Genomic DNA, 142415 nt, shown 5'->3' with positions numbered 1-142415 from the left:
TTCTACAAACAAGTAGTTTACCATCGAATCATCATATTCTCAGGTGCGAGTATGTACCAAATCATTGTGATAAAAACCAGCACTTGGAATATAATAAGTGACTATACATGTAGAGACACATCAAAGAGATTCAAAGCAAGCACCAGAACATATGATTATACTTGATACACATTTCAAAACTCAGCACCTTATCCCTCAATTTCTAAGATAGCAAAATACTAAGGAGAGCAAAGCTACCAAGTGCATATTGCAGGTGCAATTGAAAAGATACTAGCATCAAACAAATATCATCATCTAGTAACATGACAATTCAATGTGGAACCGTCAAACCTGCTAGCATCTCTTCTACCATTTTCAAAACATGGAAAGTGAAACAGTAAAGAAAGTAAAATTGTGTTCCTCCATATCATGACCTCAGTCATAACTCACAGATTGTTCCTCATTTAAATGATAGATATGAATTCAGATATGCTAATTGAGCAAATATACCCAGTAGAAGGAAAATAACATTGCCCTGATATATGATGATGAAGCTGATTGGTACATTGCGGCAGTGTTGTCAATAGCGCGCGATCGCGGCGCAATAGCGGCGTAGCGTGGCGGAGCGGTGGTTGGCCGCGACGCTGGAGGCCGTTGCGGTGCGGAAATCGCATAGCGGCGGTAGCGGCCGCAATCGCGGCAAAAATCGCGTCTGGAGCGGCGCAATTGCGGCGCGAGGAAGAAAGAAGGAGGAGAAACCCTAATCTTCATAGCGAAAACCCCAAATTGCCCCCATATATTAATATTAGGTTTAACTTTTTAAGGGCATTTTGGGGTTTTCCTTTCTTTAGTGAAACGCAGCGTTTCAAGTGAGTGATAAAAACCCTACTATTCAGGGTGAAAACCCCAAAATGCCCCCAAATTTAAACAAAATTTTAAACATTTTAAGGGCATTCTGGGGGCTTTCATATTTTTTAACTGGAACGCTGCGTTTTACACTTCTTCAACCTTGCCTCTGCGTTTCCATCTCTGTTTTTCACGATGAAAACAGAGATCTGCTCCTGCGTTCTTCCTCCTTCCTCCTTTTTCCTCCTCCTCCTTCAGTGTAGCGGCTGTAGCGCTACACGCTATAACGCTATTGCGGATTTTGGGCTCGCCGCTACGCGACGCTATCCACCATTAACAACACTGCATTGCGGCATTCAAAGAGGCAACATTCCGCTGAGATGCAACCGTCGTTGTGTTAGGCACTATGCTCCGCCACTTTTCGCGTTTCTCAGGCGCACAATCTCGCTTCCAAACGTTGTTCTATCCTCAGATGCATCATATTTCTCTTCTCATCAAAAACTCAAAAGAGTCATGTAGAGAAAAAGAGAAAAACCATTCAGGCATTTCATCGAACGGTTAGCATGCGACTCTGACTTTCCATTGCCTCTTCCCCGTCTGGTGTTGTCCATACCATATGCAAGATGTTTGAAATTTCTTTGTTTCCCGCATCCTGTTCGCCACCGCCAGAAACCAGATTCACGCCCAAACGGATCCTCTCGCCAATCTGAGCAACCTAGCGAGCACATTTGCCCGCCGAACTTTAACACTGGCGACACTTGCTCGCCGAGCTTCAACCGCCAAAGCAAAAACTCGCTCGCCGGAATTCCACTGTCAAATTGAAACAAGCTTGCTAGACTCCCATTGCCCAAGCGAACGTGTTTGCCAGAACCCATCGCCACAACTAGCGTGTTCGCCAGAACTCCGTCGCCAAAGCAAACTTGTTCGCCTGAATTCCGTCACCAAGCGAAACGTCTTGGGATTGGTCCTGCTTCTCACGCCTTTGCACTTCCTCTTCTTCGTCGTATTCCCGATTCATGTCCCTCGCTTTTTTCGATCTAACTGCCGATTGAACATTGATAGTAGAAGGATAAGGAGAAACAAACTCCGCTGATTTGAATTCGTCGACTTCAGAAGACGATCTTCATCGAACTAATCTTCCTCTTGTTCGTCTCTTTGCCGTTTTCTCTTCTATATTCCTTTCTCGCCAGACCTCGAAACGCATTCACACAGCTACTATCGCATCCGAAGTTCTCCTCCAGAACCAGCATCAAACCGAAATCCGAACTCGCCGCTATCCCCGATCGTCGTTCTCCTCGTAATCTCTCGACCTGGACCTTCTCTCGCGAACGCACCTTGTTTCCTTTTCTCCACATCGCGACTGACAGCGATCAAGCTTCCACAATGACTTGCTTGTCACCGCGCGACAATCAACACATCCGTTCATTCCAAATCACAAATCCTCTCATGTTGAATCTTGATCGCACACTATTTGCTGGTTCTTCCACTTCACGATCTGAATTGTTCTATCTCCTTTCACGATCCAACATATTCAATCCTCAATTGTCGTTTCTTTCTTTCCTCGAAATCTCATCCGCGTTTTGCGATTTAAATCGCGCTTTCTCGCCTGCCACAACTTCTGATTACAATATGGAAATCCTTTTCTCTGAACCAAAATCCATCTCAATCATGGTATCACACTGCAGCTTCCTCACGTTGATGAACAGAAACACCAAAAATCCCCCAAATTCAACAGAAAAATTCAACATAAATCGAACTGTCTTCAACTGTGCATCCAATCCACGTGATCCGGGAATTGAAATTTATCGATCCCCACAGACGGCGCCAAATGTTCCAACCAAGGACATAGAGATAGGGTATAGTGTCGCACCAAGAGAGAATCTAGAGAGAGAGTATGTAACTACCTAGAGAGAGAAAATAGCTGAATTCATATGAGTGTATTCAAGAAATGAGGAAAAGTGTAACACCCCGATTTCGGTGACGTCACTTTAGTAACCAAAAGAAAATACTTTAAGCGGAAAAACGTGAATTATTTTTTTTTCGACAATATAACTAAAGACAGAAAGCAATAAAACTCCCCAACAAAAGATAAAAGGAACTACTATACAACTATATATACATGCCTCGCTAAACACTACCACGTCACGAGTAACCTCCAGTAACGGGTGACAGAAAAGAGTAACGCCCGAAGGCAATATGTACAGTCCAAGATAAAGATACTGTGTCCGCAACACTAAACTACAAAATCTGAGAGCAAGTTGGCCCAGCGGCCTAAGAAAAGACCCCCTAAATCCAACCAGCTCTCTGTGATCTCCATAGGAAACCACACAAAAGCTACCGGTAGGAAAACTACCCTGTCCCCAAAAACGGAAGCATGACGGTCAGAGCATCGACACTACTCCTACACTATCCCTACCCGAGGAGCCCACACTAGCACTCGATCCTACACGCTAGCGCGGTCGTCATCCGAATCTGCATCCAGGACGACTAGGTCGACGTACTCAACACTGCCCTCTCTGTCCACCCTAATGCGCTCCTGCACTGGACTCTCGGGCTCGGGGCCCGGAACGAGATCCGCGACGACAGCAGCAGCAGTAGACGGACTAGACTCCGTCGAAGCCCCACCTACTGGCACCTCCTCAGAAGGGTCCTCATCATCTGAAGGGGATGGTGGCGGTGGAGGTACTCCCAAGCCGGGTCCACAGTGTACTCCTGGAGGCAGGTTGAAGCTCACTATGTGCCTCCTCATCACTCCCTCCGTCAAGCGTCCAAATCGGTCGACACGGTCCTCCATGATCCGACCGGTGTAGGTCGCACGGTGGCCCTCGGGATCGACCACCCATGCACCTGGGTCGTCTTGGTCAAGCATCTCGTACCTGGTCCCCCCCGACGGGCTGACCATGGTAAACCAATCCCCCATACTCATCTGACAAATGGCGTAGTCCGCCCAAACACACACAGCAGACGCGAGGGTCAACTCCAAAGAATTATATAATTAATAAAACCAGATATATTTATAGGATAATAAATACTCGCCTCTCAGGCTTATAAGTTTTGGGATAGCTTCCTAGGGTTGCATGTATCACAATGAATATAAAGAGCCATAAAAACAAGTAGCATGCCTCAAAAATAGGATAAACAGTTACCAATCACACTCAGCAACTAAGTCAGCATGTATGTTGCATGAAATGCAGTGCTGGGTAACAAAATGCATTCCGGAAGAAGGATGGACATCAACGAGGCGGCCCTAACACCAGCCACGGTGGGTACCTTCCTGCTCGCGTGTCTCTTACACCACACAAAAGTAGTCAGATCAGCAGTGAACCCGTAGGTCTGCCATTCCGTCTGCTACTGAGGACCACCGTAGTGTCCTAAATATGGAAATCCGGGTCTTATGACCATTTTGGAATCCACCGAGGTCCGGTATCACGCTGTGTATTAACCTCAAAATGAGTGCATGAATGCAAGTGATTAGCCAAACAACGTCTCCGACCTCACCCGACACGTCGCCACGTGTTCTAGATAACTTAAAGTCTCTAAAAGAATACCCTAAGGTAAATGTCGATTCTGCGACAAAATACAATTAATCATAAACAAAAGAGTGCAACCACTCACGACAACTCTTCGAGTCATCAATGCTCTCACGAAGTCTCTCGCTTCTGTGGAGTCTCACACATTCACAAAGTCTCACGCTTCAGTGAAGTTTTATGCTTTCACAAGGTCTCACGCCTCAGTGAATTTACACACTTGCACGAAGTCTCACGCTTCAATGAAGTTTCATGCTGTTCACGAGGTCTCACGCCTCAGTGAAGATCCATGCTTTCCACAAGGTCTCACGCCTCAGTGGAGTATCACGCATTCACAAGGTCTCACACCTCCGTGAAGCTTCTCGGCTCATCCCTTGGATGGCTAAACAAACTGCTCCCAGAGCGAATGAGTATCAACATACCCAGAACTCGAAATCTTCTCAACACTTGGATCCGACGACACTTCTCGTTTTCCAAAACTAAACTTCAATCCAAAGCTTGCATCCGAGATTGTTATCTTTATTTAAAGGTTTAGAGGTTGTTTAATATCTTATGAATTTTCTTTATAAAAATAGCTCTTTTTAGTCTTATCGTATTTCCTATGAGTTTCAAAGTTCCCATAAACCCAAGTAATTCCCTGAGAAGGTCTCGATCCATTGGAGCATGACAAGGTCCGAACTCCGTTCGTCCTTTTAAAACTCTCTCAAAATCTCATAAAAATTCGGCATGACCTGCCCGTAAACCTCACTCTTCAGAATCTCAGGTACAAGTGGAATAGCATAAATAAAACAGCTCAGTCAAAAGCATAAACAGCATATTCCAACACATCCTAAGTTAACCATGTAGCACATAGCATGTGAATCATTTAGCACACAATATCATGGCCTCAAATACTCAACAAGGTCGGCCGAAGCCTCAGAGAACAATTCAGACATTTAGCAATTAAGTGCATAACACATAGATCAAGTCGAACTTGTCGACACCTAAAGCATTATCTAGTAATTCAGAGAGTAGCCCTCACCGGTGGGTCTTCCAGCTTCTTCCTCAATATGTTCTCCAAACTCTTCTCCTTGATTTCTTGGAATCTCCTCAAACGAACCTTAAGCAAAAATCACAGAAATCAATACCAAGAGTCAGAAACTCAGCAATCAAAGAGTCCTAGGGTTACACAGTACACTACTACCTCCTTGGTACGACAATCTAACGCGTTAAGACAAGTTTTCGAAAAATCGGATTCTCCTCCCCCCTTGATATAGCTCTCGGCCACTTTCCTTAATTGGGAGGGTCGATTTTTCTTCGATCAAACTTGGTTCCTAGGTTAACATAAGCCGTAACTAAGACGGTTCTAGGCTCGGAAAAATTTTCGGATCGAAAACTGATATAGGGGCAGTTTGGTCATTATTTTTAGCTCAGAATTTCAAAATTGGATTTTTGAAAAACAAATTGGATGGGGACGTCCACAACGACGTTTATGACGACAAATCCTACTAGCACTAAGCCAAGTCGATAGATTAGAGCGTAAAGGTTGCGACTTTGCCGAAAAATGGGTATTTAGGGTAGAAATTGATCCCGGCGGCATTTCGTCGACATTTGACAAAATCTAATCCGCAGAACACGCTCAGGAACATGCAGGGAAGAAGTTTAGACGCTGAAATCAGCTGATTTGAACAGTTTTTCAAAAACCTCAAAATTTTGAACTCAGAAAGTCGCAGGAGAAATGGACAGAAACGACGATTCGAAGGAGAGTATAGATTACCTACCTCGAGGTCTTCGATTAGTGACGATCGGTGAAGCAAACGGGCAAGAAACGACGAAGATCCGGATCTCTCTCTCTCTCTAGGAACTCGCGGTTTTGGGGGTGGGGGAAAATGGGTTTTTTCTCAAAAAATCTAATTTTCAAGCTATTTATAGGTTTTGGAAAAAAACGGAAAAATGATTTTTTTGCGATTCCGATTTTTCCTGCGCGTTCCTCTGCGCATTCTAAGATAGGTTCTGGCGACAGAATTCCAGAACTCAAAATAGAATTCTTGGAATTAAACCAAAAGATCCAAAATCGGCATAAGTCGGTGTAAGTCGGTTTATCCCGAAAAACTACTTTTTGCAGTGATCGTCGGATGAGAAAACTTCCTTCTGAAGAAAGATTAGGAATGATGAGAGAAGTAGGAGAACGCGGGTGGAATCTTCATTTGAGTTTCCGGATAGAAAAAGTCTTCATCGTCTGTCGATCTTAGGTTTTTCGAACTATCAGGGATTCCGTTTCGGCAAACTTCCGAGAATTGGAATTTGACGTTCGTACTTTCCAGGATTTCGCATCGAAATGGTTGTTTAAGGACGGAAAAGAGAAGTTCTAACATTTCTCTGAGGATTTTTTGAATTAGTTTCCATCGTGTCCTAAAGCGTAAATTAACTATTCACTAATACCTTCGACCTAGGATTAAGCGTATGTTAGTCGTGCTATAACTCTTTCGGTTTTTCGATACATTCTTGGACTTTTCCTGAACCTCTTTCCTTCCCAAATTTATCTTAATCAAATAACTCTTTTATTTTATTCACTTATCCAAAGCGTTAAAACTTGGGCCTTACAAAAAGTCTCTTACAATTGGTAGTCACCCCCTAATTATAGGCTAGGGGTTGGGCCTTGATGCGTGTAGCTAATTATAATGGGCCAGTTGGGCCTCGCTATTGGAGGCCAAACTCCAGGCTAGGTGTCCGCTCCTAGGCGAGATCCTCTGGGTGTCCAGTCCAGATACCACCGTTTAAAATCACGAACCAGCACCAGTGCAAAACAATTTCAATCAGACCCTCCATCAAAAGACCATACAAGCTCTACCCTGAAAATCCCTCCTTCGCCAAGGCATCAGCATCAACATTCCCTTCCTTAAAAAATAAGCTATCCCACTACATGAAACAAGCAACATCAAATAATCAATTATATTCAACTCATTTGTCAACTTCCATGGTCTTAGCTTAAGCCCCTTAGCTAATCCAACTGCAAGCACAAAATCACTTTCTATTTCCACACATCATACAGAATAGCCAAAACTTCAGCCTCATTCGCCCGTTGCAGTGGAACCCAAGGAATCGCCAAATGTTATTTTTGTGAAGTCGCGAGCAAGCTGATCAACACCATATAGAAATTCCTTCCACCACGCTTTGACCCATGTAAATAAATTAAACATATGATACTCTAAAATTAGGAATTTTCACTAAAAGTAGGATGGACAACCGCTCACAAACCGCATTCAGCACCTCCAACGAGTTCTCCTGCCAAAAACTCATGAGTCCCCCGCGGAATGAACCGCAACAAAATGCATATTCAATCTGTGAGTCCAAGAATCTCTCATCTGACTCTGCTGTTCACATACCTTTGTCTCCTGTAATTGCAAAAGCTATGATCTCCAATGGACTATAGCCTTACTCACTGCCTCCCTTTTTATTGAACCTCCCAGACCACGAACATTCCAAGTGAGCCAGAGACCAGACATGTCAAGCGAGATGAGGATGATTAACACGATTTGAGCCTCCAAACCTTTAAGCATTAACGCCTCCGAGCCTCTTGCACTCAAACCCAACTGATTTCCAACCAGCCAAGTGTTGTTGGGTTACCAAACAAGTGAGTCCACTTACATATATATTATCAAAAGAAAAAGAATGGGAGGAAGATTGGGCCGTAGCCCATGTTATGGTGAAAGGGGTTAATACCCATATTTCTTTGTCTGGCAACTACTGTCACGTGAAGCAAAGGAAAATGGAATTCTCTAGAATGAGAATTGAATTGTAACGTTGGCCTTGATGAAAAGCAATTAGAATTCCTTGGAAATATAAGGAATTGATGAATGGTACCGTTGAGTTGAAAAGTGCCGTTGGAGAGAAGACTAGAATTCTCTATAAATGGGGAATTGGTGAGAGCCTGGTGGCACAAGAGAAAAGAATCCTTGTGAGAGATAGAGACACATCAACAGTAAGCCACGAGAGAGAATAAGCCTCGTGAGAAAAAGAAGACTAGTAGTACATCTGTGAGTGTGAGACACAGTAAGCACACGAGAGAGAGAGAGAGGCGTGTGAGAGAAAAGAAAAAAGGACCATCTGACTATATATGATTTATGTTTTTTTTTTTGGTAACAATGCGGGAAAGAAACAAACAAAGCAACAAACTAAACAACTACATCCTGACAGAGCAGGGGAACAATAATAGCCGGAGGAATGGTCCAGACTTTTCAATCTCAATTCTCACGAACTGCGATCTTGATCAAAGCATCAACGACTTGTTTTCTATCCTTCGAGATATAGACAACGGTAACGTTCCAATCACGTGCGAGTAGAGCACGACCAACCGTATATGATTTATGTTTATACTCATTTGCAAATAAATATATTATTACTAAATAAATAAATAAATCCTTAATATCATTAATTATTTAAATTAAAAATTAAACGTTCATATGTTATTATTATTATTATTATTATTATTATTATTATTATTATTATTATTATTATTATTATTATTATTATTATTATTAAAACTTTGACTTTAAAGTTTGTAAAAAGATTAATTTTTTTTTATGAATATGACTAAACTAAACGCATTTCCAGTATTTTCTCTTTTTAAAAAGGGAAAACAAGGAGTCCAATCAAACATGTTTTCTTAATATTGAAAATCTAAAAATAAAAATCTTACCCTAAACCCTAAAGAAAATGAAAATAGAAAATATTTTCTCAAATATGGAATAATCCTACTATTAAAAGTTATATTGTATAATTGTATAAAAGGGCACTTCTATATTTAAAATTAAAATAATAGATATATTTTATTGAGATTTATGTTTATTTATTATTGAGATTCTATTTGAAAAAGATTTAAACCTACATTAATGTTTACATATCTACATTTACTATATTGTTTTATAATGTACTATTCTTGTAATATCCTGATTAAATTAAAAATTAATATTTTCACAGGCCTAACAAACACCCATAGTTCATTTTGCCATAACTGTATTTCTTCTAGTCGTATCCAGGTTGAGAAGTGTTATTTAAATCGAGGGAGTGAATGTATGAAACATAAGAATGTATATGTGTTTGTTTACTATGGGTGAGTATTAAAAATCATTCGATATAAGAAAGCAAATTAAGTGATATTGACCAATCAGAATTGGAAATAGAATTTTGTTTGATACCTTTTAGTATTTTCCATATAGAGAAGTAACTATTTAGCAAGCGTATTGAAAGTTTAAAACCTCCATTTATATCTACATATTTGCATTTACTGTCTTCTTTTATAAAGCACTATAATGTGAGTATCCGAATTAAATGAAAATGTAATGTTTTTTATAGCCTATTATCATTTTTCATATGGAGAAGTTCTATTAAGTAAGTGGATTGAAAGTTTGAACTCCATTAATTTCTACATATCTGCATTTACAATCTTCTTTTATAAAAGCACTATATTGTTAATATCTGAATTAAATGAAAATTAATGATTTTTATAGCCTACCAAATATCTATTGTCTCATCTCTCCTATACGTATTCCTCCCAATTCTATATAGACATGTTTTGGAAGTCACCTTCTCCACAACATAGACTTTTTTTTAGTGGAGTTTTGATTTATTCACAATCACTTTATCTCTCTTAATTAGCATCATGCTAGACACTAAAAAAATGGCTAGAGAACATATACTATAAGAGATAGTGATGAAAATCCTTGTTAGGCTCCCCGTGAAGTCTTTGGTGCGATTCAGAGTCTTAAGCAAAAACTATAATGCTCTCACCAGAGAAACCAATTTCATTACTGAACATCTTTCTCGCTCCATTGTTGAGGAAAAAAACAAACCCAACTTTTTGGTCTTTCACCAGATAAATAAGTTTTTGATTTCACTAATCTTTGAGGATGAGGAATCACAACCCCCTATTGATCTGAAGCCACCATTCCTCTTCACACATAGTGTAAACAACATCATAGCTCATGCTCATTCCAACGGCATCATCTATCTTGAACTGGTAGGTGGTGTTCCCCACATCCCCAATCCAAATATTCTTTGGAATCCAGCGACCAGAGAGGTAAAGTTTCTTCCTTTCCCTCCTCCAACGAGACGTGCACAATGTACCTTCTGCCACATGGTGCATGGGTTTGGTTTTGATCCCCAAAAAAAATGACTACAAGGTCGTGAACATTGTAGTGGGCACAAAGATTTCCTCAGAGGAAAGTGAAAAGCTCATTAGTCAGGTATATAGCCTTCGCTCTAATTCATGGAAAGTGGTTCATGTTGGTGTCCTTGCTAGATACATAGCTAAATCAATGTTTAATTCTTATCTGAATGGAGTTTACCATTGGTTAGCTGAATCTGGTGATGTTGAATTTGTGCTATGTTTTGACATGAGTGATGATGTGTTTTGGAAAATGAAGTTGCCCAAAGTAATATCTCAAGAGAAGAACAACTAATTTTACATCAGGCATTCAAATATTGCTGTTTTGAATGATCGTGTTGGTTATGTTAGGGAGCACATGCGCTCTGAATTACATTTTGAGATTTGGATGATAAATGAATATGGCGTGGATGGGTCTTGGCCTCTTCGGTGAGAATGTTTAACCTTGTGCGTAGACCTTGTCCTCAAATTCTTTTGGAATAAAGATAATGATGATGTTTTTGTGCTCGGATGGGAAGAGTATCACCCGTTGGTTTTGTACAAGATTGGTGAACAAAAGGAGGTGAATAAGTTTCCTCTTTGCTTAGGAACCGAGCAACATACTTTTAGATATGTGGAAAGTGTTGTTCCTCTATCTGGTTTGGTTCATGAGGAAGGTTAAAGTTCAGTTCTAAATAATTCATGATGAACCTAATTTGATGATCTTTGTGATGATTTATTTATGTTATTACATATATGAAGATATATTATTATTAGCAAGATACTTTTTTCATAAACTTTTATAAAATGATACTTGTGAATATTTTAATTGATGTTTTTTAGTTTTTAGTGTTTGAATAGTTAAAAATGTTAATTTATACATATGTAAAACCCAAGTCAACTAAAAAATCCGCTAGCCTCAGAGCTAGGGAACAAAAATATTTCATAAGAAAAGCCATGTAAAAACATCCTTATAGTCAGGGACCAGAAAAATTAACCAAAAAATGTTAAATTTATTGTTATTAAATAATTATTTATATCTCAAAACTATTAAAAAATTGAAATATTTGTAATATTTATCAACTCAATAATTGATTATATAATAGTAAATACAATTAAATTTATTTTGAATATTTCAAATCAATAAATTATTAGTCAATATCGCCCGTAAATGGTTTAATATTGATTTATTATTTTATATTTTTGAGTTAAGTTATTATTGATTATTAACATATTGGTAAATATACTTTTTAGACCTTATTATGTTAACAGTGATATAGTTATTATATTTTTTTCTTAATGAATTCAATTTTTTTAACTCGTACCATAATTAATTTTCTCATTAATGTTTCGTCGAGTCAACTCTTCTAATATATATATTGATTATTAAATGAATTTATAAATAATAACACAATCCCTAATTTTTTTCTTCTTGCGTCTTCAAATCAATGTTTTTAATATTTATATAAAACTATTGTATTAAGTACTGAATATTTAATTAATAATAATATTACTTAATATTTCTCATATTTTTGTAAATTTACTGTTAATAATTAATCTTTTAGTAGTTGAAATATTTTTTAAAGATAGAATTTTATATTTCATAAATTGATAAATAATTATATCATATTAAATATTATTAATTTATTTTTAATATTTAAAGTGAAGAAATAATTAGTCAATATTATCATTAAGTGTTTTAATAATGATATATATAATATTTTTAATTTTCACTAGGTTATTCTTTACTATTAAAATTTTGATAAATTTGTTTTGGAATTGAATGTTATAATAATCAAGTATTGATAATATATAATATTTCTTAATGAATTTAATGTTTTTAGCTTGTGGCATATATAATTAATGCCTTAGATTCAACCATCCTTTAGTCAATGAGCCTTTAGAAATAAGACAAAAAAAACTATTATGTAAGTCTCTCAATTCATAATTCATATGAAAAGGACACTCACTAAGAGATAACAAAATAATACCATGAGTTAACTATGGAAGGTACTTAAATGCTTAATAGTTGTTACGGTATGTAATAAAAAGAATTCAAAAACATTTATGAATATGAAATGTTGATATTTGATTTACTTATAAAGTATTAGTGATAAATTCCTATAAATTAATAAGGAAAATATGTATTGTACTATTTTAGACTATGTATTAAATAGGCAAAACATTTATGCTGAATTAATCACGAGCACGCTATATTAAGAGATTATCTGCATTTTAGATATTAAACAAACTTCATTAAATATTAAATTAATAAAATTACATAATTTAAAAAAGGTAACACCTTCATGGATACTATACTTTTTTACTATTATTATTAATATTAACATAATATATTTAATAATATTTTAATATGTTTAAAATGGGTATTTAAATTATTTAGTTATATTATTCTGAATTATGTAGTAGATGATGACAATAAGCCCAGATTTTATTCTTAATTTGTTGATGAAAGGTAGTAATTTGTCAATTTCGCAATGTAGTATAGAAATTAAAAACGTTCCGGATAAATAGTATTGCATTTATTGAATAAATACCGAACGGTTTTAGTATTGCTTCAAAGTAATTTTTTTATTGATTTCTAACTTTTAATGACTTTCGGGCACCATTTATCAAGTTTCCAAAAAAAATAATTTTTTTAGATTGTAGTTATTTGCATTAAATATTAGATTAATTTGTATTGAATAATTAGTTGATTAATATTATCAAGTTGATTAATAATTAGTTTGAAAAATGTGAAGGGAGGGTGACACGTGTCAGGGTTGTCCATTTTATGATTCAGATTTTGATTATAGTATATGACTAGTCATTTTCACCCGTGCGTTGCACGGCGATTAAGTTTATTTTGTAGATATATTTGTAAAATACCAAATAACAGAGAGTAGGTTTAATCATGTATGTGAATAGACCAATGTAAAAAATTTAATTAGACTTCGTTTTATGACCTACCGATGTCAACCCATGAACAATTTTTTTTTTTTTGAAAACGAAATGAATATTAGTAAGAAAATGCTTGAGGCAAAATAACTTAAGGCAAGAGTAACGTACAATCTGAAACAGAATGATTCCTGACAAAACCAAGTGCTTAACAGTGCACCAAACCCACCACCAACCCGCATGATGGCTTCTAACATGTTCCTAAGAAGGAGCCTCGTTAAAACCTTACTGAGAAAAACCCATTGGAAAAAAAACCCAGCAAGGAAAAAGAGTACCACCAACTTGGGAAAGCCACCATGCAACTATAAAACATGAGAAATAGCCCAAAAAGCAACTGGAAATTCGTGTACAGTAAAAACAGCAATATTCCAATCTGTGTAGCATCAAAACAGCTAATAGAAACAGCAATCAGACGAAACAGCAGCAACAACAATCAGCAAAACAGCATCCCGCAAACCCAAACAGCAACCAACAGACAGCAAAACAGCAAACCGGACCAAAGGATTAGCAACAGCAGCTTCAGCAACAACAAAGCAGAAATCTGCAACAGCAACAGCAATCGCAGAAAACAGCAAACGGCTAACAGGAAAACAACAATATTATAAATCCAGGTTTTTACAGAATGCGTTGCAAAATCAAACAAATTAACAAATGACAAAAATGTCAACAACATGATCGCTTAATAGAACTTGCTGACCATGTTCAGTGATAATGACTTCAGACTTGAAGTTGAATTTTGCTACCAATTCAATATTTGAACAACATAACCTACAATGAAAAAAGTAGATATAACAATAATAATTAGTAAGCAATACAAAGATGAACTTGATATATCATTTAAAAGTTAAAAACAAACCTTATAGCAAATGAATTATCCTTCAAGTTAGATGGTCAATAAGCTGCTTTACTTTTATTTTTACTGTCAACAATTAAAACAAAGACACTATCAGATTTGGCATTTAAAAAAATATAAACCCAACAAAATTATAGTAAAAAACAGCACTTACATATCAAATATTTTCAAAGACTTCTTGGTAGACAACGTTGCGGGTAGTGTTAGAAACTACTCCTTGGTCATCTAGGATTAGTATCTTCAAACATTTTCTAGATTTAACCCTTGATAGTGCAACATATAATTGCCCATGAGTAAAGACAGGCCTTGGCAAATACAGTCCAACATGAGATAAAGATTGTCCTTGACTTTTATTTATAGTCATTGCAAAACATAAAGTAACAGGAAATTGTCTGCGCTGGAATTTGAATGGAATATCAGAATTAGATGGAGTTAAGCTCATCCTTGGAATAAAGGCTGTTTCTCCCATCGTGTTTCCGTTTAGAACAGTAACAACAATTATATATTTAGTCAAAGCGTTGACTATCATTCGAGTGCCATTACACAACCCTGCAGCTTGGTCAATGTTTCGAATGAGCATGATAGGAACACCGACCTTTAGTTTAATCTGATGGTTTGGGATTCCGGAGCATTTGTAATCATTTAGGAATTCAGATGTAAACCATTCCGCATTGACACCCTAATCTTCATCGGACTTGCATGAAGTATCACAACTCAAGTACTCTGTTTCCTCCCCAGGAATCATAGCTAACATAAAGTTGTTTATTTCCTCTACACTTTCAAGTGTTGGTGCAAGGATTTCTCTGAAGGTATGAAAAACGGTAGAAAGGGGGGGTTTGAATAACGTTTTCAGTATAAAACTTCCACCTTAAAGATTTTGACAAATCTTTCGAGAACTTAAGTGCTAAAGATAAGAGATAGAAAAGCACACAAGGATTTTATCCTGGTTCACTTGATAAATCACTCAAGCTACTCCAGTCCATCCGTTAAGGTGATTTCTTCCTTCTTAGAATGAAGGCAATCCACTAATCAGGTAAGAGTTACAACTGCACTTGAAACCTACAAGTGACTAACAATTACACTGACTTAGCTCACACTAAGATTCACTCTCTTAGTCTTCTCTAGGATCCGATCAGCCTTGATCTCCTAAAGGAACTAAACAAACTGTTTATCAAAGAATTGTTTACAAGAGATTTGCTTCTAAAAAGCTAATAGTAAACTCAATGAATTTCAGATGAAAGAAAGCTTAGAAGAATTTAAGTTTGTCTTGCGCGTATGTGAATGCTTCTTGCCGTTTCTTTCAGTCTTCAGTCTCTTTATATACTCCAAGGATTAGGGTTGAGCGTTGCATGGGAAATGCTACCGTTGGAGGGCAGTTCTGGAAAATCCAGCTTCTGCTGTGTCTGAGACTGTTAGGTAGGTCGTCAGGAAGGTACAGTTGCTTTTGTACTTGGATAGCGACTTGACCTTTAAACCTAGGAGACTTCTGATCAGGGGAATGCTTCATATTGGAACTTGTGAAGCCGGTTGATCAGAGTCAGAGGGAAAGCCCAGATCCTCTGACCATTGTTTCTTCTGATTCTGAACTCAGAGGGAAGAACATGGTCTTCAGAGTATCTTGCTTCTGGACAACAGAATTTCACTAATCAGCTTCTAGATCTTCAGAGTCTTCTACACCATCAGAATATCTGAGCCTTCAGTGTTTCTTGGTTATCAGACTTTCTGGATCTTCAGAACTTCTAGTGACTGAGTCCACATCAGAGTTTGTATAACTTCAGAACTTCTGAAGGTTTTCCACTGTTCATACTGAACATGGTGAATGCGAAAGCGTTGCTTGGGTTGCTCTTTATACACAGTGCTTCTGATTTGTGTGAGATTGAGTTGAGGTCAGAGCCTGTAAATAGCACACTCAGAGAAACACGTTAGAGTACCACAATTGTTCATATCAAAAGGTTAACTTGTAATCATCAAAACATAGAGTTGTACTACTAGATCAAAACTTGATCTTACAATCTCCCCCTTTTTGATGATGACAAAACTAAGATTTTTGATGAACAATTCTTAAACATTAAACTAAATTCACTCAAAGTTTAGAGATATAGAATAAGACTTATCCTGATGTGAATAGTTTATCTTGCTCATTCTGAATTCAAGTCACTGCTTGATTCTGAGCTTAGCTCCCCCTGAATCTAATACTTGATGAAAACGTTAGTAAAGTCTAGATTCAGAGCTAAATGATATAAGAGTTCAGAGTGAAAAACTTATGACATAGATGAAAATCGAGTAATCAGAGCGCATAAGTAATCAGAGTCACGGACAAGGTATCAGAGTCTTGGGTATCAGAGTCAACTTGGAATCACTTCAGAAGAAGTGAAATGTATTCCTTGTATTTGCCCAGTGACACATCTATGGTCATGAAGGTGGAACTCTTAAATTCTCTCAAAAGAGAAAAAATAAATCACACTAACACATCTTACACATCAAAAACTGGGTGTACTCCCCCTTTTTGTCATAAGCAAAAAGCTTGGGGTGTGAAAAACTTAGCTTGAAGTACAAGGTACTCCCCCTTAGAGAAGGTCTAAGTTTAAAGAAAATGAAAACTATGCAAGAATCAGAGTTAGGCGAAATAAATAGAAGAGTTAATGCAAGAGAAGAACGTTTACCACCGGTCAAGGGAGTAAAGAGAAGGGTCAGTTACCAAGAACTTAACCTCGAGAAACCGTAGGAGCATTAACTTTCAGAGAGAAAGTGAAGCCTATATAAAGCGTTGGAGAGAGAGGTAAGCTTCACACCTCGAACAATTTTCAGTAAGGAAAAAATGGCATCATACATCGTAGCACTAGAAGAGCTGAGGAAGAAGGCCTTCGAGGAGGACTTGTTCCTGAACATCAGGCATCCAGAGGGTACAACGACCATCTCGGAGCTGACACGGACACTGCTGGAGGAGGACCTGCGTCCAGAGTTGAAGAGAGACTTGAGGGAATTTCTTGCCTTCGTGGAGGAGGTGCAAGAACTCAGCCGGCTTGAACTCAAGCTGCTGGAAGAAAAAGAGAGTTTGGAAGAGAAGCTCAAGACTGCAGAAGAGATTCTGGAGAGGGATGAGCTAAAGAACAGGCTCAACAACATCCAGCATGCACTGGAGCGTCTGGAGAAGGATAGGTCAGAGCAGCGCCAGGAGTGCAGAAGAATGAGGAGGGATTCTCCATTCTAGATTCTATGGAAAGAATGTATGATGTAAACATAAAGAGAGTATGAATAAAAAGATTTTTGCAAACACATGTGACAAAAATATATATAGATATGCATAGATAATCACAAATGAACAAAGTAGAATAATTAAATAAAAAGAAACAGAAGTTAACAAAAATAAAACAACGTTAAAGAAAAAGAAAAAACGAAGAGATCCTAAAACTAGGGTTTATCAGTTCGACGCAGAAGTTCCATCATCATGTGCTTCATTTCAATTAGCATGGATTCATGAGTGTCAAGACGCTGTTCCATGATGTCGGGTCTGGATGAGCTTGACTGAGTAGAACCGGAAGGAACATTCTGAGCAGCTTGAGGATCTGGAATGGAAGCAGAAGCAGCAGGAGTAAACACTACTGGTGCAAGTGCTTGGCATCGAAGGGCTTCAGCCTTTCAGCCTCATCCTCAAGTCATTCTGCCTCTAATCTGGCTTGTTCAGCTTGAGCTGCTGCTTGACGTGCAGCTTCTTCTGCTTGAGCTTTCTTTCTCTTGGCTTCTTCAATAGCTTCAAGAAGCTTATGTCTCTGTTCTTGTTCATGAAGAGCCACCCTTCGAGCAAACCTTTGCTTTGCAGCCTCAATCCTCTGACTTCCCTCTGCATGCAGGAGCTGCATCATAATTGGAACTTGAGCCACTAGCCAAGTGCCCAGATTGTTCCACTCATCAGCCACACGTTCAGCATTCTCACTTAGGTCAGTCTGACCGTGCACATTGCGTAGCATCAAAGAGGCTTCATGATAGAAAATATTGATGCACTCAGAGAGAGATGTGGGTCGGAGGTGAGTGTAAGGAATTATGGAGAGGTTGGTTTCAGGAGAGGCTGGGTGATTGCTGCTGTGAGCTTCAGAGGCACCTTGTGGAGAGCCAATGTTAAACATTTGAGCATTGGGTTCAGAGGTTCCAAGGTGAGGTTCTGAAGTTTCAACCAGAGGATGAGGTGATCTAACCGAGGATTGGTTAGACACAGATTGTTCTGGTTCAGGTTCTGGTTGAATAGGCTCTTGTTGGTCAGGGGCAGGGTGAGCTTGTTGAGCCAAAGGGTCTGCCTCATGTAAAGGATTGACCAAGATAGGTTCATCTGGGTCAACTAGACGTTCAGGTCTAGGGCCAGGATATCTCCTAGGGCTTGGACAAGTGAGATAATATTCTTCTAAGGTAGACACCTTTTCTTTTCTGACCTCCATGAATTTTCTAATGGATTCAGAGTTATTGGAGGGAGAAGAGTCAGCAACATTGGTTGGGAAGGATACAGGTGTAAGGGCGGTGGAAGAGTCTGTATCCATGGGTCTGAGAGCCCGACGTTCTGATGCTCTTGGGACAGAGTGATCAGAGGTTCTGGGTCTAGGTTCTGTTTGGGTAGGCTCTGGTTGTTCAAGAATGATGGGTTCAGAAGTTAATGGGTTGTATGGAATGGTGATGGGAGAGGTTGGTTCATCTGACCTAGAGGGTTGGTTCTGGAGCAAATTCCAGAGAGGTGCTTCAGTAGGAGAAGGTTGAAAAAATGAAGACCTTGGGGAATGTGATGAAGAGGTGGTTTGTGCAGCTAATTGGGATTCAGGAATAGGAGTGAGGGGATTTGAAGAGTGTTTGAGCATGGCAGATATGGGGAGTGCATCAAATAAATTCAAATCATCATCAGAAGCAATTGCAGACTTACTTGAATGTGCTGATGATCTTGTCACTCTGGCAGGAGGTTCAGTCCTTCTGAGCACTTCAGCAGCTGGTTCCACCCGAGTAGGCTTCACCACAATTCTGACCTGCTTCTTCTTCTTCTTAGGAGGACCATCCTCATTATCACCATCATCACCATCATCAGGCTTGCTGGTTTCATCTTGCTTTCTCTTGGATTGACCAGCCTTCTTCTTTTTGATCAGAGGGACATCTGATTCCTCAGAAGATTCTTCTAGGATCATCTTCCTCTGAACTTTCTTCTTGGGAGGAGAAGGAAACTCTGGAGCTGGCGGCAGTCTGCTGAAAAAGTCATCGAGATCAATTTCGAATCCTTGAGCCCTTAGGTCTTCAACATAGCACCTAATGGCGTCAGGATTGTCTGCCTGTGTCCACAGAGGGTAGTCATTCAGAGGCATCCTTCTACTTCTGATCTCAGAAGATGTGTCTTCATGGGAAGGAGCAATCTTCTTCTTGATTAGGCCCATCTTCTTTAGAGAATTTGCCGTGAAGACATCACTGACAATGGTGGTCAGATCCTCTGTGCATCCAGCATTTATCAGATCTTGAATGAGGCCACTCTCAATGAAGAGATCAGACAAAAGTCTCCCGAAGGGAATATACTTGATCGCTGACTTGATGGAGGCAGTGGTACGAGACTTCCGGATACATTCCTTCAAGTAGGAGAACAGGAAGTAGGGAAGGCAGATCTTCTTCTGGTCTTGGATGAAGAACAACATCACCTTCTGGTTGAAGTTGATGTAGTCTGGGGAACTGCCCTTTGGTCTCTGGTTTATGCAGTGGAGCAAAATTTTGTGCCAGATCCTGAGCTTGGGATGAAGGTCCATTACCTTGTAATTCGTCTTGCCCGGTTTGTAATTGGTGTACAGGGCCTTGTTGATCTCATCCTTCGTCTTGGGTTTCAGCTTCGATTCCGTGAATTGGAAACGATACCCAAAAGCAGTTTCTGCACCCAGCAAGTTCACGAAGGACTTCTCTGTGATGATGATCTTTCTTCCAAGAATGTGAGATACCACCTGAGTATCATCGCAGTCGGCGTGCTTCCAGAATTCCTTGACCAGTTTATCATACACCTCGAAGTCTGTTGAAGTAATTTCCCCAACCTTGAACTTGGACTTCAGGACGAAGATCATACCCATTTGTAGCCAGGTTGTCGAGGTCGAATCTCCATTCTGCCAGGACTTGAAGTTCCTCAGGAGCATATACGCAGTGAACGGCACAGCCCCGTTCTGCAATTGGAATAATCTGCTCTTGAGCTTGACCTAGATCTTGTGTCGGATTCTCAGGGCCCCTTTGACCCGTTGCTAGACCAACTACCATGTGAGGGAACTGGGTTGCATCTGCAGTAGCTCTTCTGGTTTGACTCACCATTTTTGAAGCGGTTGAAGGTTTGAGGTAGAAGATGAAGGTTGAAAGATGAAGAGAGATCGAGAGAGAAAACGAGGATAAGCGGTTTCGAAATAGCAGAGAGAGAGAGAGTAAAAACCGGAAGTGAAAGAGATCGTGTGTGTATAGTGGGTTTTGACAAATAACCGTTGTTGATTCAAAAAGCAATTTAAGATCAACGGTTGAAAATTAAAGATAGATAATAACAGTAAATACACAAATCACACACAGGAGAGAAGCACATCTACACGCAATCATAACAGACTGTCACACGGGCACAAGGAACTATGCATCAGAAATACTGACACACGTGTTGCTGTCTCAGCTTCAGAGTCAGTACCAGTGGGTACACACACTCTGATTGAGTTACCTTCTGGACTAGACATCTTCTGATCAAGAAGTATCATAGTCAGAGGTTCTGATCCATCTTCACTCTGGACAAAAGTCCATGTTTAGATTTTTCAGAATAAAATTAAATCTATCCTCTGCTAAGGGCTTTGTAAAGATATCTGCCCATTGATGGTCAGTATCAACAAACTTCAGAAGAAGTACGCCCTTCTGTACATAATCTCTAATAAAGTGATACTTTACCTCAATGTGCTTTGCCCTTGAATGCAAGATAGGATTCTTACTCAATAAGATTGCAGCAGTGTTATCACAATAGATTGGGATATTGCTCTCAAGGATCTGATAATCCTCCAGCTGATGTTTCATCCAGAGCATCTGAGTGCTGCATGTTGCTGCTGAGATATATTCTGCCTCTGCAGTTGATAGTGCAATGGTTGATTGCCTCTTGCTTGCCCATGAGACTAGATTGCTTCCCAGAAATTGACAATTTCCAGAAGTACTTTTTCTCTCTGTTCTATCTCCAGCATAATCAGCATCACAGTAACCTGAAAGCTTATACTCTGATGTTTTCTTATACATCAAGTCAAGGTTAGTGGTGCCTTTCAGATACCTTAGGATCCTCTTAACAGCAGTTAAGTGGGTTTCCCTTGGATCTGATTGGAAACGAGCACATAAATGAACACTAAATAGTATGTCTGGCCTAGATGCAGTTAAGTATAGAAGTGAACCTATCATGCCACGATAGAGCTTCTGACACACTTTACCACTTTTATCTTCTTTCTCCAGAATGCATGTAGGATGCATTGGAGTCTTGGCCACTGTAGATTCCAGCATATTGAACTTCTTCAGAAGTTCTTTAGTGTACTTGCTCTGATGGATATATGTTCCTTCTGGTGTTTGATCAACTTGTATTCCCAGAAAGTACTTTAATTCTCCCATCATACTCATCTCAAATTCAGCCTGCATCATCTCAGAAAATTCTTTGCATAGAGATTGATTAGCAGAACCAAATATAATATCATCAAAATAAATTTGCACAATTTAGATATCATCTTTATAAGTCTTGCAAAAAAGAGTTGTATCTACTTTACCCCTTACAAACTCATTCTCCAGAAGGAATGAGCTAAGTCTCTCATACCATGCTCTGGGAGCTTGCTTCAGACCGTAGAGTGATTTCTTCAATTTGAACACATGGTCTGGTTTCTTCTCATCTTCAAAACCTGGGGGTTGATGAACATAGACTTCCTCTGAAATATAACCATTTAGGAAGGCACTCTTCACGTCCATCTGATGTAGAACTATGTTGTGATTTACTGAAAAAGAAATCAACAGTCTGATTGCCTCCAGTCTTGCTACTGGAGCAAATGTTTCAGTGTAGTCTATTCCTTCCTGCTGGCTGTAGCCTTGAGCAACTAGCCTTGCCTTGTTTCTGACTACATCTCCTTTCTCATTCAGCTTGTTTCTGAATACCCATTTCGTTCCAATAACATGGACACTCTCAGGCTTCTTCACTAAGCTCCAAACATCGTTCTTGGAGAATTGATTCAATTCTTCTTCCATGGCCAGAATCCACTCCTTGTCCTGAAGAGCTTCATCTATGGACTTGGGTTCAATTAAGGACACCAATCCTTTCAGACTGAGCAAGGTCTCTTCAGAGGGTCTGAAGGCAGATCTGGTTCTGACTGGTTCGTCTTTGTTGCCCAAAATCAATTCCTTAGGGTGAGCTGCAGTGATTCTGCTCTTCTTCAGAGTTTGTGAGTTAGAGGGACCAGCTTCTTCCTCTGGTTCATCTTCCTCTGGCTCAACTTCCTCTGGAGCTTTGCCTTTGTCAGAAACATTAATGCTTAAATCTGCAAACTTTTCAACTAGCTTTGACCTTTTCATTTCCTCCAAAGCCAACTTCGCCTCCAGGCTTAAGTTTCAGCTCTCGGAACATACGCCTTTCTCCCGTCATGTGACGCGAGCATCCACTGTCCAGATACCATGATTGGTGTTTCAGTGGAGCTATCAAAGATATCTGCAACATAGATAATCTTGTCCTTAGGTACCCACTTTCTGGGTCCTCTCTTGTTAGTTACCCCAGAGGTTCTGATCACCTTGGGTGTCTCAACATGATATTTTAAAGGAATATTTGCATGATATTTAGTCATAGAGAAAGATCCCTTTTTAAGAGGGTTTTTAGCAACTTTAGCAGGTACAGGATCAGGCAATATGGTACCAGAGGGAACAAAGCATTCATACAAGGATTTAGCTTTAGACACAGAGGGCTCATTTCTAATTGGTTTAGAATAGCCAATGCCATGCATTCCATTTCTGCTTACGCCATAGATCATTGAAGCCATTAAGCTTCTATCCACGCTTTTAGCTAGGAATCTTTGAAAAGACTTTTCATACTTAGATTCATTTCTACAATCAGAGGCATCACAGGCAACAATTTCTTCTAACTTAGCAATCTGGTTCTTAAGCACAGAGTTAGAATTGATCAAGGCATGATTATCATTTTTCAAATCCGAAATAATTTTCTCATGTTCAGAAGGAGTCTTGGAAACAGCAGATAAGTTCTTTTTCAGCTTCTTATGCTTAGACAATAAGGAGTTATACTTATCCATAATATCAGACAATGCATGTTTCAGTTCAGAGGTAGAGAAAGAAGCGAATACCTCATTTTCATCGTCTGAGTTAGGATTTCCTTCTGATTCTGAGTCAGAGTCAACAGCTCCCTTTGACTCTGCTTCCTTGTCTTTGACAATAGCCATGAGTCCTTGGACTTCACCATCAGAGTCAACATCCTCTGACTCTGATTCATCAAATGTCACCATCAGACTCTTCTTTGTCTTGAAGTGCTTCTTTGGCTTCTTGTCCTTCTTCAATTTTGGACAGTCACTTTTGTAGTGCCCTGATTCTTTGCACTCAAAGCATGTGACTTCCTTAAGTGAGGACTTCTTCTGACCTGAGGATTCAGACTTTCCTTTTGCCTTTCCAGAGCCTTTGTATTTGCTCTGCCTGTGCTTCCAGATGCGATTGAGTCTCTTGGAGATCAGAGTCAGCTCATCTTCATCAGAATCTTCTGACGCTTCTTCAGATTCCTCTTCTTCAGCTTGAAGAGCTTTTGACTTCTCAACCTTAGCCTTTTCAGATTTAGATTTCAAGGTTATGGACTTTTTCCTCAGATCTTGCATCTCTGAGCGCTTCAGCTCATGGCATTTCAAAATGCTGATGAGTTCTTCTAAACTCATATTCTCAACGTCTCTCGTGAGCTCTATTGAAGTCACTAAAGGCATCCAACTTTCAGGAAGACACCTGATGACCCTTGTGACATGATCTTTTGTTGTGTAGCTCTTGTTGAGAGGTCGTATGCCAGCTACAAGCAACTGAAATCTGGAGAACATTTCTTCAATGGACTCATTTGGCTCCATGATGAAGGATTCATACTTTTGGATCAAAGACAATGCCTTTGATTCTTTGACTTTCTTGTTTCCTTCATGAGACATCTTCAGAGATTCGAAAATGCCTTTCGCAAACTCACGATCTGTAATCTTCTGGTACTCTTCATAGGAAATAGCACTTAGAAGAATTGCTCTTGCTTTGTGATGTTGTGAGTACAGCTTCTTTTGATCTGCAGTCATCTCTGACCTTGGGATCTTCTTGCCATCTGCATCAACTGGACGCTCGTAGCCATCCACAATAATATCCCAGAGATCTGCATCGAAACCCAGAAAGAAACTTTCCAGTCTATCTTTCCAATATTCGAACCTTTGACCGTCGAACATAGGAGGCTTTGCATTGTAACCATCTCTTTGAGTTTCACTGGTGGTGGCAGCCATTGTTTTTCACACCGGCCCGGATCACTGAACACTGTTAGGTGTGGTAATCAGAACTTGCGCTCTGATACCAATTGAAGGTATGAAAAACGGTAGAAAGGGGGGGTTTGAATAACGTTTTCAGTATAAAACTTCCACCTTAAAGATTTTGACAAATCTTTCGAGAACTTAAGTGCTAAAGATAAGAGATAGAAAAGCACACAAGGATTTTATCCTGGTTCACTTGATAAATCACTCAAGCTACTCCAGTCCACCCGTTAAGGTGATTTCTTCCTTCTTAGAATGAAGGCAATCCACTAATCAGGTAAGAGTTACAACTGCACTTGAAACCTACAAGTGACTAACAATTACACTGACTTAGCTCACACTAAGATTCACTCTCTTAGTCTTCTCTAGGATCCGATCAGCCTTGATCTCCTAAAGGAACTAAACAAACTGTTTATCAAAGAATTGTTTACAAGAGATTTGCTTCTAAAAAGCTAATAGTAAACTCAATGAATTTCAGATGAAAGAAAGCTTAGAAGAATTTAAGTTTGTCTTGCGCGTATGTGAATTCTTCTTGCCGTTTCTTTCAGTCTTCAGCCTCTTTATATACTCCAAGGATTAGGGTTGAGCGTTGCATGGGAAATGCTACCGTTGGAGGGCAGTTCTGGAAAATCCAGCTTCTGCTGTGTCTGAGACTGTTAGGTAGGTCGTCAGGAAGGTACAGTTGCTTTTGTACTTGGATAGCGACTTGACCTTTAAACCTAGGAGACTTCTGATCAGGGGAATGCTTCATATTGGAACTTGTGAAGCCGGTTGATCAGAGTCAGAGGGAAAGCCCAGATCCTCTGACCATTGTTTCTTCTGATTCTGAACTCAGAGGGAAGAACATGGTCTTCAGAGTATCTTGCTTCTGGACAACAGAATTTCACTAATCAGCTTTTAGATCTTCAGAGTCTTCTACACCATCAGAATATCTGAGCCTTCAGTGTTTCTTGGTTATCAGACTTTCTGGATCTTCAGAACTTCTAGTGACTGAGTCCACATCAGAGTTTGTATAACTTCAGAACTTCTGAAGGTTTTCCACTGTTCATACTGAACATGGTGAATGCGAAAGCGTTGCTTGGGTTGCTCTTTATACACAGTGCTTCTGATTTGTGTGAGATTGAGTTGAGGTCAGAGCCTGTAAATAGCACACTCAGAGAAACACGTTAGAGTACCACAATTGTTCATATCAAAAGGTTAACTTGTAATCATCAAAACATAGAGTTGTACTACTAGATCAAAACTTGATCTTACATTCTCTTTCTTGGAAGAATGAATTTTTTTCCAAATTCATCAAAAGTTTCGGATATGAAAAATTTACTATTTCAAGTAATGGATCCTTACACGATTCAATAAGAAGATCTGGATGAATCTCAATGAGTGATTCGGCTTCATCAATGGTTGTAATTGTTCCGTCTCCCACTTGAAGCAACCAATCAGAAAACTCTTTAATTTCTGCTGCTGAAGAAGATGAGTTAGCATTCTGCAATCTCATATTAACAGTCAACTTCATTACCTTGGAATGCTTCCATAGATATGAAGAATTGATAGCAGAACCCACAATCTCCGAACGGCTTCCTTTGGAAATAACTGAGCGTATTTGTCTAAGGTCGCCTCCTAGTACCACAACTTTCCCTCCGAATGGAATGTCATGACCATAAGTAGATCTAGTCTTCATAATGTCATTTAGAGATCTGTCCAAAGCTTCAAAGCAATGTTTGTTCAACATAGGTGCCTCATCCCAAAAAATTAGGCTTGCTTTTTTCAATAATTCAGCTTTTGGGGAACCTTGACCGAGATTACATGTTGATATCTCATTTATTGAAATAGGAATAGAGAACCTGGAATGAGCAGTTCTACCTCCGGATAACAACAGCGATGCAATTCCGTTGGATGCGACATTTAACACAATCAGGCCCCTTGAACGCAAAGCAGCAGATAAGGTTTTCCAAACATATGTTTTCCCAGTTCCTCCAAAACCATATAGAAAAAAGAATCCCCCATTATCAGATAATACAGCATTCAAAACATTTTTATAAACTCCCTTTTGCTCTGAAGTAAGGCAACAAACCAATTCTTCATGAATCTTAAGCATTTCATCTTTATTGTAATTCAACTCATCTGCAACGAATCTATTTTCAAAATTATGTGCTTCAGTAAATTTAGGATATGGCAAACATGGAAATTCCTTCAGTGACATTCCATTTCCTTGAAGAATTTTTTCAATCTCTATCAAACATAGGTTCTTTAATTCTTCATCATCTATATGCAGATCTGAATGAAAGCACAAATATAATAGTTAATTTAAATTTCATTACCAAGACAAATTGGTAAAGTTTATTAAGGCGTTTCATTACCAAGACATATTGATAAATTTAATTATGGAATATTTACTATTCGTGTAGTAGTATTAATTTACCGACGGATAATTTTCAGTCTTAGACACCAGTTCACCTTGGCCGGTGTGATGCTTGAAATTGAGTATATGTGCATGGCCATTTACTCTCAAAGTTTTAGGCTAGAGAAGAGAAAGATGGAAAATTTAGGACATTTAAAAAAATGCGATCAGCTAAGAGGAGAGGTTGGTGTTGTGCTATGGGTAAGGAGGTATCTATATATAGATAGGTGTTGCTCTTAAATCATGGACTACAATCAACTTTCCACCAAGATTTTCTACACACAAAAATAATGTTTAATTAGTTTTGACTTTCCCGAAAATCAATAGATGTAATTAGGGAAATAATACTGAAATAAAGTAATGATTTTGGAATCAATTTTACCATTGGGAGAACTCATTGCTGTAGACCCCCAAACTGAGTCCTTTACATATCTAGAGTTTGCAAAGGTCCAAATTCGTACCAAGGAACCTGGGGTGCTGTCCCTTTGTAGGAAGATAAAGGTTCGTGATGCGGTGTTTTCTGTGAACATCGTTGAAGATATGGGGAGCCTGGGGTTGGGAACCTGTGAGTGTTCCTGCAGTAAGTGTGACAAGGAGGTGTCAGTGGAAGGCTCTTTGAATTTGGAGGTTGATGATTCAAACTTCTCAGTCTCTGATGAGGATCACGACATGTGGGATGACTTGGCTCTTCACAATGGTGTAAGGAAGATGACGAACCCTGCTGGACAAGCGGAGGAGCCACTTTTTCCTAAGCCGCCGGCGGCGGCGGCGGATAGACATTCAAAGGCTTGTGAATCTGGGTCCAGGCACAGGGAACAACTCATTAAGAGCATTAATGGGGAGGTCGTTATTCACTTAAACGGTGGTCAAAGTATTGAAGGGGTGGTTAATGAAGATAATAACGTGAACTTAGAAAGGGGCAGCTTTTTAGGAGAAACTGATGAGGAATTTCAAAAATTAGTTTTTTCTCAAAACAGTGGGGACCACGAAGCTGAAACAGAAGTTTCTAAAAAGAATATTGAGCATAAGTTGGTTCAGTCTATAACTGAAGCCCATTTTCCACCACTTAAGCCCAAGTGTGGAAACGGGTCAGCTGAGGATCAAACCGGGTTGGGGGTGAAATCGGGTCCTGAATTGGGGTTTAGGGATTTGTTTTCAGAACAGCGTTATCGTGACTTGAGAGTCTCGCATGGCTTGGGGGAATTTTCGCCCTCCTTGCCGCTTCGAAGGGTGGGTCCATGTTTTGCCAAGCGACCCAACCATGGATATCTCAGGTTAGCACAGCTTGTCTTTCTAGTAGTGCCACTGTTTCTGATGTTTGTTCCAGAAAATGTAGTAGGACAGTTTGGGTAGCTGATGAAAAATCAGAAGCTCTGGAAATTTGGAAGTTGGGTAAGGAGCTTGGGGTATCTTTCCAGGGGGATGAGAACAAATTTATCAAGAGAGTGGAGGAGCTTGAACTACGGGACATTGATGCCCAACATGGTGCGATTGCAAAAAGAGGGGAAGCTAACAGTGTCTTATGAAGATTCTTTCCTATAATGTGAGGGGGTTGGGGGGTAGTGGGAAGAGGAGGATACTTAGGGAAGTGATTGTCAAAGAGCAGATTGAGATGGTGTGCATCCAAGAAACTAAGTTATCAGTGGTTGACTCAAGAATTTGCGCGCAGGTCTGGGGCGATTTTGCTTGCGAATGGAAGGCTGTTCCGGCAACAAACAGAGGAGGGGGGCTGCTGTGTATATGGAATGAAAAATCCTTTAAATTACAGCACTGTGAATTTGGAACAGGTTTCATTGGTTTGGTGGGGACTTGGGGGGATCAAGATTGTGTTGTGGTAAATGTATATTCACCATGTTCTCTTGAAGAGAAGCGGCATTTGTGGGTTGAACTTCTTACCTGGAAGCGACATAGTACAATCTCTTGTTGGTGCCTTCTTGGTGATTTTAATGCAGTTCGAGCAGTGGAGGAGAGAGTTGGGGTGACTAGTACAAACGCATATGCCCGGGAAATTGCACTTTTTAATGAGTTCATACATGATATGGAATTGTTTGATATACCTCTGCATGGTAGGAGATTCACATGGCGAAGGCCTAACGGTCAAGCCAGAAGTCGCCTAGACCGCTTCCTAGTATCTGACTCTTGGTTGGGTATCTGGCCAAACTGCTCTCAATTAGTTCTAGATAGGACTGTTTCTGATCATTGTCCAGTACTCTTGAGGCGTATTTTTCAAAATTGGGGGCCAAAGTCGTTCCGTGTTCTGAACTGCTGGTTGGAAGACACAAGATTTCCAAGACATGTTGAACAAGTATGGCCAGAATTGGTTGTCCAGGGCTGGTCAGCTGGGCACATTCTGAAGGAAAAATTGAAAGGTTTGAGGGGCAAATTAAAACAGTGGAACTGCGAGGTTTTTGGTGATCTAAGGGACAAACGGAATGCTGTTGTTCAGAAAATAAATGAATTGGACGTGAAGGAGGAGGAATTGGGTTTGTCTCCTGCTGAGGTTACTCATAGGTCAAGTCTGTTATCAGATTTCTGGGCTGTTGTGAAGCTGCATGAATCTCTTTTGTGTCAAAAATCGCGATCTAAGTGGGTTAAGGAAGGCGATCAGAACTCTAAATTTTTTCACTCTACCATAAACTGGAGACGGAAGACAAATTCTATAGTGGGGTTACTGGTTGACGGCCACTGGGAGGAGGACCCGGCAGTGGTAAAGTCCAAAGTGAAGCGTTTCTTTGAGGATAAGTTCTCAAGCCGCCATGAGAGTAGGCCTAGGTTGGATGGGGTGCCGTTTAAATCATTGGGGTCTGCTGATAATTGCTTACTTACTGCGGCTTTTGACAAGGTTGAAATCAAGGAAGCAGTTTGGGGATGTGCTGGAGATAAAAGTCCAGGCCTAGATGGCTATAATTTCAGATTCATTCATAAGTTTTGGCACATACTTGCAGCTGATTTTGAGCAAGTGTTGACTGATTTTTGGCGAAGCGGGGTGTGGCCTAAGGGCTGCAATGCATCTTTTATTGCACTTGTACCGAAAATCGATAGCCCGCAGCAGTTAAATGACTTTAGACCCATCTCTTTAATTGGGTGTATTTATAAAGTGGTCTCCAAGCTTCTTGCAAACAGGCTCAAGCAGGTAATAGGGAAAGTTATTGATGAAAATCAGTTTGCGTTTATTGGAGGTCGGAATATGCTTGATAGCGTGGTGATTGCTGATGAAATAATCCATGAGGCGAAGCAAACGAAGAAGCCTACAATGGTGTTAAAAGTTGATTATGAGAAAGCTTATGACTCTGTAGAGTGGAGCTTTCTTTTCTATATGATGGAAAGGATGAAGTTCAGTCACAGGTGGGTAAAGTGGATATCTAGCTGTCTTGATTCTGCCTCAGTGTCTGTTTTAATAAATGGAAGCCCAACAACCGAATTTAAAATGGAAAGAGGACTTAGACAAGGTGACCCCTTAGCTCCATTCTTGTTCTTGATCGTGGCTGAAGGCCTCAATGGACTCCTCAAGCAAGCAGTCCGGCTTGGCAGATTTCAAGGATACAGAGTAGGTGATGGTCTTCTCAGAGTGCCTATCCTCCAGTTTGCAGATGATACTATTTTTCTAGGGGAAGCATCTGTTCAGAATGCAAAGGTCGTTAAATGCCTTCTGCGGTGTTTTGAGATGGTGTCAGGGCTGAAAGTGAACTTTCACAAGAGCAAGTTAGCAACAGTGGCTGTGGAAGGGGGTGTTACTAATATGTTGGCTGCTATTCTTCACTGTGCTGTGATGCCTATACCCTTTACCTACCTTGGCATACCTGTGGGGTGTAAAGCTCGTTCGTCATCTACATGGGAACCCTTGCTGCAGAAGATGCGGGCCAAGCTTTCTTCTTGGAGGCGGAGGCATATATCATTCGGTGGGAGGGTTGTCTTGATTCAAAGCGTGCTTTCTTCTCTCCCGCTGTTCTTTTTGTCCTATTTTAAAATACCAGTGGGAGTAGAAAAGGAATGTCGGAAGATTATGAGGAATTTTTTGTGGGGTGGATCGCTGGAGGAGAGAAAGATTGCATGGGTTAGTTGGGAACAAATGTGCAAACCGAAGGATTTTGGTGGACTTGGGCTGAAAAATTGGCTGCCATTTAACAGAGCCTTGTTGGGGAAGTGGTGCTGGAGATATCTATATGACTCGAATAGTCTATGGTGCCAAGTCATCAAGGAGAAATATGACAAGCCAGGTAGGGTAACTGAATCACCATGGTGGAGGGATGTACAAGCTGCTCGTGTGGACAAGTATGGTTTTAATTGGTTTGAGGCTGGACTGGAAAAGGTGGTGGGTAATGGGGACTCCACCCATTTCTGGTTGGAAGATTGGTCAGGGAAGGGGAAGCTTGATGCCCGCTTTCATCGTCTCTATAATCTGTCTCGGCAAAATATGCTAGGATTGTTGACATGGGTGAGTGGGTGAGTGCGGGCTGGAGGTGGAATTTTAGCTGGAGGCGTAGGTTGAGTGAGAGGGAGAAGGGGTGGGTACAAAAAATGTGTGAGGAGGTTGGGGAAGTTGTATTAGTTGAGAATAGATCAGATGTATGGAGGTGGACACCAAACAGTGAGGGAATTTATACAGTTAACAGTGCTTATTTGTTTATGCAGGTTGAAGACGAAGGCGAACCAGATGCAGCATTGAAACGCTTATGGGCGGCGCCGGTCCCATCCAATGTCAAGGCTTTCGCTTGGAAACTGTTGCTTAATCGCATCCCTTGTCGGCAGCAGCTCCAAAGGCGAGGTGTTCTTGATGCTCAAGCTGATGTCTCTTGTGCTCTGTGTCATGAGGAGGTGGAAACCTCTGCCCATCTCATGTTGTCTTGTTCAAAGGTGCTTCAATTGTGGGAGGCTTGCAAGTCTTGGCTAAACAGTCCATTTGCTCCAATTCTTGGGCCTATCTCTGAGCATTTTCTGCAATTTCCTCATCATGGAAGAAATGTAACTCAACGACAAGGTGAGTATGCGGTATGGCTTGCATTGACGTGGTCTGTTTGGCTTATGCGGAATGAATTAGTGTTTGGAACAGCGGTGTTTGATTATGAATATTTGCTGGATCTTATCCAATATCGGTCTTGGAATTGGGTTCGCAATCGGATGAAGGGGGTTTGCTTCTCACTTTTTGAATGGAAAACCAGCCCAGCTGCATGTTTGCATTCTCTCTAGCTGCTGTGGGTTTGGGTTGGTCTAGGCTTGGCTGGTTTATGTTGGAAGTTCTGGTCTAGGTTGGAAGTGTTGCAACTGTCACGTTTTGGGGGGGTTGGAGGTCTGTTTTTAAAATGTTAGGTGCTGTGTATGGTACTGTTTGGAGGTGTATATTGCTGTTTGGTTTGTTGCAAGTGTTGCAAGTGTTTCCAATGTAGCTTGTTTTTAACTTTCTCTTCTTCCTCTTTGTATATGGGTTAGCACCCCTTGTGCTCATCAATATATTGCTTTGCTTATCAAAAAAATTGATTTAATCAAGGAAACCATTAAGTATAAATGAACGGAAAGTGTCAAAATTTTGGGCCAGATATAATTGCATTTACATTTCGTTATTTTGGCCTAGGGTTGGTGTTAAATAAAATACTTTTAATTCAAATCATCCTAATCAATGTTTTATTTTATTTTATGGAATCAATGTTAAATAAGGAAAAAAACTGTTTTTTTGGAATTTAATTAGTAATTCCATTAAATGTTGCGTGGCCACGTGGGAGAAAAACTTCAAGGGTAGGCCAAAGCCATACCTTTTACATACAATGAGTTAATTTGTGTCTTGGTGACAAAGTTTAGAACCTCAATATCTTCCATTCATTTATAATCTTTTGAATCATGCCACGAATTATGCGCATAAATTAGCTCAGGAGATCATCTAATATTACATTTTCAGTTTTGGTCATTGAATTGATAGCAATGCCTAGTTTATCTGACCACCAAAGACTACATATGGCATGTTTGGCGGTGGAAATATTAAGATTTTCCAGGCTCAAATCTTCCCTTATTTTTTTTTGGTGCTTTAAATCTTACCTTATGCATCTCCCTTTTTCTTCCTACATGACTCTTGACAATAAATAAAGAATAAAAATTCGTAAGACTTCTTTTTGTGTATGCAATTCTAGGTGGCATATTAAAGTTGATTTTTTTATTCTTTATTTCTTATGCCTCAAGTTTTATTTTAAATTCCCACAAACATAAATATGGACTCCTCATTTATTTTATAAATGGAGAAAGGTATAGCACTACTTTGGGGTCATATATAAGTGTTAGAATTATGAGTTTAGTCTCTCAAAAATATAAAAAAAAAACTTCAGTCATTGATTAAAAAAATCATACGTCAATAATGCAAATACATATACATAACAAATAAATTTGTTAAAAAATCTTTTCTTTTTCAAATCTTTTATTTTAAAAAATTCCAACTTAATCCCTTGTTTGTATATAAAATTACACAACATCCAAATATATCTTGCACAAAAAAAAATTGCAAGTTCATGATAGGGAAATATTTTAAACACATCTAGAATGAAAGATCACTACTCATCGAAAATAATAACATATATTAATAAAAGAAGCAATTATATATAGTCCGCTTATGACTTTGGCAACAATTGTCCAAGTTTCTTTGGAGGCATCCACCTTTGCCAGATCGTCGATCCTTGAAGCCATTAAAAAGGAGGTTAAGTTGAAATATGCAAGGAATGATGGAAAATGCTGGGAATGATGGAGGAGAAATGTCACATGAGGGGTGTATATATAGTCTGAATAAAGGGTTTGTGAAATTGAATCATTTCCCTATGATTGATCAGTATTAAACGCACAGGTCAACAAATTTCCTATTATGACATGGTATGTGTTTGTAATGCGTACATAAAATCAGCGTTTTTTTTCTCCTATGATTGATCCTGTTCTAATTTATAATATTTGAATTTTTGTTTATATGATGAAATAGGTCCAATGATTATTCGTGTGTGTCCATAGAATCTGGCCATGATTCCCACGTTTATTCGTTCTTAATTTCATGATTGAAAAGGCTAAAAAGCATTTTTTTCCCCTGATGTTTAAAGTTTGTGCAAATTCTGCCCTTATTCTATTTTTGTCGACGTTTCTACCCCTCATGTTTTCAAACAGTGCACTGTCTACCCCTCCGTCAGTCAGACTTTCTCTTGAGGGGTTCCCGAGTGGATTGGAGAGATGAAGAAGAGTATATGAAATTGATGATGATCAAGGAAATGATATAAATTAAATTTGCTTGATGAATATATGAATTATGCATGTAATTGAACTGGTTAAATGCATGTTTTCCTACTTACAGGTCTTGAGTTTGAATCTCCCTTGCCCCTTTTTTCCAATTTCACTTGTAATTTCCACGTGGCAGTTCCAAAAAAATATAAAAAAAAGGTCACACAGCTCATTCCGTTAGTTTTTAATGTTTGACTGATGGATTGGTAGATGATGCACTGTTTGAAAACATGAGGGGTATAAACATCAACAAAAATAGAGTAGGGGCAGAATTTGCACAAACTTAAAACATTAGGGGTCAAAAGTGCTTTTTAGCCGATTGAAAAAATTATGTTAAGCAATTGAATGGGCCGAATGGAATTGTCATAGCCTCGTCATCACTCTAAAAAATTATATGAAATTATAGCCTCGTGAATGGAATTATATGAGTGAATGAAATTGTAGCCTCGTCATCACTCATAATTTTCCAATTGAATGGGCCGAATGGAATTGTCCATTGAATGTTAAGCAAAAATTATGTCAATCAATTGAATGGGCCAAATGGAATTATGAAATTATGATTGAAAAAATGTCAAGCAGCAAAACAATAGTAACGTATTTTTTGTAAAGTCAAATGTGCGAAATAGATGCAAACATATATAGTAACATATTAAATGAGTGTATTAATGTGTGAATTAAATGTGCGAAATACTCTCTGGCTGTGACACTTGTCAGCCAGAGAGATGGGTTTGAGGAGAGTAATTCTTAGAGTGACATGTGTTATAAAATAGTGGATAACGATTTTGTTTCATAAAGTATATAGATATCCAAATTAAATGAAAAAATAATGTGTTTTATAACTTAACAAACATCCACGGTCCCCTCTCTCTTATACGTATCACTCCAAGTTCTATATATACATGTTTTGGAAGCCACCTTCTCCATGGTCATAGTCATTTTTTGAGTGGAGCTTTGATTTGCTCACAGTCACTTTATCTCTCTTAATTAGCATCATGCTAGAGACTAAAAAAATGGCTAGAGAACATATACCAGAAGAGATAGTGATGAAAATTCTTGTTAGGCTCCCCGTGAAGTCTTTGGTGCGATTCAGAATCTTAAGCAAAAACTATAATGCTCTCACCAGAGAAACCAGTTTCATTACTGAACATCTTTCTCACTCCATTGTTAAGGCAAAAAACAAACCCAACTTTTTGATCTTTCACCAAATAAATAAGTTTTTGATTTCACTAATCTTTGAGGATGAGGAATCACAAACCCTATTGATCTAAAGCCACCATTCCTCTTCACACATAGTGTAAACAACATCATAGCCCATGCTCATTCCAACGGCATCATCTATCTTGAACTGGTAGGTTGTGTTCCCCACATCCCCAATCCAAATATTCTTTGGAATCCAGCGACCAGAGAGGTAAAGTTTCTTCCTTTCCCTCCTCCAACGGGACGTGCACAATGTACCTTCTTCCATGTGGTGCACGGGTTTGGTGTTGATCCCAAAACAAATGACTATAAGGTCGTGAACATTGTAGTGGGTGCAGAGGATTCCTCGAAGGAAAATGATAAGCTCATTGGTAAGGTATATAGCCTTCATTTTGATTCATGGAAAGTGATTAATGTTGATGTTTGTGCTAGATACATAGCTAAATCTATGTTTAATGCTTATCTGAAAGGAGCTTATCATTGGTTAGCCGAAACTTGTGATATTGAATTTGTGGTTTGTTTTGACATGAGTGATGATGTGTTTTGGAAAATGAACCTTCCCCAAGTTATATCTCAAGAGGAGAGAAACAAATTTTACATCAGGCATTCAAATATTTTTGTTTTGAATGACTGTGTTGGTTATGTTAGGGAGTACATGCGCTCTGAATTTCATTTTGATATTTGGATGATGAATGAATATGGCATGGAAGGATCTTGGGTGAGAATGTATAACCTTGTGCGTGGACCTTGTCCTCAAATTCTTTTGGATTTTTGGAATAAAGATGAAGGTGATGTTTTCGTTCTAGGAGGGGAAGAGAATCAACCGTTGGTTTCGTACAAGATTTCTGAACAACAGGTGGTGAATAAGTTCCCTCTTCACTTAGAAATTGAGCAACGTGTTTTTAGATATGTAGAAAGTGTTGTTCCCCTATCTAGTTTGGTTGATGAGGAAGGTTAAAGTTCTGTTCAAAATAGTTCGTGATGAAACTAATTTGATGATCTTTGTGATGATTTATGTTGTAACATATCATGAAGATACATTATTATAAGCATGATACTTCTTTCATAAACTTTTATAGGATGTTACTTGTGAATATTTTAATTGATGTTTTTTAGTTTTAATTTTTGAATGTTTAAAAATGCTAATTTATACATGTAAAACCCAAGTCAACTAAAAAATCCGCTAGCCTCACAGCTAGGGAACAAAAATATTTCACAAGAAAAGCCATGTAAAAACAACCTTATAGCCGGGGACCACAAATATTAACTCAAAAAATTTTAAATTTATTGTTATTAAATAATTATTTATCTGTCAAAACTATTACAAAATTGAAATATTTGTAATATTTATTAACTAGATAATTGATTATATAATAGTAAATATAATTAAATTTATTTTAAATATTTAAAATCAATAAATTATTAGTCAATATTGCCAGTAAATGGTTTAACATTGATTTATTATTTTATATTTTTGAGTTAAGTTATTATTGATTATTAACATATTGGTAAATATTTTTGGGTAAATATACATTTTCACGTGACCTTCTTTCTTGTGTGAGTTTTTACCGTTTGTTTCTACCATGCGCCGCCAAATTGATCATGGGTATCACTCGTTCTTTTTTATCTAAGTACTAGATGAAAGGTGTAACGAGATGGTCTGATTGGGTATTTTGATTTCAATGAGTAAAACAATGCTTTGATTCCTTTATATGAAGAAGATGCCCAGGATGGAAAAAGTTATGCTATAATCAAATAAATCACAAGGTCATGCTCTGTACGTATGGCTCTGAACCGTTCTGTTCAGTCTTCAATTACCATCACTACAGACCTTGTTCAGCCGTGCTGTTCAATGTGCGTGCGTGTTTTCTCCCAAATTTGGAAAACATGGGAATGAAATGGTCATGTGAGGTATTATAGTGTCTTAATCCCCACCATTTATTTTAAAAAAAATGGAGGGTCAAGATTTTGAGTCAGTTTTTTAATTGACTCCTGGAGTCAATAGACCCCTCCTTTTTTATATATATATATGTATGTATATATTGATTATTAAATGCATTTATAAATAATAAGGTTAGTCTATATGCTCATGAACATACAAGGCACACAGGCTCATCAAATGATCCGGATATAAACTCTAGTTCCATACAAAGAAGGTGGGACAACACTCATAGTTGATAACCACTATGTTATTGTAACATCCCGATCTGACGACTGGCCTCACGGTAACAACACAAGTCTTTTCAGTGCGCTTTGTCCTCACTCGCGCACTTCCTGGGAAAACTTCCCAGGAGGTCACCCATCACGATATTGCTCCAAGGAAAGCACACTTAACCATGTAGTTCTTATCAGTTGGGCTCCCGAAAAGAAGTTGCAACTTGTTGTCATGAGTAGTACCAATCAAATCTTTTATGCCCTCCTCAACTGTATAGTTCATCCCTATACAGTCTCGGAATACCTCTTGTTCGGGTGTGAGATCGGTTCATTCATGTGCCCCTCCGCCTAGAAGCCTGCCAGGAGCCGCTTCTTGTTCGTGCCTCACTGCACCGGCGATCACTCCCTGCCCTCGTCGGCCCCGGGCGTCACAGGCCCACCAGCTTCCGCTTGGTTCGTCCCCGAACCACACCGTACTGGGAGAGGTCGGCTCTGATACCACTTGTAACATCCTGACTTGACGACTGGCCTCACGGTAACAACACGAGTCTTTTCAGCGCGCTTTGTCCTCACTCGCGCGCTTCCCGGGAAAACTTCCCAGGAGGTCACCCATCACGATATTGCTCCAAGGAAAGCACACTTAACCATGGAGTTCTTATCAGTTGGGCTCCCGAAAAGAAGTTGCAACTTGTTGTCATGAGTAGTACCAATCAAATCTTTTATGCCCTCCTCAACTGTATAGTCCATCCCTATACAGTCTCGGAATACCTCTTGTTTGGGTGTGAGATCGGTTCATTCATGTGCCCCTCCGCCTAGAAGCCTGCCAGGAGCCGCTTCTTGTTCGTGCCTCACTGCACCGGCGATCACTCCCTGCCCTCGTCGGCCCCGGGCGTCACAATTATCAACATCTGAAGGCACGACCACTCCATCGTCCTCAGAGCACAGACATAGGCGCTCCACCATCCTGACAAAATGTATGCATGCATGATATGAATCATGGTTAGCCAAACAAACTGAAACGCCCTCTCAAGTGTTCGTTGTGACGCCCAAACTTGTGATGTAGACTAAGTTTATTGTATGTCACTTGACTAGAAATTTTGAACTTTTCTTTACCAATTAAAACGTAAAGACTTAATATTCCTCTCAGTTACAACTTCAAATAGAAACTTTCTTAGAATATATCAAATACAATCCAATGTCAATTCCTAGTGAGTTTAAAATGCACGATCCTGAGTCCTAAACTCTTACCACCGACAGCTACCATGGCTTAATAGCTTCGGCGCATAAAACTTGATCTATACCCGAAGTATTGCCCCGTGTCTCTCAGCATCACAATCTCCATCTTCAGCGCCCGTCACTGATAAAAGAGGAGAGAAACAACAAAACAACCAACAGAGGGGTGAGAAGCAATTCAACACAATCATATCAGGGAATAGCAAAATATAAATGAGCTTCACACCACAAAATCATCGTATGCAATGCACAACTACTATATTCCATCCAAACATGCTCGGATCACACCTTCGAGCCTGTCTCCTCAATTTGTTCGGATAACACCCTCGAACATTAAACACAAGTGTTCGGTTAGCACCATAGAACACTATTGACAAAATAGTTCGGTTTACACCATCAAACATTATCAACAGCACAGTTCGAATTAGACCATCAAACCTTAACAACAGAAGGGTTCGGATTACACCTTCGAACCTTATCAACAGCACAGTTCGGATTACACCATCGAACCTCTTTCTCATAATGGTTCGGATGACACCCTCGAACCTTATTATTAAGGATGTTCGGATAACACCGTCGAACACCGCACACGGGAAAAGTCTCACAAGCAATTTCATCGCAACAATCTAATAAGACATCACATTTACACAATACGATCATCATTCTAATACACCCAATAAGACATGCTCTTATTACAACATGAGAATACCCCATTTAAAGTGTTTGTCATTCAAATCGTTTAAAAATCCCTTTTAATGAAAACATTTTTGAAAATAAAGTACATTTTGTAATCGTTTTTCCAAACTTAAGTTTAAAAAATCATTTTAAGAAAGCTTTTCATGAATTGTTTCATAGTATATTCAAAACAACTCATTTTTTTCAAATGGGGTTCCTCATCCATTACGATACCGGTATTCCTCATCAACACCTCATCAAGAAAAGAGCATCATCAGAAAAATCACAATTATCATCATGAGGTTAACAACACAATCATACAACTCATTCAGCATAAGCATCATCATCATATATTATCAACATGCATCATAGATCTCATATATCAATCAACACTTAGCATAAGCCTCAGGTATCACAGATATCAACAAGATTATCATTCTCAAACAACACATATAGCATCAATCATCATCAATCATCACAAACAAACATGCATCTTCACATAGCACATATCTCATCAATATCATCTCAAGTCATCATCATCAGCAAACATCAAGAATTAAAACAATAAGCATATAAAGTCAATCAACAAACAGGACCTAAGGAGGGTCCAACACCCATTTATTTTGCACTATTCCCCCATCCTGAGTTGATGACCTCTCCCCCCTTACCTTAGTTCTTGATGATTATCCTTTCCGTCAATCCTCGTAAGTTTTCTCTCAAAATTGCAAATCTGGAAATTTCTAGAAATTGACTCGCCGGAGAAGATGAAGATGTGGCAGTGGCAGCGGCGGAATTCCTCGCCGGAGATGAATGGGGCATGGGTTCAGATTCTCCTTTGTTCCAGAAGAACAACGCTTTTTGAATCGCCACAATCGGGGTTCGGACGAGGGAGAAAGTTGACGATTCTCGCCGGAAAACTGGACAACACGGTGGCAATGATGAACAGCTCGAATATTGAGCCCAGAACCCGTGAAATCACGCCCATAACTTCGCCAAAACTTCCAGATTCGATCTCTTCATACCCATAAACATGTTTGAGTGGTTTTTGGAAGGGTTTGAAGTGATTTTCGTGAAGAACAAAGAAGAGAGATGAAAACTCAAGTTGAAGACTTTGAGAGGGAATTGGGAGCTTCTCTCAATAGCTCTGAGGCTCAGGTTGGAACTGGGTTGTGGCTTGATCATCAGACTTCGGAATGCTTGAATTTATAGACCAAGAAGTGAAGTAATTGAAGAACAAGTGTCTAAACCAAACCATGCAATAGAACACATGGCAAGACAAAGTCATGCATCGTGACAAGTGGCCTAGGGCTTCCATGCATGAGGACCAGTGTCCAAGGGAGGGTCATGCACGAAGGCAAGTGGCAACGGAGTGCCATGCATGAAGACAAGTGTCCCCAACACTTGTCCCTCCACCATGAAGACATGTGGCATGCTCCATGCACTAATCCATCCTCCAATCATCCAATTAGGCTTAATTAACCATATATTATACAACTTTTATCATAATGCACACATAAACAACACAATAATAAGGATAATAATAATAATCGTATTTGTTAGTGTCAGAAAAATGGGATGTTACATTCGTGGCTATGAAAGTAGTCATACTAGGACACCAATCTGGGTCCAGCACCAATGGTTGCACTCCGCTCCAAGTGACCGAACTTTACACTACGACGGTTCACTCCACTCCAAGCAACGATGTCATCGAGTCTCGTCTTTCTTTCCTCAACGGTCATGAAATAAAAGTCCACCTTTGAAATTCTATTTTATAAAAATGATTGAAGTCCCCTTTGATAATATCTTTATCATTCTTTAAAAGTTCTGTATTGCATGTAAACTCTCTTTTAACTTACAAAATATATGTCCACTTTAATTATTTCTATTAGATGAAGTTTATAAGAAATCATGACTTCGAAAACTTTGGTAAGTTAAATAAAAGTCTCCACTCTGTGCAACTCTTTTTGAGAAAACCTCCCTATCCAAAACCACAGTAGATCTAAAGTACCGTTAGAATCTCCTATAACCGAAACTCGGAAAAACCCTCCAGTTACACAATCGATATGTCGTTAACAGACAATCAATTATCACAATACAAGTACAAACATCATCACAACAATCATATAGCATATATTTAATAATATAAGTAGTCGAAGTGAAGAACCCTTACAACAATCATATAACATATATTAAAAATTATAAATAGCCTAAGCGAAGTGCCCTCACCTTTACTGTCTTTTTTCTTCTAAAGTTGCGTTTCGATCCGATTACATCCTTACCACTCGAGCTCACAACCCAAGAAAAAAGGAACAAGAATTCTTACAAAAAATAAATCACTAAAAACACTCTATTTGATTTGTGTGAGAAAATTTTCACTTCCTCTCATGTGTATACTTCTCACGCTTCTATGTCTATTCCCTTCAATACTTCTTTTTTTTTTAACATCCTTCAATACTTTCTGAAGCCTTGTGTTGCAGCAATATATATATAGGGATTAATCCAATACTTATGAGTGAAGAAATCAAACAATGGAAGTTTACATGCAAATCAGCAGGACGTTGGAAGTTTAGAAGAAAAGTTTTCCTTGTCATGCTTACCAAGTTTTCCTCTTGGACATCTATTACATAGCGCTTATTGGCGTTGTGGTTAAATAACTAGTTAATTAATTGCATAAATTGTCTGGGTCTTACTCCAAGAGGACTCGAATTCAGTCCCAAATTATTTTCGAACTTTAAAAAAAAAACGAACGTAAACATATATTCTGCTATAAACACAAGTCATAATAGTCACATTAAGTTATATTTAATCGTGTTTCTCGTGGTTAAAATAAGGCTTAAATGCATTTGGTGCCCCTGATGTTTCATGGGAGTGCAAATGATACCCCTCTTCTAATTTTGTCAACGTTTGTGCCCTCCATGAAACAAAACAGTGTAGCGTTTGCCCTTCTGTCAGTTCAACGTTAGTTTACTAACGGAGGGGCTGACGTGGAATTTTATTTTGCTTTTCCTATTTGCCACGTGGATTTTAATTACTGAATAACAAAAAAAAAAAAAGAGGGGCACGTGCTAGATGGGTTACTGCTAACCCTAAATCCCCAATTTGGGGATAAATCCCCAAATTAGAAACACAGAGGGAAAGGGACCTCAACAAATCGCGAAAGGGAAAGGGAAAGACGAAGAAGAGGAGCGACGAAGAACACGAGCACGAGAGCTCAACAAATCGCGAAAGGGAAAGGGAGAAGGCTAAGGGCTCGAGACGAAGAAGAGGCATACATGGGTGGGGAAAGCCATTTCTCTGGAGGGAGCTCTGTTTCCAGTGGCTACGGTCGAAGGAGGAACGTTGTTTTGTGCAAGTGTGGAGAAGTTGCCCCGGTTGTGACTACTTGGACGAACGAGAACGGAAATATTGGTAGGCGGTTCTATGGATGTGGCAGGTTTAAGGTAATGTTTTGGATTAATTGTTTAAGGTTGATTAATTGTTGTGAATTTGGTTTTGCTTGAACTGAAATTGTTGGGAAAATTTATTTATTCTCAGGAACAGAACAGGAGGCACTGTGATTTCTTCCAGTGGTATGATGAGTTGGAGGGTAACCCGCGTGACAAGAAAATAATTGCAGGCTTGTTGCGTAGAGTAGATGAGATGAAGAAGAACCAAGCAATGTTGATCAAGTGTTGTATGCTGGGATGGTCTGTAGCTGTGTTCCTGTTGATTGTATGTGCAATTCTAATGGTGAAAATGATGAAGTAGAATTAGGGTGAGAGGATGATGTAGTAGAAGTAGGAGAGGTTGTGGGGTTTATTTGTACTGTGCGTGCCTTTAGTGCATATGTATGAAACTTGAAATTGATAAATGAATTTGAGTAATTTGTCCTCAAATTTTTGTTGTTTGAAATGATGTCTGCAAACACAATGTTCTATCTAGGCTATCTACTATTTTCAGTTGTCATATGGAAATTCAAAATGGCTAATATAATCATAGATTCCAAATTCAATGGATAATGTCATACAAAACCAAACATGGATAACATCCCTTGCAAATTACAATAGATAAAGTCATACATTAACCAAAGGCTTAACTAAGTTCATTACATAACCAGAAAACACTAAGACTAAAAACAGCATAATCAAGGCTCATAATCAACTAGTGCTCTCTTGAGTTCCAACTACAACTCTTGGTCTCTTTCTTCTTCTTGTGGTTGCACCAGATGGAGGCAGTGTAGCTGTTATTGTGCTCCCATGACCTGATGAGGGCTGTGAAGCTGGCTGTGAAGCTGGCAGAGAAGATGGTTGGGAAGCTGGTTGGGAAGCTGGCTGTGGAGCAGTTTGGGTTGTAATTGCATCAGGAGCCTTCCTCTTTCTTTTTGCAGCAGGTTTGTACTGAGGTTTCTGAGGCCCTTTTCCAGCCCTTGCAGCAGCAGATGAACTTCTTGTTACAGGAATTGTTCCACTTCCAGAAGCCTGGCCAGGGTGGACCTTCTTTGGATTTTTCTGACAAATTAGAAACAAATCATTCTCAGTCAATAATATGCATAAGCTATAGAGTTCTAGTATAAACTAAAAATTGCTTTAATTTTACCTTGTTGCCCCCCTTTTCTATGTCCCTATCAGCACCAGTTTTACCTCCACATGTCCTCACATTATGCCCCCATTGTCCACATCTGGAGCACTTCACTTTTGTTTGATTTCTTGGAATCTTGTAAGGGTTTCTTGGTTCATCATTTTTCTTGTTCCTTAGTTTCTTTGGCCTCCCAGGTGCCCTCCTTACATATGGTGGTTGAATTGGTGGAAGATTGCTTTTAGTCCACAATTTTGGGCCATTGTTAGGTAAAATGATGTAGGAATATGTTGCTAGAAATGTATCCCTCCTGCAATAAGCAAACACACGGATTAAGTGTAAATAAATGAGAGGACCCCATAAGAGTTTATGATCATGAGTACTTACTTGTAGTAGTTGTGCACAAAGTTTTCAGGGTAGGTGCGATTATACCACATACAAGCAATTGCATGACAGCATGGGATACCTGTCAAGTCCCATTTTCTGCAAGCACAATGGCTGTCTTTGATCTCCACACCATACTTCAAAAATGGACCACTTGAAACCTCAAATTTAGAGTATTCGGTGTCCCCATTCCATTCAGGATGCCAACTTTCTGCTTCTCTCTTGTTATCCTCTAATTTTTGTTGAATCATAGGAGCTATATTCCCTCTATATTTCATCATTAATTGTCTTTGCTTCACAATCCTGGAGGTGATATAGCGCTTCAATCCTTCAACCAGTGAAATGATTGGCTTGTCTCTATGTTCTAGAATGGCCATGTTGAAAGCCTCACACATATTGTTCACTTGTAGGTCACACAGAGAATTAGTGCTGAAATGGGCCCTTGACCATTGCTTGGCAGGTATCTGACAGAGGTCCATCCATGCTTGTTCATTCATCTCCTTCAGCTTCTCCATAGCCCTATCAAATTGTGGAACAGTGCATGCTCTTGCAGCAGCCCACAAAGCACCTTTCATTTCCATTCCTGGGTATTTCTTCCTCCAATTACCATACACATGTTTCACACAAACCCTATGCTCCACATCACCTGCTAATGACTGTAAAGTGGGAACTAGACCCTAAGTGTGAAAACAATCAAGAAATCAGTTCATGTTTAGGACATAAGTGAACAAAAAATTACAAATAAACAAAAATGATAAATCACCTTCTGTTGATCTGAAATAAATGCCCATCTCTGTTGCTTTACCAAGTTCAGGTCTTCAAGCAATAAAGCTACAAACCACTCCCAGGAGTCTCTGGTCTCAGCTTCAACAATGGCAAATGCAATGGGGAACATCTGGTTGTTCCCATCCTTTCCAACAGCTGAAAGGAGCTGCCCTCCATACACACCTTTCAGAAAACAGCCATCCAGTCCAATCAGTGGCCTACAATGATGTGCAAATGCCAGCCTGCAAGCAGCAAAACAAACATACATCCTTTCAAAAACAGGACCATTTGCTCCAAGAGAGCTCTTGATGATGACTGTGCTTTGTGGATTGCTTCTAAGAAGCTCATCAGCATAGCTCCTGAGATTAGTGTATTGGTCCTTTTCTGCCCCATCAATCATCTTCTTTGCAGCTGCCTTAACTCTGGATGCTTGAAACCTATTAAGGACAACACCCCACCTTATCTGCCCCTCAGCTATCACTGACTTGCATTTCAATCCAGGATTATGTCTTATAGTTGGAAGCAACTTCTTAGCAAGGATTTGTGGCCTGGCATGTCTATTCTTTGCTGTCCTATAGCATGTGTGTTCATCTACAAGACTCACAATCTGCCAGAAGTTATTCTGCTTATACTTGGACAACCTGCAGTAGAATGTGCACTCTCCCTCACACTTGACAACCACTCTCTTACTATCACTCTTCTCAATTATCAAATTCTTCCTCCTCTGAAGAGAATATTCTCTGATGGCTGTCTTAAATACTTGAGATGCTTCAAATTTCTGGGAAAACAGTTCATGCAATAAACATGAATGATAAGAACATAAATATCCAGAGCATATTAATGTCTAAACAATTAGCAGATCTGAAAAATAATAACATAAATTAGGTACCTGACCAACTTCAAATTTTACTTCTGTGCCTTCTGGACCCAACTTGAATCTTGGGTACTTCTTCTGTGGTTGGTAATGCTCATCATCTGTGTCTGGTGGAGATTCCAACTCATCAGATGAACCATCTTCATTGTCAAAATCTACTTCATTGACAAATGCATCATCATCTTCCTCTGAGGTACTATCTGGATGCCTCTCATCTCCTTCAACCTCTAAAACTGTCCTCCAGTCCCACCTCTCATCAAAATCACTGTCATCTAGACTCACATCACTCACTGCACTCTCAGATTCAGATTCACTTTGACTCTCACTCACTAAACTCTCAACACCCCCCTCCTGCTCTGTCTTTTTGTCCTTCTTTTTACCCTTCTTCTTTTCCTTCTTTTTACCCTTATTCTTGTCCTTCTTTTTACCCTTCTTCTTTTCCTTCTTTTTACTCTTCTTTTTCTCCCCTTCCTTGTCTCCAGCAACTACCTCCTCTTCCTCAACAATAACTGCATCACCATCTTTATTACCCTCCCCACTGCCCTGTCCTGCATTAAATGCTTCACCCTCCTTATCACTCTCCCCACCAACAACACTTGTATCACCCTGTTTCTCCCTCTCAACACTACACTGTCCCACTTGTATTATGTCAACATCAATGTCTATGCCAGTAGCATGTCCCTCAACAGTAGGCTGCCCTTCACACAAGACTTCACTATCTTTCTCCCCCTCAACAGTAGGCTGTGTAAATTCAAGAAATGGTGGAGGTTCAACAAACTCAGGCTCTTCCTCTACTATATGCTCAACATAGAAGTTGACAACATCATAGCCACTCACATCATTCAGAAAGGCACATACATCTCTATCATCTTTGAAAGGCTTGCAGCCTATCTCAAACCCAAGGCCAGGGTCTTTGTACCACACATTAAAGTTCAAATATCCTAAGCCTCTGACAACCTTGCCTACATCAATTGAATTAATCTCATCCATATCCCAGTTTGGTAGAGTAAGACAAACCCCATTTATATAATCTACCCTCGGTTCACACACAAATTTCCCACCATGCCACACTTTAACTGTTGCAAATTGACTACTAGTGGGCCTGCAGTGAGAACAACATGCAATAGATTAAGAGAAAACACTCTGGCATGTGAAGTATTAAAAACAATAATCTTTCAACATGCAATAGATTAAGACAAAGGACACTGGCATGTGAAGTATCAATCAAACATAAAATAACATGACCAAGTCACTTTCAACATAGATGCACATGTGGGTCTCATGAAAAAGTATTCAAAAATAGACATGAATCTTGAAAAGGGATACCTGAAACGATAATGGTCGGGAATATCCTCCCCAAACCAGGAATCTCGAAAAGGGTCGTATCCCTGCTTTTCACAAGTGGGTTCTTCTTGGACCACATTTTTCCCCTTATCCTTCGTCGGGGTCCCTCCTGTTCTCCTACCTCGACCTCGACTACGTCCACGATTTGGAGACCCACTAGCCATGTGCGACGACAACGTGCTCAAGGATCAAGAAAAGGGGCCAACAACGTGCTCAAGGATTTCCTCAGGGCTAACGCTTGCACCTTGTTCCTCGACCGTTCCTCCCTCTGTGTTTCTAATTTGGGGATTTATCCCCAAATTGGGGATTTAGGGTTAGCAGTAACCCATCTAGCACGTGCCCCTCTTTTTTTTTTTTTGTTATTCAGTAATTAAAATCCACGTGGCAAATAGGAAAAGCAAAATAAAATTCCACGTCAGCCCCTCCGTTAGTAAACTAACGTTGAACTGACAGAAGGGCAAACGCTACACTGTTTTGTTTCATGGAGGGCACAAACGTTGACAAAATTAGAAGAGGGGTATCATTTGCACTCCCATGAAACATCAGGGGCACCAAATGCATTTAAGCCTTAAAATAATAACATTATTAATTAATTAATCTAATAAAATACTTGGATCTTAATTTTTTTTTATAGAAAAATGTTAGTTGTTAGTAAATTAGTCCTTCCTCAGAGTTCGAACCCTGGAGCCTTCACCCTCATCTCACCCAACCCTTATGTCCCTAGCTCTTTACCACATGAGTTATCATTGGGGAACACTTGGTATTGTTAATAGCTGTTACCTGTTGCTATTATTTTTCATTTCATATTTGTATCCCCTATGTATTCAATTTTCCCAGGGCCGGGCAAAGTTGAGGAGAAAACTCAAATGGGTGTGATTCACTCATATTTCCCCTCTCTTTTGTTTTCCTTCGTATCCAAACAAGTACACTCCTTTCATCCAAACAAAATGTAAGAGTTTGGACCGTTTGATATATCCAAGAGAATATGTGGAGGACTTTCCTCCTCCGAGATACTTCACAGTTCCTTGCGAAGAAAGCGGAATCACACCAAATTAACTGAAGCATGACTCTTGTTTTCTCCTCCGCTCGATTTTCTGCTCTACCTCGATCCTTTTCCACAGGACACAAATTCTCCTACTCTTACCCTGAAAATCACAGGAAGTTCCACCAAAATGGGTGGCGTTCGATTACAAACTCACTGGTGTCTGAGAACTTCCCGAAGGTGGGTGCTCGATCGACGGGGCCCATTGCAGCTGGTGACCTCATTCAAGTGGTTACAACTGCTGCTCAGACCGGTGCTCAGGTCAGCTCTTCAATTTCTCGATGAATTTCTTAATTCTTCAATTTGGTTATTGGAATTGCCAAGTCAACCATGTTTTTATTGCATTCTGTCTCAGCCTGGTGGAATGTCCATGTACAATTGTTACTCTCTACATTCTTTAATTGCACTCATGGCATTATTCATTAGCTATGTATTCAGCTTAAGCTGCTGTTGATTTCTAATCATTAATGATGAATCTGCATTTAATTAACTTATATGTCTTCAGTGTAGCAACCATCCTGCTACCTGCCACCCACATCAAGTAGCTTAGTCTAATCACAGGTATACAAATTTAGTGTGTTTCAGCTATAGTTGTTGTTGACATCCCACATTGGCTAGAGATGTTGTCAAAGCAGTGGCAGTGCTTATAATGACTTGAGTAATCCACACTTCATGAGAAATATGGTATTATAACCTATCCTTGATCAGATATTGAGTCACCCATAACTATCCAAAAATCAACCTGGCCCCGCAACTTTCTTAGTGCAATGCTACATGCTCTAGATGTCTAGTACTGAGTGTGATGTGGTGTGTTTAGATCCCACATCAATTAAAGATCATCCAAAGGAGAGCTTATAAAATCTTAGGCAACCCTTATCTCATGAGCTAGGTCAAATTCAAGAATTTCCACTGTCTGTTGGTAATTATAAATTTATAACATTAATAAGGTTTTGCCATTTTATTATCATCATATGGATTACATCTCTTTGTGAATTACAGGTTGTGATGGATGCTGTTAATAAGCCACGGAATATTACATACAAGGGATTAACTGACTTGGTGACTGAGTAAGGTCTCATTGAAACTTTAGTAAATGTTTTTTGTCTTTGATGTTCAAACTTCAAATCAATTTATCTGCATGGACTACCAGCCTCTCCTCTGTAATGTAAATAATCTGGACAATCTGAGTTTCCCAGTATTTTTTTAAGCTCTATTATATGCTGGGGATATTATGCCTTTGATTTGTATTAATCTTTGAGCTTTTAGTTTCTTGTGTATCTTGAACTTATTGTACTTTTATTTTCATTTTTTGTTTGTTTCTCTGACAGAATAAGAGTCAGCTCTAACTTTTGTAAATCATTTACAGGACAGATAAAATGAGTGAATCTGCCATATTAGAAGTGGTGAAAAAGAATTTTAAAGATCATCTTATTCTTGGGGAAGAAGGAGGAATTATAGGAGACGCTGCGTCTGATTATCTCTGGTGCATTGATCCTTTAGGTCTTGGATTTCAGTCAATTTCCTTTTCTCCCAATATTCTTAAGGAATAATCCAATTTTTCTTAGTTTTTTAGCAAACAAGTTTACTTAGATTTCAGAAACTAGAATCTGGCATTCAAATATATTTTTAAAATTAAAGCACAGATCCCATTCAATTTTTGCAGATTCATTTAAAGAAAAGACATGTCTTACCGGATACTCCTGGTCCATTTCTTGTTGCATTATTTGGATGATTTACTTACAAATCTCGTTTATAATTTTAGATGGGACTACAAACTTCGCACATGGCTATCCAAGCTTTGCTGTTTCTGTTGGTGTTCTATATCGAGGGAATCCTGCTGCTGCTAGTGTGGTAATTTGACCATATCTTCTATTTCATATTATTTGCATAGTTGTTCATTTGGTAAATGTTGAGAAAGAGGAAAACGAAAGACCATATGAGTGAATTTATGTGTCTCAATTAAACAAAGGAGGATAATATATACACTAAGATTTATAAATACAGATTAACAATTATCCTTATTAGCATAATCACAATTGTATACAACATATAATCTGTGCATAATGATTATGTTTACATTATTTCTAACACTGCCTCTCAACCTTTCAACCTTGAGTGTATTAATCATATATATCAAGGAGCTTATTACATATATAACTTATTTGAGGACCTCTCTATGACATCATTGGAATTGATGAAGAAGATTGAGATGTATCTGGATAAGACCTAATTACAGGACAATTTATCTTACTTTGTTTGGTTCACTCATAGTCATAGAACATTGGACTTGAGGTGATATGCAAAGTAACTTATTTATCACAAATATGTGTGAACTGTTGGAGCAAAATATGTTCACAGTTGATGGATTAGCACAATGTTGTTGAGGTTTGGATCCTAGGCCATGGTCTTTGGAAGCATCTCTCTAAGAAAGCAGATGATATTGATGCAGTTGAGAGAGAAGAATGGAAAAGGACCATTTACCATTCATTATATGTGACTATTGTCGCAGTCTATTGGATATTCAAAGAGATTAGGGATCATGTTTGCTTTGAAGTTATGTATCAAAACATTCGTGTGTCTTCATCCAATAGCTGATTTGTTTTTAGATAATTGATTTATAACATGGCATCAAAGCCTCTATGACCAAAGGGGGTAAAGTTAGATCCATGACGCTCCCCGTTCTTCGAATTAAAGTAAATCATATTGGAACAAGAAATACCAATGAGTCAATGACGCAAGAAAGGATATGTTAATATGAACTTTTACTTATTTCAGGTTGAGTTTGTTGGAGGTCCCATGTGCTGGAATACCCGCATTTTCTCTGCAACTGCTGGTGAGATCAATTTTTATTCTAACTTCCATCAAATCGTCAAAGAAAATAAAAATGATTTAGTAAATCTGTTTTCTCTTAGTGTAATTAAATTTATTAGTAACTTTACAATTCATTCTCTAATCTTAGATCTCTCACCCTCCAGGTGGTGGAGCATTCTGCAACGGCCAAAGGATCCAAGTGAGTGCAACTAATCAGGTGAGTATCGACTAAATCATATCTTAGAATACAGAAAATGAACAAAAATCTGGGATCATCATGATTTCAGTTTTTTTAAGGAATTCCGTATACTGTTTATTTGGTGCTTCATGATTGTTATACGTTTTAAGTATCTTTCTGTTTTAGGTGGAACGATCTCTTCTAGTGACGGGTTTTGGGTATGATCATGATGAGGCATGGGCTACTAACATAGACTTATTCAAAGAATTTACTGATGTCAGCAGGGTATTCATCTAAAATCTATTAAAAATTTACATAATTTCTGTACCTTCCGCTAATAATTTTCTTGATTTTGATGTTTAGGGTGTAAGACGGCTTGGTGCAGCTGCTGTAGACATGTGTCATGTAGCTTTGGGAATTGTAGAAGCTTACTGGGAATATCGTCTAAAGCCATGGGATATGGCTGCTGGTGTTTTGGTAGGTTTTACGAGTTCTACATCATTGCATCTTATGTAGCTCCCTTAATCTCTATCTTAGGATAAATAGGAGTGCCCTCCTTAGACTAGGTTTAGGAATTGAATCATTGAGTTGCAAGGAAATTTGCCCTTCTGGAGAAGGTTAAGCTTCTTGGTTCTTTTATTAGTTTCAGTTTTTAATATAAAAAAATACCAAAAATATTCCCTTTTGCTGTTAGGATTTTACCAATCCTAACACTGTCCCACATTTCCCCCTCTATATTTCTGCTCCCTGATTCTGGTATCATATGATATTCCCACCTCCTCTCAACATGTGACAGTTGTTATCTCTCTCTCCCACAAACTCTCCCTTTGGCACAATAATCTCTGGGGTCTTTTCCCTTTTCTTCAAACTCCTCTCTTACCCATCGCTTCAAACACACGCAGCTAAATATTTCCTTTGAGTCCACTCCCTTGGAAATGCAGCAAATTTACCTAATTTTTATGCACACCTAAAATGCAACTCTGTTGGAGAAACCATCGGCAGAGCACTAGAGAAAAGCCATATGTACAATATTATCCTGTAGTAAATGGAAAGGCAATGGGACTGCCTGTTCAAAATATCTAGTTTTATTGGTCCAATTTATAACCATGGTCAAACCAAACCATAGAAGTGGTTTGGTTCTTAAAACCAAACCATACAATCGGTTTTGAAATGCATGTGATTTGATTTTTAATATAACCAAACCACAAACACCCCTAAATGGGACTCTATTGAAAAGGCAAGTATTCCACTCCATCCAAAGGACTGCTTAAACTGCAGATCATCACAAAAGTTTAGACTCCTTTGGTGTAGCTTCTGTACCTAATCATCAGAAACAGTTACAAAGTATAAACACACTTAACCTAACCAAAATCACTAAGAAATTGTCATATGAAAGTAGCTTGCCACTATCATGTATATGACTTTCCAGTGAGAAGATATTGATTCAAGAGGAAGTTGTTTCATGCGAAATTTTAGCATTTTTCCAAGGACCAACGCCTTCTAGAAGCTTGAGGATTTTGTGAAGACTTGGGGACTTCTTTTATGTATCCGTAATTACCCCTCATGCAAGAGTAGGCATAGATAATGCACACGTTGAAATTCGACTTAATTATGAAGAATGGAGGCAACAAGGACAAGACGTAGCTCTTTTAAAATCTAATATTATTAGATGATGACTTAGGAGTTGTATGGTATCTATGATGATCTTCGATATTCATTGGGCCATTTTCTTGTGAAAATATTGTTTACGAGTTTTGTTCATTCATATGTAGATGGTGGAGGAAGCAGGAGGCACAGTTTCTCGGATGGATGGAGGAAATTTTTGTGTTTTTGATAGATCTGTATTGGTTTCAAATGGTCTGCTCCATGCAAAGGTTAGTCATTTTGTATTTTGCTCTGGATAGATGTTTAGGTTGCGCCTTTCAGTTAAAGCTGCACCAGTGATTCTTTTTACCTGCTTAACAAGTTCAATTACCTTTTTGAAATATTTGCAAGCAACTGCTTTATCATTTCTTATTTTATTAGTGTTCATCCCTACAATTTTTTCCCCTAGGTTGCATCATTAACTCCTCAGTCATGCAATCTCATCGGCTGTTTGTTAATTTTCATCTAGCTTGTTAAATATCTTGTATTAGTTGTAATTAGGTAATGTAATAATTGTAAATAGGGAAACAGTGATATTGTTTTATTGTACGTTTTTATATTACTATTGAATTGAAGTAGTTAACTATGGGGTTAGCATTATCCTTTTTGTGGTGGTGAATCTTGTATGTGTTCCTAAGAAAAGGAATTTGTCCATGCAGATTCAATCATAATGTCATATGATGTAGCTCAGTTTCTCCTTATTCAACAGAGCTAGAACAAGCTTCTGCATAGAATAGAGATGCCTCAAACTGCCATAAGTTATCCATGATTTATAAAATGTTGTCTTAATACCACGACGTTCATTGCAGCAAAAGCTTGCTCATAATTCAGCCCAACCTACAGCATCCCACGTGCAACCTGGTTCTTTGTCCAAAAAAGAACACATCTAAGCCATAGCAAGTTTTTGGGATTACAACCTGAAGCTTCCTCATGAACAACTTAAATTTTTGGGATGGCTGGTTCTTGACAAAAATGCTAGTTTTGCACAGGATTTTTTATAAGGCACCATAGCAAGTTTCCCAAACTTAAATTTATACCTCTTAAGTATGATGTACCTCGCCAATGTGGAATATTTCAATATACCCAGGAATCCTAAATTTTCAAAGAATCAAATGCTCCCTAGATTGAATATCTCGTGAAGATTAGTGTCACCGGTTATCTCATCTGAGGTTCCTGCATCAGCTCTTAAAAGCTTAAGATCCTAGTAATTACCGATCATGCCAAATTGCCAACTAGTGGAACTATGGCACTTGTGCAGGGTGGGCTGGAGGTCCTTCACTCCCAGACAGCCTCTTTGTCTCTGATTTGCTCCTCTTTTCACACTGGCACCACAGCTTCTTCCTCAGTTTTGGATGCATTTTTTTAATGTATTTCATATTTGTTTCAGATGGCTGCCTTTGTTAGACAAAGCTCCAGCCTTTGTTCAAGAAGCTCTTTACCCCTTTTTTGGAGTTTCACATTGCTACCAGCTCTGTTTCTTATGGTTATCTGAGTCTTAATGATGTGTCCTAAGTTGAGTGAACGAATCCAAAGTTGTTAGTACCCTTTGTCTTCGGTGTGGTCGTGGCTAGTGTATGTCTATTTGAGTTAGCTGCTCTGCATTGCTCTGTCCAGGACTCATAGTTATGCTCGAGACTGCTGTGTCACATCATATGCTAGTTTAAGTTCCATATTGTTCATCTTTATTAGTTATATGTTGGGATTTATTTACTGATATCTACGACTACGAGTACGTGTTCAAGATGAGTGAACATGATAGATTTTGGTTGGTCGTTTACTGAAAATGCTTTTTTTATTTGGGGTACTTCACAGCTTCTGGAAAGAATTGGACCTGCAACGGAGAAATTAAAAGGCAAGGGAATTGATTTCTCATTGTGGTATAAACCTGAGGACTACAGGGCAGACGTTTAAGGAGACATTTAAGGCGCCAGGAATTGCTTTTGCTGTGGACTCTGCTATAGACTAACAGCAAGCGGATGGTATTGTTCATTTTTTTTTGTAATCCGTACAAATCTTACAATCAAGTGTTATAGATTGCATTTGTAAAAACTATTCTTGATTACATTAGTTTGGATATGGCTCATCTTAAGTGAGATTATCCCTAAGTGACGAGAAAAGTTATATGATCTACCATTGATTTAGTTTGAAGTACATCATAATATCAACCCTTTAAAATTCAATGGTGGATACATCCTTACGTTTCTCATATTGTAGATAACTGAGTTTTTCTCCCATTAGTTTGAACTTTGAAGTTAACTGAGTTTTTTTCCCATTATTCTATACTCTTGGTTCAACATTGAAATGTTTCCAATTATGGTCCAGTTTGGATTAGCTTCTTTATAAGCATTGGATTGGTGGAATATAATAGAGCGAAACGGAATGAAACCTAATGGAATGGGAGGGAAGGGGTGAAATGGAATAAAAATACATTTTTAAGGTGGAATAAATTAACCACTTCATTACAATCAAAAAATAAAATTAACCACTTCATTATTTAGATAGTGGACAAAATGGAATAAGTTATATTTTGTATCCGTCTAAAATCGATCCTTAGACTTCCCATAGCCAACTCATATGTTTCAAGCTCTTAACACTTGAACTATTATACGGGGATAAATAATAAGTTATGCTTACTATAAAAATATTAATTGTGGTTTTTTTTATTGAAAATGAATTATGGTGTTGAAAAGACAGTTTTTTACTTTTTTATCAATATCTCTTCAAAAATAAAAATTACGGTATTCAAAGGTATTCAAGTGCTTTTTTGATTTCTGTTTTTAAAAACAGTTTTCTGTTTTGTAAAATAAAAAAACAAAAAAACATGTTTGATAAAACTGTTTTTTAAAATTAATTTAAAAACTGTTTTCTATTTTTCTGTTTTAAAAACAAAAAATCCAGAACAGAAAAAAGTTTTTTTTTTATTTTCTCATTTCTGTTTTGGAAGAGAGAAAACACGGAGAACAACCTGTTTTGTGTGGTGCCCACTAGGGTGGGCTAATTTTATTTTGGTCCACCGGTGGACCAGAGGGCAATTTTGGTTTTTTCCCTGTCTTTTCCGTTTTCTTCTTCCTCCCCTTCCCAACCAGCCACCATGTAAGACCCAAGATTTTAGAATTAAATAGATAAATAATTTCCAGCTCACAGCATAGGATTCTGTGTAAGCGTGAGAGGAACTTGACTTTCGTTTAATGTTTGGATTTATATTATGAAGAAGAAAGTTCAGGAAAAGACTAAGAATAGTACTATAGTCGATATAGTTATAGCACGAGAAGTAATCATTTCCGCCTTAGGGCGAAAACGTTAGTAAACAACTAATTTTCACTTAAAGTCACGATGGAAACTAATTCCAAAAATCTTCAGAGAAATGTTAGAACTTCTCTTAATCCTTCCAGGATAAGCGTTTCGATACGAAACCCTGGAATGTACGAACGTCCGATTCTAATTCTCGGAGGTTTGCCGAAACTAAATCACAGATAGTTCAAGAAACCTAAAATCAACCGACGATGAAGACTTTTCTATTCGGAGCTTCAAATGAAGATTCCACACGCGTACACCTATTTCTCTTGATGTTTCCAATCTTTCTTCAGAACGAAGTTTTCTCATCCGACATCAACGGCAAAAAGCAACTTTTCGGGTAAAATCGATTTACACCTACTTTGGATCGTTTGATTTAATTCCAAGAAACCTCTTTTGAGTTTTGGAATTCTGTCGCCAAAACCTACCTTAGAATTCACAGAGGAATGCGCAGGAAAAATCGGAAACGCGAAATTTTCATTTTTTCGCATTTTCCAAAACCTATAAATAGCAAGAAAATGAAAAAAATCAAAAAAAAATCACAAAACACACACACAAACCCGCGAGCAAGGAGGAGGAGAGGAGGAGAAGTGATTTTCGCCGTTTCTTACCTGATCGTTCCACAGTTCGTTGCTACGCGTAGGCCTCGAGGTACTGATGCTTTTCCTTACCTCTGATCGTAAATTCTGTCGCTTTTCTCTATATCTTTTTGTGCCCAAAGTTTTGAGCTTTTTGTAAAACTGTCCGAATAACTCGATTTCTCTGTCTAAACTTATTCCCTGCGTGCCCCTGAGCATGTTTAGCGGATTACATTTCGCCGAATCTCGCCGAAATGCCGCCGGAATTCATTTCTGTAGGAAATACCCATTTTCGGCTAAAGTTCCGTCCTTTGGGCTTAAAACTCTCGACTGAGCTTAGCGTCAGTAGGATTAGTCGTCATAATCGTCGTTGGTGTCGACCCCATCAAATTTGTTTTTCGAAATTCTGATTTTGAGTTTCCGAGCTAAAAATATTGACCAAAATACCCCTGCGATAGTTTTTGACCCGATAATTTTTCTGAGATTTTCCCTGACCTAGATATCGCCTAAGAATACCTAGGAATTGATTTAGATCGAAGAAAAAGTTCGGAAACCCTATTTTCCATAGTGGCTGAAACCTATCTGTTAGGGTACCGTGTCCAAAAATAAATTTTGGGTCTCAATGACCTGAGCCATTACGTAGCTCTTTCGATTGTCAAAATTTTGGCGCTGGTTTCGTGTCATTCCGAGTTCTGTAGCTCGAGTTATGCTCGTTTTAGCGAACGAAGTCTCCGTTGTCAATTTGTGCCTAAATAGGAACTCTGAAGCTTAAGAGGCTTTCTTTACGATTTTGATTAGTATTAGTAGATCGTCTGAAGCTCTGTCCCGTCTTGTGAGACACTATTGATCGATCCATTTTGGTAGCAGCATATAGTTGCATTATAGGGAACTAACACCTGACCCTATGTTGTTGGATTTTAGTTATTGGTTTGTTGTTATTTGATTTGATGTTATATTGTTGAGGTTGTGATATCTGATTTGATGTGATATTGTTTATATATGATTTGATTATATGTTGTTAATTATGTTTATGTCTGATTTAATTCCATGTTGCTAACTTCTATTGATATTTATCTTGGATTATATTGTTAGCTTATCTAATTGTGGTATGAATTGAGTTGTTAGTTTATTTATTATGACATGCAACTAATTCTGATTAGCATGCTTTCTCTTTCATATGTGGTAGTTGTATGGAGTTAACCCTTTCGGTTTGTTATTTGTTGTTTGGGCGCTTAACGCTATTGGGCGATGAAGAGCCTTCTGGCGATGCTTAGCCATGCTGAGATGGAGGAGGGATAGTAACCGGCGGAGCAAGGATGGAAGAAGCTGTATAGTTTCCTCTTAGTGGTTTATGCTTCGAGTCCTTTTCATTATCTGAAAACTATGTTACTAAAACCCTGTTTTCGCCACTGTTTAAGTGTGCGTACTTATTTTGGAAACCTGCTTACGATATTGTATGACACTATTATTATATGTCGGGAACGGGTTGTTGAATAAAGTCTATGTTATGTATTCAATTATGTTCAGTTGTTTCGAAAAGGAAAAAAATATATCGTGTTTTCTTAGGATTACGAAATAGTCCTTAGATTTTGTTAGGTAACTAATGTGACTCCTCAGTTGAGAAACCGGGGTGTTACACACCAGTCCACCATCAAGGCCACTATCTCTTGTGTCCACTTCTTCCTAAACAAACCACTCACCCAGTGCTCCATCTCTTCTTCACATCTGAATGAGAGGGACATATAGATACAATATGTGCCTTGAAAGGATTAAATACTTTTCCCAAATAAAGCCACAACAATTTCCCCCAATATAAGCTCACGCATCCAAGGAATACCAGATGAACATTTCAACGAAATTAACCCAACCTGGTATGCAAAGGCACACCCTCAATGCACTTTCCTTGAACTAGCAAAGGCAATACCCAGGAGCAAAACAACCAGAAAAAAAAACAGTGGCAAACTAACCCATACATCTCTAACCAGAAATAGAACTAGAACAGAGATGTTTTAGACTTTGTCCCTTCCACTCCTTCTCCCTCCCACTCTCTCCCTGCTTCCCAGCCTCACAAACCAATCTGAATCTTCACCTTCCTCCCATTTTTTTGTTGAAGTTGCAAGAAAGCCTCCATCTTTCTTGCCCCTATCATCATAATGACTGAATAAGAAGCATCAGAACACAAAAATTGAAAACAGATGAAAAATGTTAGATTTTTAGAAGGGGGAAAACACCAAACCCAGCAAGATCAACACCAATCCCAACCCTTCTCCCTCCACTCTCTTCCCAACAACCAAGGTTGGTTTTTCGATCGATGGCAAGATATGCTTCGGAGGCAGCAAGCTCCGCTTCAATCTGCTTCGATTTATGGAAACCCAACCCAGCAATTTCACCGCTGCAAGGATTTCAAAGGCTCTTGGCAGTATCAACCCAGTGGTGCTACAGTTCTGTTGAACTTGGAGGGGGTCGATTTACAATTTTACCCTTCTATTGTTGATTCAATCTTAACCGTTCGTTTGAAGAATATTCTAGGAATCTTAGATCTAACGGTATTAAGTCAATGGTGCACCGGTGGACCAAAATAATAAAGGTCCACCCTAGTGGGCACCGTTTTGTGTTCTCTCATTAATGGCACAAATGTAATTATTAGCAACTAGAAAAATAAGGGTTTCAAAGTTGAACGTCTCTTCGGTGTTGGCTTCGGTGGGTCAGTTAAAAACTGAACCACCGTGGTGCAGTTTATTCTCAATCGTTAGATTTAATGGTTAAATATTATGTGATCTAGATTTAATTTTAAAAACAAGTGCAATAACCAATATATCCTTGACCCACTCTCTCCTTTCACCATAGCCTCCGGCGACCCCTCCACAGGTTGCTTTGATCGAAGAAACAGTGGAAATTTGGCTCCTCTGTCCCTCCGTTTCCAGCGGAGATCTTGTATACGAAAACGCCTTTAGCGTTTCCAGAAAATGAAAATTAATCCAAAACCTAGGAATGAAAGAAAGGAAATGAAAGATGAGTTCATGTAGCAATAGCAATACATGAAGGGTGTCATGGATTGTGGTGAAACCCAGCAAAAGAATACAATAAACCCAGAAAGTGAAAGAAAAAACCCAGAAATTCAATAAGAGATCTCGGCAATGGGGAGGAGTTCGTGGTGAAGGAGGTGAGGGAGGACGGGTTGTGGGTAAGGTGAGGAGATCGGGACGGGGAGGCAGCTCACCATGAAGGAGTTGGAAATTACAGTGGAGCAGTCCGTGGAGGGGTCGGAAGTTTCCGGCACGGCGGTGGCGCGGCGGCTCCTGGTTAGTAGCTTTGTTCCTTTTCAACTCCGTTCCTTCTGATTATGGATTGTGGGTGGGTTTTGTAGTGGTTTTGAGAAGGGACATTGTGGTTGAAGGCTGGGATATGGGGTTTCTGGTGGTCATGATGTTTCTGAGTAAGGGTTTTGGTCAGTAGAGGATTCTTTATTTGGACAATATTAAAGTGAAGAAGAAATGAGGGGTTGGTTGAAGAGTAAGGAGAGGAGGAGCAAGAATGATTGAGAAGGGAGGAGGAAAGGTGGGTGTGGTTCTCTGCTACAGATTGGGAAAGGAGGGACAAGGATGGAAAAAATGAAGAACTAATGGTATTTTTGTCATTTCAATGAAATTATTGGAGTGCATCATGGTAGTTCACTTCTAAAGTGACTCACGGAAGACACCATCCGTTTCTTCTTTCTTCTCATCTCCTCTAGTTCTTTGATTTTTCTCCCTGTTTATATGGAACGTGAAGCTTCCCCATCGAACCAAAAGTCTCCATCACCCACCATAATTTCCGTCTTTGTTTTCAACACATCACACCCTTCCCCCCCAAGTTTCAGATCTGAAATACAAAGCCTGCATATTTCATCATTCCATTCCAGTTACTGTTCACAATGCCATCTGGGCTAATTTTGATCTAAGTTAATTTGTAGTGTTTTTTTAATTTGTTCAGTTTCATTAGACAAGGAAAAATGAGAAAGGGTAAGGTGACAATTTTTAATTCCTATTAGTCATCCAGCAAATAACTCGTGAACATGAACCCTCAATTCTAAAATGATCTGAACTCAATTGACTATGAAATATGAATACATGGATGGGTGCCTTTTCTTGATGCTTAAATTCCTATAAATGGGTTGAAGTTTGAAGGTAGGTAGCTCATCTAGCATACAAGTACTGCAAGCTTAGGACTAAAATTGTCATCTAATGGTCGGGCATGAATCTTCAGATGCAGATGAATGTGATTCCAATGTATTGTTCTGTATACATTTTATGCTCTCTATTAATTCCATTTGACTTATAAAAAAATAAGATAAATATATGAAGAAAATTTTCAAAAATCTTATGATGAAAATTAATTAAATTCATATCAATAATTTAGCACACAAACAAACGAGTTTTCTATTTTTTAGTTTCTAAAACATGTTTTTGGAAGAAATTTATCAAACAAGTTTTTTTATTTTTTTATTTCTAAAACTGTTTTTAAAATCATATTACCAAACAAATTTTTTTCTTTTATTTTTTTGAAAAGTAGTTCTTAAAAACTCTTTTAGAAAACAGTTTTGAAAACAAAAACATTGAAAACACAATCAATCACTTTTTAATTTCATACAATAAATGAAATAAAAATGGAAAAGGAGCAAAAAGTAAGAATAGGGTTCATTTCAATCGTCAAGGGATTCAAATCCAAGTATGAATCGCGATGAGAGCAGAGAATCTGTTGCAGCAGCGAACGGAGAAGTGCACCCTGGGGTGTCCCGTACTGGATCGCTTCCTCCGCGGCGGCGTACCCTGCAACTCCGTCACTGAACTCGTCGGCGAGAGCGGTTCCGGCAAGACCCAACTCTGCCTCCAACTCGCCCTCTCCGCTCAGTCCACCCTCTACATCTACACCGAGTTCCCTTTCCCCATCCGCCGCCTCCACCAGCTCTCCCAACGCGCCGCCGTCGATGATCCCCGTTCTCCCTCCTTCGACCCCTGCGACAGCGTCTTCCTCCGAAGCGTCAGCTCCGCCAACGAACTCCTCCGCATCTTCCCCCAAATCGAGGACTTCCTTTCCTTCCGGCGGACCCGGTTGCCGGTGAGTGTCATCGTGGTGGACTCAATTGCCGCCCTCTTCCGCTCCGAATTCGACAACAACGCCGTGGACCTCCGGCGAAGGTCGTCGCTGTTCTTCAAAATCTCCGGGGAGTTGAAATCTTTGGCGAAGAGGTTTGGGTTGGCGGTGGTGGTGACGAATCAGGTGGTTGATTTGATCGGTGATGAGATGATGATGATGAACAGTAACAACGAGATGTGTACGTCGGGGAGAAGGGTTTGCCCGGCGCTTGGTCTGGCGTGGGCGAACTGCGTGAACTCGAGGGTGTTCTTGTCGAAGGAGGTTGACGACGGCGGCGACGGTGGAGTCACCAGGACGAGGAAGCTCAGTGTTGTGTTTGCTCCTCACTTGCCTCAATCCAGTTGCCAGTTTGTCATCACCGGAGATGGCGTTTTTGGTGTAGATCATCAAACCCTACAAGGAAGGGGAGCCAATGTGTAAATTATCTATAATTATTGTTATTATTACTGATATTTCTTTGTTATTATAATTTATTTATTGTTCAAGTTTTGATATGAAAAGTTGAAATCATTGGAAAGTATATAGAAGCAATCTTATTCCATGATAGAGTTTGGAAAATGATGGGCAAACACTTTTGGGAAGTAGACAACACACCTAGAGTCTACAGGTAGAGTGATATAAGAGAAAAAAGATAAAGTGATAAATATAACGGTAAAATATGATTTTTTATCAATGAATTTTGAGCGAGTTTTGGTTTTGGTCCCAAACGAGTTCAGGTGAGTTAGAGTCAGAAACGATTTTGTCAGGTGAAAATCACCCAACCACCAAGTCTGCCACAGACCGACCAATTGTCACAGGTTGTTCGGATTCAGTTTTGACAGTTCACGATTTTGACAGGTAGGTTTGTGGAGGTTCAACATTTAGAAAAAAACAAAAAAAATGAAGATGATGATGGACACAAGAAATTGATTTTTCAGTAACATACAAATAAATTATAACATAGATTAAATTCTAATTGGTCTTAATTAACCCATTACATAAGATAATTTAAAATAATAAAAAAGGAAGAAACCCTTATGCAAGTGCAACAAATCTCCTACATCTTCAGCTTCAAATCTTGACATGCAACATTCACATCTTAGAAAGATCAAAAGAAAATATGTCATACAAATGGAAGAGAAATTCGGGGAAAATATGTCACATCGTCATTTGTAGGAGCTTACACTTCATTGAGCTAGAGAGCTGCATCTTCGTCCACGACCTCATTGTTGTTGCTACTCCGCTGTTTACAGAGACTTGCTCTCCATTGAGCTCAAGATCTGCATCCTCATTCACGACCCCATTATGGTTTCTAAATGTTGTGTTATTGTTAGCCGGGGCTTGCTCTCCATCGAGCTTGAGACATGTTTCCTCGTTCGCAAACCCACGCTATCGTTGGTCATTGCCATAGTTCCATTTTTCCTTTTGTTTAGATATTGTAGTCTTTTACAATATGTATTGCCCTTTTAGAATACCTCAAGGGGCAAGTCATTGAGTGCATTTCACCCTTCAAAATAATTCGCTTATGACAAAGATTTTAAGACTAGCTTTTTATGATTTCAACTCGTCTAGGAATAATAGACCTTGAAACGTCCTCTAGATAGCTTTTCTGCATTCCATCCATATTCAGACAATCACATTTGCATGACGGTTGCTGATAGGTAGTTCGTGGAGTCTTCCAATTTATTAACAATTTAAGAAGTATAGTTAAAGACTTTCAACATAATATATAAACTTAGCAATCTGATTCAATTACTATCATAATCTTAAGGCATCTATCTCTGATTCCCTCTTCTTTTTTAGTTATTATCTTTTTTTTATCGCATGCTAAAAGCACACTTTTCAAACAAATCCTTAATCGCCTAAACAACAAATCATATCTTGAAAATTAAGCATTCATATATTAGTCTTTTGGGCTCGATAAGTGAGACTTAATTCATATATTACTTTTATGATAAAGTGCACTTGTTACCACCACACGACACTCATCACCAACATCACCAGGTAAGATCTTGTACCATAGTCATCACCTACACCAAGTCCACGTACTACCATTAGGTAACAACCACCACCACTACCACCGTCGCAACTCAGTATCCTATATTGCAATTGCAACCTCGTACACGGTATCCTATACCACAACAACCTAACATCCTCCACAAGCACAAACATCACTATTGACATGCTCTATCATGACTAGAATTATTCACCATTACACATCTATATTTTTTTTCATCTCATTTCCACATGTTTCCCCTCATATCTCTCTTACATTTATATTACATTATCATTATATCACTCATTTCTCTCTCATTTTTTCCTTACCTTACAAGGTGAAAGTGAATTTAAGTTGTCAACCAAAACATTATTCTTTTAAGATAGCTGTCATGTAGGGGTGTTCATAACCGAACCAATCCAAACAAAACCGAAAAACCGATCCAAAAAAACCGAAATCCAATCAAACAAAAAACCGAACGGATTGAAAATTGAAAAAAACGAAATTATTTATTGGATCGGATCAGATTTCGGATTTGATTTTCAAAACCGAACCAATCCAATCCAAACCGAACATTCACAAATATGTATACTTTTAGTTATACATATATCATACCATTTACACTTACATAGTACATATTTATAGTTTAATATTTATTGTATCACACATGCTTATTTATAAAATTACGTTTTAATAAATAAAGTTCAAGTAATTATTTGAACTATATACATGCATCAAAGTTAACAATTATAATCATAATTTATAAACATATTGACTATGTTATAATTTATGAATGTTATAAATTATGTGTCGTTGTATTTATCATATATTATATATTTCTAAGATTTATACACCACAATTTCAAAGTATAAGAAAATGAAACAAAAATCGAACAATCCAAACCAATCCAAACTGCTATAGATTGGATCAGATTGGTTCGGATTTGAATTTAGTAAAAAATCCATTGGATTACAAAATAATAAAACCGATGAGATCGGATCGGATGATTTTTCTCCTCAAAACCGATCCAATCCAATCCGCGAACACCCCTACTCTCATGTGCATGTTTGATTCCACAACAACAGAAACAATAAAAAAAAAATCACTGTGTAAGTTTTGTCTTTTTATACAATAAATAAAAAAAAATAGAACATTTGAGATAGATGGCGAGCTCCGGTAATACTCCCTCCGTTCCTTATTATAAGTCACATTTTTTGAAAAAAATTTGTTCCTAAATATAAGTCACTTTCTAATATCTAGGAAGCATTAAATAATTTTTTCCAAATTCACCCTCATATTTAATATGAAAGAGATGATGAACTTTTGATATATTAACTTGGAGAGAGAAAATTATAGAAAAGTAAATAAGGGTAGTCTAGGAAAGCTAATCATTTCCTTTACAAATTTATTATTACTAACTACTTTTCTTACTTTTCTTAATCTAAGAGAATTAAATTTTTGTGACTTATAAATAGGAACAGAGGGAGTAATTAATTTAAGCACGTTCCGATTATTGATTATTGTGATGGAAGTGTAAAAGGTTGACTGAAAATCACTTCCCTGGCCAATGAAAGACCTCACCGGAGCGTGTTACTGTTGTATGATTGCTACTCCTCAACTTCCATCACGTTCTTCGCATCATCGCTCTCTTCATCTTCAACCTCCATCCATCGATTAATTCATGGTCCCCTGCGACTCCAGCTTCGTGCTCCGACCACCACCCAATCTCCTTCACAACCCGACCCGGTCAACACTCTTCACCTGCTTCGATCATCGTCGACGGCCCGCTCAGCCTCTCCCTTCGTTCAGAATATGCCGCCGCGATTGCTTCTTCCCGAACCCCCGCCTCAATCGCGGCGGCGAAGTCCTGTTTGACTCCGCCGTGGCCAGCTCCATTCCGCCGCACCTTGTTATTATGGTTAATGGTATCATTGGCAGGTAACATTCTACATGCTATATGCTTGCACTTTATTCTTTCAAATTTACCTTAAGAGTAGATGAATCCTAACATTTAAGGTACCAAAATTGAATTACTGGTAAAATGAGTTGATTATCATGAGCTATTAATATTTAGTTTTCTACATCTAGTCTTTGTGTTTAGTACCAGAATTCCATTTTTTCTGCACTTTCTATGTGTTATGGATTTTGCAACTAGTGTGAAACTTCAAAGAAAATTTCCTAACATCTTTTTAGAACACAATCTTTTGATTTGATAAATGGACAAGTTAAACATGGATATTTAGAAACCTGAACTTAAGACTCTTAATCCTGAACATAATTTAAGTATTTAACAATGTTACATCAAGTTGGTATGAATGAACACACTTGTATAATATAGATTTAAAACTACTTAAAGGACTCTTATACCCTATTGTTACCATGATCTGGTTAACACTTAACACTGAGAATAACATGGAGAATTTCTGATATTGATTTTTGTTTTATTTTGCGGTTTCAGGCAGCTATATACATATATATTAGTACAAAGAGACAATCAAGGGCTCTATTTTAGGAAGCACACTACCTAAGGCTAATATTGCTTTACCCTTTTAAAACAGGGAATATAATTTGATTCTACTAAATCATTATTTCACAATCTCATTAACGTATAGCATAACATTTATAAGCATGCGTCAAATTACGTGTGATTGCATATATGGAAAACCTAGATTATTCATCACTTCCTATTCTGGGTTATCTGTGTAATCTATCACCATGCATAATATCATACATTACAAAACCCTATAATTTAGGTCCATTGTATGTTAATCATTGTTCAGCATTATGCACTCAATGTCACCGATAATGATGACTTCACGGTATTCTTTCATCAAACTTCCCATTCATACAATAATTACAAATTGGAAACGCAAGGCTAGTTATCAACTTAATTTGATCACAATATGCAACTTATCCCATTTTAACTGCTCAAACAGTGCAGTTGATGGTTTGGCTCTAAGAGGGATGAGGTAAAGCCTATTATGCGATTCTTATAGCTCATTTAATCACCAAAACATAGTATGGGGGTTCCTTTTCCATGACACCTCCACTACCAGCGCACCATTGCTGAATGGAACATGGCATTCTGTCAGACCTAGTGCTGCTGCACTAGGTCCTTGGTGCACTAGCGCTGGTTGGAGAGCTAGAACTTGGCTTTCTGTCTTGGCTAGCGTTGGTGTGCCAGCCCGGGAGCGCTCCAATACTGCACCAAATGAAATCAATCTTACTTTTACACATTGAAACATAGTGAAGAATGAATGAACATTGAAAATCCACCATTCACACATACGAAAATCAAGAAACCAAGGATTTGCATCTCTCTCATGGATTAGAACCCTAAATCTACAAACCTTAAGTTATCACATATCACCGGCCAGTGTTCCCACCAAACGATGAAGATTTTCAAAGATTAGGGTTCTCTAGTATCACCTTAGAACCTCTTCTGCAAGAGGCTACTCGATTCCTAAGCCATTCCTTCGGATTCCCCCATTGAGCTTTAATATTGCCTCCCCGTTCACTTCCCTTCTTCTCCTTCCATGGAGCTCGAAAGTCTCCTCATGGTTCCCTATTGAGGTCCTTGAGGTGGCTCTTCCATGGTGGCCCCATCTCTCATCATCTCCCTCTCCTTCTTCCCCCTATTTTGAGATTCCATCTTGTTCTTTCTACCTTGCCAACCTCCTTATAGCCTCGTTCTTTGTATTGAGGACGTGATAACCTTTTTAAAAATTATGATTACCTAGGCCTGGAATTCAGGAATTTACAGATCTTGTCTATATATTAGTTGGGTAAATCGATATAAGTACATATCCAGCATTATTTCATTTGTTTCTTGTGCTTGGAAGTTAATTAGATTATTTGTAATAGATTATGTGTTGAGTAGCTACTGTCATAGTAATGTACTTGGTATTTCAGTGCTGCTGATTGGAGATATGCTGCACAGGAGTTTGTGAAGAAGCTTCCAGATGAAGTTATTGTGCACCGTAAGCGTTCCCACTTTGTTTCAAAAAATTAGCCTCTCCATTTTACCGTGCATCTGAAGATTGTTGATAACTTAGTGGAATTTTAAATGAATCACATCACTGCTTTGTTACTTTTCTTGTTAAGTTTGTGATCTATGTGTAGGTTGTGGGATGATATTTTTGAGATCATAATTTTGTTTGTTGTTCAGAAAAGTTCTTTCCATCTTTCTCTGTCACGTAAAACATCTTATACATACAAAATAGTGACTGATCTTAGAAACTTATCAAGAAACTTAATCTTTTCTTGTTTTATTTGTCGAAAATTAAATCAACTATTTTGATATTCTTCTGATTCTTGCCCTGTCATTGCTAACTGCTCCAATTTTGTTGACTTTCATTATCTTTTTCATTGTTTATAAAGAAAATATTTTATTGCATTTTTCTTCATAATTTGTGGACAGGCAGTGAATGCAATTCCTCAAGATTGACTTTTGATGGTGTTGATACAATGGGTGAGAGGCTAGCTGAAGAGGTATTTTGGTAATAATATTATGGATTTTTTTCTCTGTACATCTTAATTTCTTATATGTTAAACTTTCTTTTACCGTGTTGGTTGGTTTTGCAATGACTCATTTACATCTAAACCTCAAGTTTTACTTCATATTTATGTAGGTTCTTTCTGTTGTTAGACGTTGGCCAGAGGTGCAGAAGATATCCTTTGTGGCACATTCTCTGGGAGGCTTGGTGGCAAGATATGCAATTGGGAGACTTTATAATTATTCTTCAAAATTGAAACCTGTAGATACCAGCAGAAACTGCATCAGTGAAGAGAATACAGAATATTCAAAACATCTTCAACAGAGTTATGGAGCTAATATTGCTGGTTTAGAGCCAATGAACTTTATAACATTTGCGACACCACATCTTGGCTCAAGAGGAAATAAACAGGTAGCTTAAGTATGCCACAAACTGTTTTTAGGCATTTCATTTTTGTTTGTGGAAAAGTGAATACGGACGCCATTTTAGTTTAAACTTCAAACTCACTACACTTCCTGAAATCTTTAGGTTAGGTTTAGTTCATTTTTGAAAATCAATTCACTAGACTTTCTGAAAATGCACAAAAAGAAGATGCATTCAAATAGTAGTATGAGAAAGAAAGGGTCTTCGTATTTTGTTGCAACTGCGTTTTGCCTTTTTCTTTTCAATGTGACTCAATTTCTACCTAAGAACATACAATAACCTGCATAGTCTGCATCTGTGGTCAAACTTCCACCCTTGCTAAATAGCAGTCCGCTTCCTAGTTTATCTTTGAGATACTGCAAAATTTGATCTACAGCTTTCACATGTCTTATTCGCACCATTGCAATAGAACTGGACATGATGCAACTATATGTTATCGTCGCTTCTCTATGTGGTTGTCCAACACTGATGTCAGATTGGAAGAGTTAAAATTTTGTGAGATTGGGATTATTAGACTAACTGAAATAACAGAATAGAGAGAGAGAGAGAGAGAGAGGAGAAACAGAAACTGAATTATCAGAATTATATTTCAGTAAATGATAATTAATACAGAGAGATATTTATAGAAGCTCTATGAGCTGTGTTACAAGATATTACCAGCTAACTAATAGCTACTCTTGTATATGGTAACATTGAGTTATCATATACTCTAATAGGAAGTATGGAGGTGATGTGTGACAATCAGGAAGCTCTCCACATTGCATCCACTTAGTCATCCATGAATGAACCAGACAGAGAGATTGACTGTCATTTCATTTGTGAGAATATTGCTCTTAGGAAAATTAGCACATCCTCTGTAGGATGTATGCTCTAACTTGAGGGTAAGTATAAAAAAATTCGGGAGAATATCATCTATTTAGGAGCTGTGTATATCCTAATTCTATTTGTATAGTTGCCATTATTACTCAATTTCCTTATTTAGTTTCCTATTCGTAGTGGTTGTAAATTTTCCTATTATTTGTGGTTGTATATCTTGTTTATATAATTGATTATCTTGTGGCATTTTATTTAGCAATTCAATAAATGATTTCTCCATCTCAAGAGAGAGTAGACTCAGTAGAGAGTAGAAACCTTTAACAGAATCACCATTATGACATACTTGTATGCATAAAATATTGAGTTGGATCATACTATTTTGTGAACTGTAGCTGCAGCGAATCACCATTTTCCTGTGATATTTTATTAGTATATTCTAATTGACTCTACATTGGACATCGAAGTAAATACTTTGGAGTTACAATAGTATCTCTTATTGCTTTTTTCCTTGGGTTCTTGTAGCTTCCATTTCTTTGTGGTCTTCCTTTCCTTGAGAGTAGAGCATCCAAAACGGCACATTTAATTGCAGGGAGATCTGGGAAGCATCTCTTCCTCATGGATAATGATGATGGAAAGCCGCCTCTACTCCTGCAAATGGTTGATGACTCGGACGATTTAAAATTTATGTAAGTATTAATGCATCAGTGAAGTTCATCAGATGCTTATATTCATTTCTGTATTATTTCCAATCTAACTGTTTGTGGTGGTGTAGGTCAGCTTTACGTGCATTTAAGCGTCGGGTGGCATATGCAAATGCAAATTATGATCGTATCCTCTTTCTAATTTAGGTATTAAGTAGATTCATCTTCGATGTTTATTAAATTTTCGATATCACAGAAGCCCGGGCCTTATGAATCTACTCTAGAGTCAACCACATATGCCAAAGTAAGCAAATGCAGTTTGTCTGTGTATTATAGAGTTTGTAAACAGCTAGTCTCCAATCTTGCCGTGGCTAGTATATTAGTAATTTTCCTGAAAGAATAATATAGTACAATGGTGCAGATCAAACTTTAAGATAGAGAAATACTTTTTACGTTTTGATATTTCTTGACTCAGTTTGAAGATATGGTTGGGTGGCGTACCTCATCAATTCGTCGTCAACATGAACTTCCGAAGGTATAGAGTATATAATTTCTTATAGTAGTCTACTTTAATGTTATACCTGGCTTTCAGGACTAAATTATGTTTCTTCTTTTGTGCTAGTCCAATCTTCCTGTAATTGATGAGAAATACCCACACATTGTTTGTATTGAAGGGGAGAATGATGATGACATTGGCAATAAAGCATCTATTTACGGAGGCCAAACAATTGACTTAGAAGGTTCTTTCCATATTTTTAAAAGGCGCTTATGAATTTCGTAATATGCTGTTGATTTATACTGTCTGTACTGCTGATGCTTATGCAAAATGATGCTGTACTGTATGCTTAGGAAGATGAGTACTGTCATCTCAAGTTTTATGTTAAGCATTGACATGTGTTATTCTGATTGATAACTAGTAGTGGTGCCTAGTTCAAGTCTTCAAGAATATTCAGATTAAATTAGAGAAAAAAGTAAAAGAGCAATCTTCTATCCTTTGTTTTGGATTTTCTATATGTTTATAATATTTTACAGATCATATCATAAGTCTAAAAAATGTCCAAAGCATTTAACAATTATGTTCTTTACTTTTTTTATTTATATTTTTGTTTTTTGTCATTACCCAATGGCAATATCTTAATCTAGCATTCCCCTAAAAATTGAATGAGTGTTATATGTTAAACCTCGTTATGGTACTTGGGAGTTAGTTAATAAATTTATGTGTAAATATCTTAGCAGGCCTCGATTAGACTAGGGGACTTGGACCTAATTTAGTTAATAATTATAATTGCCTCACCATTAGTTATTACATATGAATAGATAAGTTGTTAGTAGTGTAGAGTAGTTCTTCACAGGAAAGGAAGATTAAAAGGAGAGCTACAAGACTCTCAAATATCTTGGAGCATGTAATCTATTGTACGTTCATCCTTTTCCAATCTCAAATAGGGTAGATCTTGGAAAAGGGAGAAAACTAATCTTATTACTTGATTCAATGAACAATAAGTGACTACAGTATATAGACTTTAACAAATCCAATTAAAGAAACGATTACATTTATTAAGGGAAAGCTGTACAAATAAGAAATTAACCAGTTACAAAGAAGTAAATAAGGTAATAATTTCTCACAACAATCTCCCTCAAGTTGGTGAGTAGATATCTATATTCCCAGCTTGCAAGTGAGACATTGAAACTGCTCTGTGGAAGTCCCTTGGTAAACATAACTGCTAATTGAAGTACTGAAGGGATGTTTTTGTGGTTATAACTTATAAGACTACCATCTACTTTCTCCTTAGTCAAGAGTCATTCTATCTCGACTTGCTTTGTTCTATCTATCACAATGATCCTGGCTATTGGTAATGCAGCTTGTTCATCTTCTTAGACAAGACGTTGAGTCAATTAGGGTTTCTCTTTCAGGCCCATAGGATGTGAGCTTTGATACGAACTGGAGAACTAATTTCTGAATTGCTTGAGAGATTTACTTTCATCCCTTTGATTTAAATAAATACTATTATTTTGGGATCAGATCAACTATTTCCAGCAGAAAATAAGCAGTAAAACCTGATTATACAAGGAAACAAAAGAAACTTGTAAATATGGAGATAAGGTAATTAGGAAATCAGAAAAATTTGCAATCTCAGTAGGGTGAAAGCACATGAGTAGTTCTAGATTTAACATATCCCGTCACGCAAGAGTACTTAGAGCTTGAAATGTGGACAGTGCATGAAGGGGCATGTTAGAAGAACAGTGTAGAAAGGATTGAACTCAGGACCGCTTGGTCATTGAACCTTAGATTACATGTTATGCACTAACTATTTCTAAATATTAAGCTAGTGGGTGAAAGCACATAAATGGTTTTATATTTAACAATAACTACACTAGGCGAAATAATAATTTAACCTGGTACTTGCAGCTCTTTTATGTCTTACCTAAGGATATCTTGAATTTGGTAGTTATTTCTTTTGATTCATAGACTACTATCAGATTCCAATATTAATAAGCTTTTAATTCTTCTTCCATGCAGAGGAGATGATAAGGGGGCTTACTCAGGTACCTTGGGAGCGTGTGGATGTTAGCTTTCATAAAAGTACACAGCGCTACATTGCTCATAGTACAATTCAGGTAAAATTGAATCTGCTTTCTTGCAAAATTTGTGATATTTCCTTTTGATGCGGTATTTTCAACTGCTTTCTTTATTCTATCTATGTGTGTACTTAAATATAGATGGAAACGCATGATACAAAATCTTATTTGAGCAGAATGTACTTATACATTATTGATAGTAATTATTAAGTAAGAAGAGAAACGGGAGACATGTGATGGAATCCATGTGCCTAGACAACATAAAAGAAGTATACTAAATAGATTTGAAGTAAGAAATATGAAGATTTGCAGATACCCTAGTTATTGTAAGCATAAGATCTTTCTAACACTCCTTTGAGCTTAGACCTCTAAGATACTTAATAAGGTTTCTAGTTGGTCACTTGTGTTGGCAAAGTGAGTAGTGATGTCTCTAGATAATATCTTCTCTCTAATAAATGATAATCTATCACATGTGTTTGTCCCTGGCATGGAGCACCATATTCTAGGTAATATACTGAGCAGCTTGATATCACTGATGAATTTGTTTTGCATAACCTCCCCAAATTCCACTTCCTAAATTAAATGTCAGCCAAATGAGCTCACAAGCAGTTAATGCTATGGCTTGGGATTTTTCTTCAGCACTTTACTTTGTCAAGAAATCAGGTAACATTTGAAATCCCCAATAAATAATTAAATACACAAAATCGCAGCAGTGGATCTCCTATTAGTAGGAGAATCATCCAAATTAGCATTTGAAATATCTAACATTACGAGTATGAGATTGTCTTCATCGATAAGATCATTTCATGGAGCTCCTTTTCCTAATGTTCCCCGGTGAATTTAAAAACTAACTCTCCATACCAAATACAAAAGAGATGTATGGACAATCTCATACTAGTTTAGTTTCCCCTACTAATCTTCTGTATTTATCTGGATCCAGTAAAAGAAGTGAAAGAAAAGAATGATTTTATTCAAGAAAGAAAGAAGGTTTAGACCTAGACCCAATGCAGGTGAAGACTGAAGAAGACGGACTAAGTTAGAGAAATTCGAGAGGCTCTGCTTCTCTCCTAGTCCTTACTTCTGTTCCCAAAAATCCCTTAACTCCCTCTCTTATATAGTATGATGGTACAAACAGGCACCCTCAGAAGTACCTATAACAGTTAACTGACTCTATACAATTGGGCATGGTTAAGCCGAGGCCCACTCTTTTTTCCTACCATAGACACTTCTAATAATGGATCTGGTACCAATACCCCCCCTAAAAAAAGATTTCTCCTTATCGTGAAGGTGAAAATTTGGAAAAGCTGCTTGCAGTGAAGTCAATAACTCCCCTGTAATCCTGCTCACTTGATCAGCAACTCAGCCTCACCTACAACTTATACCGCAAGCCAAGAAGCTCACTGGGCTATACTTCTAGCTTGCATCTTGGAATTGCTCTCTTTAGGAGGCTGACATGAAAAACATGGTGCATCTAATGTGATTTGGTAATTGCAATCTGTATACCACTGCTCCAACTCTTTCAATCACCTTGTAGGGTCCATAAAACCCGGATGCCATCTTTTCATTTCTCTTCCTTGCTGAAAAATTGAATCCATATGGCTGAATATTTAGATAAACCCCATCATTCACAGTAACTCAATGTTAAAAAATTTAGCTAGATTTATGAGACATAGTTTTGTCATCTCTGACTCTGACAATGAAATAGGTCTAGGCTTGACTCATTTACAAATAAATTTTAGGGGTTGTGGAATGTTAAAAAAATAAAACTTCTAGGCTTCACTTATGGAGTTGGCTGCATCACACTACTGAGAAAATAGTGATCTCATTAATTCGTACCACTGATAATTATACTGGAAAGCATTGCATCCAAGTAACTTATTAAATTATCACGTCTTACTCAGATTTCAAATTTCTTCCAATTACAAAATAAGGAACACTTACAGTGAAGTCCAAAATGCTTCAACTAAAATCCAAATGCAACCAGCTGAGGTGATGAACACACTGCAAAATGACCTGATCTCTGGACTAAACCTGATGATCCTAAATAACTTTGGTAGGGGCCTATTGGACATTGCAGTCTAGCCAATCCCCTGTATAAAAGCTATATGCTAAAAATTGCACATGGAAGTTTGACCTTAAGCTTTAATGATGTCATGCCATTGATGTCTGTGTGAACCCTCATGACTTCTGCTTCAGCGACCTGTTAACATGGCAAAATAAGCATTTGGAACTTTCTGACTTCGATACGTCTGACTGATGTTTATATATTTGATGCACTGCATGCTTATATATTGGTTTGGATATTTTTTGTTGATGCAAGTTAGACCATTTTTCGGCTGTGCATATTGGATTTTCTTTTATAGAATTTTAACTTGGTCTTGCTTTGGTCTTCTCTCACGTATTTGTTCGGAGTGGAATCAGTTACAAGCTTTTAATCTTACGTGAACTCATGCAGTGTTATCAAATAGCGGACGCCGCTATAGCGTAGCGGATTTTTGGCTAATCGCGACGCCGCTATTGCCCACTATAGCGCGCTATTTGCCGCTAAATTGCGGCCGAAGTAGCGAAGTTTTGGCTCACCGCGATGGTCCGCGATCGCGATTTGACATCACTGCTCTCATTTCAAACTTCTTAAAAGACATTGGCCACAGCTGCAGTTTGACATTCCTTTGTTACTTTTTTTTGTGTTGCTTTGTCTTGTTTACAGGTGAAATCCTACTGGATGAATTCAGATGGCGCTGATGTGGTTTACCATATGATAGATAACTTCCATCTTTAGCCTTTTTTGCTAAGTTTGGTGTAAAAAAAATCAATGTTGTGAGCTATGGTAGTTTCTTCTAAACTTTCTTCTACTGAATGTCTTGCTTTGTATCGGATGAAGATGATCTGTTGTACAATATATGTGGCATGGAAGGTTGATAGGTCCATTGGAAAGTACCTATTTTGTACATGAAGACTGTTAATATTTAGTAACTTTGTTAGAACCCAGCCAAGAAGAAGATAGAAACTATGATATTGTGGAATATGAACCCTAATTCCCAAATAGGAATTAGAGAGAATGTACAAAGTTGCAGAGTATTTGAGAGGCTCTGCTCTCTCCCAAGTCCCAATTTCCTAAATGATCTCAAAAGATACCTAAACTCTTCTAGCAATCCCTTATTTATAGGTTATAAGCCTGCTAACACTAAGCCCACTAACAATAAGCCCACTCTAATTCTAGGTCTCTATCATCACTTCCCCCCTAAACATCCACCTTGTCCTCAAGGTGGGAAAAAAGAGAACAAAAAGACCAACAATTGTAAACAGTTGGGCCAGGCCCAATACAACACAAACCAAAAATAAACATCAAAACATAGTGCTTTTCTCTCCTCTTGGGCATGTTCCTTCTGTAGCGTTATGGGCTTTGGCCTTGTGGTCAAACTTTGACCCAATTCTGAAAAATCTAGCTGAGCCAGCCTTGCTCTGCTTCGTATGAACGCATGTGCGTGTGAAGACAACTGAAAAATCACACTCAACCAGCGATGATGGAAACTAGCGTCCACCGCCGTAACTGCAAAGTCCGGTGGCTTCGCCGGCGGCCGTAGAGCGGTTACCGGCTTGCGAATGAGCGAGCTTCCCTTCCTTTCCTCTGTGCGTTCTCCTAACTCTAGGCTACAGTATCTCACGACCGCTGTCTCAACCAAATCCGGTGGCTTAGCTAGAGGATGGTTGGCCACCAAGTCCGATCTGCAAGAATCGCCGAGGATGAAGCATGAACCGCCACCACTGCGATCTGGTGGCTTAGTCTCCAGTCGAATGGCAACCATCGAAGGGCAAAGAACAGAGGTATGAATGAAGACCTCCGTCCAGCAAAAGAACGTTTCCGGCGGTTACATTGAAGAACCTTCTTGTAACCGCTTGAAGAAGATGACCTCCTCTGTTACGTCCTCATGTTTCGACGTCAACGAGCAACCACTGAAATTGACCACGGCGACGGAGTGACATGACTAGGGGTGTCAAAGCGGGCAACCCGCCCCGCCCCGCACTCAACCCGCATAAAAGCGGGGTGGGGCGGGCTAGCCCGCATGAGGCGCGGGTTGGAAAAGTCTAGGCCGCCCCGCATAATGGAAGGTTTGCGGGCTCGCGGGCTAGCTCGTGTAAAAGAGAAAATCAATTTTTTACCTATAAAATGGTGGGTTTTGCCTTCAAATAATTGATTTTAGTCTATAAAATGATGATATTGGCCTAATATTAAGAGTCAAATTCCACTTCCTAATGATAATTAATATGAATGAATTATAAACACAAAAACTTGTCGCACAGTACGCCAATCTCTCACAATTAATTCCATCAATTCATCAAAGAAAAATCATCAATTGTTTTAACTTGGTTATTTTATTTTACCACAACTCCATGCTAATGTCTTCATGTCATTGCAGTACTCAGATCAAAACCAATTATCATTGTGAATATATGTGGTACTGGTTAAAATGTCATAGAAGTAATCAGATCAAATAATTAAGCCTCATATTTTAAGGAAAAACATTTTAACTATATATGTGGTACTGGTACTTAGCTTTAGGAAAATATATGTTCATCCGGATCAAACATTTGCTTTTTGCTTTTTGCTTTGAGGAGTTCTATTGTGACAAAACACAACACAACACATACCAAAGTGAGAAGCGCTGACATATAGATCTTGAGAAAATTGAGAGAAAAAAAATGGCAGTAGCAGCCCACATAATTATGTGGAGGAAAAAAATAGAAAAATGCGGGTTGACCCGCCCCGCTGCGGGTTGGCCCGCTATGTTTGCGAGGCGGGGTGAGGCGGGTTGCGTGGTTTGCGGACTCATTTTTCATGGCCCGCCCCGCCCCTTTTTTGCGGGCTTGCGGGTTGAGCCCGCGGGCCGTGTAAGACCCAGGATTTTAGAATTAAATAAATAAATAATTTCCAGCTCACGCATAGGATTCTGTGTAAGCGTGAGAGGAACTTGACTTTCGTTTGATGGTTGGATTAATATTATGAAGAAGAAAGTTCAGGAAATGACTAAGAATAGTACTATAGTCGATATAGTTATAGCACAAGTAGTATTCGCTTATCCCTAGGACGAGAGCGTCAGTAAACGACTAATTTGCACTTAAAGACACGATGGAAACTAATTCCAAAAATCTTCAGAGAAATGTTAGAACTCCTCTTATTCCTTTCCACGACAAGTGTTTCAACACGAAACCCTGGAATGTACGAATGATCGTTTTCGATTCTCGGAAGTTTGCCGAAACTGAATCCCTGATAGCTCAAGAACCTTAAAGTAAACTGTTGATGAAGACTTTTTCTATTCGGAGCTTCAAACGAAGATTCCACACACGTACACTCATTTCTTTCGATGTTTCCAATCTTTCTCCAGAAGGAAGTTTTGTCATCCGACATCAACTGCAAAAAGTAACTTTTCGGGTTAAATCGATTAACACCGTTAGTGAATCGTTTGCTTAAATTCCAAGAAACCTGTTTCGAGTTTTGAAATTTTGTCGCCGGATTCTATCTTATAATTCACAGAGGAATGTGCAGGAAAAATCGGAATCGCGAAATATTCATTTTCCCGCGTTTTCCATTTTCTATAAATAGCTTGAAAAATGAAAAAAAAAAAACAAAAACAAAAAAATCACCACCAACACACACACACAACCCGCGGCTTGGACAGGAGAAGGAGGAGGAGAGATTTTCGCCGATTCTTGCCTGATCGTCGCACAGTTCGTTGCTACGCGTAGGCCTCAAGGTACTGATGCTATTCCTTACTTCTGATCGTCAATTCTGTCGTTTTTCTCTGTCTTTCTGTGCTCAAAGTTTTGAGTTTTTTGTAAAACTGTCCAAATAACTCGATCTCTCTACCTAAACTTATTCCCTGCATGCCCAAGAGCATGTTTAGCGGATTACATTTCGCCGAATTGCCGCCGAGTTTCAATTCTGCTCAAAAAAACCCATTTTTGACCAAAGCTTCGCCCTTTAGACTTAAAACTCTCGACTGAGCTTAGCGTCAGTAGGATTAGTCGTCATAAACGTCGTTGGTATCGACCTCATCCAATTTATTTTTCGAAATTCTGATTTTGAGTTTCCGAGCTAAAAATCTTGACCAAAATACCCCTGTTCTAGTTTTCGATCCGATAATTTTTCTGAGAGTTTCCCTGGCCTAGATATCGCCTAAGAATACCTAGGAATTAAATTAGATCGAAGAAAAAGTTCGGAAACCCTATTTTTGAGAGTGGCCGAAGCCTATTTGTTAGGGTACCGTATCCAAAAATAATTTTTGGGTCTCTATGACCTGAGCTATAGCGTAGCTCTTTCGATTGTCGAAATTTTGGCTCTGGTTTCGTGTCATTCCGAGTTCTGTAGCTCGAGTTATGCTCGTTTTAGCGAACGAAGTCTTCGTTGTCCATTCGTGCCAAAAAGTGAACTCTGAAGGTTTAAAAGCCTTCTTTACGTTTTCGATTAGTATTATTAGATCGTGTTGCTTCTAGTGAGGCTTGTGTTGATGATTGTGTTTCCCTGCTTTAGGTTCACAACTTCCATGCACAACTTCTACTCACGAAGGTAAGGGTAACTCAGTTTTAGAGTGTCCTTGAGTCTTGCTTGCTTTTATCGCACTGCCTGCGTTTGAGATGAGGATGTTTATATTGATTGGCATTGGATTATGATTATTATGCTTGCAATGTTGTATGCTTGCTTATATTGACTGTTTCTGAGGCTTGTGCCAAATGTTTTCTGAAGGCTTCGGCCGAGTAAACTTATTGAGACGTGTGTCTCCGTTTTCTGAGAGGCTTCGGTCGTTTACTGGTTTCTGTCATTGAAATGAGTTGGTATGCAATTGAGTTGAGTTATGCTCGTTGATAATAGGAATAACATGTGGTTACTCTGAATTGATCATTTGCTGGGCATTGTTGTTGACTGACTTGGCATATAGGCTTTGGTTCTTAAGTGACAATGAGGTGGGTGTGGTCCCGCGTGATTGTCCCGTCTTTCGAGGCGTTATAAAGTGGCAATGAGGTGGGTGTGGTCCCGCGGGATTGTCCCATCTTTCGAGATGTTCTAAAGTGGCGATGAGGTGGGTGTGGTCCCACGCGATTGTCCCGTCCGTAGTGGCGCTAAGTGGCGATGAGGTGGGTGTGGTCCCGCGTGATTGTCCCGTCTTGTGAGACGTTATTGATCGATCCATTTTGGTAGCAGCATATAGTTGCATTATAGGGAACTAACACCTGACCCTATGTTGTTGGATTTTAGTTATTGGCTTATTGATATCTGATTTGATGTTATATTGTTGAGGTTATTATTATCTGAGTTAATCTATGTTAAGTTGTTGATATATGAGTTTAGTTATATTGCTGGTTTTGTTGATATCTGGATTAACTTAAGTTGCTAGTTTATTTACCATGCTAGGTAATTAAATTTGAATAGCATGATTTTCTCATTTCATATGTGGTAATGGCATGGAGTTAACCCTTTCTATTTGCTACTTGTTGTTTGGGCGCTTAACGCTATTAGGCGATGGAGATCCTTCCGCTGAAGCTTAGCTGCTCGAGTTGGAGATCGGGTTGTAGGCGGTGGAGTAGGGGTGTAAGAAGTAGCTTTGCTTCTCTTATTGTGGACTATGTTTGAGTCTCATTTTCTATTTGAGGACTCTGTTATTAAAGCCTTGCTTCCGCCACTGTTAAAGTGCGCATGATTATTCTGAACCTTACTTATGATATTGTAAACTATTATTACTGTATATCGGGAAACAGGTTATTTAAATAAAGTTATGATGTGTTTCCAACCCTATGGTATTTAGTTGTTTTTCAGAAGAAAAAAATTCCCTTGGATTTTAGGGATTGCAGAATAGTCCTTAGACTTTGTTAGGTTACTAATGTGACTCCTCAGTTGAGAAATTGGGGCATTACAGGCTGCACCCGCTTTGACACCCCTAGACATGACCATTGTTCGCTCTGCCGCCATTGCAAACTCCGAGTCTTCCTGCGATGCTTCCGTCTCGGAATTCTCTGGTGGTAGTATGTAGCTCGATCTCTGATGGCGCTAACAACACTGAATTCGCCTCTGTTTTGGCTTCAGTCAAATCTGTTCGTTCCTCCTCCCTGCCTTCTTGCGTTCTAGGGATTTCTTCCTCCCCTAAATCTTGATTTGATTCTGGCAGGTACAGATCTGCTTCTGGTTCGAATTCTCTCAACAATGCCATCACAAAATCCATCCATGTTGCCCTCTGATTTCTTCTTTTCCAGTCGTACCACCAAAACAGCGCATCACGCGCTAACGCCTTCTCTGCCTCTGAGAATTTCTTCTCTTCTGATATTCCCTTAGCCTCATAGTACTGCTCCACGATGATGATCCACCCCCAAGCCTCTCTTCCATCGAATCTGGGGAACATCTGGCTACCACAACACCTAGGTCGGTGCTCTAATACCATTGTTAGAACCCAGCCAAGAAGAAGATAGAAACTATGACATTGTGGAATATGAACCCTAATTCCCAAATAGGAATTAGAGAGAATGTACAAAGTTGCAGAGCATTCGAGAGGCTCTACTCTCTCCCAAGTCCCAATTTCCTAAATGATCTCAAAAGATACCTAAACTCTTCTAGCAATCCCTTATTTATAGGCTATAAGCTCACTAACACTAAGCCCACTAACAATAAGCCCACTCTAATTCTAGGTCTCTATCAAACTTCTTCATAGACTCACGTCCTTGATGATGTATCTAACGCTGCTATTTCATTATGCCTATACATTTTGTTATGTCTTAACATACTACTGTTTTTTTTATAGGCAAATGTTAGTTGTTAGAAATGTTAGTAAATTAATCCCTCCTCCGGGTTCGAACCCGGGACTCTTCACCTTTCACCCCACCCAACCCTTATGTCCCTAACTCTTATTACTTGATTTATCCTTCGGGACCTTAACTTTCTATTGTAATTCATGTTTGAACAACTTCAATAAGAGACTGGGAATTGGAATAGCTTGCTCATTTAATTCTATAAAGATATTTTACAAAAGGTAGAGAATTTTAATCAGCATAAAATGGACATACTGGCCAAGGTATTGTAGTTTTTTTTTTCTTGCACTGTCACTTTTATTGTTTCAAATATTATACTTCACCTCTTTTGCTTTTTTATTAAAAAGGGAAATACTATAAAAGTCAAAACTGGTAGCAACTAATAGTGGAAAGGTAAATTTAATTGCCCCTAAAATAAATTGCTAAACTCAAAGAAAGTACTGAAAATAGCAATAAGGACCCACAATAACATTTGAAAAAAGGAAGCATGTAACCAGACAGAGTATTGCTTGAGGATTTACAGTTCCTACTTCCTATCTTTTGATTAATCACTCAGCCTTACCATCGTATAACATAGCAAAAATATCATGAGGGAGTAATAATGGAAAGTGGAAACCCAAGTCGCAAACCAGTATCATAAATAATGATATTTCACTTTTTTTTCTCTAACGGACGTCGCCACCCGTTCGAAAAACAGTTGTATGTTCTTCTTAACAAATATCTTTCTTGGAGTTTGAACTTGTGTTTTCATCCTTACGGAAGTCTAACTTACTTATCGCTAGACCAAAATCATGTTGGTGTAATGATATTTTACTTGAACCACTATTTTTCATCAACCACAAAAAATAATGATATTTTAGAAAAGAAAAAGAAAAGTAGTGGTTCAAGTATTTCGTTAATGAGGTGGTGCTCACTACCCATCTAATTTATTTTTTATGTATAAAAATTCAGGGTGAGAGGATGATGCTCTAGTCTAAGGCAGGAAAAACTTTTGCCCAAAGAGTACTTATAGAAGACTTACATTTACCTCACTCAAGGGAACTAGTGAGGATTCGAACTTTTCAAAATGAATCAAATGAGAATCAAATAAAATGAAACCAATATAAAAACTACGTCAAACACTCACATTACTTTCCAATATTTGATGGACAAAAGCCAAACTCGACATGGTTAATAATTGTGATGTATCTCCATCACACTTACATCAACTCAAAGAAAGGAAGAAAAGAGAGAAAATGAGATATCAGATAGATTATGTAAAAGGAAAAAGAAAGAGGAGATGAGAGAAAATGAATGAAATGGAATAGAATAGAATGAGAAATGTAAATGAATCAAAACCCACGTCATCCTTTCTCAAAGCATCACCTACATGAAAGAAGTTTAAAGAAGTACATCAAGGGTCAAAATCATAGTTCTGTAAGATAAATAAGTTTTTTTTATCTATTGAAGAAAAGTTACATTTTAATCCCATGATAGAGAAATTAGTTGGATTTAGCATTCGCCCTAGCCTGAATTTCAATATCATACTTATGTGTTGTGATATTAATTAGAATGATGTCTATTTCTTTCTTCATAAATATTCAGGTGTTTTTTTTAATGAATCTCACAAAATAAATATTTGTATTTTTAGTTAATATGCGCACTCAACATTAGGGAAGAATTTGATTCATTCATGGTATCAATCATCAAAGTGAAACCAAACCAGTCAACATGAAGCCGTGAGTGGTAATGTAATCATCGCTCGCAAATGTCCCCGAACGTGGTGGTTCTAGACAACGGCGGCGGCCTAGTGAAGGCCGGAATCGGCGGCGAACGCGACCCCTCCGCCATCGTCCCAAACTGCCTCTACCGCCCCTCCGCCGCCAAGAAATGGCTCCACCCAAACCCCCTAAACTCCGCCGCCGAACAAGACCTCACCTCCGCCGCCGTCCGCCGCCCCATGGACCGCGGCTATCTCATAAACCCCGACCTCGAGCGCGAGATCTGGTCCCACCTCTTCTCCTCCACCCTCCGCATAAACCCTTCACAGTGCTCCCTCCTCGTGACGGAACCGCTCTTCGCTCTCCCCTCCATTCAACGCTCCCTCGACGAGCTCGTCTTCGAGGATTTCAACTTCCGGTCACTCTACGTCGCCGATTCCCCTTCCCTCGTCCACCTCTACGAAGCCAGCCGTGGAAGGCCGAACGGACCTAAGGCGCAGTGCAGTTTGGTGGTGGACTGCGGATTCTCCTTCACCCACGCCGCCCCTGTGTTCCAGAATTTCACCCTCAACTACGCCGTGAAGAGGATTGATCTTGGTGGTAAGGCCCTCACCAACCACCTTAAGGACCTTGTTTCCTTTCGCTCCCTCAATGTCATGGATGAGACTTTCATCATTGATGAAGTGAAAGAGAAGCTCTGCTTTGTTTCCCTTGATCTTCCCCTTCATCTCAATGTGGCCAGGTTTCATCTCTCTAAACCCATGTTTTTTCTGTTAAATCATGCTTTCAGTAGTCAACTTAATTTTTGTTTTTGTTTATGTTAAATCAGTTGCCAGTAAAAGATTTATTTGTAAGCTGGTTCTTAGAACATAAATGTTCATTTACAAGCTATGTAAGGAGTTAATGTTGGAAAGTTATCATATCATCAACCAACAATCAATATTGGTGGTAGGCAAGTTAGATCCTTGTAGGAGTCGGGGCACTAGTTCGAACTCCAGGAAAGTCATTTGTTAGGGGACTGCCACAATTTTACGAATGACTGAAAAGACAAAAAAAAAAAGAGCTTATGATGGGTTAGGGGTAGTTTACTTATAAATTATAATGCAAGAATTAGTGTGTCTTTGGAAATCTACAAGATTTCCAAATTGGCAGGAGAAGTGATTCTGGGATGATTATTGGTGAATCCAAACATATTGTAACATTGCTATCAAAAGCAAAAGCATATCAAAATAACTTATCACCTAAATATTCATTGATATAATAAAAGCTCATTCTTATCCCAGTGTTTGGATTCTGTTGAATGGAATAACTTATCACCTAATTATTTGTTTATATAAGCTCATTCGTACGGTCTTACCAGTACCACGTAGTGTGTGCTTGGATTTCTGTTGAATTCAATGCTGATCCACGCTAAACTCAACTCTACAAAGTCTTGCTTCTTCATTTGTACGTTGAGATTTGTGAATTCACTTTTGCATTGGTGCAAGTGGAGGACTAAGCATGCACATAAACGTTTAGTTATAAGCTATATAAGCTCTTAATATTAGAAAATTATCAAAATAAGCTCGTAATGGTTTGTAGATAGTTTACTTAAAATGCAAGAGTTGTTTGCTTTACTTATCAAAACATATGTGTAAGTGGAAATAGAGTAGAATTTTATGTTGGAGGAAGAAGTGGTTGTGGGAGGTTCAACGAATTCAAACACACTGCAAAGTTACTCATAAAAGCAAAAGCATATGGAAACTAATATGATATATCTTTCCAAGGTTGAGGATGAAAATAAGGTTTATGCAAAAGGGTTTACTCGTGGCATTATTTATAGGCACCATAATAGAATACATGATTCTGACTGTGTTGTGCTTTATGATAGGAAGAGTGGGAAAGAGAATCTCCTGAGGTGTACATATGTGCTTCCGGATGGTGTGACATACATGAAGGGGTTTGTTAAATATCCAGATCAGGCGCGCAGATATCTTTCTTTGACGGATGGTGGTCTTCCTTCTCCCTTGGCGGATGTGAATATCCCAGATATTGCTGAGGAGCATCTTCAGGATACAAAGAAAATTGATTTGACAAAAAATGTATTTTCTTGCATTTCTTTTTGTACCATGGAATTCATTTCTTTTGTCTGTTATTTTAATAACTGTGTTCTGTAGGAATTCGACTTGACAAATGAACGGTTTCTTGTCCCGGAGATGATCTTCCGTCCTGCTGATTTGGGTCTGTCACTTTTATTTAATTCTAGTACTGTTTTCAAATGAAGTACAACTTCAGTTAGTTCTTTGGTTGATGACTTTCTTAAGTGACAGTAATTGAAGGAGGTTCTTAGTCTAATCTGATCATTTTCCCATTGGTATTAGTTGTTTCTTCTGTTCTCTATAAAAAAGCTGAACGGAAAGGTTTGCAGGAATGAACCAGGCTGGGCTAGCAGAATGCATTGTACAAGCTGTTAATTCCTGCCATCCACATCTCCACCCTGTACTCTATGAAAGGTAACCAATTGAAAGCAATTGATTTGATGCTGTGTGTTAGGACCGATGACCCAATCGCAGGTCCAAGGGAATCACTGGCTCAAGAGGGGAGTGGACCCAAGATATGGAGAGTATATTCTAGAAGGGGTAAAGGGGGAAATAGGGCTAAGGGATAACTAACTAACAGCCAGCTGTTGAGAGAGAGGGTGAGAGCTGATTGTAATCCCAGAGTATAAGGGACGTTGAGGAAGGTAGAGAGAGTATCTTATGTAAACTAGTGCATAGAAATGAATAGGAAGCTTTGAGCTTCCTATAGGAGCCTAGCTCTGGTCAGATTCAGGAGATATTACTCCCTTTCTGTAGTTCCCAAATCCATTAATAAGCAATCAAATACATTTTTAGTTCAATCTGTGCATTTCTTTGGTTTCCTTTGTTGAGGTTCTCAACACTGTGTTTGTAGTTTGTACTCACAATTCTCATTTTTTATAATGCTGTGTGTGTACTTTTTGGCAGCATCATTTTAACTGGTGGAAGCACCTTATTTCCTCATTTTGCTGAGAGACTGTAAGTTAGTGCCACTGCACTTTACCATGATGCTGTAAATTTTCTGCACTTTGATGTGGCCTGTATATTGGTTTGCAAGTTTAAATTGTCGAGTCTAAATTTTGCAGGGAGAAGGAGCTTCGGCCTCTAGTTCCTGATGACTTTCATGTGAAGATAACAAATCAAGAAGAGTAAGTTTTCTTTCCTTGGTAATTTTGTTTCATGGAAGTTCAGAATTTCAATATAAGCTGTTCTACAGTCCCATTTTAGGTGTTTGGCGTGGAGGATCGCTGTTAGCTTCAAGTCCGGATTTTGAATCAATGTGTGTGACTAAGTCAGAGTATGAGGAGCTTGGTTCTGCTAGATGCCGTAAGAGGTTCTTTCATTAACTACTGATGCTATCGACACTGCTAGCAAATCTTGTATGTAAGCCTGATATGTACTATTTAGCTACTGTACTAATATTCAAAAAGATGTCAATTGTTATTCTCTATCATTTTCTAATTCCTGCAGCTTCCTCCCAAACAAATGGGGAATGAGAGAGAAGACTGGGCTGATGGTGTGACCAAGTGCGCAAATGGGGAAATATTGGTTAAACCCATGATATGTTATTGCATAGTTCAGCCATTGTTCTGTCCTTGTATCATTTCAATGGTTTCTTTAGTCTTACTTGGTCCAAGGGGTGAATTCTGGATTATCATCTTCTCTGGAGGGAGTTTTTTTGGGATGCTGTACATGTAGTCTACAATTTTCTAGTGAGCATGATGCACAGATGCAGGCACACTGGTATTTTGGATCTACTCCCTTTTATCTTCAACAAGTGGAATGTACTTTTAATGTGCCATCAAATGTGGTATTGTAAGGATTTTGCAAATTGTATATAATATTATTATTTGCATTGTCAGGATGCCCGTAAGCTCTTTTACCTTGCTCTTGAAGCTTGTGTTTCTATCAATTTAATGGGGTCTTACTGCTATTTTACCCTGAGTAGAATAGTGTTCTTTCTTTTATTTGTTCTTTTTGCCAATTCTGTATTATTGGAGTGAGTTTGAAATGCTACGTACAATCATTATGCTTTGAATGCCCCTTCACTTGAGTAATTTCTTTTGATAATGGTAGCTTCTCCGGTTATGCTTTACATGTCGTCCCTTCCAAAAGATTTAATGAATCTAAATTCAAAGATGACGGGGAACTCTTGTTCAAAGCTCTGGCAGCATTACAACCGGATTGTTGTAATGGAGAATGAACACGAGTATGTCAATGTGTGATCTATATACAGACGGGTTGTAAAAATTATTTGTAAAATCGTCACTATTATGATTACTTTATTACTAGTCCGATAACCCGTGCGCTGCACGGAATTTTATGTTGAATTTTTTTAATAAATAAATTAGTTCATAGTTATGTAATTTTTAAATTATAAAAATAAGTCAATCGTGTATAAGTCAACCGCATAATAATATATGAAAAGAAAAATAAAATAAATAAATGAAATTGTGTTGTGTACTCAAATATTTCCAAAAACTCTCTTAAACACTACATTTACAGTACTGGTCTGTTGTTTGTCTAACTCATCCAATATACAAAGTTTAAGACACTTTTTTGAGTGTACTCTAGAGAACTACATATAACTGACCATGAGTGAAGACGGGTCTCGAAAGAAAGAGGTCAACCTGAGATAGTGTTTGTCCTTGACTTTTGTTTATGGTCATCGCAAAACATACTTCAATTCGAAACTGTCTTTTTTTTTTGAAACAGTCTTCTTCTTAATTTAATTGAAAATTTGGAATCATAAGGAACCAAGTCCATTCTTGAAATGTGCACTTTGTCATTAGCATTTGTTCCCATGATAGCAGTTGCACCAATACCATGTTCACCAAGTTCATCCACAATTAACCTCGTTTCATTGCATAAACCTGTTGTTTGGTCTATATTTCTATAAAGCATGATTGGAGTACCAACTTTCAATAATAATTTGTGGTTTGACATTCCTGAAATTTTAGTGTCGTTCAAAAATTATGTGGTAAACCACTCACCTCGGATTTCATAATCCTTATCAAATTGCAAGGCAGAGTCGAAGCTCATATATTAATGTTATGGTGCAGCTATCATGTCAAGCATGTAATTGTTTATAATTTCAATAGTCTCTAGTGTAGGGGTCAATATTGTTCTATCTTGAAAAAATTGCGTGTCTTTCATTTTGTGCGTAAGGTCAGGATATGTATATTTAATCAATTTCATTAATGGGTCAGAATTAATTGGGATGAGCATATCTGGCGGGATTTGAGCATCATACTCTCCTGCTCTGGAATCAGGATGATCATCATTTCCAATTTTAAGAATCCAATCTACAAACTCTTTGATTTCTTTTGTTTCATCAGTCGTCTCAGCTGCGGTTAGCCACATGTTCTTAGACAAATTTTCATAACTTTTGCAATGCTTCCACAATGATGGAATGTTTACAGTAGCTTCCACAACTTCGTGTGTGCTCCTCTAGTTATTACATGTAGTATTTGTCTAAAATCACCTCCAAGTATTACTACTTCTCCTCCAAAAGGTTTGTGCATTGTCTTCATTTCTCAACCTCATTAAATCTTGGAGTGTAACGTCTAGAGCTTCGAAACTGTAAGACCTGGATTTTCAGAACAAGCTAATTTCCGACTCACGCGTAGAATCAGTGTAAGCGTGACAGGAGTTTGATATTTGAGAAAGATTAATGAAGAAGAAAGTTCAGGAATTGCTTGAGGAATGTTGCGTAGTCATTTTAGGAATTAGAGCGAGTCGTCTGCACACCCGCCTTATGGCAAGCGTGTCCAGAATAGGCTAATTTCGCTTTAGAGCAACGTTTTAAGTGAGATTTCGAATCCTTGGAAAATTTAAAGATTTTCTTTATTTTTCCTTCGACCAGTGTTTCATTTCGGAACTCTAGACTGTACGCACGATAGTATTCACTTTTCGGAAGTCCGACGACGCTAATTTCCTTGCTTCGAAACCCTAGATTCGAGCGATGGATGAAGACTTTTTCTATTCGGGACTTCTAACGAATTTTCCGTCCGCGTTGCCAGATTTGTTTCGACATTTCCAATCTTTCTTCAGAAGGAAGTTTTGTCGTCTGAGCATCACAGCAAAAAGTAGTTTAACGGGACAGATTAACTTACACCGCCTTTGGGATTTTAGATATCGTTTTTCCCAAATCATAGATAATTGTTTTGAGTTCTGGAATTCTGACGCCAGAATCTCTCTTAGAATTCCTCGGTGGACGTGCTGCAAAAATCGGAATCGCGAAATTTTCATTTTCCCGCGATTTCACCTGCCTATAAATAGCTCGAAAAAGCAAAATCTCTTCATTCTCACCCATTCAAGGCCGCGAGCAAGGAGAGAGGAGGAGAGGAGAAATTTTCGCGAAAACTTGACCAATCTTCGTGCAGTTCGTCCCTACTTCTAGGTATTGAGGTAACTAGCATGAATCCTACCTCTGTTTACTGTTTCTGTTGCGTTTCTGAAGTCGTTTCTGTGCTCACAGTTTTGAGCTTTTTCTAAAATTGTCCGATTTCCTTGATTTCTTGGTTGGGTTATGTTCCTTATGTTCCCATGAGTCTAAAACCTCTGTCAGTAATCGCCGATTGCGATTCAGTTGTCCAAGATCTGAAAAATTGATTCAAAACCCCATTAGTCGCACATTTCGAAACTTTATTGTCGAAAAGCTGTAATCTGACTTCGTGCCTTTAGGATTTGTTGTCACGGATGTCATGAGGATCAATGCTGTCAAATTTGTTTTCCGAACTGATAACTTTGAAGTTTTGAGCCTTTATTTTGGACCAAAATGCCCCTGGATAGTCGTATTTCGACCCGATTGTCCGAAAATTGTTCCGACAATTTCTTTGCCTTAGTTTTACCCTAAAACTACCTTGTGAATTGATTTAGATCGAAGAAAAAGTTCGAAAACCCTATTTTCCATGGTGGCCGAAACCTAATTGCTTGGGTACCGTGTCCAAAAATAATTTTTGGGTCTCTATGACCTGAGCCATTGCGTAGCTCTTTCAATTGTCGAAATTTTGGCGCCGGTTTCGTGTCATTCTGAGTTCTGTAGCTCGCGTTATGCTCGTTTTAGCGAACGAAGTCTCCGTTGTCAATTTGTGCCTAAATAGGAACTCTGAAGCTTTAGAGGCTTTCTTTACGATTTCGATTAGTATTAGTAGATCGTGTTGCTCCTAGTGAAGCTTGTGTTGATGATTGTGTTTTCTTTGTTCTAGGTTCGCAATTTCCATGCCCAACTTCTACTCACGAAGGTAAGGGTAACTCGGTTTTAGAGCGTCTTTGAGTCTTGCATGCTTTTATCGCACTGCCTGTGTTTGAGATGAAGATGTTTATATTGATTGGCAGATGATTATGATTATTATGCTGAATTTGGAAAATGTTTTCTGAGAGGCTTCGGCCGTTTACTGGTTTCTGTCGTTACTGCTTCCTAGTGGATGGAACATGTGGTTACTTTGGATTGGTCCTTGGTTGGGCTTTGTTGTTGTCTGACTTGGCATATAGGGCTTGAGTCAAGTGGCGATGAGGAGGTGTGTCCTATCATTGTCCCATCTTGCGAGATGCTAAGTGGCGATCAGGAGGTGTGTCCTATGATTGTCCCGTCTTGTGTGACGTTAAGTGGCGATTAGGAGGTGTGTCCTATGATTGTCCCGTCATGTATGACGTTATAAGTGGCGATGAGGAGGTGTGTCCTATCATTGTCCCGTCTTGAGAGACGATATTGATCGATCCATTTTGTTAGCAGCATATAGTTGCATTATAGGGAACTAACACCTGACCCTATGTTGTTGGATTTTCGTATTGGTTTATTGATATCTGATTTGATGTTACATTGTTGAGGTTATTATTATCTGAGTCCGATTTATGTTTAAGTTGTTGATATATGAGTTGAGTTATGTTGCTAGTTATTTACCATGCCAGGTAATTAAATTCGAACAGCATGATTTTTCTCTTTTATACATGGTAATTGCATGGAGTTAACCCTTTCTATTTGCTACTTGTTGTTTGGGCGCTTAACGCTATTAGGCGATGGAGATCCTTCCGCCGAGGCATAGCTACTCGAGTTGGAGATCGAGTTGTAAGTGGTGGAGTAGAGGTATGAGAAGCAGCTTTGCTTCTCTTCTTGTGGATTATGTTGGAGTCTCTTTTACTTTATGAGAACTCTGTTATTAAAGTCTTGCTTCCGCCACTGTTAAAGTGCGCATGTTTATTCTGAACCTTACTTATGGTATTGTAAACTATTATTACTGTATATCGGGAAACAAGTTATCTAAATAAAGTTATGGTATGTTTCCAACCTTTTAGCCGAAGTGTTTAGTTGTTTTACAGAAAAAAAATTCCCTTGGTTTTTAGGGATTGCAGATTGGTCCTTAGACTTTGTTAGGTTACTAATGTGACTCCTCAGTTGAGAAATTGGGGTGTTACAATTGTGGTATCAGAGCTTTGGTCTAGAAAACCAGAGCTTTTGGGTAGAGTGCCTGCTTAAGATGTTTGAACTCTGAGACCGATTGATGGGGTGTCAATCGGAGGAAGAGTGTGCTTGATTACTGTTTATATAGATTATTTTTGAAGGTTATTCGTAAGTGAATAACCTTATGCTAGTTATTGTTAATTATACATTTGATATAAGTATATACATAGTTAGTTATTATAGAACTTTGTGTTGTTCTGGCCTGAGTATCTGTTGTGGTCTTTGACTGTTCATGAAAACAGGAACAGGAGGTTTCCACAACCGATCGAGACTCAAGGTTCAGACAGCATGAATCCGATGGAGCAAGCTATTGCTAATCTGACTGCCCTTATGGCACAACAAGTTACTAACACTGCTGCAAGGGAGGAAGCTGAAGCTCAACGTGCTGCTACTGCTGCTTTGGTGGCTGCACAAAACCAAGCTGAAGAGAATGCCCGCCATGTTCAGCGGGAGGAACGTGAATTAGCTGCTGCTCAGACCAGGGGTCTGAATGATTTCAAGCGTCAGGATCCGCCGAAGTTCTCTGGGGGCTTCGATCCGGAAGAAGCTGACTTATGGCTCCAAGAGTTGGAGAAGATCTTTACCTTCTTGCGTACAACTGCAGAGATGAAAGTTGATTATGCAACCTACCTCCTAACGGGTGAAGCTGAGTATTGGTGGCGTGGGGCTAGGGCTATGATGGAGGCTGACCATCGAGCCATCACTTGGGAGTGTTTCCGTGGAGCTTTCTTGGACAAGTACTTTCCTAGAAGTGCTAGAGCCGCTAAGGAAGCACAATTTCTGAGACTCCGTCAAGGAGGCATGACCGTTGCTGAGTATGCTGCAAAGTTGGAGTCGTTGGCTAAACACTTCCGTTACTTTAGAGGACAGATTGATGAAGGCTACATGTGTGAGCGATTCATTGAGGGGCTGTGTTATGAGCTGCAGAGGGCGGTGCAACCGCTAGGACTGAATCGCTACCAAGTGCTGGTGGAGAAGACCAAGGGGATTGAGGCCATTGATAATGCAAGGGGCAAATTCCAAGGTCTGAACAAGCCTTACCAAGGAAGTGGAGGTCCGGCTAGGACTAACCCAGGAAGAGGTGACAAGGGTAGGCATTTCCAGAAGAAGCCGTATGTTCGTCCTCAGGGTAGGGGGACAACTTCTGGGTCCTTTTATCCTACTGGTGGAAATGCAATTGCACTAAGAACCCCATCTGGGAATCGGGAGGATGTGACTTGCTTCAGGTGCAACAAAAAGGGGCACTATGCCAACCACTGTTCTGAGAGTCTTGCGGCGTGTTGGAACTGCAACAAGCCAGGCCACACTGCTGCAGAGTGCAGGATTCCTAAAGTTGAGGCTGCTGCAAATGTTGCTGGGGCTAGGAGGCCTACTGCTGGTGGAAGGGTCTACTCGATCAGTGGAACTGAAGCTGAGGAAGACGATGGTCTGATCCGCAGTACCTGCGAGATTGCGGGTAATTCCCTTATCGCGCTATTTGATTCTGGTGCTACGCATTCATTTATAGATATAGCTTGTGCGGCAAGGTTAAAGCTAGAAGTGTCAAAGCTACCGTTTGACTTGACAGTGTCTACCCCTGCATCTAAGAGTCTAGTAACTAACACTGCATGTCTGGAATGTCCTTGGATGTACCTAGATAAGAAGTTTGTAGCAAACTTAATCTGTTTACCTCTCAAGGGATTGGATGTGATCATAGGCATGGATTGGTTGTCCCACCATCATGTTCTTCTTGATTGCGCCAATAAGGTAGTTATCTTTCCCGATGCTGGACTCGCTGAGTTCCTGAACTCGTACTTTTCAAAGCTTTCTTTGAGGAAAGGAGCTTTGAGTTCTCTCATGTCTACAACCGTGGTGGAAGCTAAGGAGAATGGAGTACACGGAATTGCTGTTGTGCAAGATTTCGAGGATGTGTTCCCCGAAGACGTACCTGGAATACCTCCGGTCAGAGATATGGAGTTCACAATTGATATAGTCCCAGGCACTGGACCTATATCAATCGCACCGTATCGTATGGCACCGGCAGAACTGACTGAGCTGAAGAGTCAACTCGAAGATTTAACCAAGAAGGGGTTTATCCGACCTAGCGTTTCTCCGTGGGGAGCGCCAGTGCTGCTTGTGAAGAAGAAAGACGGAAGATCGCGACTTTGTGTGGATTATCGACAGTTGAACAAAGTCACGATAAAGAACCGTTATCCGTTGCCAAGGATTGACGATTTGATGGATCAGTTGAAGGGTGCTGCTATTTTCTCGAAGATTGACCTGAGATCGGGATATCACCAGATTAGAGTCAAGGATGAGGATATTCAAAAGACGGCGTTTAGGACACGCTATGGGCACTATGAGTACTTGGTGATGCCGTTTGGAGTTACGAATGCACCAGCTGTATTCATGGACTACATGAATAGGATCTTTCATCCATTCTTGGATCGCTTCGTTGTGGTGTTCATCGACGACATCTTGATCTACTCGAGGAATCGTGAAGAACACGAGGAACATCTACGTCAAGTATTACAAGTTCTTCGGGATAAGGTACTGTATGCTAACGCGACAAAGTGTGAATTTTGGCTCGAAGAAGTAAAGTTTTTAGGACATGTCATCTCAAAGGAGGGTATTGCTGTGGATCCCAGTAAAGTGGAAGCGGTACTTGCATGGGAGCGTCCTAAGACTGTGACAGATATAAGGAGTTTCATCGGTTTAGCTGGATATTACCGACGATTCATCGAAGGTTTTGCTAAGATTGCAGGACCATTGACGAAACTCACCCGGAAGAACCAACCTTTTGCTTGGACAGAGGATTGTGAACAGAGTTTCCAAGATATGAAGAAGCGTTTGACGACCGCGCCAGTTCTGACATTACCACAAGAGAAGGAACCCTACGAGGTTTACTGCGATGCTTCGTACCAAGGTTTGGGTTGTGTGTTGATGCAACACCGAAAGGCTGTGGCTTATTCTTCAAGGCAATTGAAGATACATGAACGGAACTATCCTACGCACGATTTGGAGTTAGCGGTTGTGGTATTTGCGCTCAAGATTTGGAGGCACTATCTTTATGGGAGAACTTTCACTGTTTTTAGTGATCATAAGAGCCTGAAGTACCTGTTCGATCAGAAGGATCTGAATATGAGACAAAGGCGTTGGGTGGAATTCATCAAGGACTATGATTTCACTTTGTTGTACCACCCAGGAAAAGAAAATGTTGTAGCAGACGCACTGAGTCGCCAGACAATTCATGTTTCATCGTTGATGATTAAGGAATTGGAACTTATCGAGACTTTTCGCGACCTCAGTTTGGGTATGCAAGTGACACCTGGAAAATTGAGCTTTGGGATGGTGACGATCACTAGTGATTTTCTGAACGAGATCAAGGTGAAACAACTGTTAGATGAGGAGCTGATCGAGAAACGGAACTTGATCATTTTGGGAAAAGCGCCGGATTTTGAGGTAGGAACTGACAACATTCTGCGTTGCAAAGGACGTGTCTGCGTACCATTGGACATGGAGTTGAGAAGGATGATTCTTGACGAAGGTCACAAGAGCAGATTGAGTATTCATCCGGGATCGACAAAGATGTATCAAGATCTAAAGTTGAATTTTTGGTGGCCAGGAATGAAGAAGAATGTAGCAGAGTTTGTGGCGGCATGTCTGACATGTCAGAAGGCGAAGATAGAACATCAAAAGCCTGCGGGTATGTTACAGTCACTTGATGTGCCGGAGTGGAAGTTGGACAGTATCTCTATGGATTTCGTGGTAGCTTTGCCAGCTACGAGGAAGAGATTTGATTCCATTTGGGTCATTGTGGACCGTCTGACGAAGTCAGCACATTTCATACCGGTGAAGACCACGTTCAATGTGGAGGCACTTGCAAAAGTGTATGTCGCTGAGATTGTACGACTTCATGGAGTACCATCGAGTATTGTTTCTGACAGAGATCCGAAGTTTACTTCGCATTTCTGGAAGGCGTTGCACGAGGCGCTTGGGACGAAGTTGAGGTTGAGCTCTGCCTATCACCCTCAGACGGATGGACAGACAGAGAGGACAATACAGTCATTGGAAGACTTGCTGCGAGCCTGTGTTCTGGATAGTCAAGAAAGCTGGGATGAGCTGTTGCCGTTGATCGAGTTTACTTATAACAACAGTTTTCATGCTAGTATTGGAATGGCACCTTATGAGGCTTTGTATGGGAGGAGATGTAGAACTCCTTTATGTTGGTTTCAAGATGGCGAACATCTTCTCGTTGGACCTGAATTAGTACAACAAACTACTGAGAAAGTGAAGCAAATACAAGAGAAGATGAGGACGTCACAGAGTCGACAGAAGAGTTATGCTGACACACGACGGAGAGAGTTAGAGTTTGAGGCGGGAGACCATGTGTTTCTTCGCGTGACACCAACTACCGGAGTGGGAAGAGCGATAAAGTCGAGGAAGCTGACACCGAAGTTCATTGGACCGTATCAGATTATCGAGCGAGTCGGTAAAGTAGCTTATCGGATTGCGTTGCCACCTTTTCTTTCCAAGATTCATGATGTGCTACACGTGTCACAATTGAGGAAGTATATTCCTGATCCCTCTCACATCATCAAGGAAGATGATATTCAGCTTAGAGACAACTTGTCTTTTGAAGTGGCACCAATGAGGATTGAGGAACGTAGGATCAAGCAGTTGAGGAACAAGCAGGTTCCTCTGGTAAAAGTGATTTGGAACCAAGTCACGGGCGATGCTACTTGGGAACTAGAAGAGAGGATGAAGGAACAGTATCCGGAACTCTTCACTGAGCCTTAAGTTTCGAGGACGAAACTTTCTTTTTGGGGGGTAGTATTGTAAGACCTGGATTTTCAGAACAAGCTAATTTCCGACTCACGCGTAGAATCAGTGTAAGCGTGACAGGAGTTTGATATTTGAGAAAGATTAATGAAGAAGAAAGTTCAGGAATTGCTTGAGGAATGTTGCGTAGTCATTTTAGGAATTAGAGCGAGTCGTCTGCACACCCGCCTTATGGCAAGCGTGTCCAGAATAGGCTAATTTCGCTTTAGAGCAACGTTTTAAGTGAGATTTCGAATCCTTGGAAAATTTAAAGATTTTCTTTATTTTTCCTTCGACCAGTGTTTCATTTCGGAACTCTAGACTGTACGCACGATAGTATTCACTTTTCGGAAGTCCGACGACGCTAATTTCCTTGCTTCGAAACCCTAGATTCGAGCGATGGATGAAGACTTTTTCTATTCGGGACTTCTAACGAATTTTCCGTCCGCGTTGCCAGATTTGTTTCGACATTTCCAATCTTTCTTCAGAAGGAAGTTTTGTCGTCTGAGCATCACAGCAAAAAGTAGTTTAACGGGACAGATTAACTTACACCGCCTTTGGGATTTTAGATATCGTTTTTCCCAAATCATAGATAATTGTTTTGAGTTCTGGAATTCTGACGCCAGAATCTCTCTTAGAATTCCTCGGTGGACGTGCTGCAAAAATCGGAATCGCGAAATTTTCATTTTCCCGCGATTTCACCTGCCTATAAATAGCTCGAAAAAGCAAAATCTCTTCATTCTCACCCATTCAAGGCCGCGAGCAAGGAGAGAGGAGGAGAGGAGAAATTTTCGCGAAAACTTGACCAATCTTCGTGCAGTTCGTCCCTACTTCTAGGTATTGAGGTAACTAGCATGAATCCTACCTCTGTTTACTGTTTCTGTTGCGTTTCTGAAGTCGTTTCTGTGCTCACAGTTTTGAGCTTTTTCTAAAATTGTCCGATTTCCTTGATTTCTTGGTTGGGTTATGTTCCTTATGTTCCCATGAGTCTAAAACCTCTGTCAGTAATCGCCGATTGCGATTCAGTTGTCCAAGATCTGAAAAATTGATTCAAAACCCCATTAGTCGCACATTTCGAAACTTTATTGTCGAAAAGCTGTAATCTGACTTCGTGCCTTTAGGATTTGTTGTCACGGATGTCATGAGGATCAATGCTGTCAAATTTGTTTTCCGAACTGATAACTTTGAAGTTTTGAGCCTTTATTTTGGACCAAAATGCCCCTGGATAGTCGTATTTCGACCCGATTGTCCGAAAATTGTTCCGACAATTTCTTTGCCTTAGTTTTACCCTAAAACTACCTTGTGAATTGATTTAGATCGAAGAAAAAGTTCGAAAACCCTATTTTCCATAGTGGCCGAAACCTAATTGCTTGGGTACCGTGTCCAAAAATAATTTTTGGGTCTCTATGACCTGAGCCATTGCGTAGCTCTTTCAATTGTCGAAATTTTGGCGCCGGTTTCGTGTCATTCTGAGTTCTGTAGCTCGCGTTATGCTCGTTTTAGCGAACGAAGTCTCCGTTGTCAATTTGTGCCTAAATAGGAACTCTGAAGCTTTAGAGGCTTTCTTTACGATTTCGATTAGTATTAGTAGATCGTGTTGCTCCTAGTGAAGCTTGTGTTGATGATTGTGTTTTCTTTGTTCTAGGTTCGCAATTTCCATGCCCAACTTCTACTCACGAAGGTAAGGGTAACTCGGTTTTAGAGCGTCTTTGAGTCTTGCATGCTTTTATCGCACTGCCTGTGTTTGAGATGAAGATGTTTATATTGATTGGCAGATGATTATGATTATTATGCTGAATTTGGAAAATGTTTTCTGAGAGGCTTCGGCCGTTTACTGGTTTCTGTCGTTACTGCTTCCTAGTGGATGGAACATGTGGTTACTTTGGATTGGTCCTTGGTTGGGCTTTGTTGTTGTCTGACTTGGCATATAGGGCTTGAGTCAAGTGGCGATGAGGAGGTGTGTCCTATCATTGTCCCATCTTGCGAGATGCTAAGTGGCGATCAGGAGGTGTGTCCTATGATTGTCCCGTCTTGTGTGACGTTAAGTGGCGATTAGGAGGTGTGTCCTATGATTGTCCCGTCATGTATGACGTTATAAGTGGCGATGAGGAGGTGTGTCCTATCATTGTCCCGTCTTGAGAGACGATATTGATCGATCCATTTTGTTAGCAGCATATAGTTGCATTATAGGGAACTAACACCTGACCCTATGTTGTTGGATTTTCGTATTGGTTTATTGATATCTGATTTGATGTTACATTGTTGAGGTTATTATTATCTGAGTCCGATTTATGTTTAAGTTGTTGATATATGAGTTGAGTTATGTTGCTAGTTATTTACCATGCCAGGTAATTAAATTCGAACAGCATGATTTTTCTCTTTTATACATGGTAATTGCATGGAGTTAACCCTTTCTATTTGCTACTTGTTGTTTGGGCGCTTAACGCTATTAGGCGATGGAGATCCTTCCGCCGAGGCATAGCTACTCGAGTTGGAGATCGAGTTGTAAGCGGTGGAGTAGAGGTATGAGAAGCAGCTTTGCTTCTCTTCTTGTGGATTATGTTGGAGTCTCTTTTACTTTATGAGAACTCTGTTATTAAAGTCTTGCTTCCGCCACTGTTAAAGTGCGCATGTTTATTCTGAACCTTACTTATGGTATTGTAAACTATTATTACTGTATATCGGGAAACAAGTTATCTAAATAAAGTTATGGTATGTTTCCAACCTTTTAGCCGAAGTGTTTAGTTGTTTTACAGAAAAAAAATTCCCTTGGTTTTTAGGGATTGCAGATTGGTCCTTAGACTTTGTTAGGTTACTAATGTGACTCCTCAGTTGAGAAATTGGGGTGTTACAGAAACAAAACTTTTTTCAACATTGGAGTTTCATCCCATATAATAATGCTTGTTTCAAGCAGAAGCCTTGTTCGTAGACTTCCCTGCTTTATATTACATGTTGAGGTCTCTGTAGCATCTAATGGAATGAAAAATTTAGAAGGAGTTGTTCTGCCTCCAGGCAAGAGTAATGATGTTATGCCACTAGAAGCAACATTAAGCACAATTGGTCATATGGATCTAAGCGACGCAGATAAAGTGTTCTAAATAAAAGTCTTTCCGGTTCCACCATACCTAATGAGTTTGACAACACAGATGTGAGAATTAAAATTTATTTTTATATTAGTTTTAATATGTAAACATATCTTTTCGTGAAAGCTTTATACTGTGCAATTTAAACTTAAATAATTTTAAATATATATACATATATATACACACATTAATTTTTTTTTCTAAGTATCGTACGACTTACAATTAAATTTTTATAATTTTATATACATAAAAAATATTTTTTTATTAGTATTAACACAAATGGATTTTAATGTAATATGTTCCTCCCGTAACATATTTTTATATTGTGATTTGTACAAAAATAAAAGGAAACTATATTGTTATTAATATACTTTTAACATGAAATTATGTTTTAAAGTATTGAAAATGTTATATTAAATTTACATGAAAATATTTTCATGTAAAGTATTCCTTCCCGTGAGAGACTTTAACCCTGTAATTTAACATAAATAAATATAGATTATGTACGTATTAATTATATATGTTTTCTAATCTTCATACGACATATTTTCATTATCATATTAATGTAATTTGATATATATATATATATATATATTTACTTCTAAAATTATTTAAAAAATAATGGTAAAGGTATTGAAATGAAATTAAAATATAAGAAAGGTAATGAAATTAAAATTTAATTATTAATAAGTTTTATCATTAAGTTATTTTTATGTAAAATACTTAACCTCATAAGAGTTCTTTAACGTGCTCACAAGCAACTCTCAAGCCTTTATCTAATATATCTTTGGCTTTCTAAAAAAAAAGAGTTCTTTAACGTGTAATTTAAACATAAATATTCGTAACAATTATATACAAATATATATTAATGTTTTCTAGTCCCCTCACTATATATTTTTACTATCAAATTTTAATACTTTTATTTATATCTACTTTTAAAATTATTAGAAAAATTATGAAAACGTAATTAGGTTATATGAAAATTTACTTTTCTTTTAGTTTAAACATTAAAGTTTTTTCATGTAAAATGTTCTTCCCCAAATTAAAGGAATTTCCTGTCATTTAAAAAGTCTAGATATGAGTTTAGTGCACCTTGAATTTTACAATCATAGTTTTTTTATTCAATGTTCTTTTAAAACTTGTTTGTCGTACCTCTGCCATAAAAAATACCTTACCTCTGCCTTGGATTCCATAAAAGCCACACTTGCCTTCTAAATAGGAAGTGTAGAACAAAAACATTATCTAAAATTTTTTTTTTGAATTACAAAAACTGAGGAGCAATTTTAAGTTGATCGAAAGCAACTACTACATTTTGACCAGGATAGAACTTCAATACTAAAAAATGTGTCAAGGCAGCGGTACTTGCTTGAAAATAAAGAAAAACCTTGAAATAGAAGTGAGCCAAATGGAATGAAAATGCTTGAAAATAACATTTTTGTCATGTACATTTGTGTCTAAGTTTTTTTTTTTAATTCTTTTTTCCTAACTCTACTTGTTCTCTTGAAGAGCTAAAGAGTCATGTAATTTAGTATCTTCACGATTTCTAAATATGCTCTGATTTTAAGTAAGAAGTAGACAACATTATTCATATTAACACAACACAAACTACATTTGCCACTTATAAAATACCCAACGAAAAATCCAAGAGCAATGCAATCCATCAAATAGCATTAATTAGAATCATAACATATAACAACATGTATACAGAGAAAATGTCTACAAAAACCTCTTCATGTATAAACAAATGCTAATATAGTTCAATTGTTTGGCACATTAATGCAACAAAGTTATGGAACAATTTTCACAAAGACAAATTTATACCAGTAATGATTCCTTTTTTATGAAAGGAGAAATTAAGTTTACTAAATTGTAGAACACAACTGTTCCTGATCCTTGTCCAAAAATTTAAAATTGAACAAAGTCCCTAAGGCTTGGTCTCCATAGTATTGTCTGAAAACAACCATTCATAAACCTCTTCACTTTAAAGCCTCACATATCAACAACCTTTCATAAATCTCCTCCCTTTAAATTCACTTTGAAGCCTCACATATCACCACCATGGTTTCCATGGCCTGAAGGACTTCTCCCCTGGACTGAGTTTCTTAAATGTTAACTCAGATTCAAATTCTTCAAGTAGTTCAAGCTCAAACACAACATCCACAATAGCCTGTGCCAATTTCTTGTCCTCTTATGGACACAATCTCTTTCCTTAGCATCAATAACCATGCACCCTTCTTGACCCTGAGTAACTGCTGATCAATGTTGCTACATTTCACAATATCCAAAGGTAATATCTAGCCCTGATCACTACCACAAAAATTAATGCGTACTAAAAAATTCAGCATTTAATGCATGTAAATAAAGTTCATGTTAGAAAATACAAACAACTAAAATGCATATGAATAATCTATACATACCAGCCAAAATGCAAGTCCTAAAATACAACTCAATAACAACATAGATAACATTTAACGATAATGATAAAAATGAATCAGGATTTATTCTTACTTCTTAGGGTCAAAAAATGCAGCAAGGTAATAATGTTTTCCTTTAAGGAGTTAGAAGGGTAGTGTAGTGAAGTAATTGCAATTCAAACTTCATAAAAAGCACAAAATATTTGCAAGTAAAACTAAATAACTTCTCTAGCAAATACAATAGCAGCAAACCCAAGGGGGACATGAACCGAGAGTTCAACAATGATAAATGTTTTTCAGTAAGTAATCATCCCATACCTCTCTTTCAAATACATGAAATAATTTTTTATATTTTTTTCCAAATAACTTGTATTTCATATGTGACAGTATAGTTACCTACCTTATTTGCCTAAGTTGCAAAAGTTAGTAGAACAAGCTTAATCCCTTTTGTGAGCTAGAAAGATTTTCAAATCTTCAACAGATTCTCAAATATTTTGATATGAAAGTAGCTTCATACCTTTCAACAATTTGGCTTGCAAGAAAAACCCTGCAAGTGAAGAATAGGAAAAACAATTGCTATATTAGACAGAAAACACAGCTAAAAAGAGAAAGTAAATCAAACGAAAACCCTTCCCAGTAAAAAAGATGATGGTAAATGCTGCAGAAGCATTTCCAATTACAGAAGTAAAATCATTAAATAATTAATATAAAGACAGGCCAAAGATTGCTAACCATCATGTGGATGAGATCATGTTCAAAATTGCTTTTTTGTTGTTGATCTCTTACCTCAAGAGCTGATCAAAGTGGTGATTATAGTTGCAGAGACCGCAAAAATGCAATCCAATTCAATTAGATTTAGGGTTCAATTTCCTTGTTACTGATTGCCCTTAAAATATCTTAGACTTCTGAAACAATAGAAGCATAAAGGAAAGAAAAAAACTTAGTAGAAAAGGACAAAAAAAATAACATTGTGGCTGCTGCACTTGTGGAGCTTCCAGCTGGACTTATAGAGGTTCCTGGTTCTTCCATTAAGCTATTTGACTACACATAAAATGAAATTAATAAGAAACATCAATAGACAAAAAGAGAGAAAGATTTTTTGAACTCAGACAGTAAAGACAAAGAAAAAGCAAGATAAAAAAGAATTAGTGAAAGAAAACAATATACATAAGTAACAAAAACAACACATTTCAGATCATGAATGGTGCTATCAATATGAACTTTTTTTTACCTATAATCTGTCCATTTCAAAACAAAAAAAAAGGTGTTACTCACTGATGATTAAGAAAAGCACTTGAAAATGGCAGAAGAAAGTCTAAAACAAAGGGCAGATGTATAGCAAATGGCAAATAATCTAGTGTAACTAACACTCTAAAATTTTGCCAATTTCATGTATTTAAACTTCAAATTTTTGGATGGAAGAAAAATATTCAAAATTTCTATAAGCATATGAATGGACAGACTTACAAAAATGCCTTCATATTCTTCATCCAAATTGCTCAATGTCTCAAACTTGTTCTTGGTAAGTATAGAACCTGTACAAACAAAAATATGAAATTCAATGATTTTTATGATTCTTTTCCATGAATGTAGCTCAGTTGGACCACGGAATAATCCAGGATCTCTATACAAAGAAAGCATATTACAATACTTTTCAACTCAAATATTGTAAAACATTGATTGATGCACGAACATCACTCATGGCACAAACGCTTCTAATGCAGAGTGTGACACCGGGAAAGGGAAACCCAATTTTTCACACAAAACCTACCCCATCTCAAGGTCCTCATGAAGATGTAACTGAAGCTGTAAATTTGTATTCAAATTTGAATTTGAATTGCAGGTCATGCATATCTTGGGTGATCCTAATTGATTCAAAATTTGAATGTCATAATTGAATGTAAATGATATAATAACTACCTAAGAGTATAAATCAAATTAATGTAATTTACAGATTCCATTTGAAAAGAGGCTGGAATTGAAACAATTTATTAATTAATTCATTGATTTATTTATTGATTTATTTATTGATTTATTTAAGTATTGATTTATTGACTCATTAAATGCGACCAATGAAAATTAACCATATGGACCAATCAAACGATGCCATTTGGAAATTCAATGACAACCACCAATAGAATGCAAACATGTGGAAATTATGTAGCAATGTGACCCACTTTGGTGGATGGGCTTTATATATTATTAAGATTACTCAGACCAATATCACATATATAGGCCAATAAAGGGGTGGTGTTGGTGTAGTCTCAACTCAGCTCTACCAGAGAGTTGGGTGGTCTGAGTGTTGTACCCCGTCATTACATTAGGGGTCCTCCACCATCACAATGGGGATCCTTTGTCATCAAGCTAGGGTGTGGGGGTGGGGTACTTGCAAAGGCACTCCGACGGTCAGGTTAGATATAATTCCGGTAGTGTAACAGTAGAGATATTGTGCGTACTTGATGACTAGTATAATATAAGAGACTATGTTAGCAAAACCAAAATCACCTAGAATGACCATAGTATGATATGATAGTAAAACATGAAACAAACTCCTCTCAGAGACTTGTTTTCCTTCATTCAAATTAAGTTCAGACCCATAGGAATGCAGCTGGGGTGATTTGCAAACTGAAAGGACCTAAAATTTAAGAAGTTCCAAGTATGGGAGGTGGATTGTTTGGGTGTTGGACCTGACTAGGTAACGGAAACAGGCTTTGCCCAATGAAACTTGAAGGTCGAAGTCAGTTATCCACCGCACCCCCAGCAAGGCTTTGTCGCCAGCTTCTTGACTCCAAGCCTTGGGGGCTGTGGATTGTTAGAACATTGGGTTGACCAAGTCACTAGTTCTATGATGGATGCAAACTAACGAAGTATTTAATGGCGTGAGTCGGCTATTTGAAAAAAAAACGTCTAGGTATATATGCTCTCGCCTCATTATTAGATTTCTCGAGTCTTCGTTGTCCATATTAATGTAATTACTTGATCCTCTCTTCCCCCCTTACGCTTTGTTTGGTAGAGAGGAGAGATAGAGAAGTGGGAAGATAAGTAGAGAGAAAGAGATGAGAAATAGAACATATTTTTAAGTTGTTTGGTATGATAGAAAGAGAAGAGAAATAAAAGAGAAAGAATGAAGCGGAGGAGAGAGAAAAATTAATATTTTTTGTGTTAACATTTCTAGCGGTCCAAGACTACTTAGTGGCAACTTATAACTATCAGAAATGTGCAAATGCGGAAAAAAGCAAGCAACTCTCCCCTCTCCCCCCATTTCTATTCATTTTGGGGAGACTCAAAAAAGTGGTAGGACTCACCTTTTCATATCTCTCTCTTTCGCCTCCCATCAAATAAGGGTGCTTCTCCTCTGTCTTCTCTAACTCTCTCCCAGCTCTTTCTTTTCACAAACTGATATCTACCAAACAAAGCATTAATGTAATTGCTTAATCCTTGTTCTTCCCATTAATGTACTAACATGATGCTCTCCATCACCTTAAGTAAGAGAGACCTCAACTATATAAAAGGTTCCTCAGACCTAATGAGACAAGTTCATTTGATGAGAAATTTGAAGACATTGCTTTGACCTTCTTACATTATTTTAGAGTTTTATTGTGAACATTTACACTTCAGTTATTTGAATCTACTCGATATAAAATATTAGCCTTAGAAGTTATAGTTTCAGAGGTGTAAGGAAATGTTACACTTCCCGAAACTATTTTTCTATGTCATGATATTTAGGGGGAAAAAATTCAAGGTTCTTAAAAAATATTTTACTTGTGTGTTAAAGATATTGCGGGTGGAATAATGTTATGTTGATAATCCATTTCCATTTCCACCTTCACCTTAGGTAAAACAGAAGAGAAAATAGAAAAATGAGTGATGTGATTCGTGATGTGATTAGAAATGCAGAGAGAAATATAAAAAAAAATGTATGCAAATAAGATGGAAAAGTAAGTGAAGTGTGTAAATAAGCCTTTGGAGATGTGATTTTATGAGATTTAAATTTAATTAACAAGTGCATTTATTTAATATATTACTTCCTAGTTGATCTTCTTGTCTTCTCTATGTGGTGTGTTTGTACCATGTGCAATTCGATCTGCTCCTCTCGACTTCTTTGACAACCAGGTTCATTGTCTTTCGTGTAATTTCACACTCTCTGGTGTTGTCGATCGTCCCCACTCCCCATTAATCTATTTGTTGTTACAATCAAATGACCTGTTAGTTTAAGTAGTGAGCTGTTTGATTTCTTGTAAATAGAAACAGTAGTTGATATAAGCTATCCAATTTTATCTTCATTCAACTAAGGTGAAAAATTGTTGTTTTGTGTGAAATAATTTTTTGTTTTGTTTATAATTGTAAGAAAATCACTTTAGTTTCTGATCAATGAGGACTGTTTTTTAATCCAGCACCAGGAAGAATGAGAAATGGTGAGGAGGTCAAAGAAAAGGAAACAGGTTCAGTGGTAGTTGAAAAAGTGGGAGGCAGATCATCAGTGACAAGCTGCATATCAAGATATCCCTTGAAGTTCATCATACCCAAAAAGGTGTTGAACAATCATTTTTTCATTTTTTTTGATTTCCCAGTCTTGTTCTTATTTAAGTGTCTACTTGTGCTATGTAGTGATTATTGGCACAGAAGTCTTATCTTGACATGCAATGCAAAGATCTTGATGTTTGTTTCACTGATTGCTTAGGTGGGTTCTTCCAAAACTGATGCTGTCTGGGTTTATGCCCTCAATTTTGGAGGTGGAATTGTATCTGTAAGTTTCTTTTTTCTTCCCCTTCCTTCAAACTGTCTTTGTGTTATGTTTCTATTTGCATATGAATTTGGACTTGTGCTTGCCTTATGAGGTGTAGGGTGATAATATATCATGCAAGTTTTCTGTGGGAGATGGCTGTACCATGGTGTTAACGACCCAGGGCTCCACTAAGGTCGACTATTTTTTTTTCCATTCTCATTAAATTTTTTTCTCTCCTTGAAGTGATTTATCTTGATTTGTGCTGGCTTCTTGGTCAGGTGCTTATGAATATGATACATTATCTATCTGATTGGTTGTTTTGGTCAGAGGGACATCTGTTGATAATTTCGCTCTCTCTATTTAGGTCTATAAATCTGTTGGATCAAAGTGTTCTCACCAAATATTAGAGGTAACAAAACTTTATAATTCTCTTGGGGTTCTTCCATTTATGCTTGTCATTATTAACTTCAGAAGTTGTATGTTTTACATGATAGAAAAATGATTAGCGTTGATTAATTTTTAGTTTTTTACGTTACAATACCTAATGACAATCAAGATTTATGGCCAAGGTATGAGGATTATATAATTTTGGTCGGATTCTAGTAATTTGAAGTTCTGAATTTTTTACTGCATGACATCTACTCTCAAGAGAATTTGCTTGATGACTTCCATTACTATGATTGACTATTTGGTCAGTCATTATAGAGTGCTTTGTAGCTGAAATTCATAGTGAGAAAAGGCATTGGTTGTTGCAGTGGTATAGCTTGAGTTTATTGGTTTTAAGTGAGAACTGATAACTGATAACTGTCAAATTCATCCTTCGTAGTAGGCTACGGTTGGTAGGAATGCACTTTTAGCCATCATTCCAGATCCAGTGACATGTTTTTCCACTGCAAGATACTATCAGAAGCAAGTTTTCACTGTTTCTTCAGATTCAAATTTGGTTATTGTTGATTGGATTACTAGTGGGCGCCATGAAAGTGGAGAAAAATGGGATTTTGATCTATATAAAAGCACCAACAATATATTCTTAGATGATGGTCAACCATTATTTCTAGATACGGTAATGATTTTACTGCTGTCCTTGTTATGCTAGTTATCTATTGTACTTCCAAGTTGCTTGAGCTTCTAAGATGTATAAACTATCATGAAATCTTAGCTTCCTCTCTGCTTGTAATTTCTTGGGAAATTTGTTTATAGATTTCAATCCCATAGAATGATGTCACCTAATTGCTACCCTTAACTTAATAAATTTGGATAGCTGTATCACATGCACCATTCTGTTCCCTACCACAGTTCCATTTCGGAGGCAGTTTTGCCTGGGCTTGATGGACTCTTAACCGAATATCCCTAAAATGCAAATTTAGGCTTTCACAATTTGTATGATTAAATAGCTGATACATCATTTTATTATGGGTTTATTGATTAATTTCATTTAGGACTAATATCTAGTGCGGCAAATATTCTTAACTACGGGGAGATAATTAATGTTCTGGGTTTAAAAGCATATTTGGTACACAATAATAGTGTATACATATTTTTTCAACATCTTGACACCTTCCTCCGTTTTACCAAATAATGTTTCCCCTTCTGAATTATGTTCTGGAACAGTGATCAACCATGGCATGCAACAAATAGTAGATATAAGTAGACCTAACTGTTTTCAAAACACTGTTAAATATATGCATATTATTTGATGCTGTAACTTGTACTCCTTATTTGCAACTAAAAGTTATTGGAAAAGGAGAAACCTGCTGTTTCATTAGAAACACACAAAAGAAATAGTGAACAAAAATGTGTTTGGGTTTTTAGACTTGGATCTTCTCATTTTAGTTCCTAACATGATATGGGGTGTTGTGCTCCTTTCTTTTTAAAATATGGCGCCATCATGTTAGGAGCTACAATGACAACATAAAAAATTGGCTTCATATCCCTACAGGGTGTTATGCCTATCTCTTTTCTGAAATGACTATATCATGTTAGTAACTAAAATGAGAGCATCCAGATCTACCAGCATATGTCTATTTTGCATCTCTCTCTCCTGTCACGTATAGTGCACAACATGCTTTTATGCTAGTTTGAAATTTGAATTTATATAGTTTCAGGGGATTTTGGGAAAGGCAGTTTGGACCGTCTTGTATTTTGGAATTGATTTCCTTTCCGCTCTTATTGTACTTAAAATGCTTCTTTGTTACAAACAGATGTTATTAGAGAAAGAAAAAATTGGCTGCATAAAGGATCACATGCAGGACTACCAAGTTATTGCAATGATTGTACTCCTAGGGTGAGTGATTTAAGTTGTCTTACTTCTTGATTTATGTTTTTTTGTATCATGAATTTAATATATTATTTTAGGCCAAATATGCAGTATATCCAGAATCTAGTGCAAGGTAATGTCAAAAGAATTATGTCTGAGAAATTACAGTATCCTTCTGCTGCCTTGAGTCACCAAAGAGACAAGGCGGATCATTTCATGACAAAACCAAGCTTCATGGCTTCTTGCAGTGTCTTTGGTCCTAAGGTAAATTATAAATTATTTCAATTAACTAGAAGTCTAGAATATAATGTCTAAATACTACTGCGACATACCTGGTTAAATAGTTCTTTGACTTGAGGTTGTTTCTATCTGACTTATACTAGATCCTAGATTTTTCTTGAACCCAATTAATTTTGAAAACTTTCATAGATTCAAACGTAACACAAGTGTTGGTGCATGCTATTGCTCATTAGAGATAAAAATATTGGAAAATTAAAAGAATTAGCGGAAACATTCCATGTTTTCTACTGTTAGAATATTAGGGTGTTTAATCTTAGTTGGCTATGGATTGTACTAGCAGTGCTAGTACTTGATCACTTGATCTAATTATGGTCACTTTGAAGGAGCTGTCTATAGTTTTGAATCATCAAAAAGTGATGATTTGTTGGAGTCATGAATCCTCTATTTATAATGTGAGTTTTAATAGGTAATTAGGTGAGGTTGTCCATTTATTCTAGCATAAGGGATCTTGCTAGTGCAGGGTATTGTTTATTTGGGACGCGTGTTCCAGTTGAGACAAAAGTGACTTCTCCACTAAGTTGGCTTAGTTTGTGAACTTAATAGAATACTGGTGAGGTTCTAGGTAGGATTGGGTGAGCATAAATAAGGAAATGTTGATTGCAGGATGGAGAGAATCAATGATTGGTATTTTATTAATTTGGTGAACGGTCAGGGCTGTCTTGGTTGAATGGAGAGAATCATTAGCCTTTGTATGGCAGACCCTTTATCTTAACAAAATAAATCCAGAATTGCTAAAAGCTTAAAACAGAGTAGCAGTGGGCCAGGAATGTGTGTACGATGGGTTTTTGAGACAAAAGGGCTACAAATTAATGGGGAACTTGTGAAAAGAGTGGGGTTGATGGAGATGGGAGTGAGTTGAGCCAGCTTTTGAGCCTACATGCCTACTTGCAACTCAGCACATTAACAACCAAATGAACTGAAAATTTTGGTTCATTTTTAAATGAACTGAACTTGAGCTTTGACATGTTCAACCCCTTAGCTCGTGAGCTAGCTTGATATATAAATAGATACATACTTTGATAAATAGATACATACTTTGTTAAGAAGTGAATTTTGCCCATAAAAACAAAGAGACTAGCTCTTGACAAGAACAGCAAATGCAGAATATAATGGTAAATCTAGAGTTCTGCTGATGCACAGAACCTCTAGTCCGAATAGTTACCATTTGCCTTTCTATTCATGCATTCCCTGTACTACCTACCCTTCCCTCTAATATTCTCATTTCTCCCCAATCAAATTCTCACCTCATACTATTCCTTGCTAGCACAAGATCCTTTTATGCCCTAGATTTACCTACATGAATATTCCCTCAATTTCTGACCCTTATTCTCACCAATCTGTGTTTTTCTTTTTAATCAGCAAATCTCTTCTTCAGGCATAGGCCCAAACCCAGTAGTTGTGTCAAAATCACCAAATCTCTTCTTCTAAGTAGACCTAACATCATCATCATCATCATCTCCGGTCAAAATAATGTCCGCTACATATGTTGTAAGCTGTCAAATACTCAATTGGGACATGAATTCTGGCCTAGGCCCAGCCAGGGATGGGAATAATAGGGGTGTATAAACAGTTGAGAGCCCGACCAAGTTGAAGTAGATATTTCTGTACCTATGTTTTTAAAATTCAAATTTTCATCTCTTCACTTTTCCATTTCACAGCATAAGCACATCAATTATTTCATTTCATAGGCTCATTAGTTGCTTCAAGAGAAGAAGGGAAGTCTATCAAAGACCATTCTCCTTGGAGTAATGATATATACACACCTCATCTTTTAAACACTTCATTTCCACCTATTTTTGTTTCTACCTCTCTCCTCTTATCATCTATCACATCTCATATTTTCTCTCTCTTTTTCTTTTCTTCCTATCTCTCTCCTATTCCACCTCCTTCCACCTCAAAATGAGGTGTGAAGAAAACATTTTCCTTCTCCTTGTGAAGATAATGGAGATGTGGTTCATCATGTTTATTCAGATGCACTCTCTCACTTGTGTCTAGCATGGTTCCTTGTCTAATGGGAATTCCTCCATGTGATAGATCTCATTGCAGCATGCTAGCAGCTGCAATTGCGGAGGAGCACGTTGTCGTAACGGAGTAAGAGAAGCCCCAATCACCTGCACCTAGGAGCGGAAATGCTCTCCACCTCCCAATCCTAGATCCATTCACGTTCCTCCGTCGTGAGTTCTCATTCGCGACAACCTCGTTGTGGTCATGCTGCGTCACCCATCACCATCGTGCCGCCCCATTGCCCTTGAACCACCACTGGCCATACCATGGATGGCGGAAGCACCACGATGGCACGACCAAGAGGTCTTGTCTTTATTTTCTCAGCAATTGTTTTCTAGCATCCAAAAAATTGGAAGCTAACCCGCCTGCATAACCCTTACATCCAATTAGCCTGTATACCGGCCAATCCGATGAACCATTCAGACGAAAATGGTTTAGGATGCGAGAGTTCACTTTTTTTCCTATTGAGATTTTTCACCTTGAAACTAACTTAATCCGTTCGATGCTTGCCCTTGGGGAATAGGCTAGGCTGAACCAACTTAAATTTTTTAAGGCCCAAGTCTGATATGTTATCTGTTACAAGACTATTTTTTCAGGTCTGACTTGGTCTTTTGAAAGCTTGGTCTAGCTTGGTAGCCTATTTAAACGTCTGCTTCATAACAAGTCCTTAAAGTAGGCCAATGAGCCTATTTGTAGATAGGTCAGCACAGATGTAGGCTAACATGTTAAACTTTACTAAAACAAATTTTTCTATATACATGCAAACAAGATTATAACCTAATAGCTAGGGATGGAAATAAGATGGATTATGTTGGGTTTCCTAAGGGCTGAAACTGAAAGCCTATTTAAAATCCCACTTTCTTAGTAAGATATTTAAATAAGTCATAAGTCTATTTCTTAAATCATAATAAAGGTAAGCCTAACGTCAAGATATAATAGACTGGGCGTTTGTTAAAAGTTTTAGTATAGTATATTTGGTTTGTATATATTATTCCCACGAATGCTTTTAAAATTATTTAATTAGAAAAAAAAACAAAAAATATGAAGGTTGGTCGGAAGTAACTTCCATTCCATGGGAATGTAAGATTCCCCGTTAAGACATAGATATAAGATTTGTAGAAATCTTGAGTAAGTTACATGCCTGAGAATCCATCATACTCGGGAATAAATATTTTAAAACTTGTAACCAAACCTGAGAATATTACAATCCTGACCTCACATTCCTAGAATATTTTGGGATACCTTTGTAACAAACACCCCGTATATGGCTAAATAGATTTTAGCAAATATATAAATATATATTTTTTCAAGATATTGTAATAAAAATCTTATGGAAACATAATGATAATGAAATAAAATATTTGTTTTAATTATATCTATTTAAATAGACTAGTTCTTCAAGTAGCCCGTCTAGCTCAGTTGGTAGAGCGCAAGGCTCTTAACCTTGTGGTCGTGGGTTCGAGCCCCACGGTGGGCGTTTTCTTTTTATTTTATCACTTTCAATTCTTTTTGAGTTGTAGTAATCTAGTATTTTTTTAATAACTAAAATTAAAATTATAAAATTTACAATATATGTTGGCTAAATTAAATAATGGCAAGGTAAAAAAAAATTGTTAGATGCTATAGTTTGTTGAGACACTTATGGTATCTTGACTCTGTATTATTATTACGTAATTTATGATTTAGTCATAATTGTTGCTGACTGCAACTTCATATTGTGTGCAGAAAATTGGCCTTCTTGTTCGAGTGGCTTCTGTGACAACTGAATCAGTTTACAAGTTTCTACAACATCAATTGGCTCCCTTGGAGCCAATAATTGGTGTGCGACCTTACAGATGAAGTGTAACTGTTTTCTGACAAGCACACGGTTTTATGATTTATCATTGTAAATGCAATCAATTTGTAATTTATGAATTATTTGGAATCCAATTTAAGGATTCAGTAGAAAAGTTTAGACTGAATTCATTGCCAAAATTTTAGAAATTTAGAGCTTCCAGGAATTGGGTTCAGATTATTAGCGATTTTGCTATGAACATTATCTTATATCAATCTAACTTTGAAGTTAAATTATTAATTACAATTTTCTTTCAATGCACTTGATTAAAATAATCCCTTCTTTTATGGTGACTGAATTAAAAATAAGTTTTGTAATTTTGTTTTGGGGGAAGTCTTGTAAGTTTTATGATAATTCATGATTTTTTAGTGGCACATTTTGCGCATTACACCAGAGAGGATCCAAATTTCCATAATGCTCGAAAGTGCCACACCTACGATGTCGATCCTTTTGGTTCTGGATGACCAAGTTAATCATTTTAGATTCAAAAAGCTATTCGACATCTTCCTATTGCAAAGTTCTTCAATTTTTCCAATTTTAAGGATCTAAAATCCACGTACAAATGCAACATGACACCAAAACAAGCATATGAGCTAAGTAAATACATGCTAAAACATCCAAGAATGCTTGATGACATGCAAGAAAAGATGCAAAACAAATGAGATGGAAATGTATTGCAATTTATATACACAACAAATTGTTCCCGAAAGGTTAGCTCAAGTGGTAAAGAGCTACGGGACATAAGGGTGGGGAGGGGAAGGTCTAGGGTTCGAATCCTGGAAGGAAATGCTTATGCATTTGCTTATCCTCAAGTGATTATCCTACTATGTTATATGAAGGAGTAAAATAGCATTCAACACATTTTATTTTTTCTTAACATTCTATTGTGGCTTCATAAAATCTAGTGGGAGTATTAGCAAATCCCTATGCATATATAGTGAGTTAGAGAGAGGGATGTTGAGATATATGATTCTTATCTCCTAACAATATTTTCATTGATTTGTACAAACCTTCGTTTCTAAAGATTTACACATTACCAACTAACCTCCATGCTTACAATAAAATGCTTTCTGTAAAACTGAAACAAGTTGTTGTACACCTAGTTTAACAAAGTCAACATTTGGAAGATGAAGGCCAAGATTATATTCATCTTCAGTAAAATCCACTTTCTTCAACGTTGATTTGTAACTGATCGAAGCTGATATTGGGTGACCTCGTGCAATTGAGATCTGTTCAACAAGAAGAAAAAAACTGTTAGATGCAAAATATCTATGCAGTCCCATCCCTGTGATTCAAATTGAACTTGGATTTCTATAGTCATAGTTGTCAAGGTGAACCAAGAATTTTTATTAAAAGTTGATATGGAACTCACACAATGTCTTTCTCCAAGTTCAAACAGCCAGAATCTCCACTCAGTCATAACCTTCCCATCCATTTTAGCTGATATGTTAGTCCAGTTCGTGTGCGAAAACTCCACTTTATTCAACTCTTCAGTCAGTCCACTCCCTACAGCTTTAACATAAGCTTCTTTAAGGCTCCAATACCTGCAAAGCTTTTGAAAGAATTATTTTACATTTACTAAGAATTCACTAGTTTGGCAGATAAAAATATTACTTTGCCACATTATGTGATAAATTGATAATCATTAAACTGGCAGAACAGAAGCATAAAAGTCATAGTTAAATATTATTGGGCATTTTGCATTCAGAAGGGCATGAGTATAACAAGCTCTCAAGAAATAAAGGCCTTAACTAATTCACTTCTTGAGCTGCCTTCATGTTAAGAGTGTACTGATTTTCTTGAAAAACACTAGCTGAGCAATTTGTTCTTCATGCACTGCCATTTGGCTTCTTTCCAGACAAATAACAGTACAAGGATTTATATTTTTGTTTGTACAATTGTGAAGACAGTAAAACTTGGAAAAATGCAAAACTGAGGAATAACTTTTTTTTTTATTATAGAAAAAGAAGTTTTACTAGAGAGAACATACGAGAAATACTACTAGGGGCAGCATATCTTCCAAAGCAAGAAAACAAAAACAACTAGAAACATGAAAACATCAAGTCTGAAGCAAAGCTACTGACTCTCTGCATGCTGGAACACCAGCATTGAGAGAAAGTAAATCACACCTGAAGTATAATCACTACTTTGACTAAAATTTACAGATGAAGTATAATCACACCTGTAAAATTCAATTAAGACATCATCAGAAGTGCCAGCATTGACTATGTTAAACCATTCCACACTTGAAAAGTATGATGTGAAGAATTGAATAAATTCTGTAATTGTTTCTCCCTGTGGTATAGCATATGAGACGATGTCTATCCCCACAAGGCATACAGGTTCAGATGCTATGGCCACATAGTCACCGTGATGAGATACATTGAAATTAAAATTCGGGAATTTCATACCAGATTTATCATAATCCTGAAAGGAAAAAGGAGAAAATAAATAAGGTAATGATCAAGGAAACAGATAAGTGACACGAGAATGTGAAGTGAGCGGTGTTGCTAAAAATCTGCTATGCGGTTAGCCCTCAAAGCGCTACGCTATAGCGCCACTATATCGGCTATTTGACAACATTGGAATTGAGGAGGGGCAGTATGACTGACTGTATGCAATAAGATTTCTCATTTATGCCAATTTGATAGACATACATTAGACAAACAAGATATATATATATATAGATGATGTATCTTATGAGAAAGGTAATCTTATGTGAGAAAATGAGAATAAATCACGACTGTTAGATCTAACCATCAACGGTCAAGATTAAAACAATAAGCCATGTGACTGAAAGTGATGAATAATAATAATACCAAGTATGGTTTGCCTTCTGGTGTTCTATTAATGATGATTTGGGGAAAGGGGATTTTGAGGACATCATGAACAAGAGCATACTGAAGCATTCGGCTGACAAGTGCACGTTTCTGATCTTCCATTTTAAAAAACCTGGCCAAAAAATGCACAAAACAAAACAAAATCAATTGAGCGAGTGAGTCAACGGATTAATTCTAGAGAGAGAGAGAGAGAGAGAGACCTGGTGACGGAGGAGTGTTCGTGCGGAGGGAGGAGGGAGAGAGCGGAGGAAAGGTCATGGGGTTCTGGGTCCCACTTTGATATGTCTACCACCCATCTCTTCACGCCTTCCTCCATTCTACTTCATACTGTCCCTTCTCTCTCATTTGCCACCTTTGTTATCCACAGATGTAGGGTGTGTTTGAATGCACGTTGGATCAGGCCTGATCCACGTTTAAAGACCTCAAACGTGATTTTTTCATCTCCATTGATGTTTGGATGTTAAATGTTGATCCAATTCTGGCCAGAATTGGATCCATCCTAACACAACAATTTGTTGCTTCAGCATCAATGTTGATCCAATTGTCCCCTTTCCCTTTTACAGATCCAATTCAAGTCTATCAGATCCAATTCCTGATAAATGTATCCAAACATAAATCACGTCACTCAAACTCACGTTTACCAGATCCAATTCATATCAGATCCAATTCTGGCCAGATCCAATTCTACTAACGCCGAGCCAAACACACACATAGTATGAGAAAATTACTCCTTCGCACATCTTCATCTTTTTTGGTAACAAAAGCTTAAAGAAAGAAACAAAAGACAAAAACTACAGCAAATCACATCCTAAGATGCAGGGTCCCCATGCGATCTGCTTCCAACACAATCGTAAGGCCAGGCGGTTGTTCATCAAAAAACACCATCGTCCCCGTGCTTCCCGCACCCATCTTAGCCATATGATCGGCCGCTGCATTACCCTCGCGAAGGAGGTGATGGCAAGTAACATCCCAATTACGCTGCAATAGGCTTTTGATTCCATTCACGACGGCTGCATAGTGATGAAAAGAAGAATGAGGCTTCGTGATAAGACCCAAAGCCACCAAAGAATCAGTGAAAAGCTCAACCTTCCGGTATCTGCGATGCCAGCACGCATCCAAGCCATAGAGGATTGCAACTAGTTCAGCGCGTAAACAATCGGTCACTCCAAGGTGCCTAGCGAAACCAAACAGCCAACGACCCTGGCTATCACGTACCACCCCACCAAAACCAGACAGGCCTGGATTGCCCAGCGAGCTACCATCCGTATTCAAAGCCACAAAACCTGCTCGCGGAAATTGCCAACAAACAAACCTTGGCTGCTGCTGCACACTAACACTGGAATAAACACGAACTATGGTCTCATACAAGGCCCGAATCTCTCGGATCACACGGTGAACCACTTGCAACTCCCCAGCAAAATAGAAGCGACATCGTTGCTTCCATATCACCCACACCGTAGCTAAGAATAAAGTCAATCCAAAACCATGAAACATTCTCATCCAACTCATGAAGTCCGGTTGCGCGAAGAAAGAGCTCGGTAGCACAACTCCGATAGCTCGCCAGATCTGCTCCGCCTTAGAGCAGTCACGAACACAATGCAGCAGAGATTCAGGAGCCACCCCACACCTCTTGCATGTCGCTGCCGTTGCCAAATGACGGTGCATCAGTACCTCTAACGTGGGCACCGCGTTGTGTAACGCCTGCCAAACGAAGAAACGAATATTCTCAGGTACAGGCAACTTCCAGCAATGTCCCCACGGTAGTGCCATAGGAATAGAATTAACAAGCTTACTCAATAGCCACTGGTAGCCCGCCTTTGCTGTATACTGCCCATCTACGTTCTGATTCCACACGATACAGTCCTCTGTGCCCTCATCGCACACAACATGATGGTACAGATTCAACAAAGAGCAAAGGTCAGGGGGGATAGGAGTGTAACAGATGCTACTATCAAAGGAACCAGAGGCATACACATCACGAATGGTGAGCTCCAAGTCATGAATATCAACATAAGGAACTCGTTCACACAGCCTTCCTTGTGGTAGCCAATCACCAAACCAGAAAGATGTGTTACCATTGCCAATTCTTCCCACAAAACCCTCTCTGAGCTTCTCCCTGGTTCTTATCATAGCACGCCAAAAAGGAGAGCCCGTGCTCTGAGGCACTGAAAAAAGCTCGTGGCCAGCCACGTAACGCGCACCCACGGTTTTAACCCAAAACTTGTCAGCATTTTGAACCAGGTGCCAAAGCTGTTTTCCCAGTAATGATATATTACTCATGCGAGCCTCCCTAATTCCAAGACCTCCTTGTTTCCGTGGCTGGATCAGCTTCTTCCAAGACAGCATAGAGACTCCAGGACCATTCGCATTTCCCCAAACAAACCTTCGAACCACAGCATCTAACTGATCACAAACAGACTGTGGAAGCCAATGGAGCTGCATAATATAGACCGAAATAGCTGAAAGAACAGACTTAGCCAGTGTCACCCTTGCTGGTTTATTGAGCAGGTTTGATTTCCAAGTTGCAAGCTTTGACGTTACGCGATCAATCACAAACTGATAATCCTCCTTTCTAGCCCGGCCGTGGATGATTGGAAATCCCAAGTATTTTCCGATATTATCCGAAAACGGTATGGCCGTAATAGAAGTGAACCTCTCCTTTAACCTGCTATCCACACTCCAAGAAGCCATGGCCTTTGATTTTGCAAAATTAATCTTCAAACCGGACGCACCACAGAAACGATCAAGAATTCTTTGAGCCACCCTGATTTGCTCAACTTCTGCCTTGGCAAATAAAAGAACATCATCTGCAAAAAATAAATGTGAAATACCTGGACCCCCTTGAGAGATCATCACTAGTTTCCAGCGGCCAGAATTCACCTCATGCTGGATCATGTGCGCAAGCCGCTCCATACAAAGCACAAATAGGTAAGGGGAAAGAGGATCCCCTTGGCGGAGTCCTCTTGTTGCTTTGAAGGCCGGTAACCGGGTCCCATTCCAAATAATAGACATAGCTGTGGAGGAGACACAATGCATAATAAGAATGGTGGTCATGGGAGGGAACCCGAACTCCTTCAGAGTCTCCTCTAAAAACCCCCAATCAATCCTGTCATAAGCTTTCTCTAGGTCCAACTTGAACACCACATTTCGGCTCCGTTTCTTCTTATCCTGCATAAAATGAGCAACCTCCTGCAAAATGATTGCATTATCCGTCGTTCCCCTTCCAGGAATAAAGCTACTCTGAAGGGGGCCCACAATCTCCTGAAGACAAGGTCGGAGGCGAAGAACCAGGACCTTTGTAATAATTTTATACACTACATTGCATAAACTAATTGGCCTCAGGTCCCTAAACGACTTAGGCACATCCACTTTGGGAATAAGAGCAATAAGAGTTTCAGACACTAAAGAAGGGAAAGTACCTGAGGCAAAAGCATCACGCACTAACTGCCATATATCATCTCCAACAATGTGCCAATAGGTTTTAAAGAACATTGCCTGAAACCCATCCGGACCCGGAGACTTAAGAGGACCCATGGTGGAAACCGCTTCCCAAACCTCTTCTTTCGTGACCTCCGCCACCAATCTGCCAGCATGATTAAAACCCAAGGTAGGACAAACACACTCAGCCATAGGCAAAGGTCTCACATTACCACCTGTGCAAAACAACTCTTTAAAAAACCGAATGGCTTCTTGCTGCAGCACTTGGTCATCGGTGCAAACCTCCCCCGAAGGAAGGGCAAGAGCATGTATTTTATTTCTCTTTCTGCGAATCAGAGCTTGAGTATGGAAATATTTCGTGTTCCTACCACCATAGAGCGCTTGCTGTTCCCGGGATTTTTGGAACCAAAAGATCTCTTCCTGCTCCAACGTCTGATCTAACTCATATTGAAGCTGGTTATGCAAGATTGACAAAGAAGCTGAATCAACCCGATCAAGGCTCCGCTGAATACCCTTAATACGAGCTTCCAGGTTCTGTTTCCGCTTAGTTATATGGCCAAACACGTCCCTGTTGAAGATACGAGATTGGTGTTGAACCATATGTAATTTAGAATTCAGATTGCCCTCCCCCCACGCATCTGCCACCACGTTAGCATATGCAGGGTGAGTTGCCCAAGCCGCTTCGAATCTAAATGGCCGCTCCCCCGTGGTTGTGGTAAAACCGCCACACCTCACAAGAACTGGTGAATGATCTGAATGAAAACGAGTTAAATTCTCCGCAACATCGTTCTGGAATCGGACACACCATTCTTGATCAACCAAGCACCAATCAAGCTTCTTACTCAGGGCTATACGACCACCCACCTTGCGAACCCATGTAAACCGTAGTCCAATGGTATGGAGCGGGATAAGCGTACATTTTTGAAGCAGATTATAAAAAACATCAGACCTGGTCTGAGAGAAAGAGCCTCCCCGCTGGTCTGAACTCAACAAGCACTCATTAAAATCTCCTACAAGCATCCAAGGCTGTTGTAGTCGCCTGCAGATATCATATATACGGTCCCAGCAACTAGCACGAGTGGTTAGCGTGGGGCTGGCGTAAACCCCGGTGCAAGCCCAACTCCCCGTCGATCCCTTCACTTCCACTGATATAGCTTGGTCAAAGAAATCCAACACTGAGAAAGAGAAAACACATTGTGCCGGACTAAGGCACCAGATCCCACCGGCATGTCCACGAGCCTCAACAATATGCACTGGGACGTAACCCACATTATCCCAGAAGTTCTTCACTTTACTGAACTATATGTGTGTCTCCATAATAAACACCAAGGAAGGCCTGTAACGAAGCAACTGCCCCCTTAAGTGTCTCTTCACCTCTGCACTAGCAGCACCCCTTATGTTCCAAGAAAATACAGTAAAATCCTTGAATTCTATCATTAAAACCGAGTTGGTGCTAGGCAGCGGGGGTGGTCCCCTCTTTAAGCCAAGTGTTGATCAGGAGGCTTGCCCCCCTGACTTGCAGCCACAATCTCCCCTTCTTCCTGTGTCCCAAGCGCTTCAAAGTTTAACATTCGCTGAAGCGGAGGAAAGTCTTGATCTCCACTGGTGTTCCCCACAGGTTCTAAGACAAACCCTGCATGGTTCTCTTTCGCGTGGTACTCCAACTGTACTCCTGGTTTCCCCGTAAAGGGCTGTGTCTGTGGCGCATGCCCGGTACCAGCGTTGCCACCCGCAACTCGCCGTCGCTTCAGAGGAGTAGTTAACGGCGGGTTCCTTGACGTGTGCGACACGACAACCTTAGCAGGCTCTTTGCCTTTCACGTGGTGTGAGGTTTTGGCAGCCACATTATTTTTCCCTGACTTAACGCCAGTATTTAAAGCTCCATTGGGCCCCACAGATTTTCCCTTAATTGGTTTACTCTTTTTTGAATTTTTTCCCTTAACTGGAATCCATTCAGAGCGAAATTCATGCCCCTCCTCACGCTGCTCATGCGAAACTGCTGCTTCTGCACTTTTGAATTTCCCAGGGTACTTTGGTAATTCCCCGTCCACTTGCTCATGCTTGTTGGCCGCCGCCGGCACCATGCAGTTCCGTCGCAGATGACCGAAGCAGCCACAGTTCTCACACAGGATATGTAATCCTTCATAATGGACATCAACCAGCTGCTCCCTGAACCATAACTGTTTCACCGCAGGCTTGGAGATATCTAACTCCACACACACTCGAGCGTACCTCCCTCGATGCATGTGTAGTGTTGCTCCATCAACCCTAACAGGGTTTCCTACTGCCGCCGCCAGGGCCAGAAGAAAGCTTTCTTCGTAGAAAGCTGGGTTTAGCCCTGGAAATCGGATCCAAACGAGTGTCTTAAGGGCTGCAGCCGAGGGCACAAAATCAGGACTCCACTGCGCCACCGCCACACAGTGGTCGAAGATCATCCAAGGCCCACCATGCAGCACCTTCTCCCGATCTTCATCCTTGTCAAACTTGACCATATAGAAGCCATGGTCAATCACAATGATGTCAAAGCCTCCACTCGGTTTCCACAGAAGGTTGAGTTTCGATTTCATCAAGCTGTAACCCAAATTCTTCCCGATCAGTTTCACAACCAACGCCTGCTTCCAGGGTTTGCTAAGCTCCTCCACCACCGAGTCCGCCGCAAACACGTTTGGCGGTTGTCGTTCATCACCATCACGTTCAATTCTCACAAGTTTGTGTGCAATGAGATCCACTTTAGGAGCCTTGGTGGTAGTGGCTGTCGGTCCTAGCACCATATCCCGGAAGGACCGCCGTTCACCTGGTGGGCCACCTGCCCGTTCGCCTCCCGGAGCTTGGACCGGAGAGTGCATCATCACCTGATGCAGAGTTTGATTGGCATCTGGTCTTTAATTGCACATCTTCATCTTCACATATCATATGGAAAAAATATAAGAATAAAAGAAAGAGATTGACAAAAAAAAAATAAAGATAATTAAGAAATAGAAAGAAAAAGAAAAAAAACAAGTAAAAAATGAAAGAAAATGAGGTGTAAATATATAATTGTTGATGTAGCATGTCTATTTAAAAGTGTTTTGCCTTCACACTTTAAAGTGCACTGTCTTTCGCACTTTAGAGTGCGATGGTAACGCATTGTAAAGTGTGTTGGTATCGCACTTTAAAGTACTGCGAATTACATAATAACATTAAATTATCAACAAAATATAATCAAACATGATAACATAAAATTGTGTTACAGAAGCTAAAACATGATACAAGAGCAGTCAATTATTAAACAACAAAACAAAATTACAATAAATTATATACCCTAAACTTATAACTCAAACATGGTACAATAAACCTTTTCTAAATTTATTTGCCTGGTTTGGCAAATCTTCTTGCTCTTCAACTCTTGAGATTGTCGATCCACATGATTTGGTGGCTGATGAGGCTGTAAATTCACTTATATTCATGGGACCAACATTCTATCAAATACCATCAAATTTAGCTACTTTGAGAACTCAAAATAAGGATGATCACCTCCTACATTAGTTACTTTGAATCTCTGAATCTGAATATCCAAATTTTGAGTACTCAAAGTAGTTAAGGTTGGGGATGAAATCCAGTGAACGCCATGCAAAAGAACACATGCAGAAGAAGGAGGAACAAGGGAGAAGAAAACAAGGAGGAACATCTGAATTAGTAAGAAAATGAAGAGAGAATTGTGTGAGAAAGAAAGAAATTCACCCCTATATATACAATCTGATCTAGCATAGGAAATAACAATCAACATAATGTGCATAAGTTTGAAAGTGTGTTACCTATGCATTTGATGTTTCAGAATTTGCATAAGTTACAGTCAAAGTGGCCGGTGCGCTTTTTACGCAATTACAAAGTGTGTTACCTATGCACTTAAAAGTATGTAGATCACGCAGTTTGAAAGTGTGTTACCTACGCACTTTGAAACTGCATGGGCTACATAATTGTAAAGTGTGAGCGAAAAATATTTAAGGGTGTTTTTGGATTTCACGACTTTAAAGGTGACATGAATAGATGTTGGTGCGGTGACAATAACAATTGTTGGAGTTTAGAGAAGAGATAACAGAACGAGAGAGAAAGGAAGATTGCTGGAAGATTAGAGAAAACAGAGATGAAAACTAATTGTTGATCAGTTAGTTACAAAACACTGCATTATGCAGCTATATACAACCCATAACTTGGGCTCACAAACCACTGGGCTTTTACATTCAACCAGGCTCACTAACTAACTAATACTGCTAGCTTGGATTATTACATAACATCCCCTCCTAATCCAAGAAGGATACAACACAACATGTAACAAAGCTAAACTATCACAACAATGCTAACTAGATATTGCAGAAAAACCTAATGAAAGGGCAAAAAAATCTGCAAAATCAGTTCAGCAATCAGTTCATAAATTCTTGATATTCAATTGTTCTCTCATATACTTGAACTTGTCAATTTTCAAGGCCTTTGTCAAAACATCAACTATCTGCACATTTGTACCACAATGCTGCAATCTGATCCTATCTGCAAATAGAAAATTTAGTGAGGAAATACTTCAATGGGTTGCCCGAGAACGAAGAGGTGTGGTTTGAGGCTTTAAGCCTTGTTGATGATCTGAAGCCTGTAATGGAAGAAGCTTTGCAACTCTTTCCTTATTCTTTTAGAATATGGAAAGCGGTTGTGAAGGTTGTTGATACACAAGAAGGTGATGTCCGGTTACTGCATAGAGCTGTAGAAAAGTTTCCCTTAGAGGTGGTGGAGTTCTGTCTTTTTCTTGGTAGGTTAACCTCCTATGAGGTTGCTATGGAACTCATTAACACGACAATGGAGAAGGGCATGAAGGGAAGTCTGCTGTGGATCACTAAAGAAAAATTGAAAGAAGGAAAAGGGTGTCTTGATGAAGTCATCACATATATACTAATGGAGGTTGTGCTTAGGGAAAGGTTGGAAAACACTTTTGATAGCAAAGCATGGTTACATGAGCGGAAGAAGCCGAACTTCGGTTCACTCAAACTAGCAGATTGATAATTTTCCAAACTGGTGAAAGCAGAGTTGTAGAAGATACCTGGTTTGCTAATGCAGAAGACTGCATGAAAAGAGGTTATATGAATACTGGAAGAGCTACATATCTTCTTGCCTTGAAATCCCCCGCGAAGGAGAGCTTATGGATACAAGCTTCACATCTCGAACAGAAATATGGCAACTGTTTTTGTGAGAGCAATGTGGATGAGTACCAAAGAGAGGAAATGGTTTCTGAAGGTGAAGAATTGGTTAAGATGTGGCGTCCATATCTCTTTGTGTCTTGCTTATTGGCTCATAGGTTCCCCTGTCTCCCCCAACAATTGGTATCAAAGCCAATGGTTCGTGGGACCATGGTAACTGCTCCTTGTGTCGAAAGTCTTCTTAGTAGTGTGGATAGACGGCAGGTTCTGTTGAGCAGCGAACAATGGTACAAGGGGGAATATGCTTCCGCGAGGAGGGGGGCCATGATAATGTGGAGGCAACTTGCACTTGAGGGGGAGATTGTTGATAATTCAAGTGCGGAGTTGGAGTCCCACAATGGTTAAGTATGAGTGAGGAGAAGACTTTATAAGAGATGTGACACATAAACCTAATGCCTTAAGATTTTGGGTTAAGATGTATTGTTTATATCTCTTGGTGTCTTGCTCCTTGACTCATGGACTCCCCTGTCTCCCCCAACAACAATTATTAAGATTAAGATGCATAATGTGTGAGGCCATAGCAAAAGAAGTGAGAAATGTAGGGTTTGTGTTTGGTGATAGTTTCTAAAGCTAATGGCAAAGTGCTAGCTACAGAGGTTCTTCAATGAAATTGGAAGGGATTGGTTGAGAGAAATTTTGGCTTATGGTGGTTTTGGCTTCGGAGAGGTGGCGGTTGTGTTGGTAGAAAAAAAATGGAAAGAGGGAGAAGAGATGGTGGTGAAGGTTGGAGGAAAATGTTGTGTTATTGCTTAGAGGTCTATGTTTTTATAGAGAACCGAAGCAGACAGAGCCGGCCCAACACTAACTGTGGCCTAAAGCAAAGTTTAAAGTGAGGCTTTATTATATAAACGAGGACTATAGAAAACTTTAATTTTGGAGGTCTTTTTTACTTAGTAAAACAAAATTCTTTTTGGAGGCCTAAAGCTCTTACTTGGGTGGCTTTACCCTTGGGCCAGAGCAGAATAGGATTGGAGGTCTACCTTCTTACTGTGTGCCTTCGCAGTACCGAATTTTCTTTGCAATACATTTCACTCTTTCTCCCCTAAAGTTGACAACGTCACATCTCTATCAATATGAATGAAGTGTGTAGTGTGAAATTAACTCTCATCATTCCTTTTCAATGATAATTTCATTTCTGTTGATATGCACTCTTTTCTAATATCCTTGACTCCTTCTCTTTAGTTTGACTGAATTACCATGTGCTCCCATGTGCAAAGCATGCTTGCTGCTTGCCACGACACAACATAACAACAACTCCAATTTTCAACACTAACTAGGGTAGTTTTTTTTTTTTTCAAAGGATCATTGATATTCAAAAGATGTCCAACGGAACTTACAGGAGATACACTTACATCAGTGAGACTACTCTCAAGGACTGAAATTACAATGCATTACAGATAACACCATTAAAATCAAGGTATTTACAGTCAATCTGACACAAGTAATCAACAAACTAACACATGCAGAGATCCAAAATTTCAATGATCACCAATGAATCAAACTGACTTTCTGAGCAGTATTAATATTTCATTTTAATCAACTGCTCAACTTCTTGCAACTCAACCGACTCTGTCGAGGCTGCATCGCTCTGAACGATCTTCAAGGCAGCTTAGATCGTGGCTCCAATAACACTTGTAGGGAGTTAATCCAAAGACATTGAGATCCTGAAAATAGAACAACTGTAGATCTACAAATCTGAAGCAGATCCGCACCAAACACAACCAGAACAGAGAGGGAGACGAGGATGGTGAGGGTGGATGCAAGGATGGTTACGGAGGCGACGTCGGCAGAGGCGGCGCATTAGCGGCGGTCGAGGGTGGACGGAGGCGGAGGCAGGGACAGAGGGTGGAAACCACTGAAGTGGCCACAAAAATGGAGAAATCCTACTTAAAAAGGAAGACAAACCCACAAATGGGTAGAAAATCAACCTAGTATGAAAGAAGACCCACCTATTGTGGGAGAAACACCTACCTAAAAGGAAGAAAAACCTCCATGAAGGAGGAGGAACCTCCCAAAGGGGAGAAGCCCCAATGGGGGGTGACATTGTTGTTGGGAGCTTTCTCTTTCTAGCGGCTAGGGTAGTTTAGTTGGCTAATTAGATAAGTATAAACCATTAAGTTTGGGCATTAGTCATGGGGCTAGCTTTATGGCCCTAGACCAGCTGGCCGGAACTCGGCCCATACTTTAGCAGTTTAGCATGTATTGAACAAAGTTGAAACCAACGTGAAAATCAGTTTATATCTAACCATACAAATAATTATTGGTTTACTTAGAACTAGAGTAATTTAACTCAAACTTTACTTAAGATCATTTAGACATTTCCTAATAAGACATGTTTATTATTCTGTCAAATGTACTAACATTAAAGAGGAAATTAAAGCATATTAATCATTCTTTTACAATTCTCCGAACATGTTTAAAAAATGACAATTACGTGATATTAATCAAGATTTATGAAATTTTGTAATTTGCTATGAGTAACTATTAGAAGTCTCACATTAGTTAGAGACATGACATAGATAACTTTTATAAGGGCAAGACAACCCTCAACTTCTGAGCTAGTTTTTGGGTTGAGTTAGGTCTCTCAAATTCTAATATGGTATTAGAGCTTATCATAGATCCGTTTGTTGGTAGAGACCCCCAATTTGGGACACCCTGCAGATGTCCGGTCCTGCCTCCTGGTGTCCAACTCTGGCGTGAGGAGGTGTTTTAGAAGTCTCTCATTGACTAGAAATATGACATATAGATAGTCTTTATAAGGGTAAAGCAACTCGATATGACATTAATGGTGTTAATAAGGGTAGACTAACACTCAACTCTTGAGTTAGCTTTTGAGTTGAGTTAGACCTCCGGATTCTAATAGTAACTTATATGTATTATATGTATTGTTAAAAAAAACTAATATGTAGAGTATTCAATTATGACTCCACACTCCCGAGATGTGAAGTCAGACACACTTGCTATTTTCTAGTGCTTTGATATCCCGTTTGCATTGAGGCAAAATGGGAAAACACATCCCACATACAAAGAAACAAATATTTGCCTTACACAAACGAAAAATTAGAATTGACACTTACTTAGAAAATAAAATCAAAATTCCCTTCCTCCGCGGGTCCAAGCCAGATATAGGTCTCTATGACCTAATTTGTCAAGTTTCTTTCTAAATGTATCTTATTTTTACAGCCCGGTTTAGTTAACATGCCACTAAAACATAGCATCGAGGATTGGTTGCTGAGGGGTTTTCAATTACTTGTGTTTAAATTAATTAAACTGTCTTCTTACAAATCAAATCAGTCAGACCGGAAGTTATGAATATATAAATTTCAGGTACAAATATGTACTTGATCATGTAGGGACATATAAACAACCTTATCCAAACCATCAAGGGAAAATAAGAAAATAAATTGCCCTACTTTGTCAAAACCTATCCTACTTTCTATTCCCTTAACCAATGGTCAGGGTGCATGGTAAACTTAAGATGAAGTTATTGACAACAAAAGCAAAAGAATCCAAGTAATTCCTAAAGTTTGAATTTTTTTGCATTGACTATATCAACTTCACGGTTCATCCTTTGGCGTGTTATGGTTGGACCTAGCTACATGAAGATATCTCACTCAACTATCTTCCGAAGCATGAATTCCATTCTCCCTTTGTCCCTGCACTTTCCAATCAAGTCCAAGTACTGCATTGCATCGTGGGGTGAGAGCCCTTCAAGAAGAAACTTCAACAACCGATTATGTGTTCCTTGCATCACATGGAAACATTCCTCCAGTGCACTCTCATCCTGCTCTTTGCTCAACTCCATTGCCTCCATTAATGGAAGTAAATCCAAATCCTCTTCCATAAAGTGTTGCTTGCATTGTCCCTATAAGAACAAATTGGCAATAGGCATAAGGTGAGAAAAATCCATTTCAGACATTAAACTCATAATTAAAAATATGCTTATGTGGTGGGTTTGAACCTCTACTTTTAAAAATTTGTATTTTTTCACATCTCTTTGTGTGCTTGCCCGGTAGGATGTTGGATGCTTACCAGGGCAGCATGTACGATGCTTATTGGGCAATTAACGGTCACATGGGCAATTAATATGTCACGTGGGAACATTAGTTGACCAAACGCGACAGAGGCTAACTTCATCGAAGATTTGCATTTTCTGAGACTTTTCAAGGAACATTCTTAGTTTAGGGACAAACTTAAACGACACTTTACTTTCAGAGAATATGCTATATGAGTGATTTTTGGGGTCAAAGTTTCATGAGATTTAGGACATAAGCTAAAGCCTAATGACACTTACATGTGAAGGGACTCAAAACCTAAAGAGCACTACACTCCACACATACTCATTAAAACAAGCTAACATACTCTAATCTTGAAACAAGAAAACCCCAAACGGATAAAGGAAAACCAACATAACTACTAACAAAAGCAAACTCCGAAGCTTCATCCAAGTCTAGAAGTGTTGTTCTCAAAGTGAAAATTTGATATTATATTTCAGGTGTCGATCGCTTCTTCTAATTTCCAAGCGATTTGGAAAAGTTTACCTGCAACAAGGCTATCATCAACAAAAGGTGCATACGTAGAACCATTGGACCAGGAACTGAGCAGAAGAAAAGCAAGTTGGAGGAAAATGGATTGCACATCAGGTTGAGGCTGCGGAGGGGAGGACGATGGTGGCACTTAATTTTAAAAGGCCTAAGAAATCGACCCAATCTAACTCTTGGCCTGCCCACCTGATTGGCTATTTACTCGATATAAAACGAACCTGATAAACCTGAAAATAAACTTAGTTGGCCTCGGGCCAAATTTAGCCTAGTTCAGTATGGTCAGTTGGTCCTGCATGAGAAAACCTTAGTGCTAACCTAATGGGCTAAAAGCTTAAGGCCCTAAACTTATTCCATGAGAGTGAGGTTTGTGTCGGGTGTTGATTTGTTTCATTTTCTTGATCCGAACCTGACGGGTGTTAACCATCTAAGCTTGTTTTTACATCCTGTTGTAACTAACAACTCGACCTAACCCGACCCGACTTCACCAATTTTCTATTTTGTTTCGGGTTGGACCTTTATGCTCAGCCCTAAGCAATACATGTCTGCCGCTAGCAGTTATTGTTTATTGTTCTTTGACATATATTCTCGTTTGATTGAGAAATTGTAGTTGTCATTCTCAACATAAGACTTTCTAACAGCTCGAACTTGTGTTCTCACTTTTACGGGGGACTAGCTTTCTTATCAGTAGACCAACATTGGTGACTAGCACTTATAGATATATGATCGAAATGAGAAAAAAGAAAATTCAAAAGAGAGCAACAAGATTATAACTAGTTCTAATAGGTTGGGTTTAAATACCTGCAATGATTTAAGTCGAGCAGAAAGAGTGTACAAAACATCTCGGTACTTAGGGCTGCTGGATTCTAAAACCTCAATGGATTTGATAATTTCTTTGATGCCATTCATTATGGGTAGGTCCCTAGCATGTTCCTCCTTTGCAGCTTTACATAGCCCTGCACTCACCATCACATTCAATTAGCTAGCCATGTTCACTTGGATCATTGCTTTAAAGACAAGCAACCCTTTTTCTTCACGATATGTGCTGCAGTTTCCGAAATTGCCCTTTATTTTTTTATACCAAAATTGCCCTTTATTATTATTATTGGCTTACTATAAGTTACAACTTAGATCTCACTAACTTGGAAGTGGAGGTCATATATATAATTTAGTGAATCTTACATAAATTTTTACTAGTTTAAAAAACAGTGTTTAAGTAGAAAGTGTGAAGAAAGTCTTCTAAACACCCAATAGGGGGCGCCGGTCGCAATGATAAAAAGTGACAGTCTAAACCTCTAGGTCGAGAGTTCAATTTAACCGCACTCTTGAAAAAACCCTTACCTTTATTGACTTACAAGAGTAATTTAAAATTAACTAATGTGTCAAAAATATAACTAGTGTGTGTGGGGGTTTCATGTACCTCGATCAGCAGCATCTAAAATAGGGAAAAGGACAGTCTCCTCCATCCGCGCGTGCTCCATCATCACCTCCAGCACCTCAGAGTAGCTCTTCCCAAATTTCCTCATCTCCATTCTCCAACTCCCCACCTTCGGATCAACGGCCTTCCTCCCTCCACGTGTTGCCAGATCCTCCCCCCACCTCACCATCCTCTCCACGTGCCACGTCATGCTCTTGTGCTGCAGCCGCGTCACCCTCACCATCAACGACGCCGTCGTCGTTTCCTCCTCGCCACCGCCAATCGCCGAAAGATCCGGGAACCGCGCGTCGATGAACTGGACAAGCGCGTCGCGGGATCCCCACTCAGCTCCTGCTCCAACCTGCTGCGTTACCGGCCTTATCCACGCGGATCTTCCGACACGCGCCGTTGATGACGGCGGTTCCGGCGAAGGTCTGGTGGTGGGGACGACCTCCGGCGGAATGGTGTTGGGGAGATTGGCGAAGCCAATGTAGGCGGCTACAATGCTGTTCGGCGAGCCGTGTAATCGAACAGTAGGATACGCGGTGGCTCCGCCGTGTGGTACGATCTCCGCCGTCAGTTTTTCCGACGAGCCTAAACAGTTCCCCATGGAAGAATGCAAATGGGTGTTAGAATCTTGGTGGGTCTTAAGCTGGAAGCAGCAAAATCTTAGTAAGAGAGAATGAAGAAAAAGATGGAAGGTGGAAAATGGGAACTTTTTGGTGTCAAAAAAGCAGTGATTATGTGTGGCTTGGCTCCTTGGAGTTGAAGCACTGAATCAAGAACGTGGATTGATGTTGTTGGTTGCTGTGTTTGGGAAGAAAGAGAGACTAGATTCCTGTGCTTCTCTTGGATCAATGCTATCTGATTACATGTCTCAATATAAAACCCAATGCTACCTATATTTTCTTTTCTATGCTGTGTTTGTTTGAGTACTATAAAATAAGGCGGGTTATAACTTATAAGGTGCAATACATGTTGGGTCTTGCACAGGTGTCACACATGTGAGAGCCAATGGGAGGCAAGAGGGGGTATTGGAAACCGATTTTACCTGTTATTTATTTTATATAATTTATAACAATTTTAATTTGTTCATTGCCATAAAGCCCTTCTAGTATGTGTCTCCTCCTTTCTCTCTCAAGTCTCAGCCTTCTTTAACCTCATCAGCAGTAAAACTCAGATCGTATACCAGAAGGCTTGCCACTTCCGGTACTCCCCAACATCCCAAAAGCATCTTTAGAGTTCAAACATTATAATCAAGAGCAACAAAAAACAATGAACAAACAATTAAAATTAAAAATTCTATCTTATCTAATTGAACAACCAAACCATCCTTCTCTCTAAAATTAACCAATTAAAAAAACACCCATTTGTATTGGTGGTGGTGGCTCTCCCCAGATCTGCACAAGTGAGAGGCTTTGATACAGATTCGCATGAAAGATGAATATTTGCTTCAGAGGAAGAACCTTATCTCGTGAAGAACAAGATCTCGTGGTTCCGGCGAGTCTACGAGCGGCGGCGAGCACGGGGTTTGGCCTTCCTGCTACGGCGTTGTACAACACAAGTACAGGCAAATCGCTATGCTCTACCGAAATTGTTCCAGGCACGAAGAAGGTTCTCGAAAACACTTTCATCACCCCAATCGAGCCAACGATGACGACACGACGGAGACAACGCTAACGTCTTACCGCTCCTCCTCTGGGCCAGTTTCCCCCTCTAGTAACCAAGATGGCAGTTCAGATCTGGGCGAAGCCTGGTGGAACCATCGCGCACGTGAGCGAGTTCAGAGGCTCTCCCCCTCCAGCCACTAACGAGGCGTTCAGTTCTGGGCGAAATGCGGTAGTCGTTTTCCGGAGATGGCGACTCCACGGAGATGACAGCGGCGTAAAAAGGCAACGAAAGGGAGAGAGGCGAGGCAGTGAGGTATCCAGTGGTCCTCTTCGCCGGTGGTGTGACATTGAGGGACAAGGGAGAGGAGAGAGAAAGGAGAGGGGAGAGGTAGAGAGAGGTGGAATGAAAAGGAGTATTTATGTAATCTGAGTTTTTTTAATTTTTTTAACAGCAGGTCACTAAACCTTCTATTATGGGTGATTTTTGCTCTTGCATGGTGCAAGACCTAGAGTGCACTTGCACCCTAACAGCCACCATAAAATAATTAAACTTTCTTCAACCTTAAGAAGTTGTAAAGTTTAACTAGTTCAATTCCTATATTCTAGAAAATGATAACAACATCTTGGTAATAGAATCCAAATAACCATGCAACCAATGCATTATGAGTTGTTTAAATGATGATAGATAAAGTTATGGTTAAATCATTTTTAAGGTTGTTAAGATTGTAGATCGGAGGATTGAGATCGGATTATAAGATCCTATGATCCTACAATAAATGCTAATATGTATTTAATAGAATACGTATACATAAAAAGTCACATATATAGAAAAAATTATTCATGATTCACCATAATAAACACAAATTCCTTTTTTAACACAAATTCTTAACATAAAAGTAAATACATAATGACATATCCATAGTTCTCGGCCTCCATCTTTGAATGGATTGAAAACTCTGTTGCTTGTCTTAGCGCTCTGACGGCTAAATAACTCTGTAACGTGGTTGCCGACAGTAAAAGGGACCGGGCTATGTCTTAATATAGCCGATTTTGTGCCTATGACTATGTATTGTGTCCGCTTCAATTTTTGGTAAAGCCTTTAGTGGCTTTGCCTTCTCTTTTGTTTTCTGTTGTATTAAGGGTTGAGGCACCCCTTGTGCTCCATTTAATAATACTACCTCCGATCCTATTTATAAGCATGAAAGAGAAGAAAAATCTTGGTCTTTTTTATAAGAACCAAATGAAAGTTTGAGCTATATTAATTTTTTTTTCCAATGATGCCCTTATTAATTCTAACTTGTAAAACGTGTCTCATTAATTATTCTCTATCTTTCCCACTTTCCAACACTAAAAATAAAGGGTAATTTTGGAAGTTTATTTTAATTCAAGACAAATTTAATGCATTTTATATAGTTTAACTACATTTCTTAAACTATGTGAATTTTTTTTGTTTCTTATAAATAGGACTGGAGGTAGTATTTGGCTTATACAAAATTATAATGTCGTGACAGGAACAAGGGAGAACGACGACAGCGCAACGGGAACAGAAGAGAACCTGAGAGAAGAAAGAACAGCGCGAGAAGAACCACACTTGTTCGTGTGTTTGTTTCTATTTCAAATTGGGGCTGATTGGTGAGTAATTGCAATTATATTTAGGGTTTTAGGTTTTGCAATGGGTCATGGGTAAAAAAGTTGGGCCAAACCGAAGTGGAAACCCATCTTAAAACCATCCCCACAAACTGGTGGCATTGTATCGAGATCCCGCGATCCTAGACATTGAATCGAGATCCTACCAAGATCCTCTATGATGTGCAATCCACATACAACTGCAGAGGTGGATGCAATGCTGGAAATATTGGTGGCTCAATTTGAACCTTTGGTGGAAAATTTAGCGTGTGAAACAGAGGTTAGGGAGGTTGAACCTGAAGGCCCCCTTGTTGTCTATGATTATGTTCCTATTGAGACGACTAGAAATCAAAGAAAGGTTAATTCTGAAGTCGTACAAGAGAAACGTCCACGAGGGAGTGAGAAGTAATGAAATAGCACAAGAAAGGGGGGTTTGAATTGTGCCATTGAAAATTTTGGTTTTCCAAACGATTAATAGTTTTAAAAACTTTTTCGAGATCGTTTGGTGCAGCGGATAAACAAGCAGAATAATAAATAGTAGAGACACATGCTTTTTATCATGGTTCACCCCTAAACGATGGGATTACGTCCAGTCTTTGGCTTTACAAAGATTTCACTAATTAAGTATTAAGGAATTCTCCTACAAGTATTCTCAGGACTTCTCCTACAAGTACTTTCAGGACTTCTCCTAGACAATCTTTTTCAAGATAGTTTTCTTCTACAAGAACCTCTTCTCACAAGAGGGACAATAGAAGCTTTCTAAGCACAAGAACTATAAAGTATTTGATATGAGATTTGACTCTGAGGATATATTTAATGTTCTAATTCTAAAGAGAGTGAGGTAAAAAGATTTGACTCTAGGGAATAGTTCTCTCTTTCTAAAGTGTAACACCCCAACTTCCAGGTGTCACTTTAGTAACCAAAAATAAACTTTACGCGGAAAACAGGTAATTTTTTTTTGTTTCTTTCCTTTAAATCAAGCGATAAAGAAGTAGAGACAACACCCAACAACTAAACTAACCGATATACAAATATATATACATCTGTACAGCCTCGGCTGCACTCCATGTCACGCGAAGCCGCAGTGACTCCAAAGTAGTACGCTCGCAAGCAAATATACAAACCCGAACTGTGAGTAAAAGTATCAAAATACAGTTATCCAAGAGAAAGTCGGCACTCAAAAATGGCCTGAAAGGAAGACCCCTATACTCCGACAGACTCTCTGTGATCCTCCTCAAAAGAACCACACAAAAAGCCACACATCGGAACCTACCCTGTCCCAAAAAGAAACTGACGATCAGAGCTCTACACAAAAAATGTCGCTAATCCTAACCTACCCTCCCAGCTCAGCTCACCAATCATCCTCCTCCTCATCGCTGCTCGGCGAGTAGCTCTCCCCACTGCTCTCGGAGCCAGAGTCGGAATCCACCGTAATCATCTCGGTGTCCAAATCCATAACCTCCCTCCTCACTGTCCTGCGCACCGCCCTAGTCGAGCCGGTCTCCACATCCACCTCTCCTGTGAGAACATCCTCCTCCTCCACCCTCATCAAGGGGTCCACACGGTAGCCGTGCGGTGAAGAGAAAGATAAGAGACGTGAGACAGATGGGACAACAAACTCCCTCCTCGGCTGTACGAGCCTAGAGGACGACGCCACGTCGGTAGAAGCGATGGCAGTAGCCGGAGGTGGCACAACAGATATAGCAGCAGCAGCAGGCTCGATCTCCTCTGGGTCCTCCTCAACCGAAGGTGAAGTCGGAGGTGGTGCAGGTGGTGCATGTCCAGTGCCTGGTCCACAATGAACTGAGGGCGGCAAGTCAAAACTCAGCTCCATACGCCGTAGCACTCCGCTCGTCAGGCGTCCTCGCTCATCCGTCCGGTCCTCCATGACCCTTCCCCGATACGTCGCCCGGTGACCCGCTACATCGATCACCCAAGCGGTGGGGGCATCCCGATCCAGCAGCTCATATCTGATCCCCCCCCGAGGGAGAGACCGTCGAGAACCAGTCGGCCATCGACATCTGGCAGCAGGCCGACCGCCCAAAGACAAACATACAAACAAAGCCAAGGCGCTAGGGTCAACTCACAGCAATAAGTACATATACACACAACATGTGACAGGGTATATATATATATATATAAGTTGTTATATAAGCATATAAATAATCCTAGCATGTTATGGCTCTAACATTGCTTCAATAAACAAACAGCACACAGTCTCAGTCAGCATGAATGTATGCGTGAAATGCACAATATGAATCCGGATTTGTGACGCGTTCCCGTTCGCCACAAGTGAAGCATTCCCGTTCTTCACTATGGATGGACCATTCCCGTTATCCATCCTGGATGAAATCCATCCTGGATGAACCATTCCCGTTATTCATCCTTGGTGAACCATTCCCGTTATTCACCGTATGATGAACCATTCCTGTTATTCATCATTTATGCAAGGTGAACCATTCCCGTTATTCACCATGATATGCACAGGTGAACCATTCCCGTTATTCACCCGATTGAATGCAACGTGGTTAGCCAAACAACGAATCGCCCTTACCACGAAAGTGTTTAGCTCACAACCCAATCTCAACCAAACCCAATGAGTTAGTGTCGGTCAATACAACACAACTCCAACAAGGAAACACAAGGGTCTAGTGTCGGTCAATACAACACCGCCCAAACAACAAGAGCACTAGGTGTCGGTCAATACAACACGGCTCCACAACACTCCCCAAGAGTACTAAAGTACTCGGTGACTTCAATCATCACCATAGCTCACCTTAGTGGCTTTCCCCAATTCCGATAACTCTCCAAACCCACAACAAAGGTCGACTTTTCCCCGTCTTTCGTAAATGTTTTCCCCTTTAGTTCTCCTATAACTATTCATTTAGTAAAAACGTTTCGAATTGAATTAGTCAGGTTATGAGTTTATTTCTCAAAATCTAGGTTTCCCAAGTCTTTAGTTTTCGAAATTCTAATCCTTCTAAGTTTTCCGAAAACCAACCACCCAGAAGAAGTTTCCCGGGGAAAGTCTATGTAAACCAACAAATACCAACAGGCTAAGTCTCAAACCCCTCATTTGGACTTGCCTAGGGTTGTTCATCCAACCCGAAATATCAAAGATCACCAGATCAATGAATCTCCACTCCGAAGTCGCGTCAAAACGCTCAATCCAACACAACATCAACATCATAATCAATATCATAGCAAAGCATAAGTCGAATTTATCGACGCCTATCATGAAATCATAGCTAATATATATGTAAGTTGCCCTAACCTCGAGCTGTTCCAGCTTCGAAATCAAGGTTGTCCTCAAACAGTTGCTCTGAATATTCCAAAGTTCCTTCAACTGAACCTCGGAGAAAAACAAAGCAGAATTCAAACAAAATCGATTAGTTCGATCGCAAAACAATACATAAACGATAGACAAAGCATCAAAGCTTCAGAATACGACAAACGGGTACGAAAGGACAAGTTTTCGAAAACGAAAAACTCCCCCCCCCTTAGGAAAAACCCACGGCCATAAGGAGAAAAGGGCTTCGGCTCATTTTCTTCGATCAAATCAGTTTACAAGGTAGTTTTAGGGTAAAACTAAGGCAAAGAAACTGTCGGAACAATTTTCGGACAATCGGGTCGAAATACGACTACGCAGGGGCATTTTGGTCCAAAATAAAAGCTCAAAACTTCAAAGTTATCAGTTCTGAAAACAGATTTGACAGCAACAATCCTCATGACATCCGTGACAACAAATCCTAAAGGAACGAAGTCAGATTATAGCTTTACGACAATAAAGTTTCGAAATGTGAGACAAAAAGAGTTTTGAGTCAATTTTTTCAGATCCTGGACAACTGAATCGTAATCAGAGTTTACTGACAGAGGTTTTAGACTCAGGGGAACATAAGGAACATAACCCAAGCGAGAAATCAGAGAAATCGGACAATTTTAGAAAAAGCTCAAAACTTAGAGCACAGAAACGACTTCAGAAACGCAACAGAAACAACAATCAGAGGTAGGAATCGTGTTAGTTACCTTGATACCTAGAAGTAGGGACGAACTGCACGAAGATTGGTCAAGGTTTCGCGAAAATCTTCTCCTCCCTTCTCTCCCAAGAACTCGCGGCCAAGATGGGTGAAAATGAAGAGGATTTTGCTTTTTCGCGCTATTTATAGGCGGGTGAAATCGCGGGAAAATGAAAATTTCGCGATTCCGATTTTTGCAGCACGATCACCGTGGAATTCTAAGAGAGATTCTAGCGTCAGAATTCCAGAACTCAAAACAAATATCTAGGATTTGGGAAAAACGATATCGAAAAACTCAAAAGCGGTGTCGGTTAATCTGCCCCGAAAAACTACTTTTTGCTGTGATGCTCAGACGACAAAACTCCCTACTGAAGAAAGATTGGAAATGTCGAAACAAGTCTGACAGCGCGGATGGAATCTTCGTTAGAAGTCCCGAATAGAAAAAGTCTTCATCCATTGCTCGAAAATAGGGTTTCGAAGCAAAGAAATTAGCGTCGGCGGACATCCGAAAAGTGAAACCTATCGTGCGTACAGTCCAGAGTTCCGAAATGAAACGCTGGTCGATGGAAAAATAAAGAGAATCTTTAAATTTTCCGAGAGTTCGAAATCTCACTCAAAACGTTGCTTTAAGAGCGAAATAGCATATTCTGGACACGCTCGCCCTAAGGCAAGTGTGCAGACGACTCGCACTAACTCCGAAAACAACTACGCAACATTCCTCAAGCAATTCCTGAACTTTCTTCTTCATTAATCTTCCTCAAATATCAAACTCCTGTCACGCTTACACTGATTCTACGCGTGAGTCGGAAACTAGCTTGTTCTGAAAATCCAGGTCTTACATAATGCAGACAATGTTGATAAGCCTTTTGTGTATGAGCTTGGAAAAGTTTCTTGCAATGTCTTCAAATCTTGCTCTTTATACTTCAGGATCTTCTGTGAGAAAGATAATAGTCGTTGGAGCTTGTACTTCACAGAGATTTTAGTTGTTGGATCAAACGGTGCTTTTGACCGGTGCATTATATGCATGACGAAGACCTTTTGTAAAAAAGATGTAGATTGTCAGCTGGTAGGTAGCATTGGTTTTTGCTTCTATCCGTTGATGAGAAGATATGACAGCTTGATAGTGAGAACGTTGTACTTCAGCTTTGGTCGTTGTGCCGATCGCGTGATCTTCTCTTAAGACTTCTTCACCAAGATTGTCTGAGATCTTTTCTAATTTGAAGATGGCGCATATTCTTCAGACACTGCAACTTTCTTCGTTGGATGGGTTTCTTCCTTCAGACGGTATTTCTGCTTTCTTTCCATTGGTCAGAAGGAATCATACTATATGAGTTGACCAATCAATTGGAGCTTCTTCTCAAGGATTGAACTGTCTTGCATATATATATATATATATATATATATATATATATATATATATATATATATATATATATATATATTGTTTTACTTGGATTGAAAAATATATGCATAAACAATTAGTCATAATGTTCTTGTTCTCTTGGTCTATGTGCTTTGTGGAGTGTTACGAGATTCTTTTGCACCTGACTTCCTCTCCTAGAATGTCAGAGACATTTTCTAATATTAAGATGGTGCACATTCTTCTAACAACATTTTCAATGGTCAGTTTGAGATAGACGATGGATGCATTCAGTCAGTGTAGTCTTCTCTTGGGCAGACAATCTAGTAGATTTGACTATTCTTCTTTTGTGCAAATTGTCTTGTAGCTTTGACCATTTTTCTCTTGTTGCAGATTGTCTTGTATATTTGACAAAGCTTTGACCAACTTTGTCTTCCATTTATCATCAGACAGTATAGGGTACAAACCATAAGTGATGTTTCCTGAAACACAATTCATGTGAAAGTTTTTAAATGTTACACTTATATCTTTGAAATTGTTATCACTCAAAATATGATAAACGATATGAATAGCGTTTGAACTTAAAAAGGAGGCCTAGAAAAGAAAGGAAAATGGCAATGAAGGAGGGAACTAAGTGACCAAGGGGGAGGCCAAAGAAATCAGTACCGATTTCAGAAGGGGAAAAGTTAGCAACATCAGCTTATTTGCGATATTTGTTACCTCTTAATGTGCATAGTCCACAAGGGGTGCAAACTCGTGCTAGGCGTGCGTTTATCAGAAGCCAACGTGTGGGGATGCTCTTAGATTGCCAAGAGGAAATTTCAATACAGGAGTTAGCTTTGCAGCTTGGAGGGCGACAATGAAGTGTAAAAAAGGCACTTGAGATGGGGGTTGGATGGTTCATGTGCTTTGGTTTTGCAAAGGGCTTGTGATTTATTTGATAGGTTGGGGGGTCAGATTTATGCTTTTTTGCAAGGGTAGGTACAGAGATAGCTCATGTATCACGCATATCAAGTATTAGCATGCAACCCAGACCTTGAATCTGGATTTTGGCAGGTATGTGGATCACTGATAGAAAGTTGGGTAAACAATCTGGTTTTTGTTTGGAAAAAGGAGCACCGAAGTATTCTGCTAGGGATTGGGTTGCTTTCTTATGCTTTGGTAAAATGGAATGTGTTGTGCTCCTCTGCAATGGTTTGAATTAGTTTGAATGAATGGTTAATATATGGGAAGTGTTGGGGTATCAAGTGTGAGTAATGAAGTCTCGCATTGGAAGATTAGAGGAGTGTTGAACACTTTATAAGTGAGAGGACCCATACAACTAATTCCTTAAGGTTTTGGGTGAAAGATGTGGTGTCCAATCCACTTTGGTGTGCTCATGTAAGTCCAATGTGTGATGATCCCCTGGTTTATTCTCTTGCGGCCCAACAGGAAGCCACGAGTTTCTTTGAGCCTAAAGTGGGGTCATATATCGTGGACTTTTGAGCTGGTTTTTTGGCAGTGGGTTGGCTTTTTGTCATGTTGAGTGGGTTGTTTTGGCTATAATATGCTAAACTCACATTTCTTAGTTTCTAGCATGCTGATAAGAGGGCAGCGTGTCATTTTGTGGCTTAATGGTTTTTGGAGGTAGTAATTACAGACCAGGTCAAGATAGCTTCTTGGCAAGACTACTGATGATGGTGTGTCAATGCTTTTCAATGTATATGCTTAAGAAAAGGAGCATCTTGTTGTAGCGGTATGGTGGAAAGTGGGGGCTGGATATTACCTATTGGAAGAGATTGGATTCTGGTGCTGTTACAAGCTTATGGTGGTTCATTTGTTTTCTTTTAAAGGTTTGCTACTTATTTTATTTTGTTATAAGCTTGTGGCATTGTTACAATTTATTGGGTTGGTTAAAAGACACTTTTTCCTTTACTAGATTTTTATCGCACTGGGTTCTTCCTAGTAATGGTTTAATGAGACATATTCTCTAAGTTTAACCTGTCAAAGGAGCAGTAAAATGTTGGGATGGATCTGTATGGCTTTGCACTATTTCATGAGGTTCTAATTTATTAAATTTTCCTTATTCATGACATTTATAATTAAAATTTATTATGATAATTTCTTAGGAAGATATGTATTTATTATTAATATTAAATGTATCAATGAAGACTGAGTAAAGAGCGTTGAAATTAAGATTCTCAGTTATTACCTTTCTCTTATTCATGACGGTTTTCATTGACCAATCCCTCTCCCAAGCATGCACCATAATTTTAAGGCCCTTTTAAACCCCCCCCAATGATTAATAAATATAAATTTCCAATATAACAAAAATGAAATTAAAAGATTACCAATATGATTTCGTTTATAATTTCTGATAGCGTTCTATGGAGTCTCATTCCATATTCGATGATCTGGTCTGTATGGTTAGAACGAAATGCAGCATGTTTCAACAATAAAGCTGCGAATCTTGATCAGATATGGGAGATGCATGTGATGCGCATTGGCTGGTGGATCAAATCCTTGAGCACAAGATGTCCTTACCACTTGGAGCAATTTTCAAGGGACTTTCAAAACATCAGGTTGGAACCGCAAGTAAAAAAGAAACGAAATACTTCATGGATGCCGCCAGCATTGGGAGTGTGGAAGGTAAATGTTGATGGTGCCTCAAGGGGAAGTCCTGGGCCAAGTGGGATAGGAGGGATC

General features: G+C 38.9%; 11 protein-coding genes and 1 non-coding gene across 20 annotated transcripts; 7 read left to right on the top strand and 5 right to left on the bottom strand.

The window, feature by feature from the left end:
* Positions 1-13823: 13823 nt before the first annotated feature.
* On the bottom strand, positions 13824-27001 carry LOC130724733 (uncharacterized). The gene is made up of 3 exons (XM_057576022.1): positions 26146-27001; positions 14175-14199; positions 13824-14010 (listed from the first exon to the last, which is right to left on the bottom strand). Exons 1-3 carry the CDS (start codon positions 26999-27001, stop codon positions 13824-13826), a joined length of 1068 nt encoding a protein of 355 aa, XP_057432005.1.
* A 15534-nt stretch (positions 27002-42535) lies between these two features.
* On the top strand, positions 42536-43482 carry LOC130726466 (uncharacterized). Its single transcript, XM_057577729.1, has 2 exons — positions 42536-43137; positions 43232-43482. The coding sequence occupies exons 1-2, from the start codon at positions 42970-42972 to the stop codon at positions 43442-43444; spliced, it is 381 nt and encodes a 126-aa protein (XP_057433712.1). The 5' UTR covers positions 42536-42969; the 3' UTR covers positions 43445-43482.
* Positions 43483-43664: 182 nt separating this feature from the next.
* On the bottom strand, positions 43665-47428 carry LOC130721984 (uncharacterized). Its single transcript, XM_057572573.1, has 5 exons — positions 46290-47428; positions 45399-46178; positions 44639-45312; positions 44273-44561; positions 43665-44184 (listed from the first exon to the last, which is right to left on the bottom strand). The coding sequence occupies exons 1-5, from the start codon at positions 47262-47264 to the stop codon at positions 43834-43836; spliced, it is 3069 nt and encodes a 1022-aa protein (XP_057428556.1). The 5' UTR covers positions 47265-47428; the 3' UTR covers positions 43665-43833.
* A 1164-nt stretch (positions 47429-48592) lies between these two features.
* On the top strand, positions 48593-55490 carry LOC130724089 (phosphatase IMPL1, chloroplastic). Its single transcript, XM_057575260.1, has 10 exons — positions 48593-48921; positions 49660-49727; positions 50027-50160; positions 50423-50511; positions 51436-51493; positions 51636-51688; positions 51836-51934; positions 52013-52126; positions 53422-53523; positions 55106-55490. The coding sequence occupies exons 1-10, from the start codon at positions 48682-48684 to the stop codon at positions 55202-55204; spliced, it is 1056 nt and encodes a 351-aa protein (XP_057431243.1). The 5' UTR covers positions 48593-48681; the 3' UTR covers positions 55205-55490.
* Positions 55491-61809: 6319 nt separating this feature from the next.
* LOC130723278 (DNA repair protein XRCC3 homolog) lies at positions 61810-62791 on the top strand. Its single transcript, XM_057574266.1, has one exon. It carries the CDS (start codon positions 61885-61887, stop codon positions 62719-62721), a length of 837 nt encoding a protein of 278 aa, XP_057430249.1. The 5' UTR covers positions 61810-61884; the 3' UTR covers positions 62722-62791.
* A 3002-nt stretch (positions 62792-65793) lies between these two features.
* On the top strand, positions 65794-81014 carry LOC130722560 (uncharacterized). Of its 4 annotated transcripts, none has more exons than XR_009014014.1 (10): positions 65794-66214; positions 68189-68256; positions 68697-68767; positions 68908-69183; positions 70534-70697; positions 70784-70839; positions 71135-71187; positions 71327-71392; positions 73171-73268; positions 75685-75705. XR_009014014.1 is itself a non-coding variant. In XM_057573318.1 (10 exons), exons 1-10 carry the CDS (start codon positions 65958-65960, stop codon positions 80854-80856), a joined length of 1275 nt encoding a protein of 424 aa, XP_057429301.1. In that variant the 5' UTR covers positions 65794-65957; the 3' UTR covers positions 80857-81014. The 4 variants fall into 4 exon arrangements, 3 of the variants coding, with proteins under 3 accessions (XP_057429301.1, XP_057429303.1, XP_057429302.1); XM_057573318.1 differs by lacking the exon at positions 75685-75705 and adding an exon at positions 80743-81014 and having other exon boundaries at positions 71275-71392; XM_057573320.1 differs by having other exon boundaries at positions 65795-66214; positions 71275-71392; positions 75685-76177.
* A 2611-nt stretch (positions 81015-83625) lies between these two features.
* LOC130723308 (actin-related protein 6) lies at positions 83626-87712 on the top strand. Of its 4 annotated transcripts, none has more exons than XR_009014257.1 (8): positions 83626-84464; positions 85593-85803; positions 85879-85942; positions 86130-86214; positions 86707-86757; positions 86865-86927; positions 87007-87162; positions 87250-87712. XR_009014257.1 is itself a non-coding variant. In XM_057574306.1 (8 exons), the coding sequence occupies exons 1-7, from the start codon at positions 83770-83772 to the stop codon at positions 87123-87125; spliced, it is 1299 nt and encodes a 432-aa protein (XP_057430289.1). In that variant the 5' UTR covers positions 83630-83769; the 3' UTR covers positions 87126-87162; positions 87250-87712. The 4 variants fall into 4 exon arrangements, 2 of the variants coding, with proteins under 2 accessions (XP_057430289.1, XP_057430288.1); XR_009014256.1 differs by having other exon boundaries at positions 83628-84464; positions 87007-87158; XM_057574306.1 differs by having other exon boundaries at positions 83630-84464; positions 86996-87162.
* Positions 87713-106570: 18858 nt separating this feature from the next.
* LOC130726094 (urease accessory protein D-like) lies at positions 106571-113917 on the top strand. 3 transcript variants are annotated; one of them, XM_057577319.1, is made up of 9 exons: positions 106571-106652; positions 106934-107070; positions 107221-107286; positions 107384-107458; positions 107630-107674; positions 108095-108328; positions 109467-109549; positions 109621-109786; positions 113552-113917. In XM_057577319.1, exons 2-9 carry the CDS (start codon positions 106945-106947, stop codon positions 113663-113665), a joined length of 909 nt encoding a protein of 302 aa, XP_057433302.1. In that variant the 5' UTR covers positions 106571-106652; positions 106934-106944; the 3' UTR covers positions 113666-113917. The 3 variants fall into 3 exon arrangements, with proteins under 3 accessions (XP_057433302.1, XP_057433303.1, XP_057433301.1); XM_057577320.1 differs by having other exon boundaries at positions 106582-106668; XM_057577318.1 differs by lacking the exon at positions 106571-106652 and adding an exon at positions 106677-106832.
* On the top strand, positions 113231-113303 carry TRNAK-CUU (transfer RNA lysine (anticodon CUU)). Its single transcript has one exon. It is a non-coding gene; the product is annotated as a tRNA-Lys (tRNA).
* Positions 113918-114630: 713 nt separating the features above from the next.
* Positions 114631-116868, bottom strand: LOC130726787 (uncharacterized). Its single transcript, XM_057578093.1, has 5 exons — positions 116701-116868; positions 116480-116612; positions 115843-116087; positions 115033-115204; positions 114631-114889 (listed from the first exon to the last, which is right to left on the bottom strand). Exons 1-5 carry the CDS (start codon positions 116814-116816, stop codon positions 114701-114703), a joined length of 855 nt encoding a protein of 284 aa, XP_057434076.1. The 5' UTR covers positions 116817-116868; the 3' UTR covers positions 114631-114700.
* Positions 116869-117301: 433 nt separating this feature from the next.
* Positions 117302-122709, bottom strand: LOC130724732 (uncharacterized). Its single transcript, XM_057576021.1, has 2 exons — positions 121455-122709; positions 117302-121113 (listed from the first exon to the last, which is right to left on the bottom strand). Exons 1-2 carry the CDS (start codon positions 122707-122709, stop codon positions 117302-117304), a joined length of 5067 nt encoding a protein of 1688 aa, XP_057432004.1.
* A 5698-nt stretch (positions 122710-128407) lies between these two features.
* Positions 128408-132050, bottom strand: LOC130726197 (uncharacterized). Its single transcript, XM_057577425.1, has 3 exons — positions 131122-132050; positions 130503-130657; positions 128408-129025 (listed from the first exon to the last, which is right to left on the bottom strand). The coding sequence occupies exons 1-3, from the start codon at positions 131726-131728 to the stop codon at positions 128771-128773; spliced, it is 1017 nt and encodes a 338-aa protein (XP_057433408.1). The 5' UTR covers positions 131729-132050; the 3' UTR covers positions 128408-128770.
* Positions 132051-142415: the final 10365 nt, after the last annotated feature.

This window comes from Lotus japonicus, chromosome 6, assembly GCF_012489685.1.
Source record: "Lotus japonicus ecotype B-129 chromosome 6, LjGifu_v1.2".
NCBI classification, from domain to species: domain Eukaryota; kingdom Viridiplantae; phylum Streptophyta; class Magnoliopsida; order Fabales; family Fabaceae; genus Lotus; species Lotus japonicus.
This window is presented reverse-complemented; position numbering and strand designations above follow the sequence as displayed.

What these genes read in the sequence shown, in the direction of transcription:
- LOC130724733 (XM_057576022.1), bottom strand. Translation starts at nt 27,001, where the DNA reads ATGTCACTGAAGGAATTTCCATGTTTGCCATATCCTAAATTTACTGAA. An exon ending in AGATCTTCTTATTGAATCGT is followed by an intron (nt 14,200 to 26,145) that starts GTAAGGATCCAT and finishes TTTTCATTGTAG; the next exon opens with GTTATGTTGTTCAAATATTG. An exon ending in GTTGTTCAAATATTGAATTG is followed by an intron (nt 14,011 to 14,174) that starts GTAGCAAAATTC and finishes TTTTCCTGTTAG; the next exon opens with CCGTTTGCTGTTTTCTGCGA.
- LOC130726466 (XM_057577729.1), top strand. Translation starts at nt 42,970, where the DNA reads ATGGGTGGGGAAAGCCATTTCTCTGGAGGGAGCTCTGTTTCCAGTGGC. An exon ending in ATGGATGTGGCAGGTTTAAG is followed by an intron (nt 43,138 to 43,231) that starts GTAATGTTTTGG and finishes ATTTATTCTCAG; the next exon opens with GAACAGAACAGGAGGCACTG.
- LOC130721984 (XM_057572573.1), bottom strand. Translation starts at nt 47,264, where the DNA reads ATGGATGAGATTAATTCAATTGATGTAGGCAAGGTTGTCAGAGGCTTA. An exon ending in TAAAATTTGAAGTTGGTCAG is followed by an intron (nt 46,179 to 46,289) that starts GTACCTAATTTA and finishes CTGTTTTCCCAG; the next exon opens with AAATTTGAAGCATCTCAAGT. An exon ending in TTATTTCAGATCAACAGAAG is followed by an intron (nt 45,313 to 45,398) that starts GTGATTTATCAT and finishes TTTCACACTTAG; the next exon opens with GGTCTAGTTCCCACTTTACA.
- LOC130724089 (XM_057575260.1), top strand. Translation starts at nt 48,682, where the DNA reads ATGACTCTTGTTTTCTCCTCCGCTCGATTTTCTGCTCTACCTCGATCC. An exon ending in CTGGTGCATTGATCCTTTAG is followed by an intron (nt 50,161 to 50,422) that starts GTCTTGGATTTC and finishes TTATAATTTTAG; the next exon opens with ATGGGACTACAAACTTCGCA. An exon ending in ATGGTCTGCTCCATGCAAAG is followed by an intron (nt 53,524 to 55,105) that starts GTTAGTCATTTT and finishes GGTACTTCACAG; the next exon opens with CTTCTGGAAAGAATTGGACC.
- LOC130723278 (XM_057574266.1), top strand. Translation starts at nt 61,885, where the DNA reads ATGAGAGCAGAGAATCTGTTGCAGCAGCGAACGGAGAAGTGCACCCTG.
- LOC130722560 (XM_057573318.1), top strand. Translation starts at nt 65,958, where the DNA reads ATGGTCCCCTGCGACTCCAGCTTCGTGCTCCGACCACCACCCAATCTC. An exon ending in TCGGACGATTTAAAATTTAT is followed by an intron (nt 70,698 to 70,783) that starts GTAAGTATTAAT and finishes GTGGTGGTGTAG; the next exon opens with GTCAGCTTTACGTGCATTTA. An exon ending in TGCAAATGCAAATTATGATC is followed by an intron (nt 70,840 to 71,134) that starts GTATCCTCTTTC and finishes CTCAGTTTGAAG; the next exon opens with ATATGGTTGGGTGGCGTACC.
- LOC130723308 (XM_057574306.1), top strand. Translation starts at nt 83,770, where the DNA reads ATGTCCCCGAACGTGGTGGTTCTAGACAACGGCGGCGGCCTAGTGAAG. An exon ending in CTTCCGTCCTGCTGATTTGG is followed by an intron (nt 85,943 to 86,129) that starts GTCTGTCACTTT and finishes AAAGGTTTGCAG; the next exon opens with GAATGAACCAGGCTGGGCTA. An exon ending in AAGATAACAAATCAAGAAGA is followed by an intron (nt 86,928 to 86,995) that starts GTAAGTTTTCTT and finishes GCTGTTCTACAG; the next exon opens with TCCCATTTTAGGTGTTTGGC.
- LOC130726094 (XM_057577319.1), top strand. Translation starts at nt 106,945, where the DNA reads ATGAGAAATGGTGAGGAGGTCAAAGAAAAGGAAACAGGTTCAGTGGTA. An exon ending in AGTTCATCATACCCAAAAAG is followed by an intron (nt 107,071 to 107,220) that starts GTGTTGAACAAT and finishes CTGATTGCTTAG; the next exon opens with GTGGGTTCTTCCAAAACTGA. An exon ending in TTGGAGGTGGAATTGTATCT is followed by an intron (nt 107,287 to 107,383) that starts GTAAGTTTCTTT and finishes TATGAGGTGTAG; the next exon opens with GGTGATAATATATCATGCAA.
- LOC130726787 (XM_057578093.1), bottom strand. Translation starts at nt 116,816, where the DNA reads ATGGAGGAAGGCGTGAAGAGATGGGTGGTAGACATATCAAAGTGGGAC. An exon ending in CAGAAGGCAAACCATACTTG is followed by an intron (nt 116,088 to 116,479) that starts GTATTATTATTA and finishes TTTTCCTTTCAG; the next exon opens with GATTATGATAAATCTGGTAT. An exon ending in AACTTGGAGAAAGACATTGT is followed by an intron (nt 114,890 to 115,032) that starts GTGAGTTCCATA and finishes CTTGTTGAACAG; the next exon opens with ATCTCAATTGCACGAGGTCA.
- LOC130724732 (XM_057576021.1), bottom strand. Translation starts at nt 122,709, where the DNA reads ATGGTGCTAGGACCGACAGCCACTACCACCAAGGCTCCTAAAGTGGAT. An exon ending in AGGGGAGATTGTGGCTGCAA is followed by an intron (nt 121,114 to 121,454) that starts GTCAGGGGGGCA and finishes TCTCTTTCTCAG; the next exon opens with TGTTGGATTTCTTTGACCAA.
- LOC130726197 (XM_057577425.1), bottom strand. Translation starts at nt 131,728, where the DNA reads ATGGGGAACTGTTTAGGCTCGTCGGAAAAACTGACGGCGGAGATCGTA. An exon ending in TTTAGATGCTGCTGATCGAG is followed by an intron (nt 130,658 to 131,121) that starts GTACATGAAACC and finishes TGGTGAGTGCAG; the next exon opens with GGCTATGTAAAGCTGCAAAG. An exon ending in CTCGACTTAAATCATTGCAG is followed by an intron (nt 129,026 to 130,502) that starts GTATTTAAACCC and finishes TTGTTCTTATAG; the next exon opens with GGACAATGCAAGCAACACTT.